Raw genomic sequence first — 144,179 nt, 5'->3', positions numbered from 1 at the left:
GATCTGGGCTCTGCCCCCGGGCCCTCTAGCGGCATGTAGAGAATAGACCGTAGGGACCAAGATCAAGCAGGGAGACCAGTTGGGATGCTTGTATAGACCAAACAGGACATGCTGGTGGTTTAATGGGGATCATGGTGGCAGGAGTAAAGAATCGTGATCAGGTTCAGAAAATGTTTTGGGGGCAGAGCCGCTGGATTTTGTGATACAGAAATCCCCCCTTATCTGTGGGGGATGCGTTCCAAGAGCCCCGCTGGATGCCTGGAACCGCAGATAGCACCGAATCCTATCCCCACGTTTTCCCATACATACATACCTACAATAAAGCGTAACTTACAAACCAGGCGTGGTAAGAGACGAACGGCATCGGTAAGGAAATGCACCAACAACAACATACTGGAACAGCATTTATGTGTATGTGGCTTCTCTCATCATCCTCCTGTGCTGTTGTCCCCTCTTCTTGCAAGGATGTGAGACAAGGACCTGCCTCCATGATGAGACGGAGCGAGGTGAGTGACGCAGGCATGTGACGCAGCACGGGGCTTCTGACCACTGCACGGGGATCGCCCACAGGTCACCGGCCCCTTGAAAAGCTAGACTGCGGATAGAGGCTCTGCTGTTCTCAATGTGAGAGGGAGGCAGAAGCATGATGAAGAGGACACAAAACGCCTTCCAGGATTTTGGCTTGAAACCCAGTCCAAGGGGACGGGGGTGGGAGTGCTGGGGATCCAGGGAGTTCTGAGCGAAGGGGACGTCACACACACAGTCCACAGAGGGAACTGGAGGGCGGGCAGCCCCTGGTGCCCTCAGACCAGAAGGCCTTTCCTTGAGTGCTCAACCACATCCTCTTTTATTCCACACTTCAACTCGGTTTCAAACTCAAAGCACGTTTCCCAGACAAGAGTCCTGGGGATGAAAGAGAGAAAAGTTCTTCTCGAAGGCTGACCCCGTAACCCTGAGTCCTGAGAGGGCCTACCTCCAGCTCTGCCCGCCCCCACCCTCTGGTGGAGGCACTGCGTTAGGCTGGGCCGCCGCGGCCCCCCTCCGAAAGCCCCCCACACGGGCCCCAGGCATCGACTCCGTGACCCCCTCGTTCTCACCAGCACTGTCTCTCAACAACACCTCGGTCGTTAACGACTCAAAACAATCCTGGAGTCTGTTAACATCCCTGCTCTGAACCGATTGAAGACAAAAGGAAATGACAAATGAAAACCTTTGGAAAAACAGATTAACAAGAAAAAGTACAAACAGTACACATACTTCACACTTCAAGGAGACCAGGGGTGGCTCTGGGCTGCCTTCCCTGCATGTAGAACAGCCAGGAGATGCTGGGGTCTACCATAGTTTAGTTCTTGCTTTCATTTTTTCCCCAAATGTTCCTTATTCGGGATGTCTGATAATATAAGTGATCTCAGGAGCGTCCTATAGCAGAACCTTAATGAGATAAACTTTCCACTTCCTGGGCACCTGCTAGACATTGACACGTAGTATCTATAATACACAGCAGTAAGGAAGGTCATTTTATCCCCATTTTACAGATGAGCAAACTGAGGCACAGAAAGGCTCAGAGACTTAGCCATGGTCTTACAAAGGGGATGGTTGGGTCTGGAGATTTGAACTTGGGAGTTGTCAGCTGATGGGTTGCATTTATAGCTTTTGGGATAAGCCCACCTTGGAAATAAATGTGGATTGAGAAGACATCTGGAGACTGAGATGTGAGGTGATCCAGAGTTTAGAGCTGGAAAGAGGAAGGAGATTCAGAAGAAGGGACTGAAAACAGAGCCCAACTGTGATCCCCCACTGGGCCACTGACCCCCACTGATAATCGGAGGGAGGGTCCAGAGACCAGTGGTCATTCCCATATTCCCAACACCATTTATCCACTGGCTCACCTGTTTGCTCAACACTTGAGAAGTAAGCAGTGGGCAGGGCACTACCAAGTTGCCTACGGGCCAGAGAAGGAGGCTGGCTGTACCAAGTCAATAGGATATTGCAAAGCCGGCCTTCAACATGCCCAAGAGCAGCAAGTTTCAAAAAGGGATCAAGGTAGACCCACCCACCATGTCACTCAGGTATATGCACACCTGACTACATTGGTCAGAGAATCCCAATAAATAAAAAAGAAGGCCACCAGGCAACACCAAGACAGAAAACAATAAGAAAATCTGGGCACTGTTCTGGAGAAGTTTCTAATCTAGTGGAACAGCTAGACAAGAACCAAAATCACCCAGACGCTGTGAAAACATGGCAAATTCAAATCATACATAAATACGGTAAAAGTTACTAATGACAAGCCCAGGGGAAAAAACCTCCTATATATACTCAAATGATTTTTGGCAAGGGCACTAAGACCATTTAATGGGCAAAAGAGTTTTTTCAATAATGCTGGAAAAATCGGATGCAAGGGAATAAAGCTGGACCCTTATGTATCACCACGTACAAAAACGAACTCAAGATGGTCTGAAGACCCAAACAGAAGAGCTAAAACTGTAAAATTCTTAGAAGAAAATATGAGGGAAACGCTTCATAGCATTGGGTTTGGCAATGATCTCTTGGATATGACACCAAAGGCTCAAGCAACAACGAAAAAGCAGACAATTTGGACTTCATCACAATTAAAAACATTTGTGCATCAGAAGACACCACCAACAGAGTGCAAAGGCAACACACAGAACACACAACACAGAAAAAGGGAGGAAAGATCCGTGAGTCATGTCTCTGATAAGAGATTAACATCCAAAACATGCAGAGAATCCTCAACTCTACAACAAAAAAGCAAACAGATTCAAAAATAGGCAAAGGACTCGAAGAGACATTTCTCCAAGCAAATATACACATGGTCCATAAGCACGTGCCAAGATGCTCAACATCACTAATCATTAGAGAAATGCAAACCAAACTCACGAAATATCAATTCATGCCCATTAGGATGGTTACTATCAGAAAAACCAGGAAATAAGGATCGGAAGCAGGGATGCATACAGATATTTGCACGCCCACGTTCATAGCAACACTGTTCACAAGAGAAGAGCCAAGCGATGGAAGCAACTCTAATGTCCATGGGTGGCTGAATGGATGAACAAAATGTGGTCTACACAGACAAAGGAAGATTACTCAGCCTTAATGGGGGAAGGGTACTCACCCCTCTGCAACAGGATGAACTCTGAGGACATAGCACTGAGAGAAACAAGCCGGTCACATAAGGGCAAATACTGTAGGATTCTGTTATCATGAACTCCTTGGGGTCGTCAGATTCCTGCAGACAAGAGTGGAATGGTGGGTGCTGGGTGGGGGGATGGGGGTTGGGATGCTGTGGGGGAGGGGGAGTTAGTGGTTTAAAGGGGGCAGAGTTTCAGTTTTGCAAGATGAAACAGTCCCAGAGATGGGGGTTGGGGATGGTCGTACAGCGACATCGATGTACTCAATTGACCTGTACACTTAAAAATGATAGATTTTATGTTCTGTCGTTTTCACCACAGTTTAAAGAAATACGTTTTTTAAAGAGGAGGAAAAAAGCTCCCCTCCCCCACAAAACAAGTTCCTGCTGTCAGTAGTGACCAAGTGAGGGGGTGGGAACCCTTTAGTCTAGACCAGAAGGGCAGAGAGGGAACTCCCGTGAGTCTTTGAAAGAAGGGGCAAAAGCCCATCATTCCTTCTTCTCCTAGCCCCTCTACAAAGCATAGCTGGTCTGCAGTGACCCGCTCCGAGTCTTCCTCCCACCCACTCTTGGAAGGGCAGTGAAGCCCAGCGTGTGACCTGGGAGGGGCCCTGAAACACGATCCACAGCCTGCTGCCACTGTGATCTGGCCACAGGTTGCCCGGTGCGGAGCGGGACACTTGGAAGGTGACAGTAACCCCTGTGAGCGATGGGCCCGGTTGGCTGCAGTTTCTCCAAAGTCACCTGCAGGGAGGTCGGACGGAGCTGGGGGCTTCAAGATAATAAAAGTTTTGAGGGAAAGAGGTGCTCTGAATCCCTTATAACATATACTAGGAGAAAGGACCAGGAAGGGCAGTCACGCGACAATGACATGAGCAGGGATGAAGCTGGGTGTGGCCGCAGGCTGGACAGCCAGCATCGGCACTCCGGAAATGAGGGCGGAGGCGGTCCAGACGTGGCTGCGACCCAGACGGTCTGAATGACACAATTTTTCTATAGAATAAACTCTTCCTTCCTCTGGGCAGAACATCAAAAGCCTGGGTCATGTCTCAACGATGCTCGGAGGCTGGCTCCCTGAGAGGAGGGGTCTCTGTACACGGAGGTGAGGAAGCGCTCCCATTGCCCCCCATGCCTTGAAAAGAGCAGTGTCCATGCCCGTTTGTGATGGAGATTCTCTCCTTTGCGCGGGGTCACCCAAGTTACAATGTACAAACTTGCCTGGCCCTTGAACAGAACCAGGCTCTTTTGGACCAGTTTCTCTACCGAGAGGAGTTTTGATGTCAGATCCCAATAGTTAGATAAATGAAGGCTTCCAATCCAGCCTGGGCTTTGTTTGGAAAGAGATGCACTATTTAATGATATTTTGGAAAATATTTCAAATTAAAGATTCTTATGATGTTCAGATAGAATAAAGAGTAAATTGCCCTACAGAGTCATCAGTGACAGGAAACAAGATTATTCGCTATTTGCACAGGTTTTGTTTGTTTGTTTGTTTGCCTTCAATATTTATTCTGTATCAGTCTCTTAGATTTTCTTTAAAAAATCAGTTTTTAAACTGATGTTTACATGGGTTCATCCAGGCAGGACATTTGGATCATCCATCGATTTGATCAAATCAGTTTAAAAACCTAGCATATCTTATTGGACAATTGGTCTTGCTTGGTTTTTTGTTTTCCCGCATTGGCTAATTAAATTGATTTGAATTCAACCTTCTTCTGTGTCATTGAGGAATATACGATTGTCTCCTCTTAATGCCTGATACAACCTCGTGACCACCACCCTCCTCCTGCCCTAAAGTCTGTGTGTTTGGGGAGGGAGATCAGTGGGGGGAAATCCCTGAAATTGTCTCAGGGGATTCAGAAAAAAAAAAAAATCAAAGGGCAAAGAAGAGGTCATGAAATTAAAGGCAAAACTGACGAAGACCGCAATTCGCTATGAGATTCCTCGATTTGGTTTTTGCTGTGGGTGAGTCTCCACAACAGAGTTAGGAAGTCTGACACTTTTTCTGGGAAACATTGTGGGAAAAGGTTGGCTGAGGGCAGTGTTGCCTCTTACCTCTGATGAGGTCTCCTAGACTTGGGGCCTTTGTTCTGCGTCACAATAGAGTCGTGAATGAGATTTCACGGTTAGAAGTAGCCTGAAACACCCAGGGAAGCAGGCCATGGACGGGTCTCTGGAGAAAATACTTTTACATAAACCAAACAGGAGGCCAGAGGTTGTCTAAATAAGCTTTGGAAAAGAATAATTCTGAAATAAGCCGAGACCAATTCTGTGGTATAATGGATGTCCAAAGCTGTCCAGATTCAACAGAGGAGAAGACTGCATCCTCAGGGGGCCGCCCAATGTCAGAAGCTGGGGGGCCGGGGGCTGGCCTACAAGGCCTGGTCCCCTCGGGCTGACGCGCACTGAAGCTTCACCTTACAAGACCATTTCAGAGATTTTTCACACCTGCAAACCAAAGGAAAGGGAAACATGCACTCTAGTGACAGAACCCAATTAATTACAGGCTCTGCTATAAACATTCAGCTGCGTAACTTTGACAGAAAGCAAATTTGTCATCTGGAGGGGAATCTGACATTGTAAATAAATAAGCGTGATTAGGATGATAAGCAAACTTCTACCCACTTGAAACCCCTTCATTATGAAGAGAGAGAAAGACAGAGACAGGGTGTAAATTTGAGCAAGACAGGGAGTGTTCAGCAAGAAATTAAATGAGTCCCCAACAGACCAGCGGGTGAGCGGTGGTGGCGGGCCGCCGTGGGCGAAGGACACCCATTTATCTCCCAGAACCTCCCGGAATGTAAATGGCTTGGATCGGCTTCAGCACCTGCATTTGGAGATGGCAAGCCTCTTCTAAACCTTAAGTAACCCGTTTCGTTTCATTTCACCTTATCTTATTTTATTGTTTGGTGTTCTTGCCCAATCCACGTGGTACTTTTTATAGGAGACGTTCAATGAATTCTTCAGAACGAGGCATTGCAGGTTTGTCTGCATCGGTGGTTCTCAGTCAGGAGCGATTTGCGCCCCCAGGGGACATCTGGCAGTGTCTGGAGACTTTTGATTGCCACAGGTTGGGGGGAGGGACGCTGGCTACTGGCATCGAGTCGGTGAAGCCCAGGAACATCCTACAAGGTACAGAGCAACCCCTACAAAGAAGCCCCTGGTCCCAAATGCCAACACGCCAGGGCTGGGAAACCCCGATCCAGCAGACCACACATTTTAAAGCATTCAGTCAGTCGGACAACAGACCCTTATTGAGCATTCCTTTGCACACTAGGTTCTGCATTTAGAAATCAGAGAACTCTTTAGATCATAAGAGGCAAAACCCAGCTCAGATCCACTCAGGTAGAACAGGCTCTAGTAACTCAAATCTCCGGCTGGAACATTTAATGGATTGAGTGCAGCTGGTGCCTTCGCACAAACTGATCAGACGGACCAACGTGTCAGCAAACCAAACATCAAGTGTATGTTCACTGCACCTGCTTTGTCCTTCTGAGGCCACCTGCCTGACCCAGGCAGAGCGTCTGTTCCTTGTCAGTGGGGGTGGAGGAGAGGGGAGCCCACAGACCTTTGATTTTCTGTTGTCTTCTAGACTTCCTATAGAACTGGTTGGCATCTCTCTGGGGTCTGGACTCTTCCCTGGAAAAGAGTGGTGAAAATAAATGTAATTTATACATAGCTGGAGCTTAAGCACATGCCTTGTGCAATATAACGCTACCTCAAGATGTTTTGTGCAGCTTTGCCCATCAGCACTGTACTGAGGGTATCTGGTAAGTTCTGGAGCATTTATAAATCCTAAGGAAGGGGGCCAAGCCTCATGCTAAGCTAGCATCTTCCCCTTGCCCTCAAAAAAAAAAAAAAAACTTGTTTTCCCCAGTATCCATTTTTTCACCCATGATCTCAAAAGTGCCATGAGCTCTTTAACAATCAGGGCAATGTGATTAAAATGTTCTGATAGTTGTAAAAAGCAAAAGGCAAATCACAAACAAGCCCATCACTGCTTCTTCCTCAACCAAAAACTTAAAAACTCATTTGGGTTCAGCTGGACATTTACAGCAACTAAAGAACCCAAGAAAACCCGTGCTAGGGTATTTTTACATATCCCTTTTAAAGCCATCAACCTTGCAGACTTGAAACAAAGTTGCTGAGCCATCTCCCACAAGATTTTCAATAGGGAAGAGTGGATGGATTGAGTTTCGCTGAGTCCCACTCACCAGGTTGTGATTTGGCTGAAAGCTTGTCATTTAAAAATTGCCTGTTTCTGGTGAAAGATGGAGATTTTCCCTCACGCTGTGTGGCTGGCCACTCAGAGGCAAGAACTTCCATAGCATTGCTCTTTCTGCCCAGAGATGACCCTGGCAGCGGTGTCCCCGGGCACGCGGGGCAAAGTGACACAAAGACAGATGAGGTCCTTCCAGCCTATAATTTGAGACCCTCACCTCTGTGTTGCATTTCCTATTTAAAAGCACCTGTGATGTGTTTTGTACCTTTGAGTCTCACAGGATTCTAAGACTGGGCTTTTTGGGGACTGGGACTTTTTCGTCTATCTACATGTGCCCAAGGCTGATGGGCTGTACTCGAGGAGAAACTGGGGAGAAAGGCCAGCCAGCTAGTGCGGCCCACACTGTACATACAAGGAGGCCAACAGCGGGCCACTTTGGAGGGATTCTTCTGAGGTTACGTGGGAAGTTTGTGGAAGAGCCACCGAAAGTGTTCCTTGTGGCCACTAGGTTCTCCTGGGAGCTGTTCAGAAAGAATCTCCTCCTTCTCTCGGCTCACTGTCCCCACTACATGCTAAGCTGTGGCTTGTGAGCCTCTGTCCCTTTGTCTGTCTGGGCTCTTCATCCTGGGCCAGAAACTGCTGTGCTGGCTCATATTCGGGTTTCCCACAGACCCCAGCCGCCGGCAGCCACAGCCCTAATTGGGAAGCAGCAGAACAAAGCAAAGTGAACAAAGCATTATGGATTGGGGGTGGAGGCCCCTGTCCACCCCCCAGACTTGGGGTCCCGGAGGGCAGGAATTAGGGCTGATTCACCTTTATGTGAAACAGACACACAACCTGATAAAGTGAAAATCCTCAATAACCAGTTGTTCAATTAACCCACGTGTCTAATCGTCGTGTACCTGCTATGGGCCAGGGATTCTCCTAAGCTTCCTGCAGGTGTATCATTGAATCCTCAAAATGACCCTGTGTGATCAAGGTAAATGATGGTGTGCACTTTTGAGAGGATAGGATGAGAAGGGCACTTCAGCTTTGTGGTCTTCTTCCCCCAAACCCACCACCACAGCCTAATCACGAGGAAAACATCAGATGAACCCAAATGGAGGAAACTTTACCAAACACCTAGCCAGTCCTCCACCAACTGCCAAGGTCATCAAAACCACGGGCAGTCTGAGAAACTGGCACGGCCCAGAGGAGCCTAAGGAGGCATGGCAACTCAATGTCATGTGGTGTCCTGGGTCCTGAGTCCCTGGGTCCTGGGGACCTGAGAAGAGTGCTGAGATCTGACTGAACCGTGGAGTTAGTTACCAGTAACGCACCAGCACGGACAGTGTCGTCCTAGGTGTGTCACGGAAATGTAAGGTGTTAGAAATGGGGACACTGGGTGCCATGGAGATGTAAGATGTTAGAAATGGGGGAAACTGGGTGAAAGCGTTACAGGAATTTCTGTACTCACTCTGCAGCTTTTCTGTAAATCTAAAATAATTTAAAAATTTTTTAAAAATCACTTAAATTAGAAAACTTGCTAAAAAATCTAACCCTTCAACATAGGCACTATTAATTGCCCAGTTGGATGGGCGAGGGTATTGTCCAGAGGGGTTACAAATCATTGTCTCCTAACCTGATTATCATTCTAGCAACTTCTCAGACCCTGCTCTAGGCTCCTATTTATACCACAGAAACCCTCCCAGGGCTCCTGAGAATTAGATAATGGGAGGGGATCTCGAAGGGATAATTTCTCTGCTAGGAAGCATGAGCAACCCAAATTGCTCTGAGGGTAAGCTGGTGAATGAGTCTGCATAGTCTGGGTGCTGGGGGCTCACACAATAATTGAATCGTTCGAGCACTCCCAGGGAGAAACACTGCATGATTGATTTAGAGGGATGCTCCGAGACCTCCTCAGAAACCCTATAAGTCTTAGATGTCCAAGTGGTTGAAAAATAGTTCCAATTCAGCAGGGCCTGGGCGGCAGGAAATCATCTGGAGTAACCTCTAACACCATCAAGACACCAAACTTTCTGCCTCTCTACAGAGTCAAAGGCCCACAGCTGCTTCCAATCAGGAAAAGCAAACTTTCCATCCTGGAGCACCACGCTCTTGCACATTCCCATTGCTGGCTCCTCAGAGCACCGCCCCCTCACCCCAGCACAAGGAAGGGAACACACACCCTCTCAAGATGCAGACCCAGCGTTCCCTTCCTCCTGCTCTCCACGGCTGTTTGCTGAGTCCTCAGGGGCCTCCAGCATCCCCCACAGGGATTTCCCAGAAGGCACTCTGTCTTCCAGGCTTTTCAATCTGCCACTGGATTTCCCCCAACAACATGCAGGCACGTAGACTCCAGTGTTGCAGATAGGCAGTGGGCTGCAACGGAGCCTGCTGGTTTCACAGGCCCAGCCTCCACACTCCCTTCCTCCCAGAAGAGTCCGGGCAAGGCTATGTCCCCAAGCACTGGCTCTTGTCCTCGAGCTTCTGATAGAAGAGGTCCCCACCTCCCTCATCCAGGCCTGGCTTAATCATGGTCGCAGTGAATGGCGGGCTCCAGGAAGGGAACACAAACCCAGGGGGCTTGACCTAAATTTTGTCTCCAGCAACCGAGAGTCTTGAGTGCTCTCCGTCACGGAGGACAACTCCTAGGTGGGGCTCCAGGTGGCTTGCACGGCTTCGGGTCAGCCTCCCTTTCCCCCTCACGGCACCCATGTTGGCCAATTAGTTATATGACTACGTTACTTATGGTGCCACCTTACCACTGAGAAAGTCACCATCGACTGTCCGAGTCACATTCCTCTCACTATTTTCTTCTACACTCAACTCGAGGACAGTGCTGCTTCTTGCTCATTCTTATGCAAATGCAGGTATCCTATAAACACTGTTACAGCCTTTCCTTTCAGGACTCAGTTACCCTTTCCTGTCATACTTACCCACCTACAGCTTCTCTTCAATGCTGTGGAAACCCACCAAATGCTTTGCTGGTGTACTTCACATTGACCTGCTGACAGGCATGGAGGTTGGTCCCACCACGTCGCCGCTGCAGACAGCACTGTCTTCTTATAAAAATGTCTTGGTGGCCTCATAAACGTGTTTTTATAGGACAAACATCTAGCAGTGGACACATTACTTGAAAGGGAATGCGGGTAATGACCACACCATGGGCTGACCTCAATGGCTCATCGTTGCTCACCGTGGCCCCGTTCTCTGTGGCTAGCTACCACCTGAGCCGAGGGCTCATCTTTAGCGAGCACCTTCTGGGGGTTGGTTTCTGATGCATCTGTCAGCATTTAGAATTTTTCTGTTCATTTAACCCTGAGAAGCAGGAGCAGTTCCTACCCCCACTTCACAGATGAGAAAACTAAATCTTGGGGAAAGTAAGGAATTTGCCTAAAATTGCATAACTGATACACACACAAAAAGTACGGATTTGGCTGCAATCCTGCCTAACTCTGGAGCCTGTGCTTGTCACCCTCCCCGCTCCCTCCCAGTGACTGTGTGTCTTAGAGCTGGGAACATTTTCCTAGTCTGCTCTGCTTCCTGAACTCTGTTAATGCCGTTTCCACAATAATCGATTAGAAATCAGAGCGATTGGGGTGGGGTTGGATATGAAGTTCTCTTCATCTGGTTTGAATTATTATGAAATCAGGATTATGTTGATATTTTTCATGCTACATCCCGGAGGAGAGTGATTATTTTCTTTTATTCATTTATTTTCTTTTTCTATCAGCTTCAGTGACTAAATCCGCCTCAGTATAACCTTCCGGATCTTCCCAAAATTGCACAGGATGAGGAGGCTTTACTGTGTCCTAAGCAAGTCTGCTCCGTAGGGTGGGTCAGGCGGCCCCACAGGCAGAAGGGTGCTTCCAAGGTCTTTGTCTTTTGGGCTCTTTTGTCCATAAACTTTTGGTTTCCACAGGGAAAACACGTTTCTTCAACACCCCATCTACAAACCTACATAAACTCTTTCCAAATGGAACACGTCGGAAGCCAAATGAAAGCAAGTTGTGTCTTGCAGGGCTGGGGCTGCCATGTTCCTTGGCTGCTGGTTGGACATAACACAGTGGGTAACAGCCGAAGACTCCATGGACAAACTAGCTTTACTGTCCTCTCACTCTTGCTTCCCTCCCGTGGCTTCCACCAAAGACTTCGCTTAGAATTTCTGGGCTGGCAGGCAAGAAGGGTGGGTCTCATGGAATGACTGTGGGGTCACCACAATCACCAGTGCCACTTTGGTGTAGCTCAGAGAAGGAGGTGAGTCCATCAGGGGGGTGAGGAGAGGAAGGTTCTACACCTAGAAAGGACGGCCACATCTCCCAACAAATCTTTCTGTCGGGAGGGAGGCACTGACAAATTAGCAAAGGCATCAAGGACATAACATATATAAAAGGTTGACCTTGGAAACCCTCATCCTCCCATCCCGGGGTTTTAAAACTTGACCTTCTAAAGTATCAGCTAACTGGGTGCCTGGGTGGCTCAGTCGTTAAGCGTCTGCCTTCGGCTCAGGTCATGATCTCAGGGTCCTGGGATCGAGCCCCGCATCGGGTTCCCTGCTCCGCGGGAAGCCTGCTTCTCCCTCCCCCACTCCCCCTGCTTGTGTTCCCTCTCTCGCTGTGTCTCTCTCTGTCAAATAAATAAATAAAATCTTTAAAAATAAATAAATAAATAAATAAAGTATCAGCTAACTAAGAAACCCAGTACATTCCCATGCATAAACACAATGGAGCCATTTACAGTGCCAGCCCTGGGAGTTGAGGCAACCTGGAAGAGTGGGTAGGGATAGGCAGGTAGGGCCATCCCATTAAGTAAATATATGAGTTAAAAGTGATGGATAGGAGCGCCTGGGTGGTTCAGTCGGTTAAGCATCTGCCTTCAGCTCAGGTCATGATCCCAGGGTCCTGGGATTGAGTCCCGCGTCGGACTCCCTACTCAGCGGGGAGTCTGCTTCTCCTTCTCCCCCCACTCTCACACTCTCACTCTCTCTCTCAAAAATAAATTAAAAAATCTTTAAAAAAAAGTGATGGGTAAGGTGAATACCTAGCAACATGGATGGATCTTAACAACATAGGACTTAATTTTAAAAATCAAGAAACAGGACAAGATATATAACAAGATCATTTCTATAAATTGGAAATACATGCACCACCAAATTTATTTATGGTAATAGAAGTTAGAATAGTGGTTCCCTTGGGATGCAGGGTGGGGCAGTAATTGACTGGGAGGAGCATGGGAGAGCCTGCTGGGTGTTGGAGGTCTTCTGTACCTTGATCCAGGTGGTGGCTATGAGTATAGAAGTATATGAAGTCCATTGAGGAATACACTTCAGACTTGTATTTATATGTGTGTATGCATATAAAGTAATAATATGTATTTTGCAAATAATACAGACAAAATGATTAATACATTTGTATGTTGGTCAGTGGGGTCGAAGTGAAGGGGAGTGGAGTGGGGTGGTAAAAGAGGATGAATGGCTAGATGGATGGAGGGGTGGGCAGAATTAAGAGAAAGATACAGGGATGGATTTGGATAGATGATTGGACAGATGGAAGGGAGGACTGATAGATAAAGAGATGGCTACAAAAATGGGAGGATTGAGAGAGATAAAGGGATGAATGGATGTGTGGACGGATGGATGGATGGACGGACGGATGGACAGAGATAAACGGACAGATAAAGCTAGTTGGTGGGGAGGTATAATGTTATCCTTCTTGATCTACCACAGTAGACACAAGTAGCAGACATCAGAAGCTGACTCCAGCTAGCTTAAGCATTGAACAAATTGATCAGAAGGACATTGGTTAGCTCACAGAACTGGGGAATCGGGCTCAGAAAGCAGGCCAGCCCAAAGGGAGCTGAGAAGCCACAGACAGTTTGCCACAAAGACGACCTGGATGCTGTGTCTCGAGCAGGCAGGTTTTAATAATCCTGGAGACTTTGTGTGTCTCCTTCAAGACTCAGAGTCCTGGTGGAGAGCATACAGTTGGACAAGCGAGGACATGGGCCGGAGCCAGAGTCATGTGGGGCGGGGAAAAGGAACCAGCTTCTCCAGCCTTTTTGCTCCTGTAGTGATGAGGAAGGCCACACTAAGGGGACTCCCCCAGAGAAAGCCGGTGCTCCCATTTCAAGTACCCACTCCTGCCTCTCTGCTCTGACATAGCAGAGGAGGGGGGAGAGGAGAAGAGCAGTTCTCCAGGTTCAGGCTGTGAGGCCAGTTCTGGCCCGTAAGACCAAGGGCACTTCTGGAACATTAAGTTCTGAGCAAGCAGATGCCGGGAGAAAAACCAGAGAGAGGAGAGGGCAGAGGTAGGCTCAGAGTGTGCGCCGCTCTGTGGGCCTGTCCAATGCAGGGTGCCCAGCTGTGCTGCTGTGCCCAGGCCCGAGGGGGTTCTGGACGCTGGGCTTTTAGCACTCCCAACCAGGAAAGCCCCCAGGAGAACCAGGACAAGGTGGCCCCCATGGCAAAAGGCTCCATCCAGTTAGCACTGGGAGAACGGAGCTTAGCCTGGACCACTCACCAAAGCGGGGCCCGGACCTCTTGGTTCTGGAAAGCAAGTTCTGAAAAGTTTTGTTGAGTTTAAGAATACAAAAAAAAAAAAAAGTTAACTATTAATGATTTCCTCCCCCCCGACTCCCTCCACCCCTACCTACCCCTGCAGGCACTGTGGATCTGGAGTGTTTATCCATGATTTGGGGCATGACAGGAATGAAGTAAAATCCCTGTCCCCTCCCGCCAGTTCCACCCAGGGCAGAATCTCCATTCCACACAGCTATCAAAGTGAAATCCATGGGGTATATGACAGGGCCTCGTAAATTGTAAAGCATTATGCAAATGTAAGTAAGATATCATTATTATCCTGGGTTGTGAAGGTCCCTTGTGGTATTGATGATTTTTTATATGACAAAGATCTATGCTTTTTCTGTGCTGAATTAATAATTCACTTATGCTAATAAAACAAAGAAATCCAGTTGCCAGGGTCTCAAAAACAATCTTATTTCTTCCCATGAATTCTAATGTGGCTGGGTTTTGTTTCCCCCTCGTCTTTTTTTCTTTTTAACTGGCAAATGGAAACAGGTGAGTTGCAAAGTCTTTGGGGGTATTTTGAGCCACAAAGAGTAAATGATCCGTGGATTTAAAAAAAGGGGGGGAGTGTGAGAAACATTCCCCTGCATTTGCTTGGCCTCAGAGCTGCAAGGGCTCTGGGCCTCTCCTCAGCTGCAAGCCTGTTGATCAAAGACCCACCTTTTTGGTTAAAGTGTGAGAGACTTGAGCTGATGTGACATTTTTGCCCCTGCCCGTAAATGTGCCTGCCTCGTTTGTCCTCCATGAATGAGTGGGGTAGGTCGGCCCCACAGGTAAACCACGGTGGGAGAGAGCTGCTCGGATGGCTGAGGATTTCTAAAACTTTCCAGATGATCTGACAGACTCTTCCTCTGTGAGCGACTTCTGGTCCCTGGAGATATTCTAGAAAGGATTCAGGTGTTTCAGGGATGGTCAGAATCTTACTATTTTCCAAAGCCTCGCATCTCGAGATTCCAGTGGCCTTGCTCTGTCCGCTTCTCTTGAGCGCTGAGATGAACTGGCTCTTGGGGGATGGGGTGGGATCGTCCATGCCACAGAAGAATGTCACATGCTTCAGGGCTGTTCCAGTGACCCCATTTCCCTGAAGCACCCTGTGCCAGGCATTGCTCTGGGCTCTCTGCCCCAGAGGTGGTAGTGGGAAGTCCCTGGGGGCAGACAGCTGGGTGTAAATGCCAGTCTGCTGCTTCCCTTGTGTGGCATCGGGGAGGCCCCTTAACCCTTCTGTGCCTCAGTTTCCTCATCTGTAGAATGGGGATGAAAATAGTCCTTGTCCTGGAGGGTTGCAGTGAAAGTCTAATGACTTCCCACCTTAGTGCCCATGGTGTGGCCTGGGGTCTCCCAGACCCTTTCAAGGGTCTGACCCTATTTTAACAGTAAGACTCAGGGGTGCCTGGGTGGCTCAGTCTACCTTCAGCTCAGGTCATGATCTCAGGGTCCTGAGATCGAGCCCTGAGTCCGGCTCCCTGCTCAGCGGGGAGTCTGCTTTTCCCTCTGACCTTTCCCCCCAACTCGTGTGCACTCTCTCTTTCAAATAAATAAGTAAAATTTAAAAAAATAAATAAATAATAAATAAACAACAAAACTCAGATTCTGTTAGGACCACACAGGGCAGTTCTCTGGAGATTACATGGAGTGTGATATTGCAACAGACATTAAAAGAGATGTGCAAAAATGGTGAATAATGCCCCTCTTTTCCCTAAATATTCTGGAAAATATCACTAGTTTCCATTAAAAAATACATAATGGGTTTATTATTGCTATTTTTAAATGAGTTAATAAATAATTCTGCATGTGTTCAGTGTTAATTTATAATACAATAAATATCTATCACTGTTCTATAATAGGGATTTTGTAACAAAAGCTCTTTAGGGTTCTCCATCATTTTTAAGGGTGTCAATGAGTCCCGAGACCAGAACCGCTAATACAAGTAAAGCGCTCACCTAATGTAATCAGTCTGAGTGGTGCTCCCTTCTGTCCCTGTTTTATAGAAGGGGAAACTGAGGGACAGAGAGGCCTCCAAGCCAGACAGAGGTTCAGAGCAGAGGCAGACTCTAGCCCAGGTTTGTCTGAGTCCAAAGACTGTGTGTTTGGCCAGATGTTGAGCTTACTCTCATTCAATCTTCCGTGTTATCTAGTGACTAGCTGACGTTGTAGTCACTCTGGAAAGTCTTGTCAAATGAATGAATCCATGAATGAGCCTCCCAGCTTACACAGTACAACCAAACACGTCTTGTTTTGAGCCCACCACATGCCAGCCGTGTACCGGGGCTAAGACAGGTTTCCCCAGAGCAGGAAGAAGCCTGTCTTGATCTCTGAGTCTTCAATGTCCCACACCAGTGGGCTCACAGTAGCTATTCGCTATGCAAATCAGCAAGCCCAGGTGAATTTTGGGGGCGTCTATTCTCCACGGAAGCAAAAGACTTTCTTGTTAAAGGAAACCAGCGTCCATACTAACAATAAACCCCACCACAAAAACCTTGTCTTTTGTTTGAATACTAGAGGAAAACCCCAGAAGCTTTACAGAAGAGGGCCTTCTAAACTCGGATGCTAAAGAATTCATATTAATTCAGAAAAGCCTTCCTGTCTGTCCCTCCTTTTACTTCAGCATTAGTGAACTCCTGAAATATCACTGGACGTCAGACACAATCTTCCTTTTGTCTCTCTGACTTTCAGGGTAGAAAATGGCTGAATGCATCCAGAGGTACTTCTAATTCAAGGCCAATCTGAAATCTATTCAGGCCAGGGCCATTGCAAGGGCTTTGCAGGAAGGAAAGTAACACATGCTTCAGCAGAGGGCTGGCAAGGTGGGGCCCTTACAGATTGGGGCTTTACACCCCCCCAGTGCTCACCCCTAACACCCTAATTGCATCGTTTTATGGGGTGCCGTGGTTCTGCTCAAATGCATACACACATGGGTTGCAGCTCCCCATCCACGTGAATTCCCCTCTCTGGTACACCAGGTAGTCCTTTGAAATTCGTATGTATGTAATTGAAAGCTACATTTCCCTCCGCAGCACAGGAAACCACCAAGCAGTGACCACAGTGGTGATTAATGATATAGCCTCTCCCACCACCCCCACTCCAAAGCTCCTAGGTTTAGGGTAGAAGTCAATTAGATTTCCACCTTTAAGTTCCCTGCTGCTCTAAAGCATATTATTTTATTCAGTCTGTCAGTAATTTCCAACAATCTGGTTATAAAATCAAAGTACAATCTGCAGGGCTTTTTTTCCCTCCATCCATCCTCCTATAGGTTCTTTCTCCCCCAGATGAAATAGTGATGAAACCTGCACAATGAGGCTCTGATCCTCGGTCGTGCGTGGCCCTCGCACATTCCCGAGGCTGTGGGCTTCTCCTGGCAGAGGGCTCTTACTTCTCCAGCCCTGTTCATGTTTTGTGGCAGACGTGCCCCCGGGAGGGGACTGCAGCTTTACTTTCTTGGTCACTTGTGAAAATTGAGTTGTCACAGCATGAGGAGCCTACTGTGGCTTGGTTCTAATCCCCCCTGCTGGGCGGCATTTAGCTTTGGGTCAGTGGCACAGACCAAGGCAGGTACCGGGACAGCTGGGACAACAAGCCCATCTTTGTGACCCAGGGGATCCATGCTGCCTTTAAGCCACCGGTGGTTTAAGAAGTTAAATGTTCTTCATTCTCAACAGTTTCCTTAATTAAAGACCAATATGCACCTTCTGTTCCCAGGCTCCCAGCCTGATGTGGGATCTGACACTTTGAAGACAGCGCATTTTGAAGTGCTTTTCCCTGATGCACTCCTTGGCCGATGTGGACCACTTTTGTAAGTGCCAAATAAAAGACGACTCATCTACACTGACCCAAGAATTGTTTTTTTTTAATTGGATGATCTCTACGGGGGAGAGCTCAGCTACTAATTGAAAAGGTTAAGCTTTTCAAACTTTATGTTAAATAAGGACTCAGCCTGCTGAACACAATAAAGCAGCCCCGTTTGGCAGGGGAGGGGGAGGTGTTGCTCCCAGAGAACCCTGAGCAAGACCACAAATTCTTACAGCCTGTCGTTCCTCAAGCCCAAAATAGGCTTGTTTTTCAAATGCTTCTCCACCATTCTCTCTGAATGAAGAGAGAATGAGGGACTGAGAGGGAGCCACAGACTCCGAACATGAGTCCCTTCTGGAATTTTATCAGATTCTAATTGATTTTGATTCTGTTCCTACATTAAGTCAGAAGAGAAACTTCTTACTCCATGAATCCCACAAGACACAACACTGGATGGCAGACATCTGGAATCTTCTGGATGTTAAAGTGACCTTTTTCTTTCATCTTTTCAACCAGATGAACACAAAAATTGCAAGGCGATTCAAGCCACCTACTCCTTCATTACAAGGTTTACATACTGCAGTTCTCAAATCCCATGGTTGACTGACCCTTTAAGTATTTCGTTTTATAGCTTAGATGATCCCATGTAGATGGTCTGTTGTGAAAACTGCAGTGGCCAGGTTCAACGGGATGACAAAAACCTAAATAGGTCTGTATGGAATTTTGCACAGCTCTGCACAGTGCCCCCTTGGGCCACACTGAGAGAAGCTAATTTAATCTTAGGTACCTCCCATTCTGAAAAACAATACAAACTTTCTGGGCAGGACTGCCATTCACATTTTAAACCAATTTCCAGCTTTCCAGTCCCAGAAGAACTTTCCTGGATCCCCAAACATGGTGTGGAATTTTAGGTCATACTGTTCAGGATAAAAACACACTGCTTAACTCTACCCATAGAATCCTCCAGATCCAGCCTCGCCCCACAGTTTCATTCCTGCTTCCCTGTGGCCCACGGGCCACACCTGTCCTCTCCTCCTCCAGCTCAGAGTTCCTTCACCAGGGGCACTGTTACCCTTATCCCAGCTCAGCCTTCTGGGTTCAGCCTAAAGGCTCCTTGATTCTGTTGGCTCCCCCAGATTATTTTCTCTTTTCTCACCTGGCATAGTCCCTTGTTAGCATTTGTTAAGTTGTAAGTAAATAATATATAATATTTTGTTTGACATCTTCTCTACCAGGCTGTGCTGGGCAGATGGCAGATGCTCAGTACATACTTGTTGGATAGGAAGGAAGGGAGGAAGGAAGAAAGGGAGGAAGGGAGGAAGGAAGGAAAGAAGGGAGGGGAGGGGGTGAAGGAGGGAGGAAGGGAGGGAAGAAAGCAGGAAGGGAAGGGAAGGAGGAAGATGGGCCTGCAGCGGAGCCTCCCTGGAGTAGAGACCGCGATGTGCCACCCCAATCCCCCTAGTGAAGGGCTGCTGCCCCAGCTGCTGGAGTGCTGTCTGCAGGCAGCCTTTAGCTACTGGCCCCTCCAAGGCCTGCCTGGGCCACAGAGAGCTGCCTCCCCCAAGGGCACAGCCCTTCTCCAACGCACCCCATGGGTTGGCTAAGGCTGTCTTTGTATTAGAGCTCAGCCCCTCCCTCTGCCCTTGCTGCTCCCCTATGCTACTTTACACAGGTGTTGGTCATCCCAAGAGCCATCCCAAACCAACCTCCAACACTAAACTCTGTTTCAGAGTCTGCTTCCAGGGAAAGCCAATCTGAAACTCTGATAAAACTCTCCTTGCAAATGGATGCCCCCCAAAGCCTAGGAGGAGCCAACCCCTAAAACTCAGGTTCCAGTGGGGAAAATCCTGGGTGATATTCCCCAGATTTTCCCCAGCTGTACCTCTAAGTTGAACCATAACAGTTTTGGCAAAAACCTTAGAAGAAATGGCCTTTCTGGAACCACCCCTGGAATCAGCAATGAGGCATCTAGAGGTTTCTTTTACCTGATTGAAAGTAATTTTAAAAGTAGAAAAAGTCACAGAAAGTGTAGCCTGGTGCCTGGCAACATACCAAATACCCAATAAATGTTTGTTGAAACAATGAAAGCTTCTTTTTTTTTCCCTTGTTCTCTGTTTCTCCCCTAAGAATTTAAAACCAGAAAAAGATAATAAGACTAACACATTCAGCCCCATGCAGTTATTTTCTTCAAATCACTTGTTTTTAGCACAAAAGGGATAACTACTTGTGATGTATTTTTCCATTATTTTCTTTGTGCAGGAGGTTTTTAAATTAATTTATTCTCTCTCTGCATCAGGTTGTCTTGTAATTGAAGATGTGAAGTGTTTGTCTTCCACAGGCTTTCTGGTGATGTCTTTCTGCTGTTAGCATCTTCTTTGTCTACGTTTGTGATCCCTGCCAAATTGCCCACGGAACAGCAACTCAAGTGCATAAATTATAAGACCACATAGGCACTGCTCACAACTCTGAGTCTAAATGTCTTAGGACAGAAGTTTTCTTTTTGCAAAACAAACACAATCAAACCTTGATTAACCAGAACATTTGGGGAATGGGATATTCTGGATAATTTAATTGTCTGGGTAATTCCCAGTTAACCAGAAATTCATCAATATTTTCAAACCCTGATGCAGAGAATCTTTATAAAATGTATTGTTCTTCTTTGCACTTTTAGCAAGGATGGTAGAACATAATGGAACATTTCAGAGGCAGAAGGTGATCGTGTCATGGCAAGAATGTTGGACTTCAGGGCTGAAGCCCAGGTGTTAGTCATGGCTAACTCTGACTCAAGCCAGGACAAAATGCTCTGGTTCTCAGTTTCCCCTAAAAAGAAGAAAGCACAAGCCAACAAACCACTCAGCTTAGTCAAATCCAAAAGCTTCCTGGTGCCTAAATCAGTATCCATTCTCTTTCCTTCCTTTTGGATCTGGAGGTCCAAGGAGACTGTATGAGAGTTTGGGTTGCATTCACCCTCACAGTAAAATCCAAGCTTTTGATCTAGAAATATTTCCTGAATATCTACTCAATACCCAAACACCTGTTCACATGGATTTACCTTCCCATGTCCTGGTTCTTTCTCCTCAAGGTGGAATGAAGAGTGGAAAAAGCAAATGAGATTCAGGGTAAACTGAACCATAACCAGCAGATGGCCTACTGTGTGCAGACTCTGGAAGCATGTCCTCTTGGACCTGTGATGCTCTGGAAAGTGTGCTGGCCTGGGACATGGAGCCTGGACTCTACTTCGGGCCCAGTGTCATCACCAGTATGAGGAGCGAGCTGTTCTTGGGTCTCTCATGGACTGTAACCTCACCTCCTGAGCCCCAGGCTCTCGACCTCAGAACTAGTGGCTTGGTGGACTGGACATGTTTGTGTGGGGCCAGCCTGTGCACACGGGAGGATATGCATTGCAGGATGTCACACGGCATTCCTGACTCTCACCTACAGAGGCCAGCAGCACCCTCACCCAAAGTTGAGACATCAGAACTGTCTTTCAGACACTGTCCAATGTTCCCCTTTCGTCCAATCACCCTCTTTTGAGAACCACTGCCTTTAAGGGTGATTGCTTAACCTCTCCTGAGAAAAAGAATCCAGGACTGAGATCACCAAGGCATCAAATATTTGTTGGCTTCTGTCAAGGGAATTAGGTTAAAACAGTGCCCACCTGCTACTGTGGGGTCCAAGAGGCATTCACCCCTAAGTGCTGGGGTACCTATAAATCAGCATGAAGTCACCATGCTTGGGTCAGGATACGCCACTAACACTGAAGTGACCAAGAAAGTAAGGAAACTTATAAGCACAAGACACGAGATCACTCTGCAATAGTTTCTGCTTCGTCTGAGAAGAACTGGGGTGGTTGGCACAAAGTGGGATAGATCTTAATGCAGAGGATGATTTCTCCTGCTTTACTGAGGACAGTAAGAGAAAAATGTTTATTTGCATTAGACGTTTTGAATTAGGGTGAGATAGATACTCTCTAATACCCCTTAGCACCATCTGATATTATATTTTTTACATATTTGTCTGTCTGGTTGGTTAATGAATGGACACTCCCTCCTCCCAAATAAAAGCTCCATGGATCCTGTCTTTTTCAATCCTATATCCTCATATGCCTACTACATACTTAACACTCAGTAAATATTGGTTGAACAAACAGGATGGAGGAGATAATGGGAAAGTGTTGATACATTCTGAAATTGGTGGACAGAAACTTCACTATATGCTTTTGCTCATCTCTGATAATAAGGAACAGGGCTGGGTCAAATCATTCACCTTAGAGTCTTTCTTTCCTCTCCTTGACTAGCAGTGAGCCACTTCAACCGCTTACTTAACAAATGTGCATTAATACCAGCTGGGAGCCAGACACTGTTCCACCCAGATGAAGACACTATGGGCCCAGCTCCAAGGAGATCCCTCCTGGACTATATATGTGGCCATCTCATTTCCTAGCTCACTGGCCCCGCTCCACTCAGTTCTCGAACAAGAAGAGGACTTTTTGCATAGGTCCTCAATGTATGGCCTCTACATGTATGCAGGAATCCGTAGAGCAAACGTGTCTGACTGGAACACTAGCATATAGAAAAAACAAGCCTGGATAGCCAGCCTTTCATTTATAAGGGAGTTGAGGCCTCATTTCTACCGAATTATATCCCATTTCACACTACGTACACACAGAAGACAACCAGATTTCCACTGTGACCAGAGACAGGACTGGGTCACTCTGCCCCAGATGCTACATGTACAAAACCACTAATTTCTTATAGGAATCCATTCACTCATGCATTTACACAGAAAAACAATTCACTTACTTCTGGGCAAAAATCACCAAATGCTCAATCATAAAGGGTGTTGAACTTGCCTCTGGGAGGGAGACTGAAAGCAGATGTCTGTCACAGCTGGAGACAAGGGTCCTAGACGCCACAGAGCAAATCCTTCTGCATTCACAGCCTGAAGATCAACAGGCTGTCACCAAGCAGCAGACTGGAAAGCTGCTCTCCATGGTTCTTGGTGCAGCCAAATCCATTTGCTTCAAATCCAAAAGTATGGAAGCAGGTCCTTCAGCAGAAGCAGAATTGATGATAGTCCTTGCGGTTGGGCACGAATCCTTAACTGTGCTTTCCTCTATATCACCTGGTACTCACCAGCCAACCAACCGATCAACCAACCCACCAACCAAACACCAAAACAACAAAAAATGTGCTTGTATCACAAGACATTATGTGACTATCCTTTGCGACTGAAGGATGTGATAATCCTTTGACTTGGAATGTTAATTACTCACCTATGACGTTTGACTGGTGAAACTTACCTGATAAACCTACAATTCTACTTCTGGTCACCAGTTCTTTTGGCTTGGAGAAAAAATGGGGAGAGAGCTGTGCTTACCAGGAACTAGAATAATTAAAGAAACTAACAATGCATGTACCTTTCAGATTCACTCAATGCTTCTGCAAGTGTGAGGGATTTACCACTGGTAGTGTAAAGATGATATTTAACTGGTACATGGATGAATGATTTTTAACAGTTTAGTTTACTGCAGATCAGAAAATAAACAAAACTATCACATTCAGGTTGAGATTTCACAGATATCATTATTTAGGGCAATAATCACTTCCTTAAGACAGGGATGATAAAGATGTAGTATATATACACAATGGAATATTACTCAGCCATAAAAAAAGAATGAAATCTTGCCATCTGAGACAACATGGATGGACCTAGAGGATATAATGCTAAGTGAAATAAGTCAGACAAAGAAAGACAAACACCATATGATTTCACTTACATACAGAATCTAAAAAGCAAAAACAGACACTCTAAAATGCAGAGAACAAACTGGTGGTTGCCAGAGGGGAAGTGGGTAGGGGGAGGGAGAAATAAGGGGATCAGGAGGTATAAACTTCCAGTTATAAAAGAGTAAGTCACAGAGCTAAAAAGTACAGCATAGGGGATACAGTCAATAGTATTATTATAATGTTGTATGGTAACAGATGATGACTACACAACATTGAGAATTGTTTAAAACTGTTTAATCACTATGTTGTATACCTAAAACTAATAAAACATTGCATGTCAACTATATTTCAATAATAAAAATTTTCTTAAAGCATGTGGAAAACAAGATGAGTTAAACAGAAGTTATTAAGTAAATAATACACCCATATGTGGACATATATGGCAAAAAGCATTAGGATGATTTTCAAATGACTGAAGTTTGGAAATAATGGGTTAATTTATTACTGTTAGAGTTTGACGAGTTAGCAAAAACACATCTCAGACCCATCAGTAAGTATGTCTGTGCCTTACGTATTTCCACTCGTACTTTTTCTCCCAATGCATTGTGTCTCCATTGACTTCAAGTGCCTTCAAGAGGTATAGATGTAGAAGACTAGTATTGTATTGGTATGTAAAAGAACTCTACTTATTCTTGTGAAGAATACGTGAACTATCTTCATAAGGAGGCACTGTTTTGAATTAAGAATGTTTTTTCTGTTGATGAACAATATTAAATATCCAAGAGACATCAATTCTAAGGGGAAAAGTTTTAGATTATTGCACTGTGGATAGTGCCCTCATGTGGCTTCAAAACTTAGCTACATTTAAGAATTTAAAAACACATTTTTAAGTTAAGAAGTCTAAAACATGGCAGACAATGACAAATGAGACACGTGGGGAATGGAAACAGCACAAGAAAATGTGGTAATTTGCCATTACCCAATCTTTTTGTTGAGTGGAATGGGATACCAATATGGCAGACAGGAGTCTGGTTCACTACTTGGGAATGATCAGGTATCGTATTCATACAGGATACTGCCTGTGATAGTTTTAGTTAAAATATTAACAAATCACACAAGACATTTTTTTTTCAGTTTTATTTTTATCAAAACAAAATAATTTAACCATATAAAGAAGGAGATAAATTTCAACAAACAACCAAGAGGCCAATAGCTTTCCTGATCATGAACAATCAAGAGAGTAGTAAGTTCTGAACAGTTGGCTGCATATAGATGTTGAGTCATCCTCTAGGGCTCCAAGTGACAGAGATGGATTATTTTCCTGGCTCCTTTTCTTCCAATAGTGAAGCAATATGCTCAAATGTTCCTAGACTTCTTCACGTCAAATTATGTATGTGCCCACATAAGTATAAAAGCATGGGTGAAGAGAACTGTACAGGTGCAAATCTAGCACACAAGATTTTCTGGGTCCTGACACCTATATTTAATGAGTTCTGAAAGATAAAGACATGAAATTGTGCTTAAATATCAAGAAATGTAGTGTTTCAAAAGCCAAAGAGAACTCTGGGAATCACAACTGAAGTGAGGAAAAATACACAGGTTCTCTTTGCTGCAGTTGTAGAAATCTGATCGCCATGGAGCCAGGCAGACCATTTTCTCCTCACCATATTAAATTATGTCTGGGGAGCTGAGCAGCAGCACGTTCCAATAATGATGACAGTTTCTCTAACTATAAAAATCTGCTGCACCAGGCAAATTTTGTGCAAAATGCAAATTTCTATGCTGGGGAAAAAATGAATAATGTGATCATTCTAAGTAATGAATGTAAATGCAAGGAAATACTTTTTGGCATAAGGCTGCAACTCGTCCATCTTTCATGCCAAGAACTGTGGTCACAATGCATTCTTGCAAGGCTACTCTTTCCATCTGAGCCTTAGAAGAGGGATTTTAGGAAGAGAAAGTGTAACTTGCCCTCAGTTACCCATCATGCTATTGGCAGGGTTTGATTAGAGTCCAGAGGCACCCCTCACCCATCTTTTTTTAATCTCTCAGCAAATGAACCATAGGTTCTCTTGGGTTGTGAATCAAAGGGATATTCAGTTCATCCAGAATCTCCAAGGTTATACATAACAGAAGGGATGAGTTGTCCTCCATCATGCCTTACAACAAAGAAGATCCAGGTTGTCTGTTAAACACCATGTGACTTCAAAAGTCACTTAACAGTCTAGGTTGCCAAGGGGGGAGGTGAAACCTCTTTCCTCCACGCATCTTTAAAAAGGGATGTCTGGCCAGGTGTAGGTACAGCTGGAGAGATAAACCAGGTGGTGAGGCTTGAGCATTACTGGTCATGGCACTTGTATACCTTGCCCTGAGAGAACAGCAAAGAATTCAAAGTGCACTTGACTTTAGTCTATGCCAGCATCCCTGGAGTGGAAGAAGCTGAGCACCAATTGGTTAAGACCCTTACCCGAAGGTACAATAAAATTAACAGCCCTAAGGAGAGGGAGGAATCCCTAATCGGTAAACTCCAGTTCGTCTTGTTCTGAAATAAATTTGTTTTCCCTTAACCACTACACAGTGCACACCTGAAGAGTAAAAGCTGCAGCAATTATCAATTGATAATATTGAAATTTCATTTTCAATAACCCAAACTGGGTTATAGATTGCTGATAAACATAGCCCTGGGACTGCATTTCTCTTTAAGAAGCCCCACAGGAAAATTAAGATTTATAAAATCAGAGAGTATTTGTTGCTTTATAAAAGGATTCTTCATATAAAAAAAAAAATTATACCTTAGGATGATTTCCAATAGCCAACTCCCCTAGAGTCACTCAAAATACTTTGTTTTTTTAAAAATCCACCGGAATATAGCTTTTCACAAATTCATGCTGATATAAAGTAAGGTACCCTTGTAAACATTGCTACCCGTTGCTAAATGACCAGCTGACAGGATGGCTTGGCAACCTGCTTGCCTTGGTAAGAGACACAGGGAGTCAAAGAGATGGAATCAATGTTCCACATTGGATCCAGGTTGGGATGTGGGAGCCAGCAATGGTGGCTCTTAGAAGGACAGAACTTCCACCACCATCTGGAGGTCAGTGCTATTTGGAGCTGTGACTTACTGATTTAGATCAGTGATCCTGCTGACAGCTTAGTAGCCACCAGGAAAGAAGTATCTGGAAGATAGTTTTCTTTCCCTAACCAGTGCGTCCCCAAACAAAGCAGTCAATTCAGCCCACAGACATGTTGTCTTCACCTCACACGGTAGTGTTCTGGTTTTGCTTTCAACTTTTGAATTATGAGCCAAATGTATAAACTGGATGACTGTACCCCCAAAATCTGGAACTCTGAAGAAAAAAAATCATACAGAGCTTCTCTGAGCTCACGTTCTTCATGGCAATACTTGGCTGAAGATGTTCATGCTTCAGTTCTCCATGGTCCCCCCGAAACGTCTTCTGTGGGGGGCCCCTCCCCATGGGGGCCACCTCAGAGCCCCCAAACCTCCTCAGGTAAAGGACAGGGAGCTCATCTGACAAGGATTAGAGCCTGGAGATGCATCCAGTTCATCTAGTCCAACTCTGATTCTCAGCTGGAGAAACTGAGGTCTAGAGGGCATGTGTCTTACCAAGATTTCCCAGCTCAGTAAGGACACAGTCAGGACTTCACTCTTCCTCCAAGACTCAGCCACCTTCCTAGACCTCCTCTCTCATTACAGGGGCATGAGTCATTCAAAGGTAGATAATCACCACATCACTTTTGTTTGGTTTAAAAAGTACACAATGAAAACAAAAGTACACAAAGTGAATACCTATCATCCGTTTACCTCCCTCCTTATGTTTTATTTGGCTGGGCTTGAAATCACTTGAATATTTATGAGCACATCTCATATATGCTAAGTCACCAGGGGAAGCTGGTCTTGCGTTGAAGTTCCCTGTGAATAACTCCAAAATTGGAAAACTCACATTGACGATACTTGAAACTTGCCCATCCTTAGTCCCAGGCAAGGACACGTTAAGTGTGTTCACGTGTGTGAGATGCTGTGCATTGCTGCTGCTTCTGAAGGTACAAGATGTCATATGAACATCATCACGTCAAAAGCTAAGCCAAAAGAGCTCGGCTATAAATTTCAAATTATACAAAATCTACCAAAAGCAAGTATAAAATTTTATTGAAATGCAGCAGTGTAAATCTCTGTAAGTTTTTCCTCTCCCATTTAAGGAGAAGGAGAAGAACGCAGTAAATCTGAGGCTTCGCTCACTGAGTTGGCTGACGTCGATCAGCTATTTTCTTCTGCACAGGGGCGCACTGGCTTGGAATACGGGGGAATTTTATCTGTACTGTTCTGACTTGCACAATACAGAGGCTGATTTAATTTGACAGCAAAGTAACACCAAGCCCCCAAAATAAAATTACTGAGATGTAAAACAGCGTCAAAACTCCAATTAGTTTTGTATCCTTGAAGCTTCTGGAGGAAATCTAAAAGGCTCCCGTCACGATGAGCAGGCATCAATTTAAGCTGTAGAGATTACTAAAATGTAACCCTCTAATTGAAATTGCTCAGAGCACAATATGACAGAAAGAATCAGAGAAAAATAAGTGAATTTTTCCCCCTCAAAAAATGACTCATTACAGAGACTGTTCTATTAACTTTTAACACAGCGTTCCTTTGCAAGAGCTAAAAAAACCGAGGGTTTCAGAGGTCTCAAGAGAAAAGGCACGGGGCCCAAGAGCAGTACATGCTTGTGTCATTGGATCATACGTAAGCACTGACCACTGGTGTAACATTTAAAGATAATCAGCATTTTACTAGATCATAGGCATTCTGAAGTATATTTACAACTTCCACTAAGGACGCAAGTTATTCTAACCAAACTGCAGTTTTTAATGAATCTGGATTTGGTTTCCAGAATGAACAGATGTATCTTGATGCCCCATCTCCTCTGCAAGCTACCCCAATTACCCAAGTGTGCTTACCACCTCTGAAGCAAACCCTCAGCTTACTGATGGAGGAAGCCGGTCGACTTGGCACTACAGGTTCGCTTGCACATAACTACGTCGACGGTGGCTGTCCTGGGTAATGCCATCTTACAGAGGAGGCAGTGGGGGCCGATGCAGAAGACATGGTTGGGAGGTGAGTGCAATCACTGTGCGCCAAGCATTCTTAGACTGGGCTCCGTTTCTGCCTTTGCCCGCCTGGCACCTGGTATACCGCAGGGGGATCTGGGGAATAGGGGCTGGAGTTCGCTGGGGATGCCTTGGAAAGATCCCCAGATGGCTTTCCTCATAGGTAGGTGCTTGGTGAAAGAGAGTTCAGCTGTCTGCCAGCCTGACAGCATCTGGTCTCCGACCGCAGGCTCAGAAGCTTCACATCTCTATCACTAACCGGTCTTCATCGTCACTGCTGGTGTCACTGACCTCCACTCGAGTCTGCTTTCTCAGTCCTTCCAGACCCCTCCTTTTGACAGTTTTTGAAGGGGATTCAGGGGATTCTCTGGGCTGCCCTGGGTTAGAAGGAACCACACGATCTTTTAGAGCAGTTAATCCAGAGCCTCGACATTTCCCACTCTCATTTCCTAAAGGAGGGCAGGGCACTACCATCTCTCCACGCCCCTCCTGTCCCCCAGTAGGAAAAAACGTCTTGTGTTCCCCTTCCTCTTGGTATGAACTAGCTGAGCCTGGTCCTGATACTGGTATTTCAAGATGAGTTTTTCCAGCTGACCCCAACAAAACCAAACCTGAAATTCTTTGCTCAGATGAAGGTCTCCCTGGCAGGACTGGTGGTGACATGCCCTCTGCGTTAGCCTTTCTGTCTGGGGGGCTTTGGGTCAGCGCCCCCCCTGCAGCTCTGCGGTCTTGCGGCTCCACACCGTGAATTCCCAGGGTTGTGTGACCTCCTCTCCCCCCCAGAGCACAAATGGCAGCCACAGAAGGAGCAACATCCTGGCAGGGAGAGGCTCCTTTGGACTCAAAGGAAGAAGGCTCCTGAGCGTCGGAGGAAATGTATGGTTTCACATCTACTGAGACTTGCTCCTGGGAGGGCAACGGCCGGGTCTCCAGCAACCCCGGGCTCAGACTTCCGCCTGGAGACAGAAGGCTGTCGGTAGCCACGGCCACGCAGGAGCCGGGCCACTCAGACTGTCCTGACCCGGCAGCAGTGTTCCGACGGTGGCGGTCACCGCGCCCACCGGCAGCTGGAGAAATTACCTGCAAAAAAGTGCAAAGGAAAACAAATGGGGGAAGAAAGGTTAATTGGTACAAATAAAAAAAAAACTTGTGGTCAGAAACGTGGTCCTCAGTAAAACTAGGTCTTGAGTTCTTAATGATTCTTTACCAAGCATGAACTTCAACAGGATGCCCTCAATCAGTTCCCATTAATAACTAATTGGTGCATTAACTCGAGGAAAACTCCTTGTTGCCACAAAAGAGGTTGCTGAGATTGCTATGTGTTTTTACCTGGCTTTGTGAAAAACCCAATCACTCAATTATCCACCAGTTCTGAGTGCCCAGTGTTAAATTACCACTGCTCATGAGGTAGAGAGATGGGCTACTTTAGAGTTACCTCGAACTTAAGTTTTTCCAGAGGAGCACTTTTTGAAGTGTGGTCTGGATTAGCATTTTTGTGCTTTTCAACCGACGCGCCCCCCCCCCGTTCCCCCCCCCCCCCAGTCCTGCCTGGCAGTGAAGTCATGTCACAGTGATGTCTGCAGCATGAGAGCATCTCTATCCTACTCAGGTACGAATTAAAAGCGTATTTAGGATTTTTAGTGATCACCCCATTCTTTCAGCACACGATGTCTGGAGGTGTTTGTGTACCTACTGGGCTTTGCGTGCTGGGTGGTGGGGCGAGTTCTGCCACCTGGGACACCAACAACAAGCAAAAGAGAGCCATTAATCTAGACAACCCACGGACAGAGACGGCTCAGAACCCTGGTCCCCACCTTCATGATTACTTGGTCCATTCCACTCCCGGCCCTTGAACTTGTGCTGGGAGAGAAGCTTCCCGAAGTTTGTCTAGAGCCATCATCCTCCTCCTTCTCTCTGTGCCCACAACCAACAGGTGATTCTGAAGAGGCACGAGACGGTTCCTCTTGCAGATTCAGACCTAAAACGGGGAGGCACGCTTACACACACCGGAAGTGATAACATCAGCAAATGGGAGTTCCCTAGGACTTTGTCTTCCTCCACAGCTCGGGGCTCATTAACCCGTGTCTCCCACAGTGTGCATGGGAACCCCGCTTACCTTGAACCCACTTCACACAGCTCAATAAAACGTCTCCACTTCCGCTAAGAAATGATAAAACCAATTCCCAAGGCAGAAAAATCCCTAAATCACATACATTTTTTTAAAAATATGTCACGTGGCTATTTTTCATCAGAGCCATCTTCCTGGCACGTTTAGGCCAGGTTAGGTTCATTTCAGGTTAGCGTGAATTCTCTGGCCATTCAACCAGGGTCAAGGGTGGACATTTCCGTCTCTATGGAAATGAGGTTTTGTCTCCATTGGAGCAGGAAGCCAGGTTGGTTTTGGTGTTGCTGTTGTTTGGTGGTGGTTATGGTTGTGATCTGGGAGGGGAGGGGGCGCCAAAGAGGGAAACTTGACAGCATCCACCAAACAGCAGCACCCTCTCAAGGGAGCAGCGGCTTCCCCTCCTGCCTCACCCATACTCGCTCTCCTTTTGTCACAGTGGCCTGGGATACGGGTCAGAAGGCCCACAGAATTGCAGAGAGGATGGATTACATCATGAAATGAAATCAGAAAAAATTCTAGCATGGCTGTGCCACCAGAGAAAAGCATTAGATCCCCTTTCAAATTTGCTTTCATTTTGATTAAAGTTACATATGCACAGAGTTTCAAAAAGTCGAATCTTTCTACTTATTAAGAAAAATAGCAATGCTTGCCAACCCACTCACCTTTTCCCGCTTTGGATTCTTTTGATATTTATCTCCTTCACTTTTAATAACATGCTTATAGCACTACTTCTTGATCTTTATTTTTTTTCAGTTTGGAGGAGAGCCTGTAACTTCTCAGGATGAGAGAGGGGCATTCACCTCTTTCTCCAGCACCCCTGGATCCAGAACCTTCATTCCCCCCCCCCCACCCACCACGTATGCACACTTTCCACCCCATCTCCTCACAACAGTTCTGTAAATATGATGTCATAATTTTGTTTAGGAGAATAGTGTTTACATGTTTAGGACCATGTCTCTCACTGCTGAGCCACGTAATGTGCCGTGACTACACGGTCTTTCTGGCCAACACTGTTTTCCCTGGAGTTAACAACTACCTCGTTTTTAAATTTTGCTTGGTTGTCCGTAGACCTAGCACTAAAACTAGCCTCCCACCTCCTTCTCAATTGTCTGAGGTTTTGTTTCCTTTCCTTAGAAGGATCGCTCTTCAAATTCTCTGACCTGCCCCCAGTGGCCCGCTGCTCCCTGGGCCCACTGTGTGGCTGTGCCCCCAGATCCCCTTCACCCCACTGTGGCGATTCTCCTCACCTCCTTGGTCCTGGAGCCCCCCACTTCTGTTTCCTTGCTTTCCTAATGCAAAGCTTCCCGCAGCTTCGTGAGAAAGGGTGTGTGAAATAAAATTGTTTAGACTTCAGTCTGCCACTTGTTAGGGTATAACTTTCTGAATTAGAAATCATTTGCTTTCAGAACCAAAGACACGGCTCTGTTGAGTTCTAGTTGTTAGGAAGTCTGGAGCCAACATGATTTATGATTCATGATCCTTTGGGCAAAACCTTTTTGTGTTTTGTCTCTCTGGAAACTCCTAGACTCTTCTTTGTTCAGTGTCTCCATGGTCCTGGGTTTATTTTCATTCATTGTCTGGGCATTCAATGTGCCCTTTCAATCTGAATCATGTCCTTCGGTTTTGGGAAAACATGATGCTGTTTCTTTGATATTTATTCTCCTGTTTCATCTTTTCTCTCTTTCTAGAACTGCTCTTGGTAAGTTATTGGGCTTCCTTGTCTAATCCTCTTTTTCTTATCTTTTCTCTCCTATCTCCTACTTGTCTTTTTATTTTATTTTTGGGATTTTCTATTCCAACTCATAATTTCCTATTTCTGCTATCATGTCTTTAATTTCTAAAAGCCTATTATTATTTTCCTCTTTAGAGCACCCTGTTGTTACTTCATGGCTCCAGTATCTTCCATTGTGTCTCTGGCAATATTAATAACGGTTTGTGGCCACTGTTGTTCTTGCTTAAGTTTGCCTCTCCCTACATGGTCTTTCTTCCAAGTTCCTTTTGTTCTCATTTGTTTTCATCTTTCCCTTTCATATTAAAGACTGTCCTGCGGTATCCAGCAATCCTAAATATCCACCCACGTCTAGGAAACAGGCACTACACAACAGACTGGGAGCTCTTTACATGTGCACTTTGTCAACTGGGGCCACCCTGCGGGGTTATCTGTTTGCCGTGTTTAAGTGGGAAGCCCTGAAATAATTCTCTGGGTCTTCCACGAGGACTAGAAGGACTAGACAGCTTCCGTGTGAGGAGTCCTCCAATCTCCTGCCTGGAAAGTACAGACCTACTTCTTATATCTCGAGGGGTAGGTGACTAGATTAGCAAGTGCATTAATCCTGAGCAAATCAACTCTGAAAATCTATAGGAAAGTGCAACGGTTTGGGAAAGGAAGTAGTCATTTTACCTTTAATACAATTTTCACTTGAGCACCTGCGTATAGACACAGAACCAGGCTTTTGGTATTCCATTCATTTGCTCGACAAACATGACTTGGGCCCGTTCAGTGAGGCAGGTGCCATGCTGCTGGCCCCCCAAACACTGGAGAACAAGATGGAGGTGCCCTGGCCCTCGAGAGCCTCTGCTTCAGTAGGGAAGAGAGACAAAGACCAGTCAACTGATAAGATCATTTCCAGTTGTGCCAGGGGTCATGAAGGAAATGAGCACAGGGTGGGGCTATCACAGAGCGTAAATAGCAGCAGGGGGCTGCAGACAGAGACTGATGGTAAGCAGGGAGGGGAGCATGTTCCCGTCACTGTAAACAGGGGCTCTTCCAGAGAGTCGCAGTCGATATGGGGCACATGACATGGAGTGGTAGGCACGTGACTGCTGCCCATACCGAGGAAGGCCTCTCTGAAGAAGCAACATCTGAAATGAAACTTTCAGGGTGAGAAAGAACCAGCCCAGGAAGGCCATTCCAGGTGAAGGAGGAACAGATGCAGAGACCCTGCGGTGGGAAGGAGCCTGGGGGGGTTGAGGAACCCGGTGGGAGGCCATGATGGAGGAAGGGTGGTGAGCAAGGGGGCAGGACACAAAATGAAGGTGGGGAAGCCAGCAGGGGCTCAGATCTTGTCAGGTGCAGGCAGCTGCGGAAAGGGGCTTAGATTTTTTCCACATTCACTGTGAAGCAACCATTGTTTCCAGTGGGGGGGTCCCCATCTTCTCAAAATGCATAGATGACTGCGGTCTGGACCCTGGGGCTTACCAGGGCAATCCAGTGGCCAGATGAGACGGCAAGCAAAGGCAGTGGACATCAAAACAGAGAAAATGGATGGATTCAAGCTATATCTTCATTCCCCCCCGCCAAGAAAAATCACCAAAAGATAATAATGACGATAACGTTTCTATAGCCCCCTGGCTTACCAAGCACAAGCACCTCACTCTAAGTGGATTAAGCTGGGTCCCCACAGTGACAAAACAACCAGGCAATTCATTCAATTCAATGAAGAAGGAAAACCAATTAGTATAGAGAAAATAATCAGATTGGCCAAATGTCTTCTCAGCAGGTTGTTTGGGTTTTGAAGCTTAACGGAAAGGCCATGTGCGCATTTGACCAATACTTTCTGACTCATCTGAGAGCACGAAGGGAGAAAATCCATTGATTTAATTTGCTTTTGACCTACAGTCTACAGAGAAAAGTGAGTTATCTTTAATAATTGTGAAAAATGCCCAAATAATGTCACTGAAGTGTGTTAAACTAATTTGGATTATTGAAGAAAGATGCTAACTCGCTTTTAAATGAATGGCCCTTTTCAAAAAGTAAGTGGCGCCCTGGCCAAATGTTAAAGCACAGAATGTGATCCTGTTTACGGCACAGTGTCCCTCTGTGAATCACTTCCTACATCTTCAGAAATGATGGACTCTGCCATCTTCACGCAATCTTCAGAAATTCGACCGCTCTCGCACAATTATGTGAATCTTCTTAAGAAAGCACCTCTCATCTGAGCTCCGCATGCCATTCTGTTCTCCCCCTGATGAAAGGCTGCGATTTTAATCATCTCCCTCAGAAATAATTGCCAAGCCACATTGAGAGGAAGAGACTGCTTAAAACGTTGGAGCAAATTTAAATTTAGCCATCTTGAAAAGGCTACCAGAAACTGTAAAATAATTAGAAAATGGAGTGAAGCAGGCTGATGAAACTCACAGAACTGTCAACTTTTTCAGAGCCAAGCCTCCTCCCAAGCCAAAGCCCCTCCTGGGCTTTACGGAAATGCTAATAGACATATTACTCAAATATCATTATCAGAAAATGTAAGTAAATGGATACATTTCTTTCAGTTGCCCCAATACACCAAAAACTCCATTAATTTGGAGACCAGAGACTCTGAATTATATAAAAGGAAGGGGTAAAAATGAGTCTACCATGTTGGCCTTCTAAGAAAGCTACAAGCATAAATAAGAACACAGGAGTGATCTCCTAGACTATGAGCTGATCTGAGATTAAATTGTTTAGGAGCATCCCTGCCATTGAAGGATGCACAATGTGTGAGTAAGAAAAATTTGCAGTTATTTAAGAAAGGTTGGGTAGAACTTGAAAAGTAGTCACTATATTGGCAGATGTTTGCTCATTTGTTCAAATGTTTGCTGAACCCATTTTTCTGAGTCCCTATTTGTTGAGCCCATTTATGAGCCCATATTTTTAAGCCTAACTATCCACTGAGCCCATATTTACTGAGTACTGAGTACAGCCAATACTCTGTGCCAAGAACCGTGGTGAACACAGGCAATTCATTGAGTGGCAAACGAGGCACCCATTACCATCTAATGGGGGAGAGATGCAGCCAGCAAATAATGACGCAGAAAATTCGCCAAGCAAACACTATGAAGGGAAAAGTGGAAGGAGCCATGAGATGGTGAAAATGGGGCCCTGACTCCACCTAGACCCGTGGAGGATAGTAGAAGCGTACACTCTGCAAGAATGTGTGGACACTGCACCTATGGGCTGGTTCTCTCTCCACTAAGTCTCAACCATTCACTCATGTTATTATTCAGCCAAAATTTTTAAGGCTCTGTTTCATGCCAGACATTGTACTAAAATATTTTTGCAGGTAAATTCATCTGCTTCCTTGATCCTACTATAAGCTTCATTGGTAAGGACTCTGTGGAAGGGTGATGGAAGACAGGACTTCTTCCTCTCAGGCAGAGCCTGGGGGACTTCGATCCTAATCAGAAAGTGATCACGAGCCAGCAGGCGGCAGCCGGAGACCTGAGTTCCATGGACAAGGGTGATGCGAGGACCACAAGGACGCCTTCATCAGGGAGAGTCTCAGTGTCTCTGTGCCACCCTAATGCAGTCTGGTGGGAGTTTGCCTCTAAGTAATCACAAACAAATCTTTTACTTCAGAAACTGCTTTTCCTTGTGGTTTTCATCTCTTGTCTATATCTTTTTTTTTAGAAGGGGGGAGGGGCAGAGGGAGAGAGAGAACCTTAAGCAGACTCCATGCCCAGCACAGAGCCCAACGTAGGGCTCAATACAACGACCCTGAGATCATTACCTGAACTGAAATCAAGAGTCGGACACTTAACCAACTGAGCCACACAGGTGTCCCTCTTGTGTATATATTTGATGAAAGGCAATCAATCAGGACAAGAATTCTCCCCGCATGGAAATTCTTCACTTAAACTGTGTTTAGTGCAAAGTGTGGTTTAAAATCTTGCTTTCGGGGGCGCCTGGGTGGCTCAGTCAGTTGGGCGTCTGCCTTCAGCTCGGGTCATGATCCCAGTGTCCTGGGATTGAGCCCCACATCGGGCTCACTGCTCCATGGGGAGTCTGCTTCTCCCTCTCCCTCTCTCTCTCTCTGTCTCTCATGAATAAATAAATAAAATCTTTAAAAAAAAATCTTACTTTCAGTTAAAAGTTTTATCATGCCCAGGCAGGAGCGTGACTTTAAGACACACAGCAAAAATAGGATTATGAAATCACATAAGGAAAAAAGAAGATTATAAAAGAAATGCCATTTGGAACATTATAAATGCCAAGGCTGCACCTAGCTGATCTACTTCATGTACTGTTATTCCAGAATTTTCTTGTTGCTAAATGAGAATTGTCTACACAATTGTCTACACAACTCTCTTCCCTAGGACATACACCTGCAACATCCTCTCATCTTTTCTCAAGATTTACACCCTAGAATGAAGGAGGAATTATTCTGTTTCAGCAATTTCAGAGCACTAAGACTTAACTAATGGCTTTCGGGAAAGAATACTTCTCTATTAATTCTAACGAGAAAAGATGTAGAGAAGTCATTAGCTCCTGTCAGAGAAGGAGAGCGAAGGCACCGGGGGAGAAGGGCCCTGGAGAGACCCCTCTCCAAACCCTCCTGTGTCTTCTTCCTGACACTCGACTTGCTTTCCAAGGGGCACCCAGGTGAGAACAGGGAGGGGAGAGGTTAGTTCCCAAGGTGCCACCATGAACTCACAAAAGGAAACCACTGCCAAGCGCCCAGTGAACAAAGGCAGCATCTACCTTTATTCTAGGGACTTATTCAGCCTCTTCATACACTAGTTAGAAATTGTACCTTTTATGTGTGTGTAATTAGGTAAAGCTTTTACTTCAGAAACCACCTGTAATCACGGCATCTCTACATTTCTGTTCCTGAGATGAAAGGAATGTGTTTTGATCACTTTCTCCTCTCAGATATTTTCTCCAAACTCGGTGCATGGGGCTGGTTTGAAACATTTCAGGGACTTTAAAGCTTGGTCGTGTACAGAATTCAACAATGTGCCTTCATAAAGTGAAACATAGGCCTACAGAATAGAGAAACATAATGAAAATGGCTCAGGCCCATGCTTTGAAAAGTTTACCTCAAAACTGGCTGAGGAAGATGGGCTTTGTGATCTGTCTGAAGCAGTGGTTCTTAACTGGGGGTGATGTGCCGAGACTTTCTGTGGTCATCCTGACTCAAGTGGGGCATGGCCCTGGCATCTCATACAAGGAGGAGGCAGCCAGAGAGCTGGTGCCCCGGATGGCCCCACAGGGAGGGACCCGGCCCCCAGGTCAGCAGAGTCACACTGCAGATGCCCCACTTTAAACCAAGAGTCACAAACTCAAATGCTGTAGGGTCAGGCAAATAACATAAATGAGGGATGCTGCCTGGGGCTGGGGACTGTGGTGAATGGAGGGCATGCCGAGGTTTGAGGCACAGCTGACTCCCAGCTCTGCTGACTGAGACTGGGAAGGACCAAGTTCACCACATCTGTCCATTTTCCAAGAGAAACCAAAAAACTGGATTCTATGTGTTTGTAAACACTGATAATGAATTAATTTTCAAACAACAACACTGTGCTAACCAATGTGCCCACAGCCCGAATCTGGCCAAGGAGGGGACAGTTTGTGACCCCTTGTTAGTTACGAAGCTCAAGTACTCCAACAGTGATGGTAAGGCTTGAGGCCTCACCAAGGCCTCCCTCTTTTTTTTTTTTTTTGAAGATTTTATTCATTTATTTGACAGAGAGAGACACAGCGAGAGAGGAAACACAAGCAGGGGGAGTGGGAGAGGGAGAAGCAGGCTTCCCCGCGGAGCAGGGAGCCCGATGCGGGGCTCGATCCCAGCACCCTGGGATCATGACCTGAGCCGAAGGCAGATGCTTAATGACTGAGCCACCCAGGCACCCCTAGGCCTCACATTTAACGGGAGCCAAGTTTCTTTTTAAAAATGCTGTTGGGGGCGGGGGGCGCCTGGGTGGCTCAGTCGTTAAGCATCCGCCTTCAGCTCAGGTCATGATCCCGGGGTCCTGGGATCGAGCCCCGCATCGGGTTCCCTGCTCAGCAGGAAGCCTGCTTCTCCCTCTCCCGCTCCCCCCTGCTTGTGTTCCCTCTCTCGCTGTGTCTCTCTCTGTCAAAATGAATGGATAAAATCTTCAAAAAAAAAAAAATGCTGTTGAGGGGCACCTGGGTGGCTCAGTCGTTAAGTGTCTGCCTTCAGCTCAGGTCATGATCCCTGGGTCCTGGGATCGAGCCCCGCATCGGGCTCCCTGCTCAGCAGGAAGCCTGCTTCTCCCTCTCCCACTCCCCCTGCTTGTGTTCCTGCTCCCGCTCTCTCTCTCTGTCAAATAAATAAATAAAATCTTTTTTAAAAAATAAATAAATAAAAAATAAAAATGCTGTTGAAAACTATGGAAGAATAAACGTTTTTTAAAAGTACTTTGGTAGTACCTTATGTGGTGAAATATATAATTATAGAATATAAAATTGAGCCAAAATATTTCCTGCAGCAAAAGTTGTGGTAGAAAAACAACAGCAATCAACAGAAACATCCATGGATATGGGAAGGGTTGAATTCAAAAATTATGATACAGCTATACCGTGGGATTTTATGCCATTATTAAAATGATCAATCAATCTATAATATAGGCCTAGAATTTTATACAAGATAGATGAAGAAAAAAGAGTTGCAGATTTCTACATATGGGACGACTCTATTTGTGAAAAAACAAGAGACTGAAGTGTCTGTTCTTATTTGTATGTACACGGAGGAAGGTGTGCAGGGAACATGAGCTGAACTCTGGTAGCCTCAGGGAGCCACGAGGCTGGGGACGATCAAGCTCTGCTCAGATATGTCGATGTTGCTCTCTTTGTTGCAACAAGCATGGTATTGCTTTATTCATTTGAAAGAAAAATAAGAGACAAATGATGGCACTGGCCCTAAAATTCACACTGAACATAATAAGGAAAAGCCCCCGGGTGTGCCTGGCGTGTTCGGGCAAAGCTAAGGGTCAGGTCAGTTCAGTCAGAATACAACACAACTGCTGATAGAGGGATCGAAAGCCTCACACTCTGGTGTGTAATGAAAGTTCTGCTTCTCAGACAAAGAACAGGGGAGACTCACCAAAGAAGAGAAAAATACATTTTTCCATCTCTAACCAAATCTGGAACATTTCTGCACTACCTTAATTTTTTTTGAAATTTCGCCTCTTCTGAGCAATCATTTTTCAATCTCTTTTTTTCAGAAACCACTTTTCTCTATGGTTCGAATTTCTCTTCTCTTTCTCTGATGAAAGGCAATCAGTTTGAGAACACTTCACTTGCCATTTTCTCCAAAAAAAACATATTTAGTGGGAAAGTATGCTTAAAATCTTTTGGTAGGTTGAAACTTTAATCACACTCAGACAATAAGAGAATGCTCTAAAATGAAGAGAGGACAAATTGTGGGGGAAAAGGAAAACTAAATGGAGAACAAAAAATTGCTAATATTATTTGAATTATTTAGTGCCAAAATTGAGTCAAGAGAATCCACTTTATGGACCATTACTTTCAAAGTTTCTTAACTCTAAATGAAACTGTAGAGAAAAAAGTTCAGGCTTTGGAATGTAATTGATGTGTTTAAGCAATTGTCTCATCATTTCTTAAGATTTACACCCTGGAGAAGGAGGTGTTATCCTGTTTCAGCAATTCTGTAAGCAATATTACTTAACTAATGGCTTTAGGAAAAGAATATCTCCCCATTAATTCTGACAGGAAAAATAATGGTACAGAGCCATTAGCTCTCGTCAGAGAGGTGGGGAGGGAGTTCGTGGATTTGGAACCCTGGCGTTCAGGCTGCCATTCTGTTTCTCTTAGGAAAACACTTTGAGGTGATTTGTGACAGAGGGAGCAGGGCACGACCAACACCAAGGGAGCCCTACCTCTCCCATTCCACTCATGGCAGACTAACACAAGTTTAAAGGCTAAAAAGGGAAAAAAAATTGAATCTGCTTAATTTCAGAGAATTACATCACCATGCCCACTTAATATTTAGCTATTCTACCTCTTCAACACGATTAGGTAAACCTTTTATCTCAGAAAGTACCTGTCAGAGAAGTTCTCTTTACCTTTTCTGTTTTTTCAATGAAAGACAGCTGCTTTGATAATGTTAGCCTCAGAGGCATTTTCCCTAAACTATGTTCATGGGGGAAAAAAATCTAGTTAAAATATTTCAGTCACTTAAAAGCTTAGTTAGGTGCAGAATTCAAAGGATGAGATCCCAGTGAGAAAGAAAGTCAATGAGACACAGAGAAAGAACAGAGTGGCTCCCTCACCCTGGAATTAATACAGGTTTATTGTCCATGACTGAAGCAGCTCAGTTCTACCTCGTTGATGCAACATAGGCGTAGCTGAAGAGAAGGAAATTAGAACATAATTACACCGTGATTGGTATTGTGGTAAATGCCACAAAGAGATGAGTTATGAATCATACCACAAGGACATCTAGTCTGGCTTGAGCCTCAGGAGCGACCAGCCTACAGACCCACTAAAATGTCACCTCACAAAACCATCCAAGGAGCCAACGTGATGAAGAAGGCTCAACCTGGTTCTTCAGAGAGAACATGGCTGAAGGACCCATCAGAGGGACAGGAAAACGCATTTACTGAAAACCTCACGACATGCCTGAGTATTTCCCTCTCCTAATGCGATTTTCTGAAAGTTTGTCTCTTCCAAGTAATCATATATTTTATTTCAGAAACTACTTTTCTTAGTGGTACTCATTTCTTTTTTGTTTCTTTGATGAAATGCAATCAATTTAAGATTTTCATCTCAGAGAATTTTTCTTTCCCTGAAAGATGTTTAGTGGAAAGTCATGTTTAAGATCAATCCTTAAGTTAAAAGTTAATGCCCAGATCATAATCATGTACCTAAAATTTACAGAGCAAATGCAGACAATGAGGTGAAGGGGGAAAAAATACAATTACTGGAAATACCATTTGAAATCTATAATGCCAAGATTGAAATCAAGAGTATCTACTCTTTGAATTATTATTTTCAATGCCACTCATTACTAAACGAGTCTATAAAAGACAGTCCATTTCTCAAAATATAATTGAGGTATTTGAAAGAGCTCACTTTTCCTCAAGATTTGCATCCTTAAAAAGAAGAAATTGATCCATTCCAATGATAATAGCTGGGAAGAAAGATCTTCCCTTTTCTACTTCATTAATCCTGATAAGGGGGAAAAATGGACTAATTTCAAACTAGAAACAAAGACAAGAAAGAAAATATTGGAGTTGGCCTCATCAATTTTGGTTTTCCAATCACCTTAGGAAAGAAAACATTCTCAGCCCAGTCTCTGTGAAAAGATAAATGGTCAGGGAGAATCTAGCTCTTCCCTCAATCCTAAATTGTAGACGAATAAAACCTAATTTGACGAGAAAATCGGGTAAAGAGGAGGAGGGAACACTCTTCTGTTTCCATGGCGTGTTTAGATACGCTACCTTGTGTGGCACAGAGGTCATTTCTTACTTCGGAACACCTGCCAGTGCGGTGCTCTTTGCTTTCTTGAGGAAAGGCAAGTGTTTGGAAAGCTGGAAACCCTCTTCCACTCAGATACTTTTTCTAAACATTAGTGGGAAAGCCTGTTTAAAATATTCCAGTAATGTAAAGTCCCGCACACGGACAGAATTCAATAGCATTTCTTACATACTATTTGAGGGCAAGGGGACCAGGATAAAGGGAAAGAAGAGAAGTGACATCCAAATACTCTTTAAAAACTTTCATACCAAAGTTTACTCAAGAATGTGTGGCTTTCTTAATAATGGCAGAACCCCGACTGAGTGGACTATGCCAGTCATTGAAATACTTGCAACTTGGCTTGATCTTTTCTCAAGAACCCCACCTCAAAAGAAACAGAACTCCTGTCACTGCAATCCTGCAGCGATGCAGCTCAAGTAGTGTTTTTTGAGCAAAAGCCTCTACATGGTTTCTATGGATCCTGACACAAAAATACAGGGGGATGGTCACAAGTTCTTTCAGACCCCAGCGGGGAATGAAATGTCAAGAGTTGCCCGTGCCCTGCTTGGGAAGACCACGGACACTTGCACTCACAGGTTCCCTGTACCTCGGAAGCTGAGACGCAGGCAACAAAGAGGGAAGGAGGAACAATAGGAAGACATGGGCCAAATTCTCACAGAATTATATGAAGTCACTCTTTTGTCCTCACACCAGCTTTAGAAATCCTCCCTTTTATGATGTGGAACTTGAGGTACTTTTTTTTTTTTTTTTTTAACTTCAGAAACTCTCTCCCAGACTCAGAGTAGAGCCTTTAGCCTCCTCTGAACTTGATCAGTCTGGAAATTCAAAAGCTCAGGTACATGTGCAACCAAAAGACTACCTAGAAATAGGGGTAAGACCACCAATGGAACAGGAAGGAAAGACAGAGAATACAAAAGAGAGAAAACTGCCCCAGAAATCATTCTGAATCCCAACTAATCAAGAAATCGAATTTCTAGATTTTTTTTTTTATGTAGCCATTGACATAGTGGAACCATCTAGAAAGTCCAAACTGTGAGGCATTTTAAAAATCTTTATACCTTTCCTGAAGACTTCTACTCCACCACCCCCCAAAAAGGTGTTTGTTTTGTAGTTCTAAAGCAATATAGGAAAGGAAATCCGTGGTCTGAGAGAAAACGGGAGGTGCCCTTCAACTTCTGTCTGGAAAAGACTGTAAACAACATCGTGCACCTAGAAATTCCACCTGGAGAAGGGGTGGAGAGTGGAGTGGGAGATGAATCTTGAGGCAGATACACAGTTCTGCAATAATGACCTACAGGAGCTGAGGGGTGTGTGGCAAGAATGGAATTTAAGACACTCAAACCCGCTAGAGGGAGAGGGGACAATCTGTGGGAGCTCCTGCCTTGGAGCAGCTCCCAGAATGCTCCCCAGTAGCAGCCCTGGGCAGGCGCGGGGTGAGGGCATTGGCAGCCCTTCCCACTAGCTGTCCACGTGCTCATTCTCTTGAAGGAAAGACAGCTAGGTTGGTAAGATTAGCTCTCCAAAATCTTCTCCCCATAGAAGGCACAGGGTCTGTTTAGAATGTGCACAGAATGAGATGAAAATTCAATTAAGTACAGAAAACAAGGGTCCAATGAAAGGAGACTCAAGGTGGGGGGGGGGGGTGTTGTCACTGAAAAATCATTCAAGAAAGCCTCTTGACTTGTCTTTAAAAATATGTTATTACTAAATTCAAATCAGAGAAAGAATACACAGCTTAAATTATCATGGAGTAAACTAACATAATGGTTTTGAAATAAAGTAGTTTACACTGTTTCTGTGAATGCTGACAGGAAAATAATGAGAAAATTGCATGAACATCCATCAAAGAATGCGGGCTGGAAGCACCAAGAGTGGGTTCTGGTAGACTTGCTCACTCAGGCCCCTCATGAAAACTGAAAAAAGTCAGTGAGGAGAAAGCAGAAGAAAAATGGCAAGTGGGCTCCAGCCCCAAAGGACACGGCTACACAGAGACAGAGAGCCCACAGCAGCCTGCCAGGGAGAGAGAGACGCGTGATTATGATGTCCCACATGCATTCTATCACTTCAAGGAGTTTCCAACTTCTCTATGCAAGAGCAACCTTCGAAACTTCTATCTTGAGAAATTATTAGTCTACTTCACCTCAAATATTTCTCTCATACAGAGGAAAACGAGGCTATCCATTTTCCTTGCAGAATACCCTCCAATCCTGTATCACTGTGAGCAGCTTCCAAGTACACTTCATTATTATGAAAGTTCTCTCAGGGAGAGAAATCCATACCCAGCCTCTAATAAATAGAAGGGGGAGAGGACATGAGGAGGTGAAATAGCATGAGGTAGATAATAAAATTTAAAATAGGTTCTAGTGTAGAAACATTACCCTATACACAAGACCATAGCTCGCCACCGATTACTGCTTCCCAGTACATCTTCTGAGCCAGAATGGCGCAGCTTTGATTCTTCCCTCACAAATTTCAAAGAGAAGAGAAAATTAACCCCTTTCCTTCCATGGTTTAGCTTTGCAAAGAAAGGAAGTGAAGGTGGCGAAGTAATGGGGGAAGCGGGGCCCGGGAAGACCTCTCCACCTATCTGTACTCTGGTTGGGGTGTGTGGCTTGGAGGCCTCAGGCCCTGAGAAGGAGGAGGAAACTCCGTATATTAGAGCCAAGGACCCAGAGGGAAGACCAGCAGAGACACTCAGAGAAGCAAAGAGACCGAGAGGGATCAAAATGGGCTGATTACGGGGGACTCCAGAGGGTCCAGATGCCCAGGACTGGAACCAGCCTTCCACTCCTCTGACGACGTAATCAAGTAAGAGTTCCACCACCCTGAAATCAACCCAGCTACAAGAAGGGCTCCAGGCAGACAGGGCAGGAATGAGCTGGAACCCCCAAACTGATGACGATTCAGAAGTGAAATCAGATTTGAAAGAAAGTTGAGGGTAAAATTTTGAAATACATGGAATCCCCCAGGGAGGCCGAAGCCAGAAAGAGTGCTCTGAGGGTCTTAGGGAAGGGTTGTCAGATAAAATGGGGATGCCCAGTTAAATCTGAATCTCAGGGCAGCAAAGGATCATTTTTAGCATAAGTGTGTCTTATGCCATGTTTGGGACATACTTATGCTGAAAAAATATACTCATCGTCTGAACTCAGCTTTAACTGGGGGCCCTGTATTTCCATTTGCCAACTCTGGCCACCCTGCCGTAGGGTGTGGGGAAGGGGGAGCTGGCTGGGGGCTGACTGTGCTCAGAAACGTCTCACTGAAGGTGTGGGCTTGGGAAGCCACCTCTTCCCCTGACCTGCTCCAGGCACCACACGCTGTTAATCCAGGGATGGCTGCAGAGTCTGGATTGAGCAATTATTATCAAGCAAGACATCTTGTGACGGGGCACACCACGAACGTCCTGACAGTCAGATGGCCCCAACTGCTTTTTTTTTTTTTTAAGATTTTATTTATTTATTTACTTATTTGAGAGAGATAGAGAGAGCACACGAGTTTGGGGGGAGGGGCAGAGGGAGAGGGAGAAGCAGACTCCTCACTGAGCAGGGAAGCCCGACATGGGGCTCGATCCCAGGACCCAGGGATCATGACCTGAGCCAAAGGCAGATGCTTAACCGAGTGAGCCACCCAGGCATCTCGGCCCCAACTGCTCTTGATGGAGAAACTGCTTATGGGTCCAAAACACTCAGGAGCCAAGCCCACAGGAAAGGCCAAAGCAGGGTCTGGCGTGGAGAAGCCAGCATCCCACAGCCCTTCCCCCAATTTTAAGAATTTTTTAACATCACCACGAGAAAACAACCTTCAGTCTATTTTGGAAAATTATTAGTCTCTCTGATCTCATTATTTCCCCCATTCTTGTGTATCCAAGGACCCCAAGCCATTCATTTTCCTCCCTAGAAGGTCCCCTAACCCACACTCACTAGAAAAGCCATTGAGTAGAGCTGGTTATCAGGTTTTCTGGGTGAGAGACCGTGGCTGGCCTCTAACAAACACGAGAGGGAAGGACAAGCCGAGCAGAAATGGCATGATGCAGATAACAGCACTGGGAAGGGGCATTCTGCAGAAAGGCATTCTAAAGTTCCCAGCCAGGTGGCCACACTCTAGTACTGGCTGGTGTAGGGACACTTTCCAGACGAGAGTCTTGTTGTGCTCATAACTTCTCCCGCAAGAGCTTTAACTCAGGGGGAGGGGAGAGAAAAAGAGTAAAACTCTTTTTCTTCTCTTTTTTAAGCCAGAAGGGAAAGAAATTACAAACTTTGGCTCTTATTAGTAAACTTGCCTTCAGAAAAGGACAAGAGTTGGCTTTTTTCTGCCAGGAACATCTCTTTTCCCCTGAGGGCAAAGGGCTCATAGGAAAACGAGCCCCATCCAGAGGAGGGGACTCTGCCCTCAAGGAGGGCTCCCTGAAGGGACAAACCGCACACCCCAGAGAGACGCTTGGGTATTCTTTTCCCCTCCTGCACCTGCTGGAAGAGGGAGAAGGAAGCAAAATGACACAATGGAATGTCTGATCCAAGCATTCGCTTTTGGGTTCATCACATGGTTACACGCAGCAGAGAAAGGCACCAGCCACTTCATGAAAACATCTTGACGCTGCAGGGATCTGGGCAGGCCCGGAAAGAGGAATGAATTTACAAGGGCTTCAAATGGACCCAGAAGGCCAAAATACACAGACAGAAAGTAAGGGATTGACGGATGGCCAGGCTGAAAAATCAGTATCTCATAGGTTTCCTGTCAGTTCAAGACATTTTTAACCATACTACGCAAAAACAGCCTTCAAAAATTCTATTTTAAAAAATTATTAGTCTATTTACCTCAGAAATATTTCTCCCCCATATATGAGGACCCAAGGCTATCCATTTTTCTCACTGAACATCGCCCTACTTGCCTGCCGTGCGCTCCCTGGAAGGGAATCGGAAGCGCGCACTCCAGGATCATGAAGGTCACTGAGGCCAAGAGGGTTCTGCCCACCTGCTAATAAATTCAAGGAGTAGAAATGGGAGTCCATGAAATAGCACAGGGTAAATAATAGAATTTAAAGTAGGTTTCAGTGTGGAAATGTACCCTACGGTTATTTATTTTATAGTTAATATCTCTCCTCTGATTATAGGTCTTGTATATGTTTTCTCAATGAGGATTCTAATGCAGTTCCTATCCAATATTTTCAAGGAAAATAAAAGTAGTTTACTTTTCCAATAATGTTTGGGTTCAGGTAAAGACTATGTGAACTTGGTCTCACAGAGCAGCTCTGGGTTATCTTTGTTCAAGAAATCCTAATTACACCATGCATCACAGGAGACAGAATCTGGTGAATGGGGAGACTCTTGAGGGCAGAGGGCAGAGTCTGCAACGAAAGGAAACCCATGGGAAAATGAGGGAATGGGAGAGAGAAGCCAAGTTCCTGCAGGTAAAAAGTCGAAGGGTGGGCATAGGGGCCAGGTGACGTTGCAGTGGAGAGCTTGACAGACCTCAGCCTGAGGGTCGTCAACATTAATGGCGGAGAGTGATGCCAAGAGCATGTACCTTTGACACAATGGGTTGAGAAGGGCACTTCACCCCTGGAGTCTTGCTCCCCAAACCATCTCCCCAGTCTAATTATGGGGAAAACATCAGACCAACCTCAATAGAGGGATGTCCTACAATATACCTAGCCAGTCCTCCTCCGAACTGTCAAGGTCATCAAATACAGGAGGGTCCGGCAGACTGTTACAGCCAAGGGGAGCCTAAGGAGACATGATGATAAATGCCATGTGGTGCCGGGTGGGATCCTAGGCCGGAAAAAGAACATGAGAAAAAAAATAGGGAAATCTGAATAAACTATACAGTTTGGTTAATAATTCTTTAACCATAGTTAATGTATCACTAGCTGTAACCAATATGCCATACTAATGTAAGGCGTTAGAAACAGGGGAAACTGGGTGTGGGCTATATGGAAATCTCTGAATGATCTTTACAACTTTTCTGTAAATCTGAAACTATTCTAAAATAAAAGGTTTACTGGGGACAAAAGAAAAGGCCAGTGTGCCAGGTGTTGTCTCCTGGGGGCAGAGCTTTGTGGCAGAAGGGGTGGTCTTCCCTTCCACTGCTCTAGATGTCTCACGACCTAGACAAAATCTGAGAACCTTCTGGAAGTCTACACCTTCTCCCTTACTCTCCAGGGCTTGTACAACTTGACACGAGGGCCTCTTTCCTCCCAGATGGGCCTTGAAGCAAACATATGCCTTGCCGCCATTCTCCTGTCCAACCACTTTCCTCAGCAGAATTCGGGGTACTATGCTGTCCAGACACATGGCCTCATTTGCAGGCCTCATGCAAATGAAAATGCAGGCTCTTGTTCAAAAGGATTGAACCTTTCAAGCCTCCTAGCAGAGCCCGGGTCGCAGCACGGGGCCCTCTGAGTGGCCGCATGGGTCACACACAGTGAGGGCTGTGGTAGAAGGTATTCACAGCTTGTCATGAAGCTGTTCTTGGTACCAGCACTGACAACCCACAGAACAGTGCCTGGAGGACAGAAGAGAGGAAGAATGGAGTCTTATAGCCTGATGTGTAAGGAAGTGGGGTATACCAGCTGAAGGAGCCACACACCTCTGTGTCCTTTAACTCCCCAGGGACCCCTAGACCCCCAGCTGACCTCAGGAAGGAACTGGAGAGCCCACAGTGGGAAAAGCCGCTCATGACCAGAGGTGGCAGTGAGGGTGGGATGGTGATCTGGGTTGTTTTCTCTCTTACTCTTTCCCAGAAGGTGGGAGTGGAGTGGGGGGCAGGGGTGTTGGGCTCACATTAGAAAGGGGCTTCAGAGAATCCCTCAAGGTGTCTCCCCGATTCCTGTCATGTCTTTGGGATAAAGGAGAGGAGTGGCTTAGATCTGATAAATAAACCTCTCATCCAACCCAAGGCCCCAAAGGGGCACATGGTACTTTAGCAGTTACTGACCCGGAGGGATCTGGGTGGGGGCGAGGCATGGGTAGCCGCTCTTCTTCCTCTGAAAGGATTGTTTCCGAGGCCTTGGCTTTGGTAGAATTTAAATTCTTGGCTGTTTCCTGATCAGATTTGGGGGGTTTTTTGTTTGGTTTGGTTTGGTTTTGGTTTTGGCTGTTTGGCTCTCCCATTGTCCATTGTGCAGGCAGATGTCACCTGAGTTCCCGTGTCCTTGCTACGCACGTGGCCCCCACCGCAGCAGAGGGGCTCAATGGCCAATGCTGGGGGGAGACCCCTGGCCAAAATGGCAGCTCACTGAGACAGCCACTGCCCGTGCCCAGAGGGAGGAAGGAGGAGGTGACAGCCAGTGAGCCTGGCCCCTCAGAGCTGTGAAGGAAGGTGTCAGCTCCCACTTCCACTCTGTGCCTCAGTGTCCTCGCGTATGTGATGGGACGATTCTAGCCCTTCCTGCAAGGGTGGTGGAGAGAATTCAAAGAGTCGACAGCACACACACCACGCTCAGGCCTGGGACGTCACACCTCAACCATGTGGGGCTGCTAGGGCCCTTAGCGCTGCCCACACCGGCACTGCCGGGACATGTGTGTGTGTGTGTCATCCGACTCACAGCTTTGTGGCCTGGGCCCATCTCCCTCCGGTACAGTCAGCTCCGTGAGTGACAGCACCTGGTCTGTCCCAATCACAGGTTTTTCCAGCACCTAAAACACTGTGAGCGTCTCATAAAAGGTGCTCAATAAACAATCTGTAATATAAACTTGCTGAGTGAAAACTAGTCTGACTGCAAACTCAAACCATACCCTGCTTTTTCACTTCATTCTTCAAGATCACAAATATAAATCTGCACAGAGACTTGCCCCTCTGATGTGACTGCAGCTCCTGGGGGAGGCTCATCAAGGGTTAACTAAGTGTCCAGCGTCCTGGGGGAAGGGGGGCAGGTCCTCCAGCGGAGGCAGACCCCAGGGAGGACTCACAGTTGGATAGGCTTTCCAGAAAATCTCGTCTGATTAATTCACAGCAGTTCTTCCCTCCCACCCCCACGAGTGAGATCAATAATGATTTGACTCTGCTCTACTATTCTCACTGATTATAATCATATTTAAAAACCCTGATCATTTTCTTAAACTCCATTTAGTGTCAATTTGCATTCATCAAGGGTTTTTCTTTAAAGGGGTAGTGCTCTTTAACAGCTAAATCTGAATTTCGAAGGTGACAGGCCCTACGTCTGAAGGGAGCCTGAAGAAGATTCAAGGTGTCCATGTTTTTCAGCCATGTTCCCCCAGGAGCCTAGCCGTGCGGGGAAGCACAGCACCCTTGGTTACGAGCCCGCTGCAGAGCGTCTCCCTCCCCCCAGTTACACGTGGCACTGATTTTCTCCCAGAGGGTACACAGGTGCACCCGTGGGCCCTCCCTGGGTGATCGGTGGGGGGCACCAGGAAGGGACAGGGGGACACGTACAGACAACGGGACGCTCTCCTGCAGTTATGACAGGCTCACGCCTCGTTCTGTGTAAATAACAGCAAGGTGTTTCCACTACTCCGAGCTACTGCTGAAGCTCACCGTATAATCTGAGATTTCTTCAGTGGGCGACAGTGGGAAACAGCAAGGACTGAATGGAAGTGACAAGGATGAAACCAACCACCACCAGGTGCAGTGCCTAGAATCTTGGGGATAAAGGAGGAAAACGTGTTCCCTGTTTTACAATCAGGGGGCGGGGTGGAGCATGCAAAAAGGGTTCAAAACAGAAGCATCCGAAAGCGTACGCTCAGGAAAGAAAGGCACATCCCAAGCTTGTAAACATGCACATGGCTGTTTAGTAACAAGACTCTTGAGCAGGATCGCTTGCCTTCTGCAGATAAACAGACAAAAACATGCTCTTCTCTAATGAGCATTTCAAAGTTCTATCTGTAATTTTTTTTTCTAACTCAACTTGTTATTGTGATAGAGAATATAATCACGAACAAGATCTTACTCCTGCCTAGGGAGGCACATGGTCAGGGCACAGAGGGAAATTTAACCATGTAAATAGAACATGGAAAATGGCATTACTGCATGAATGTTAACTGAAATTTCTCTTTATAAAGAAAAGATTTTTGGACTTTCAGCCTGTCTGTATCTCTAGCTCATGTGGCAGAGCATGTAAGTTGCCTCCTTATTCCTTATCCTTTTACTTAGTAACAAGAACCCACTTTCTAGGTGAGGTGCACTGCCGCTCTGCTTAAAAACTACATTTCTAAGTTTTTCTTGCAGACAAGTACGACCAGGTAATTAAGCTCCGGCCAAAGAGATGTGAGAGGACGTGATCCATGGAATTTGCAAGGCATGCCCTTAAAGTGGGGGGAGGGGGGTAAGATACCTTCTCCTTTCTCTTTTCTCTTTACTGTTGGCTGGAATGCAGACCTAATGGCAGGAGCTGGAGCAGCCATCCTATGCCACAACAGAAGGAAAACCTATGGCAAGGAGAGCAGAGCAACCTGGGTCTCCAGAACACCATGGAGCCACCCTGCGAGACCAGACTACCTACACCGATGGTTGTCTGTGAGAGAAATAAACTACGTATCTTCTAAAGTCATTGTTACTTTCAGTATTCATGAGAGAAGCCAAAGCTTTATTGTGCTAATACTATGGTAATGAAAAACACTATAGTGCAAAAGTCTAAACTTTGATTGTCCACATACAACCTTGGTGAATCTGCCATGTCCGCAGATTGCAGAAAGGATTAAGCCTTCATCATTTTGCCATATCTGCAGATTATCTGGACCAGGGGTCAGCAAACCACAGCCTGCAGGCCAATTTGGCCCTCCACTTATTTTTATAAATAAAGTTTGATCAGAACACAGCCACGCCCATGTATTTACCTAATATCTATGGCTGTTTCTGCCCTATAGTGTCAGAGTTGTGTAGTTGCAACAGGGCTTGCGTGGCTAGCAAAATTTTTAAAAATTACAAAAAAAATTTTTAGAGAATTTATAGAGAAAAGTTTGCAGACTCCCAACCTACACTATTAATTACATAAAAATGTTTGGTTAACTCCCTTTTTCACTTAAACTAGATTATTTTTTAAAATAAACTATATTACTGCCTCAGATGGGATGCTGGTATCATTTGGGCAGGCACTTTGTGTTGTCTATCCACTATTATTCTCCATTTTCTCTTACCCATGGAAGCCCAAAGCTGTTTAGTGCACCTCTAAAATACTCTTTTCCTAGACTCCCTGCAGCCAGGGGTGGCCTTGTGACCCAGCCACCCAGAGACAATGAGACGCAGGTAAGGACTGCTGGCAGCCTTCAAGAAAGTTTTGGAGGCATTCCCCTTCGGGCTTTAGGCCCTTTCCCTGCCTGCAGTGTAATCAGATCAGGCACTGCAGAGATCATGCTACCCACAGAATAAAGGCACAGGGTGGCAGAAAAACAGAAGGATCCTGAGTCACTGGTGGGCACCCCGGCCAGCTGTACTAGCTCAGACCTCCTATCCTTAGCCTACTTGTTATATGAAAAATGAACCATTTTTTTCCAGAGCTCCTGACAAATGTGTTCTAAATTGCTACATGTGTTCTAAATAGAAGGTATGGCTGGCTGATAACAAAACACAAAAAAACAGCCTAATTCTTCACCATTTCCTGTATCCACACCCTTTGCAATGTGATTTTTAAGGTCTTTCATGGGAGGTAGGGTCAATTTCCTCACGCTTAAATCTAGGCTGGTCTTGTGATTCTCCTTGGCCAGTAGGATACAACAGAAGTACTGTGCTGGTTCCAAACCTAGGTCCCCAGAGGTTGGTATGAATCTGCTCTCTTTCTCTTGCTCTCTCTGAAATCAATGCAGGTCTGGAGACATATTCTTTCCTTCACTCTCATTCCCCAGGCTGACACCCAACCAACTTCCATGCATGTGAGTGAAGCCCTCCAATCTCCTAGACATTCCCCCAGCTGACCCCACAGATGTGTGAGCAACCCTGGCAAAGCTGGCCCAGCCACGATCAAGTCAGCAGAATGCCCAGCTAACCCAAAGACTCACTGCTATGAGCCACTGAGTTTGGGGTGTTTTGTTACACAGCGATAGCTAACTTAAATCACAGGAAAACATATATGTGATATAAGTCAGCTACTGCTGTGCAGTAGATATGTGTATGGTTACCTCTGATGTAACATACAGAGAGAAATAACCTACAATCTACCAATTGCACTATTAGGTATTTACCCAAAGGATACAAAAATACAGATTCGAAAGGGCATAAGCACCACGATGTTTACAGAAGCATTATCTACAATAGCCAAATTACAGAGAGAGCCCAAATGTCCATCAACTGATGAATGGATAAAGAAGTTATGGGGTGTGTGTGTGTGTCTGTGTGTGTGTGTAGTGGACTATTACTCGGCCATCAAAAAGAATGAAATATTGCCATTTGCAACGATGTGGATGGAGCTAGAGTTATTATGCTGAGTGAAGTAAGTCAGTCAGAGCAAGAAAATTACATATGAATTCACTCATATGTGGAATTTAAGCAACAAAACAGACAAACATATGGGAATGGGGAAAAGAAGGGGAAAAAAAAGAGAGGGAAACAAACCATAAGAGACTCTTAATGATAAAACTGAGGGTTGCAGGAGGGAGGTGGCTGGGGGGTGGGCTAGATGGGTGATGGGCGTTAAGGAGGGCACTTGTGATGAACACTGGGTGTTATATGTAAGTGACGAATCACTGAATTCTACCCTGGAAACCAATATTGTACTGTATGTTAACTAAGCAAAATTTAAATAAAAAGTTTTTTTAAAAGATGCATAACTGACAAAAATAAGATATATGTATATATTTATGATTGATATGCATATTTTTTGACAACTAAAATTCTTTTGGAATATTTGTTTATAAATCACAGAGGTAAACACACTACACTTCGGGGCTTCCAGTGACAACTAGTGAAGTTTAGAATGAGCAGCACAGTAGTTCATGACCTGGGATGAGGGTCAGACCGCCTACATTCCTGCTGCTTGTTTGTCGTATGACCGCCAACCAGTCAGTTACCATCTCTGTGCCTACTTCCTCATCTGTGAAATGAGGATAATTACAGCACCTGTGTTTCTGTCCAGAAGCTTCCAGGAGATGATAAAATGGCTCAGAATAATGACTAGTCCACAGTAAGTGCCCCAATGATACAAGCTACGATTATCCCTATGATGATTATTAGATAACATAAGACTTTATGAGCAAATCACAATGTGACCAAGCACTGAGCAGAACCAGAGACTGGGAATAGAGATGTTCACCCTAGAGAAGGCTAAAAAGCGAGTGACTCTCCATAATAGTGCATGGGAAGCTAGAATTGACGCGAATGTCCCCATCTGACTGACTCATCACTCAGATGTTGGGTATTCTTCTGTATCTGTTTGTACTGAAATACTGTGCCTTCAGAATGTCACATCTGAGTCAAGCAAGACCCACTGGTCCCACCTCAGCCCCTTGCTGAACACACAGAGGGCACGTTACGCTGAGGACTGCACAGGCCTGACTAGTAGAGGCTGCCCCCAACTCATCCTTCAGAAAAGATGGAGCTGCCTTATGATCAAATCCTTACAGAATCTCGCACTATATGAAGAGCTCACCCAGTTACTTCATGTTTTATTACAAAATACTGTTTAGGAAGGCGCACTGGCCTGATACCGTGCCGGCCCCCGGCAGTCTGGGTCACTGACAGGAGCACTGATAAAACTGGTGACAAAGGCCATGGGAGGACAGAACTTTAACACCAATCTAGTCGTTATTCTTGGGCACTTGGGACAGAGTTATAAGCACTGGATATGGTTATAAATAAGTCTCTTGAGGATTGCCTTAAAAAAGCAAAACAGGCCCCACTGATTTAGTGGAAACCGCAAATGGCATGGGCCAGGAGAAACGAAAGGGGTGGTGGGTAGACAGCTGGGACAGCATCGTGCTCTGATTCTGGAAGCACCAAGTCACCAGGGGCCCGGGTGAAAGTGCAGGTGTTGCACCCTGGAAACTCCTGCCTGGCTCTGGCAGTGACGACGGCCACACGAAGACGCATGCCGCAAGCCTGGCTAGAATGGCTGGTGCAATGGGAGCAGAAGACACAGACAGCTAAGTTAATAGCTCACGGCATGGGTGGTTTAAATTGAGTATGGTAAGGACAAACTACCCGCTTCATCTACATCTTTACTTATTATATGTCAGGTTGGGTCCCAAACTTCTTTTGATCTTTGTGTTGAGAAAACAGGGTGGCCTGACATTAGGGCATGAGTGGTGGGGACGTGCATCACATGATTTGTGGGTGACTGCTATCTTGGGTTCTTGTGTAAGTGATTTCCGGAGAGGGTGCTCCCAGGAGAAACTTGACAGGACCTGGAGAAGCAGGAAGAAGTTAGACAGCACTGTGACTTCTGGAGAAGACTAGCCTCTGCCTGAGCCCACAGGGAGCTCTGCAGTGTGAACTGCATTTGCAGTGCGTCCCAGCGGGGGGCCAAGGGCTGCGTGGCCTGACCCCCATCAGGCAGTGCCGTGTGTTTGTTGACAGGAAGGTGGTCCCATCAGCCAAGGGCAATCCTCTGCAGAAGGGCATAGATAAGAGCAGGAAGCAGCATGTGGCGATGGGGGGGTGCCTGGCCTGAAGGCGGACCTGGGCAGGCCACAACCTGCACCCACCACCACTGCCACCACCATTAACTGTGAGCTCCCCTCACAGAGAACAAAGCTGACCTCTCGGTTCTGACCTCCCGCACCAAGGAAGCAAGAGAAGCTGTGACAAATATCTGAGCTCATTCTGAGTTCAGCGGCCAGTTCATCCACCTCAATTCTCCTTCGGAAACATCCCTTCCCAATAGAAGTCGGTTGGCTTATGACCACCTCTCCCATCTCCAGCTATGGGCATGTTCTACCCATCTGACCAAACAGAAGGTTCAGGGCCAGGCGCGGGACCCAAACCTCGCTAAATTAGAGTCAATGCCGGGGCTTCAGTCTGAGTGCTCTTTTTCTACCACGAGCATTAAGTGGGTAGGATGGAAGCTAGGGCACCTGGGGGCCAGCAAATGGGATGAAATGGGATGAAAGCAACCCAGAGAAAAGACAACTCTGATAGGAAGATGGAGAATCAGAGCCCAGGTGACATCCCTGGAGTCCCAGCCAAGGCTTTGCATTATGTGAGCAAGGCAAGTCTTTCTGGTGCTTAAACCTTTCTGAGTCGGGATTTCAGTCCTTTATTACAAAGAACCGTGACCCATACCCAAACGTCCTCCTGACTCGTACAGACTTATTCACCTTCTTTGTGCCCCAGAGGATGAGAAGGGCGGGTGCCATGAATACCTGCTGACCCTGAACACCCTCTTAACCATATTAAAGGTGGGATTACAGATTTACTTCACGTTACCTAATGACAGATTTAAAATTCAAACCTTGATTGTCTGCTCCCAGCCCCTGGAAAACCATCTAATGTGTTTGCCTAAGAGCCGCAATCATGACTTTGATGAAAGAAGCCAGTCTTTTTTATAAAGAGACATTTCCAACAGACATTGATTAATCTAGTTTCCCATTCTTCTAAGCAAAATAATAGAGAAATCATCATTTTCTTCCTTATCTAACTACACAGGTGACTGCTTCGTGACTCCTCAAATTTATTGAGGGGCAAAACTGGAAGCAAAGAAGAAATATGTCCTGTGTCCTCAGAAGCATCGAGAGCCTCAAGGTGTCAGGACCAAAGCAAGCGGGCCTACGCCAGCTGAGGTACATCCAAGCAGAGGCAGGACAGGCAAACACAACATTGGAAAGAGCCTCTTCCTCCTCAAGGAGGCTCTGGAGAAAACCAGGCTAAGCAGGTTTTCTTAGCATTAATGCAGAAATTACTCAGAATTCACTAAAAACGTTCCCCATTTCTTAATTTAAAAAAAAACTATTTATGCATTGATCTAGAATGAAATGTTACTTAAATGAATCCAAATTAGTTGAAATTAAAGACAACACAGACTTTAAAAGGCAAAGCGGATCAAGATTAGTAAGTGGAAATACATGCCCCCCCCCCCCCAGCAGCGCGCAGCAGTGGTCTACAGAGTGGAAAGGGTGGGGAGCCCTGCAGACACAGGAAGCAGTTTTAAAAGGAAAATAATTGTTTTCATATTAAAACATACAAAACTGATTTCTTTTGAACCACTAATGTGTGGATTTTTAAAAATCAATAATATATTACATTTAATCCAGTTGAATGAAGATAAATGAGAATGCGTGTCCTTGGTTCTCAGTAGTGCTCACTAGAATGCTCTTTGGAATCACCATAGCATGCAATTTCTGTTGTTTCCTCTATTCAACTTGGAAACGCTTGCAAGTCTCAACGCTTTAGGAGACTGCGGGAATGCAGTGAAGTGTACTTGATCGGCCCTTCGGGAAACGATGTTGGATGCACAGTAGATGCTCAGTAAACAGCCACGAGCGCGTGGACGCCCGAGTGAAGGGAGCTGCCTCTGCCAGGGCCGGGCCAGGTACAAGAGCAGCCAGACTTATCGCAACGACAGGGCAGCAAGAGTGGATGGGCAATAAGGAATCAGGAAGGGACAAAAGAAACCCAGAAGGGACTGCAGGCAGAAGGGGCGGCCCCCGTGTTCTCTCAAGGTGGAGGACAGTGTTGCCCCATGGGACTTAGGGAAGCCGGCCTGGGAAGAGATACCACTGATGGAAGCCAAGAGGAGCCTTGAAGCACCAAGGTGTGTGGGCTGGCAAAAAGCACGCACCTGTCAGGAGGAGGGAGTAGAGTCTCCAGGGACGAGGACAAGGTCATACCATCACATTTCCATAGTGGCTCCTGAAGATTTCCTTATGCTCTTGTACTCACAGTGGGTGCCCTCCATATTCTCCCCGGGGGAGTGGAGTGGGCCCACTTCCCCAAAATCCATTCACCCCAATAGAAGTGTGACCACACTGGGTTCAGCATTTGGTTCAAGTGCCCTGGGTGCCCAGAGCGGTAGATGGAAGCCAGCATCCCCTCCCTTCCTCCCCACTCTCCCTGTTCCTCCTGGCGCCCTGTACGGTAAAGGTCTCAAACTACCTGAGGACATGTGGCGTCCAAACCAGCGTGCCCATGTGTTTGAATGTGAATTCATCACCACCATGTAAAAATTGGGAGATTTTCTTTAATGGAAAATTCTGTGTCTCTGGCTTCTCTATGAAGATAGATTAGTAATATTGAGCTGGCATGCTCACCATACAGCTCCATTTTAAATTATATGATTAAATTATAAATCATAATTATTAAATTTTAAATTATATATATGATATAAATGGTAACTCAACAGCAAACAGTTACTGCTATTCTGAGCTTCATGTTATGGATGGGTAAACTGAGATATGGAGGAGCTAAGACCCGTTCCAGAAAGTAGACAACACCGGGGGGGGGGGGGGCAGTGGCCACCAGATGTGACCAAGGGCGTCTCCACCCCTGCCCCTAGGTTGCCCTCCTGATTGCTCTGGCACTGTGGCCCCTGCTAGGCAGGCAGCTGCAGCCTCTCTCCTCTCCTGCATCTCTTGTTTTAGAAGGTTTGCTTTTAACATTATTGCATGTGCTTTTTAAAAACATGGCCAACTCTGAAAGAGAGCTGGTGTGTTCCTAGTTGGGAAGGATAGAAACGTCTCCTACTTGGCACAGAAAACTTTGGAGGTCCTGCTCAGTATACAAAGACAGGGAGCTTGAGCTCACAGCAGAATCCTGGATTCTGCATCACATGCCTCAGGATGGTCCTTGAGCCCTGAAAAGGACCTTTCGGTGCTTGAGTGCCCAGTGCGGTCCTTACCCACATCTTCTCATGCTCTCCCTTTCCTCCCGTCTCCAACCCTCCCGTTCTCAGCTGGGGCTTCTGCCTCCTCTCCTCTGGCAATCATTTTTGTTCTTGCACATACAGAACCACATAGAAGAGCGGGGGTCTTCCTGCTCTGACAATGGCAGGAGTCTTTCTCCAGCAGGGGTCCAGCCTGTTTCCAGAAGCACCAGGGCTTCCTGTCTCTAAACCCCCCCTCTCCCTTTTTCTGGCTGCAGCCCTGCATGTTAGTTGAGCCACCTAAACTCCTAAGAGCATGAGACAAATTGTGGTAAGGGGCCCCCTGGTATTCAGAGCAGCCCCCCGTGTGCCCAGGTCCCCCAGTGAAGCGAAGTCTGGTCCACGTCCAGACCTGTACCTGGGTGCCATCGGGCGCCGGGCGCCGGGGCAGAAGCAGAGCCGCAAACCTTTGCTGTGCCTGCCTGTTCCTCGCAGACCAGCGCTAGGGGGCTCCCTTGAAGTTTGGAAGACGGTTTCACATCAAATAAAAAGTCGTGCTTCGCTTCTTCCGGGTAATAAATTCGCAGAGCTTGTTTTTTAACCCCCACCAGAGGTTAAAATAGTTTCATAAAAAGTTTTGGTAAATTCATGGGTAACTTTGGAGGTTATATGAGGTTGTTGTCAAAAGAAAAAAAAAGAAAGAAAAAGAAAAAACAGAGCCTTTCTCTCTGCTCATGTAAGAACCCGAATCACGGAGCCTGAGAGGGCGGACAGGAGGGAGGCTTTGGGCTTTCTTGTTCCTTCTAGAAGGGTCCACGCAGAGATGTGGTGCCCCCCGCCCTCTAATACCAATCAGTGGGGAGGGGGGCGGGGGGGGGAGCAGAGGCAGGAGATTAGCTGAGCTCATCCTGCACCAGGGCTCAGACCGCCACGAGCCCCTGCAGCCCAGACTGCCCATCCAAGGCTGCCCGTGCCGCCTTCCTGATTTTTCCACTGCTCTCGCCCGCAATCCAGGGCAAGGGCTGGTCGGAGCTTTTGCACTCATTTCTTGCTGGCAGGTAGTCAGGAATAAAGCAAAAGTTCCAGTCCCCGAGTAGGGGTTAAAAAGAATAAGAACTTTATCGGATTCATAAGAAATCAAAGGAGACAAGAGGAGGCAGAAGGAAAACAGCGCAGTTAAGGGAGGGGGCGTCGCACATTATCTATGATTCAGAGACTCAAATGCTCTGAGTTCATTTTTCAATCTGCCTTTAGCTAGGGGAAAAAAATAAGGAAATTATAGAAAATTGAGAAACAAACATCTCTGAGAGTGCTTTGCACCCGGGGGTGCTTAATGAACACTTAATAATTTCAAATGCAAGTACTTAGAAAAATGGCTTTTGTCCATTCCCGGCACGCCAGGTGCCTCGTAGCAGAAAAGGGAGAGCTGACAATGACTGAAAATGATCACTAATGTCTATGTGGAGGGGTACAACAATTACTTTTTCACGTCTCTGGAAGTTTATGGAAATAAAGAAGCCAAAATTTTTAGAGTTTTAGCAAAGGAAAAACCTTGGAGCTAAACTTGTATTTCTTGTCTTCGATGTCTGAACTTGGGCAGGACTCCTAATTGGGATGGAGAACAGCCACAACGCCCCCCTCCTGACCCCACGGGGCCATACTGAAAATGAGATGAGGAAAAACACTTGGAGGAAACTCTCCAAATGCTCAGGCAGAAAGCAATGCTTGTTGCTGGAGCAGATTTCCTGTGCTCTCTGCCAGCATCCAATGTTGGGGTGAAGGCCAGTGTGGATGCACTTCTTCAGAAGAAGGCGGCACCCCTAAGCAGAGCTGGGGGTTGCCAGGGAGATGGGGTAGGGCTGGGGCACAGAGGGTTTTTCTGATCCTTCTCGCTTTTCTACCTTCAAAGGGTCTCGCCTGGGGCAGGAGGGAGCACCTTGTGGCATAAAGTGCCCCCAAATATCTCCCCAATCCAATGAAATTCACCATTCACTGACTCATGTGACTTGTAGAGGTCTTCTCCAGATCTGGGGTGGAAATTTAGCACACAGCCCCCCACTGTCGGTCATGATAGCCACCATACCTACAAAGTCCTTTATGGTTGACAAAGCACCCTTCTACTCACCATCACACAGAGTTTGAGCCTCTCAACAGCCCCGTGGGCAGATTCCCAGACCAGCTTCATGGGGTTTTCAAGGGTCAGGTGAAATGAATCAGTACTGGTGAACACCTCTGAGATCTATCTACACCCCCATTTTACAGATGAGGATCTGAAGCAAAGAGGAGGGATGACCCTTGCCCAAGAAGGCAGTAAGAGGAAAAGTCAGGACTCAAACAAATTCTTCTGAATCCAAAACCAAAATCTCTTCCCCTGTACCAGTCTTGGTCTAAAAAAGGCTAAGAAGAGGGTATTGGGATTATTGGCTTTCTAAGGTCTTTTGTACAAGGCAGCTGGGTAAGAGGAGATGTCTGGCATAAAAGGGTACCTGTAAATATAAATAAAATATAAATAAAATAAAAACAGAACTGTGTTCTCAAATTCTAGCTAGATCTGAAACTTAACCTCTCTCTGTTTAAAGGGGAGATTAGTAAAGAGTTGGTCAGGCAAGCATTAAGTAGTAGCATCAAAACAAGACTTTCTCCATGATGTAATCAAGAGACTTAGGAATTAAGAAGAGAATTACCTTCTCATTAAGATTGATGTATTTTAATGTTACTCTACATATCACTTAGGATTATTCCTCCTCTAGGCTCACCATTGGTGCCTCAACTTGCCATTAACACCTTAGTTAGAATTAATCCTAAAGGATCACCGGTCTCCAAAACCCACCCCTCCTGAAGAGCAGGTATGACGTGGAAGTGGGAAGGGAAAGACCCAACAAGGTGAGCTCTGAATCCTTGATAATTTTGTACCCCATTTGAAGGTCTGTTGAACACCATGCCAGAGATCATCACTTCTCATTCTGCCTCATCCTCTGACTCCATTTGGCTACTGGCTTCAGCACTTCACATAGAAAATTCTAGAACAAGACTCAGACTCCTTTTGTGGGATCTGCTAAGAAGGGGCTCTTCCAACTCAAGGTTGAGAATGGTTTTCAGAAGTTCCTTCAAAAGCAGAACGGTTTCCATTTCAGGTTTGGGACTGAAGGTATGTTTCTCTCTCTCTCTCTCAAACTCTCAATATAAACACACATTTATCTTTCGAATACCCCATATTTCAACCTCTCCTTAAATGACTATATCATCCTGCCCTCCCACCTCCCTGACTGAACCAACCATGAGTGCATGAGCCACTTTTGCCTTCCCACCTTCCGTTGGTGCAGAAATCAGAATTCAGAACGTGTCACTCCGTTCCTACAGGAATCTATTAGTAACTGCCAAGGGAAACACTTAGCATTTTAGATAAATAAGTAAATAGTAGTTAAGTGCTGTGCGCCTCCATTTCCAGCAGTTTAGTGTATATGGCAAAATTTCTTTATGATCCAAGGAGGAAAAGAGGGATGATAGAGAGTGCCAGCCTTTGAGTCGGCCATGTGTTGCCATCCCTCCCCTCTGCGGTGGGGGCCCGGATGGAGGGGCCTTCGGGATGGGTGTCGGAAGCGTGGCGGCCCCTCCTCATTATGTTCCTGTTTATGCTAGCCTACTCTCCCTTCTCGCTCCAGCCGGCCTTGTCAGAGTCCCTCATTTGGAAGCTTAATCATATCAGCGAGCTTACCGCATTGCATTTGTAATGACTTGTTTACCAGTCTGTGCCGGCTCCCTCTGCCAGACTGGGCTCTCCCTAAGGACAAGGGCCGCGTCATGTTCTTATTCGCCTCTCTTCCTGCTCCCACACACTGCCTGGCACAGAGCAGGCCCCAGTAATTGCATGTGAACCTCAGGCTGTGCCACAAAGGTGTCTCCGTCCACCACACAGTCCCCAAGCATCTTGAGAAGAGGGCACACGTCACCTGCCCCCTCCCCCCTCAAGGGGCATAAGGGGACTCAACTGCTCACAAGCATATGCTGAACTGCATTAAACCATGAATAAGAGATCATCTGGACATCTGTACAGTTTACCTGCCGTGCCCCCTCTTCTTTGGGGAGACCAGCTCTCCTTGACCCTTAACTGCTGTGGCAAAGGAGGCCCCTGCCCGTCCCTCCATACAAGGTCAGGTACGTGATCCAGACCTGGCCACTCAAATCCCCAGTGATGAGCTCAGGAGAGACACATGGCCCCAGCCGGGCCAGCAAAATTCAGTATGGGGACTTGGGCTAGGAGTCAGGCTAAGTGTGGACAGGCTGGGCAGCTCCCAGGGGAGCTGAGGACCGAAAGGTAAGGGGCCAAGTGATGGAGAGAAACGACGTCCTGATGCCATCACCCATACCTCTGGACCCGGCCAAGCCTGCAGCCACTGTCTTACGTGAGATAATGAAGGTTTTTGCTCAGGCCAGTTTCAATGGAGTCCCTTTTCCCTACACCCAGAGTCCTTCCGAGCACCGCATGCAGAGTGTAGAGCTCCACCTCTGGTGGCAACATTTCAGAATAAGACAGCCAGGGTGTCTGTTTGGGGATAATAAAAGCTTGCAAAGAGAAACATCGCTATCACATTGGCAGACGCAGTTCTGTGAGCCTTCTCATTTTATCCTGGGAGTCTGGACTGTGGCCCCAAATCCCACACTAAACCAGAAAGGACTGAGAAATCCATCTCTCTGCCTTCTGTTTATAATGCAGAGCAGAGACGCTGCTCGGCCTCTCACTAAAGCCCTCACATATTACTGTTTGCTCTCTTGAGCTCCCGGGCGGCCTGAGCTTTCTGGGAGGTAGCTGAGTAACACTCAGGGCTCAGCAGCCTGCAAATCAATTAATCTCTTCTGCAAATTGCTAACCGGGTCTAATGAATTGGCTAGGCACAGAGGAAGTCCTGCGTGGCTTTGTGTCCTTTGCAGTGACAGAGCTCTCTCAGAGCAGACTGAGACGTCGTGCCTTGACTGAGGAACAAATCTATTAATATTGGGAGAGAACATCAAATTGTACCCAGTAGACTTAAAGTTTGGTCAAGAGAAACTCACTTCTCTGTGATTTAAAACAAAACAAAACAAAAACAAAAACAGTCTTGTCATCCCTCCATGTTTTTCCCCCACTGGATAAGGCCAGCCTTCCACATGGTCCATCTGGGCAGTGGCCCCCCAGTGAGCTGCTGGGTGGGGTGGGAAGGCCACACTGTCCACGGGCACCGGACGTTGCATCTTTTACCCATCAGAGGGACTTTTTTTTGAAGTTGGAGAAGATCAAGGAAAAGAAGATGTACTCTAAAATGCTACAGCTGGGAATGTAAATGGGGAAGCAATCTGGAGAGATCGATCAGAAATGTGCAACACAACACCCAGCAACCTAGAGAAATCCCCTGCTCAGGCCAAGGAGTTGGAACAGCAGGTCCCAGGAGCGGGATACATCAGGGTAAGGCTAGCAAGGCCAGCGCCCCCGATTAGCACGGCTCCATAACTCAGAGCGCTCCCACCCGGAGAGGCTCTGTCCCTATCTGCAAGGTTGACATAGGTCTCTGTGTATTTATTAACGGTGTGGAAAACTATGAAATGTGGTTGAGTAAAACAAGCAGCAAGTTGCACAATGAGACGTACGTGTGGCCGTTGCGTTAAGCGCACACACACGCACGTGCACAGATAACCATCTGGCAGATGCACTCCAAACAGCAGTTTTATCTGAGGGCGTACTGGGAATGGGGGGGAGGTGGTCAAAGCAAACATTAGCCTTATCTACTGTACTTTGATGCATTAAAGGAAGTATCATTCGTGCTTACACACATAATTAAAAATTAATAATTCACTATTTTATACCTCTAGGTGGAGCATCAACTTTCCCAAGATCTTTTTAAACACAAATGTGCCCAGCCTGTCTCCAGGGCCTTCCAATCAGTCTCCTGGGGTCCACCCCATCTACCACAATCCTTGCTCCACTCTGCGCCTTTAGTGATCTTTTTAATGCCTCCAGTGAACGGTCTCCCCGCTGCCCTCCTCTCTGCACCCAAATCCTTCAGCGGGTCCCCATCTTCCTCAGAAGCAAGATCAACCCCCACCCGAATGTCTGCAAAGCCCGAAAGGGCACCGAACCTCTCCCACGTCCTCTCATGGTACCTGGGCTCGCAGGCCTTTCTCACCACCCCCTTGCTCAGCAGACAGCACCACGGCAGCTTCTGGGAGGCTGTCTGGGAATCTCAGAGATGCAGAGTTGGAAGCTGCCTGGGAGGCCCCAGGCAGCCCCTGCCTCCCACCCCCAAGGAGGCAGAGAAGGTAGGGGCTTCAAGGAGGGTCTGTGCAGAAGGTCATCCCATAGCCTCTGCAGCCAACTCTGGTGAACACAGAGTTTAAATCTATACAGGTCAAGGCCTTATAAAAGTTAAGAAAACACTAGATTAGGGCAACACAAGCCGACGGAGGTCCTTCCTTTTGTCAAGAGAAGAGTGTGGCAGCCAGCAAAGTCCCAGGGAGAGGGGATTCACAGCTTAGAGTTAAATAAAACTGCATCACACAGTGAGAGAGCAGTGCCCTTGGCATCCCTCTAATCAAGGAAAGAAGAAAGTCTCAACTGGGTGCTAATGGAACTCTAATGCCCCTCAAGACTTCACACTCTCTTTCCAGCAGAGGGGGCCTTCCTAGGTCTCCTGGCCTTCTGCCCACAGCAGACTGGAGCTAGAATTTATTTACCATAGAACATTAGAGTGTTTTTATCCTGTGGCACTCTCTTAATGGCACATGATGTTGGCTTTCCATTTTCAGTGGGGAGAAACAGCTTCTCCTTAAAATAAATGTATTTGTGTTTTTGGTGAGTGAGTTTAAAGGATAACATGAGCAAACATTCACACAGGTGACATGCAGACGCAACATTTCTAGAGGCGGCACGTGAATTATGTGAATGTAGGGAACACTGCTGACCACCAGCTTTATCACGCGGGCGGCCCCGGGCAAGTTGCTGATGCCTCTCTGGGTCTTCGTCTCTCCAGTTGCAAAGGACATGAAGAGTCCCTTATCACTAGCTTACTGGGAGAGTTTCTAAAATCTCACTGTGAAACATAGCCCCAAACTCCTCCGTGTTTACGGTCTGAAGCCATGCCAGCTACAGGAGATTGCAAAACCAGAAACACGGTATAGTTCTTATGGCTCAATAAAACATCCCCCTCAATCAATATGACTTCAGATGTGTCATCCGGGCACAGGGCCATGCTCGGCCCCTCCTCAGTGTCCCAATTTTAGTCTGTGTACCAGCAGAAGTGGCACGACTGCCAACGTGCCCAGCAAAACCCGAATAATTAACCTCAACCACATCAGTGTTCCCCATTCAGTTCTGCAAAATGCATTTCTAAGGAAATATATAAGAGCACTCTTTATACCACGGAATGTTTTAATGTATCCCAGCATCAGAGTAAATAGAAGAGGTCTCAGTTAATGGAGCAGGTCCTTTTAACACAAAAGATTTCAATAATAAAAAAATAAAAACTGATATGTCATCGGCTAGAGAGAAATGAATGTGCATATAAACACGAAAACAGGGCAAACCTAATTATGAGATTCTTTTTTGTAGACCAGGGTCAATAACTGTGGTATTAGGAAACCAGTAATAGGGCTGCATGCTCATGGGTTTTAAGCTCCCAGAGACTAGAAAGTCCCACTTGAAATGCAAACAGAATTCAATGATGTTGTGTTCATCTCCACTGTGCCCCCCATTCTGAAAAGAAAAGTATTCATTTCAGAGCAGTGACCTCATCAGGAGAAAGGCATCAGGAACTGGGTAACCACAACAAAAGAGAATCAGTAGCTGCTTTCGCTCAGGTGGTGTCATCCACTTTATATGGATGTGTGGGTTTTTCAATTGCTTTTTCTAATGGAAAAATGACCTCCGAGTGCAAGCACGCGCACACGTGCATGCACATGCGCGCACACGCACCTGCGAAACTTCTCTTAAAAAGACCCCAGCTCGGGAAGTAAAGAAACCATTGTCGTGAAAAGGGCTGGTGGCGAACGTCCCCTTACACCAGAAGAGATGGTCTTTGGCTGACCTACACCAGCTGGTTCAAGTTGGCATGGAGTAATTGCCAAATAGAGAACTGCCCCCAAGTCCTAAGCCGGCACCAGATGAGAACACCCCCCCACCCCCGCAGCAGGGTCCCACCACACATTTCACCTACACCCTGAATTCTGAGACGCTGCTCCCCGCACCGCCCAGAGGACACAACTCCAATATCTTCATCCCCACCACAACAAACCACTCCATCAAGATGTTGTATAACAGTTTTAGAGGCTTAATGCTAAAACCAAATGGTGTACACTGCATGGCAAAGCAAGGACACTAGAGAGTTCCTCATTCCCCTCCTTAGAGGGAGGGTTTGTTGTTGATCTTAGAACAGGCGGGACAGACAGACTGCCTCTTTTCTTTCCTTCCTTTACCTCAGTGGTCCTTAAACATCTTGTGCATGAGAATTTCTGCTCAGAACTATAGATACCAAGCACACTCTTGTAACTGAGTTATAGAATTTTCAAAGATAATGTTGCCCACAGGTTGTTTTAACTAAAGTGCTGGCTTTGGCAAATCTCCCACTCAAGATTTGGTCCCAGCACTGTGTAAGAGAGGATCCCAGGTTAAAAAACATCAAAGTGAGCATCCTCAGGTTCAAAGTCACTGTCTGTACCTCTCTGGAGCTTCCATCTGTACACCTGAGGTGGCATTAGACAGACAGATGATCCTTAAGGTTGAAGACGGTGGTGCCACAAAACTGAGTCCAGCAAAGGTAGGGGAAGATGGAAGTCTCTTTTTGATGAAGAAGTTTCTTTTATGAAGAAAAATAAAGATAAGGTTTCTTTTATGCTGCTTAGCTCACTGCCATCCAAACTAGACACCCACTGGACTCTTCTGTTGATGCCTTTCCAAAATACAATCAGAAATGAAATCTATCGGTTGCCTGCCCCTTCCTTCATTCTCAAAGAAGCCTTGGGGGTTGATTTTGATCATCCTTTCAACTGGGCTGAGCTTCAAGGTGACCTCCTTCTGTTTGTTCAGTTGTTCATTCAATAAATGCTTACTAAGAACTTGACACCGTGCGAGGCATGGGTACAAAGGCAGAGATGACCCAACAGCTTGGTAAATAGGGCCCTTATTAACTGAGATCACTGCCACTGGGGAAAGGCCACCTAAAATGAATCCATTCACCATGGGGACCAAAATTGCACAGTAAATAGTGGGGAATTAAGGACTCTGAGAATTTATCTTGAAACCGAAAGCTGTGAAAGTAAGCTGATAAACCAACAAAGATAAAATAAAAATAAGCCTTCATGGCAAACTGTGAGCTAATTGTTGAAATCAACAAAGGTTAATCCAGTGCTGATGGAGGGAGAGTACATTTTTACACAAAATTGTAGAGCTATTCTGTGAGCTATTCTTCAGTTTACATTTACTCTCACAGGAAGATCAAGAGGGACTCCCCTTCCTCAATATTATAGGGCCTCCTCAATTTTCCCAAGGGGCTTCTCCTAACTCTCTAATAAGCACCTTGCTCTCTTGGAATAAGCCCCCTTGGATTTCTCCCATCTATTTGTCACCTAGTCAGATTCTGTCAATGAGTTTCAATCAACGCAGTGGTCACTTCCATCAACTTCATGAAATTCTATGGCCTGAGCATGATTTGTGGTTTCACTTGGCAATCAATTTACATTATATTGTGAAAATTAATCTGAAGGGCAGGAATGAAAGCTAAAGCTAAGGAGAGAGAGAGACAGAGATAAAGTGGTGTTTAAAAGGGGTCTAAATTTATCAGCAGTCAGTTTATTGGAGAATGTTCTCATCCTGTGACAATCATCGCCTCCCCGGGCAATGGCTGACTGGGGTGTCCCATAAAGAAAGTTTGGATTACAAGGTCTTCCCTCAAGTAGATGTGTGCTCTTCTTGGGATATTCAATGACTGGTACCTTAAAAAGCATCTTCTTATGAATCCCTTTGATGAAGAACCTTGAGCTTCTGAGATTAAAGCCACCTAACACCATACCTCCCCCGTGATCCTGAAGTGCATGAATGAGGAAGGAAGTTCTCCGGAATAGCAACACTCCTGCTGACGGATAGTCACCATTGCTATGGGGAATTCATTGCTACTTGATATTTAAAAAGAGACTTCCAGCTTCTCCGACCCCCTTGCTGGAAACTTGGATGGGATGGACCACTGGATTCAGGTTTAAAAACAGACCCAGTTCTCAGGAGTGTCCCAAAGACTCCAATCACTCTAAAATCTTATAAATTAGGTCTTTATCCTTCCTAACTCCTCTGGCCTTCTGCTTGCAGATGACTTCACTGCCAAGCCATCTGTTAATTGCAATGATTAGTACCAAGCTATCAGAATAGTTTAAAGAAGAGGGAAATTAAGCAGCCTTTTAAAAAATATTTTTCAGAAACATCTTCTTCCTCTCATCTTTATAAATTGTTGACAGGAAGATTCACCAAAACTGAAGAGGACAAAGAATCAGTTATGACACCCTCTTTCAGCCCCCAGACACAAGCATTCATGCCTACTTATTTGAAGAGGTGTTACTGATTCTAGTTGACTTCTAAGGATCAGGGACAAAGGATTTCCCTATCTTAATTGGGAAGTTCCCCCCAAAGACCATTCTCAATTTCTTTGTTGCATTTCGTCAAGTTCCCCCAAAGTTACAGCCCCTCAGGTCACCCAAAATAGATGATTCTATCATTGTCCTGCTGTGGAAAACAGGCCCTCCCCCCACAAACATCCCTCACAAAAAAAATATACACAGCTGCATGCATTCACAGGCACACTCATGCACAGGCCCGCGCACCACACCATGGCGAGGTCAGCTCCCTCACTCAGAAGCCAGCCCTGATCTCTCCATGTAGGACCTGCCAGGTCAAAGGATATAAGAAAGTTGTTTGTAGATGGTGGGTGACCGAGGCCCATTGTTAGGTTCCTTTGAAGTAACTGCACTTTGTCTTCAATCACCCAACACTCAGAGTGCCTGTCACTCCACTGTGAAATATTGGTATGGGCAAGCGGTGGCAATAAAATCCCCGAGCCCCTTTGATTTCCAGGAGGAATTTATTTTAATGCACTCTACCACCCTCCGACTTGGTGTCCATCATGACCTGTCCACCTTGGGCTGGCTGGTTTACCCAACCAGCCAGCCCTATTCCCACTCTGACACTTCAATAAGGGACAGGGGTGATTAATACTTCCTGGGCCAATGCTTAGCCCACATCCCGCAGGCTCACACCTGCTCTTAATGGACATCCTCCATGTTCTTCCTAATTGCGGGGGAGGGAGCCTTTTGAAAATGGGCACCAGTGACCCAAGCCTCTGGCTCAATCCACTTCTCAAATAATAAACACGAAAGCAGAGACATTTGTCACCACTTGGGCTGCTGTTCCTCGGGCATTATAATACCCCTGTGTGGGGCCACATCCCAGGGGGCATTTGAACTACGGATAGCCTCTCCTTTCTTAGCTCCACATTCAGATTGTGTTTCTGATTTTTTTGTTTGTTTAGGTCTGTTTTTATCCACCATTCACTGTGCCCCAGTTTGCTCTGAGGCTTTGGTATGAAAAGCTGCTGCTGAGATACGAAGTAGATGGAAGTGGGATTTCTCCCAACATGGAGGGGGTCTCCAGATGCCCTCCATAATCCACGTGAGTGGGAGCAGGACCACCCCCCTGAGGCCAAGAGACGCTTTCAAAGGGAAGAAGGGGGTGCAAAGGACAGTGACAGGTGAGAGGTCTTCCCGCCTGGTCTCTGCTCACACAGGTCACCTGTGCACATTAGGAAGAGGCACCCACTTCCACTGGCGGGCTGCGCAGTGGAGAGTGAAAGGAGAGAAGAGCCGGGGCTCCCTGCTTTGGGCTGACAGCCCCATAGTCGGAGGGCAAGGCTGGACAAACCAGATGGGAACTGGACCACAGGCCCAGGGGAAACAATCCCACACAGCCATACCTTCAAGGGCCCAACTGGGCCCTACCCCACCTGCCCCTGGGCTTCTCCCTAAAGAGAAGCTAATGGGTCCCCTAGCCCAACACACCCATCCTGGTGTTGAAGCTACTCGTAAACTCTTGCTGCAAGTGTGGAACATGTCCTGCTGGTGGTGGGCCAGGTGACTCTTAATGATGATGTATTGGTTTGGTTTCAAATAGAACTTTCCTACCCAAACTGTGTGCACACAATAAGAGCACAGAGAATGTGCCTCGTCAAACACTGAATAGCCACGTGTGCCACTGCTTTTCTCACTTAGAAACACGTTTTTAGGTCACTTCTGTTGGTTCACAGAGAGGGGAAAAATTGTAAAAGTGGTACAGTGATTGAACTGTGACCCCCAAAATGCTATGTCCAAGTCCTAGTTTGCACAACCTGTGGCTGTGGCCGTACCTGGACAAAGAGTCTTTGCAGATGTCATTAAATTAAGACTGAAAATGAGATCAGCCTGGATTTAGGATCAGCCCTAAATCCAATGACAAGTATACTTATAAGGGAAAAAGAGGGGGAGATCTGATTCACAGAAATACACAGAGAAGTCCATGTGCAGGAGGCAGAAGCTGGAGAGATGCAGCCACCAGCCAGGGGACGGCCGGAGCCACCAAAAGCTGGAAGTGGCAGGAAGGCTCCTTCCCTAAAGCCTTTGGAGAGAGTGTGAGACAACTGGCCTCCATTACCGTGAGAAAATTAATTTTTGTTGTTTTAAACCACCAAGTTTGTGGCAATTTCTTCCATAGCCACAGGAAACTAGTACAGGTGGTGGCCAAGTGGGGCACCGGCTTCAGTGGCTGTCCCCTGTCCCCCACTGGTCCCAGTGCACACTGGCCCATCTGGGCTCCAGCTGCCTGCTCCAGAGTCTGCATTCGTGCCCCTGAGTCCCTACTCACCACTCCCCAATCCAGCAAGCCTCAGTTCTATTCTCCCTACCTCTGCATATCCAGACAAAGCCCTATGTCGCTCAAGAAAACTCCCCCTAGGGGTCCCTCCCCAAACACTGACTTGTCCTCTGCCAACAACAGAAACACTTATTACCACATGCCCCACACTCACTTGGCACTCAGCACCTGCCTGTCTTTATGCAGGTATGCTTATCGTGCTCCGCAGATAGTCACAATCAACATCTATCATCTGCAGTAGAGTCTCCTGGCACCTGCACACGCACACTGAGCCACTGGGTAGGTAAAACCTTTATCCACAGCCTCGCTGTGTGGACACAGATCCCGAGGGGGCAGCTACCTGACCTGCTGTGATTGAGCAAAGGGTGAAGAGATAGTCCACCGGTCCGGACTTCACCCTGTACCACAGCAGGATTATTTCTCTCCTCTTCAGTGCACAGCACAATGCTTAGGAATATAAACATGGCAGCTGCCGTGAGCTTCCAGCAGCCTGATTTAGCCCTCTTTAAGGCACTGGGGAGAGAGCTGGTGGGAAGGTTCTGCCATTTGGGACAACTGGAAGCTTTCCAGTTGGTTCTGCTGGGGGGCGGGTATCACCCATGCAACCCCTTAGGCAGTTCCCTTGGCTGTATCTATTTGAGAAGAAGGAAAGTCATGGAGTTGAGGATGTGGGCCACAGAAGTGAAGAAAGGATAAGCTGGGCTCCCTGGGGCCTTCGGGCTACCACCCTCCATCTCATCCCAGCCTCCCCGACACCATCTTAAACCTCCAGGGTCCTAGCAAAAACAATGCTTTTCCTGGCCAACCCGCAGAGCAAATACTTACCTTGATTTAAATTCTCACTGAGAAACAAAAGACAAATCCCTGTCCTTGCCTACAGGAGTGGGGGGAGGGGGGAGGGGGAGGGGGTGGGGGAGGGGGTGGGGAGGGGGAGCACGGAAGAGCCATCTGCCTGCAGGGGGCACTGGAGCTACATAAAGGTGGAGGGCGAGGTGCCCTAGCCAACCATCCCCAGGGACCCAAACCTCAGCCATCAGACACAGCCCAGGGTCAGCCCTTGAGCCAAACAGACAATAATCAGCCACAAAAGGATGGTAATTCAGTCACCGCTGGCCAGATGGGACCCTGTAGCCTCTCCACAGATGCTCTTCATTGTTCCCAGTCAACACCTTGCAAAGGAGGCTAAGGCTGGGCCCACTGCTGCTGGGGAGGAGAAGAAACGGAGGGAGAGAATGGAGGTCCGGAGAAGTACAGCGATTTGCCCTGGTTGCCCAGTGATTACAGCTGAAAATAGTCCTTTTTCCAGGAAGCGCTCTGCATTAGTTCATCCTTGATTTATTTCTGAGCATGACAAAGCATGCACCTCTGACGCCTTCCATGTAAGCAATGTTCCCTGCAGCTCCCACGCGCACTAACTGCTCATCTTTCTATTCCAACACTGACTCTCAAGCCCCCCACTGACCCACTGCAGCCTCGCAATGGCCCTGTGGAAAGAATCAAGTGAACTTCCTTTTTAAAGATGGGGGAGAGTGGAGGCACCAAGAGTTCTGACTCATGTTCCTGAGGTCCTGGAGGAAATCTGTACCTGGCACAGGGCCCAGCACACGTGGCCAGGACTGAAGGATGTGCCCTGACTTCTCCATATTCTCACCCAGTATTCTCCCCACTAGTTTGGGGTCACACCGTCCCATAGATGTCCCACCTTTGTCACCCTACTTTCAGGCTCCTGAGGGCAAGGATGGCTGGCTCCTGGCCATCCTGCATCCCCAGCCTCTATGAGGGGCCCGGTGCCTTGGTGTGCCCAGTTTGGATTTGGTTCCAAGAAGAACATTACCTGCCATTTCTGAAGAAGGCTGCCTGCAGGTCCCGCGTGGGCCCAGCCCCTCGAGTGGGGGTAGGTGGCGGTCTTTTCTCAGCACTCTGGGAGGCCTGCGTGGTCCACCCCCTCTCGGCTGGACGCGGCTCTGTAAGAAACTCCCTTTGTACCTGTGGGGCAGAGAAGCACATATGCAGTCACCTGCCCGGAGAATATGTGCCCAGAAGCCCATACACACATACATTTACAAAGGCAACACTCAGACAATAACCCCCCGAGTCCCCTTGGGGTCAGCCTAGAAACTCCTCATCCTTCCTATCCTCCTTTTCCCCTCTAGGACATGGAGACAATAGTGGGACCTAACCCGCAAGGCCGTTGGAGGGACAACATGAGATGGTGCCCAGGAAGGGCTCTCCGTGCTACTTCGCGCATGGTGCATGTTCACTAAAGGCTGGTGGCTGTAACGAAATCCTGCATCATACGCTCCTGGCCACTTATAAACATGCTGCCCCATACAACTTCTGGCAATGACAGGAACGTTCTATAATCTGCCCTGACCACATGCAGCTATTGAGCATTTGAAACATAGGGTTTCTGAGGAACTGAGTTTTACTTTATTTCATTTTAATGAGTTTAAATAGCTACATGTGGCCAATGGCTACTGTATTGGACACTGCAGGCTTAGAGGATCTACTTTGAAAAAAAGGGCTTCTCCAGGTGCCTGGCTGGCTCAGTTGGTTAAGCGACTGCCTTTGGCTCAGGTCACGATCCTAGAGTCCTGGGATCAAGTCCCGCGTCGGGCTCCCCTCTGACCCTCCCCCTTCTCGTGCTCTCTCTCTCTTTCTCTCACTCTCTCAAATAAATACATTAATAAATAAATAAATAAATAAATAAATAAATAAATAAAATCTTTTAAAAAAAGGGGGGAGGGGTCTTCTCCATCTAGAGAGGACCTTCCAGATCATCTGGTCTAACCTCCGAAACAGTATTCACATCCCAATGGGAAGGCATGGCAAAGTTGAGAAAGAAAATACTGGAGCTTATATTTATATTTACTTTCTTCTAGACTTTCTTGTATCTATTGCTGTATGCCCTTTATAATATACATAACACATTAGCAGAGTAGAATGCGTGTACAATTTCTGAGTAAACAATTACGCATTTACTAGGATATGCAACCAAACGTGCCTCCGAGGACAGACCAGCGAGCTGCTCTAGTACCACCATGCTGCGGCCAAAGAACCAAGACACAAAGCAGCTGCTAGAGCCCTAAGACACATTAGACCGTGCAGCCAGGTGGAGCTAGACCCTCGGTCCAGTGCTCTGTACCATTTTGCGACAGGCCACCACCAGCGGTCAGCTCTTTGAAGAGACCTTTGCACTGCTTCTCTCTGCCCAGTCAAGCCACAAGGACGCCCTTTCTTTTACAAACCTCAGTTTACAAGAATTCTACTCCCAGACGCTCTTCAGCCTGGGGGTGAGGTGAGGCGACCTGCTCGGCCATTTTCCTTTCTCATTTGTCTGAGCCGCCGCCAGCCTCCAGCTGCAGTCCCCTAATCACCAGCACTGCTCACAGAATTTTAAATAAGATCTGCAGAATGCTGTATTCTCTTATGCGTTGATTTTTATGGCATCAAAACAATGAGAAAGTGACTTTGTGTTCTCTTCTGGAGTCCGTGTTTGGGAGAGGCCCCACTCACATGGCCCTGCTGCCTCCCCAGCCTGGGGCAGGCGCTGTCATTCCCCAGGGGTGCCTGCTTTATTCTTTGAAGCAGTCGTCCCTGCTTGTCAAGTCCACAGGTTCCTGAAAGAGCTATCTGAGCCAGGGTAGGGAGCTAATCACAAGCCCCTGAACCAGTCAGGGCTCCTGCTGAGCCTGGGCAGAGAGTGATTTCAAAGTGTAGAGACAAAGGGGGAGGTGGGTATGGGGAGAATTCTTCTCTATGTGCTGCTGGGTCACCTTTACCCCCAAGTCAGTGGGTGACTGCCACAAGCTTGCAGGTGTTAAGAACGGCGCAGTGTGAACTGCTGGGAGGTTTTGCTTTTGGAAAATGGCCTAGTGAGGGACTCTACTCAATGAAAACCACTAGGAGACTGTAGGAGAGTCCCAGCCCCTGAAGTCAGGTCTTAGGAAGGTGGAATCTGGGCCCTTTTGCCTTTGGGGGAGCCCAAGTGGATCCTGGCCTTGCCTTCAAAGCAGTATTTTGTTGAGTCATGGGCAGGGTCTGTTGCTGCCTCTCCTGGGTTCCCTGAGAACATTCTGCATGCAGCCCCTCCTGGAAGATCCTCCTCTGGGCACGAACACACAGGGTGTGGCAGGGGAGGCAAGTCTGTCACCGTCACCAGCCAAACAAGGCCTCCTGCAGTTTAGCAGATGCCACGAAGACCCGTCTCAACCGCCTTCACCCAGCTGCATGTTGTGTTCCAGATGCTGGGGTGTTGCATGCTAATGACTCATATTTATCCCCTTCTCAAGAGGATTGCTCTTGGCTGATGGGAGCCATCCTGTCTGAAGAGGCCTGGGGGAACTTGCACATACCCCAGGAAGGGCCCTTAGCCACTGACTGACAGTTGCAGGGGGTGACAGCTCAGCCCCTTTCTCTCTGAGCAGGACAATCTCTGGTGCGTCTCACACTCCAGACCTTCCCACGGGATTAGGCAGGACTGGATACTCAATGCCAAATTGTGCTTAGTCCTTTCTGTGCCCTGGTCTGCTTCCCTCACTCCTGAGAGCCCTCCCTCTGTAAATCACCTGTCCAAGAATGCCCATCTCAGGCTCTGCTTCTGGGGAGCCCGACCCCAGACACACGATTCAAGTGCTTCCCTTCTCCTCTGAGTCCCACTGGCCTATCTTCCCCAGAGACGCTCACTCAGATATGTCTGACAAACACCCTTAAATGCAAGGATCCTTATAAATACGTGGTGTCCTTTGTGCGTGACACTGGCCCACAGAGCCGTCCTTTTTCTCATGGTAGTTTTACTGGAGGTTACCTTTACAATCGATTTAGGTTTCCGTGTTTATGTCTAATTCGCTGTGAGCTGACCTGTAGAGTGGTTCATAGGGTTTTTAATAACTGCCATTGAAAGTCCAGATTTTAAATTTAACTCCTACACTCGGTGGACCCCCTGCGCTCTCCGTATCTCTCCAGAGGTCTTCCTTTAAGAGCCTGCATTATCGACACTTACGTAAGATCAGCACAGTGTTTTTGTTGATAGGCCTCATGGAAAACTGCTCAGAACAAAGCCTTCTTACCGCACAGGAGCTCCAGCACCGGTGACTGGCTGGCCAAGGTCAAGGACTCAGGAGACACTGGTTTTAACTAGAGCTCAGTGAGCAGCTCTTGAAGGGAGGCAGGGCGAAGTTTTTGTCCTGTATCTTGAGGCTGGCAGAAAGCCGCTGGCCACCCTGCCTACTCCAGCCGCACCCTCCCCACCCCACACACACTCACTCCTCCTTTTATCAGCCAAGTCTGAGGGAAGAAGGTGGATCCAAGGAGAGGGTCAGGCCCCTTCACATATGCTTATTCTGGGGCGGGGGTGGGGGGGGACGACATGTGCTGTTATACTGTTCCTCCCATTTAATCCTACAGGGAATAAGAAAGCAAAAGGAAGCAAAGTGGAGGCATGCAGACCTTCAGTATCCCACTAAGCAGGATGTAGGACTGTGGTCAAAGCCTCTAGTGCCTTGGTGAATGTGACAAATGTCTCAGCCAGGTGTGGTGGCAGCCACCGTCTCTCTTATGTGTGTCTCCACCTCACCTCAGAGATTGTGCCGTCATCCCTGAGAATGCTACCTCACTGAACAGGTAAACCGTGTCATGACCGAAGTGAGCAGACACATACCTCAGATAGACATCCACTTTAGAGGGAAGATTTTATTCCCAGGACCCGGTTTACCCTCCTTCCCCCACTTTCAATGACTAACATATATTTTAGGGTTTACCACGCAGGCTTCTCCCATGTGATCCCCAATCTCTTCCTTGCTCATTCTGATCCACTTGGGACTTCACAACTCATTGTTCCATGTGTCAGAAGCTTCCCACAACAAGCGTTTCATGCCTCATACACCACTGTACACAGTTACAAATTAATCGATAAAATCCAATTCCACGGTCCGGCGCTTGCTCTGGGCACACAGAGGCGTGGTCCGTGGGCACTCTGAATCTCCACGCCTCTAGTTAATGTCAGGGCAAACAGGCATCCAAGTATGAATTTTCTACATTTTTCCATTTCCACTCTGAAAATGGATCCTGCATTTTCTAATCCCTCTCCTTTAGCTCATGTACTTTCATCAATGAAAACAGCCATTTTCATTACAGTGTGGTATTCGGAGTTGGCAACAAATGAAGAGACAAATGAAATCAGATGGAGGGCCCAGAAATAAACTCCAGGTATAACTGGGAAGTTAAAATATAGCAAACAAGTGAGAAAAAGAGGTAAATTAATCCAGGGGTCTGTAGGTCTGTAAGCTTTTTGTATAAAGGTCCAGATAATAAATATTTTAGATTTTACAAGCCACATACCATCTCTACCACATATTATATATATATATATATATATAACCTTTTAAAAATGTAAAAACCCTGTCTAGCTCATAAGGGCATATAAAAACAGGTCAAAAGTCAAATCTGATCCATGGTCCATAGTTTTCCATATGGACAAAAATAAAAATAAATCTTTACTTACATTAATATACACAGAACATAAGAGAATATGTTTTTGTGTTTGTGACACTGGGAGACTGAGAGTAAGGAAAGATCTCTTAGACAAGACCAAAAAGTAATAATCATAAAGGAAAAGGCAGCTCCACTTGACTACATCAAAATATACACCTTCTTGATGATAAAAAGTCCATTTCCAACAGTACAGTTGACTAGTTACTCTAGTTGTCTACCACTGTACTCACCCCTATATTGAAAACAACTAAAAATACAGATTAAAATATAAAAATGTTCAACACTTCTACATAAATGTATTGATGTTCTGATTAGAAAGTGAGATATATTTAAAATAAAAAACCAAGTGAAAACTGAAACCTGAAAAGGTAAGAGGGCTTTCCATTTTGAGAGCATTTGTCAAACCAAGTGAGCTTGATCTTCCATTTTTATGGTCTGGTGGGGTGCAGGGAGCAGGATTCAAACCCAGAATCTAGCCTAGGTGCAAATCAAGTGGGAGACCGAACCTCTACTCCTGCAAAAGCTGAGACCTCAGAAGGACCCTCAATATATAGGTGAACTAGAAATAATACACCCTACCCCCACCACCTTCCCAGGGGACACTCAAAAACTCCAATCTTATCACTCAGTGAAGGAGGCAAAAGTCTCTTCTGTTAATTTTATAACAATAAGGCAGTCTTCTCATGGGTTTGTAATCTGAATTCACAATACACATGACACGAAAAAGCCTAAAACTAAGAATTTTATTTAAAATAGTGCCCAGTGCATGCCCTCAGGCACCTAGCAGAAGCAAAACAAATCATTACTGGAGAAACCCACCTCCAACACAAGTCTCAAAGTTCCAAAAATCTGAGCTTACCATCAAAAGTCCAAAAACAAACAAGGAAATAGGTTACTACAAGTGAGAGCTAATAATACGTAAAACAGAGTCAGATGTGCCATGACTTCCTATGTTGGCATCATCAGATGTAAAATATTAAGTGTGTTTTTAGAAAAGGTTGAGAATAAGAGTAAAGATTACAGAAATTTTAAAAAACAATCCTAAAATTCATATGAAACCACAAGAGACTCCAAATAACCAAAGCAATCTTGAGCAAGAACAACAGAGCAGGCAGCATCACACTTACTGATTTTAAAATATATTACAAAACTATAGTAATAAAAATATTATGGCACCGGCATAAAAATAGACATATCAGCTAATGGGACAGAAGAGAGAGCAACAGAGAGGCCAGAAATAAAACCACTCATTTATTATAAACTGATTTTCAACAAGAGGGGCGAGAATACGCAATGAGAAAATGACATTGGGAAAACTGGATATCCACATGCAAAACAGTGAAATTGGACCCTTATTTTATACCACACACAAAAATCAAATCCAAATGGTTTAAAGACTTAAACATAAGATCTGAAACTGTAAAACTCTTAAAAGAAAACACAGGGGAAAAGCTTCTCAATATTGGCCTTGGCAGTGATTTCTTGGATATGACACCAAAGGCAACAAAAGCAAAAATAAACAGCTGGGACCGCATCAAACTAAAAAGCTTCTGCACGGTGAAGGAAACTATCAACAAAATGAAAAGGCAAGCTACAGAATGAGAGAAAATACCTGCAAATCATTTATCTGATAAGAGGTGAATACCCAAAATACCTAAGGAATTCATGTAACTCAATAGCAAAAAACAAAACAAAACAAAAACAAAAACCCCAACTTTAAAAAAATGGGTAAAAGACCTGAGTAAACCTTTCTCCATAGAAGACATAGAAATGGCCAACAGACACATGAAAAGGTGCTCAACATCACTGATCATCAGGGAAATGCACATCAAAACCACAATGAAAGATCACCTCACATGAATCTGTTAGGATGGCTATTATCAAAAAATAAAAATAAAAGATAGTAAGTATTGACAAGAATGTGGAGAAAAAGGAATCCTTGTATTGTGTTGGTGGGAATGTATATTGGTATGTCCACTATGGAAAACAGTATAGAGGTTCCTCAAAAAATTAAAAATAGAGCTACCCTATGATCCAACAATCACACTCTTGGGTACATACCCAAACAAACTGAAATTAGAATCTCAAAGAGACAACTGCACACCCATGTTCAATGCAGCATTGTTTACAATAGCCAAGATATGGAATCAACCCAAATGTCCATCAATGGATGAATGGATAAAGAAGATATGGTATATACACAACAGAATATTACTCAGCCTTAAAAAAGAAGGAAATCTTGCCATTTGCTGCAATGTACATGAACTTGGAAGTAGAATAAGCCAGATACAGAACAAAGACTACCTGACCCCAATGATAGCAGAAATCTAACACAGTCAACTCATAAAAACAGAAAGGAGAATGGCGGTTGCCAGGGACCAGAGGAAGGGGGATCAGGAGGTGTTGATTAAAGGGTACAAAGTTTCACTTATGCAAAATGAATGAATCCTAGAGAATTACTGAACACCACAGTGCATATAGTTAACAATGCTATATTGTATACTTAAAAATTTAAGAGGGTAATCTTCTGTCAATGTTCTGATAAAAAAAAGAAGGAAGAAGCTTCTAGAAATTACAGGTAAGATTAGGACATCATATGTGAGGACGGTTTCATGGGTGCATCCTTATCCTCAAACTCATCAAGATGTATACATTAAATATGCACAGCTTTTATGTATGTCAATCATAATTCAATAAAGAAAAGACTAAAGAGCAAGAGACTATAAAAATGATCAAGCAGATTTGAAAAATATTTAAGTGGAACTTTTTGGAAATAAAGCATAATATACATTAACAATCAAATTTAACACTCGATAAATAATAGGGGAGTAGTTAAGGGAGGGCAATTAAGAGGCCACTGCCATAGTCCAGGGGCTTTTTCTCCTGACCCAGACGGTTTAACAGTAACTGGATTTATTCTCCCAAAGAAAAAACTAGGTAAATATATAAAACAATGGTTTTCAGGACAGGAGACATCAAGTAATGAAAGCAGTGATCCCTTGAGAGTAGAGAAACAAATGAGGTAAACCCTGTAATTGCTCAGCTTCCTGGTGAAGGAATTTACCAGGTCCGGCACCATCTGTTGAAAAGATTATACTTTCCTTTGAACCTTTGGTGAAAATCAATTGACCAAATACAAGTGGCCTATTTCTGTACTATCTATTCTGTTCCATTGATCTATTTGTCTACTTTGGTGCAAATACCATTCTGTCTTAGACATTTTAGCTTTATAGTAAGTCTTAAAGTCAGGCTGTGTGATCGAGATGGTGTGGTGCTTGCATCAGAAGAGACAGACAGATGGACAAAGGGCACTGACACAATTACATGTCCACATGCAGACATAAGAACTTTCATCTCTACATCACTCAATACAGAAAAATCAGGGGAAAATGGATCACAGGCTGTAACGTTAAACCTAAGAGTATAAAACTTCAGAAAAAAACCTAGGAGAGAAACCTTTGTGGCCATGAGTTAGGCGAAGATTTTGTGGTTATGACGCCAAAAGCACAATCCAGAGAAAAGAATGACAATTGGACTTCACCAAAATTAAAAATATATGCTCTTTAAAAGATCCTGTTAAGAGAGTTAGAAAACAAGGCACAGACTGGAAGAAAATATTTACAAACCCCGTATCTGATAGAGGACTTAAAACCAGAATGCATAAGGAATTCTCAAAACTCCATAATAAGAAAACAACCCATTTTTATAATGGCCAAAAGATTCAAACAGATACTTCACCAAAGAAGATACATGAAAGGCAAATAAGCACAAAAAGAGATGCTTCATATCATTAGTTGTGAGGGAAATGCAAATTCTAGCTTGTGGGACAGCACCACACACCTATTAGAATGCCTGAAGTAAAAAGAACGGCCATGCTAAGTGCCAGCAGGTCGTGGAGAAGATGGCACTTTCACACAGTGCCAGCAAGGGCATGAAATAACACAGCCACTCTGGGAGACAGTCTGGCATCTACTACACAATCCAGACGTCACACTCTTATTTGCTCAAGAGAATTTAAAGTATATATCCAAACATTTCAGAGTCTGTTCCTTTGTCTCTTTTCTTCTGTTTGTTCATTTTGGGTGGGGGATGGGTGAAATAGGTGAAGCAGGTGAAGAGCACACTTATCTTGATGAGCACTGAGAAAGGTATAGAATTGTTGAATCCCTGTATGGACCCCTGAAACTAATATAACACTGTATGTTAATTATACTTGAACAACAACAAAAATAACCAACTCAGAATTTTAGAAAATAAAGTATATATATATCCATGCAAAGACTTGTGTATGGATATTTATAGTAGTTTTTATTTGTAACAGCCCCTAACTGAAACAAACCATTAATGTCTACCAACAAGTAAATGTATAAACAAATTATGACATATCCACCCAATGGCCTAGTACTTAGCAATAAAAAGGAATGAATTATTGGGGTGCCCGGGTGGCTCAGTTGGTTAAGTATCTGACTCCTGATTTTGGCTCAGTCATGATCTCAGGGTGGTGAGACAGAGCCTGGTGTCGGCCTCCGCGCTCACTGGGAGGTCTGCTTCTCTCTCTCTCCCTCTCTCTCTGCCCCTCCCCCCATTCTCACACTCTCTAAAATAAATAAATCTTTAAAAAAAAAAGGAATGAAGGGGCGCCTGGGTGGCTCAGTCGTTAATCGTCTGCCTTCGGCTCAGGTCATGATCCCACGGTCCTGGGATCGAGCCCCGCATCGGGCTCCCTGCTCCGCAGGGAGCCTGCTTCTCCCTCTCCCACTCCCCCTGCTTGTGTTCCTGCTCTCGCTGTGTCTCTCTCTGTCAAATAAATAAATAAAATCTTATTTAAAAAAAAAAGGAATGAATTATTAATACATGCAACAACATGGATGAACCTCAAAATAATCACGTTGAGTGAAAAAAAGCCAGACCTCCCGGCCGCAAAAAAAAGCCTATGTTGTGTGATTCCATTTCTATAAAATTCTAGAAAAAGGGAACTACTGTATAGTTACAGAAAGCACATCATTGGCTACCTGGGGACGGCAGGAGGGAGGAGGACACATGGGAATTGGAGGGATTTTTGATACACTACCTTGATGCTGCTATTGGTTTCACAGGTGTGTACATACACCCAAACTTAGTACATTGTATACTTTAAATAGGCATTACATTCAGTATACCTTAATAGAGCTTTAAAAAGAATAACTCAGGGGGTTTAGAAAATTAGTAAAGATAGATCTGAACAAAGTATCTAGATTTTAGCACAGAAAGACAAAGTTATTGAAAATAGAGGTTAAGACACATAAAAGAGAAGATCTAAGATACATTACTTTAGTGTTCCAGAAAGAGAAGACCAAGAATGGGATAGAGACAATGTTTGAAGAACGATGGCTGAGAATTTTCTAGGTAGACATCAATCCAAGAATCATAAAAGCCCAATGGATTCCTAATGGAATAAATAATGGTAACATACACCTGTATACATCAAAGTAAAACTATGGAACACCAAAGATTAAAAGAAGATCTTAAAAGTAGCCAGAGATAAGAGACCTTTGAAAGACAGATGAGTACACTAATAGCTGACTTTTCTGCCACAAAATAGAAGCCAAATGAGTGCAGTAATGGCTTTGATTTGTGGAGAGAAAGTAACTCTCAGCCTAAGGCTGTATACCCAGCAAAAACATTTTTCAACAACAAGGAAGAAATCAATGTATTTTCAGACTAATGAGAATGGAGACTTTTTTTCTTTTAGAGAAGTTCTTAAAAAATATGCTTCAGACAGAAGAAAACAATCCCAGAAGTAAGCTCTGATATGCAAAAAAGAAAGAAGAGACAGAGATTTGCAATTATGTGGGTAAAGTATACAGAAATGGGCTTAAAAAGACAAAAGAACAGACTTGGGAAAATATCTGCAGTGTGTGTAATGGCAAAGCACATACACAAACCTAGAATATATACCAAAACCTACAAATTCTGGATGGGCACAGCACACAAATCTGCTAATAACAAGCCTTCGCAGAAATATGGGAGCAGGGCATATTTTCACTCACAGCTGGAGGAAATGTAAAGTGACACATCCGCTCTGAAGAGCGATTCAGAAATAATGTGTAAAGTTGAAAATGTGATTACCTTATAACCCAGCAATTCCACTTTGCGTATAGTTCTGAGAAAACCTCTCGCATTGTGCCTAAGGAGGCATGTATGTATAAGCATTCATTCACTGCAAACCAGCAAAAAAAAAAAAAAAAAAAAAATTGGAGCCAATTTCAATGCCCATAAACAGGGGAATGGACAATAAAATGTGCTATCCTCGTGGGAAGGAGCACTCTACAGCACTTACAATCAATGAATTTGACCAACATGGCTAGATCTTCAAAAACACGATACTGAGTTTAAAAATCAAACTGACGGGGCGCCTGGGTGGCTCAGCTGATAAGCGTCTGCCTTCCACTCAGGTCGTGATCCTAGGGTCCTGGGATCGAGCCCCACATCGGGCTCCCTGCTCAGCGGGAAGCCTGCTTCTCCCTCTCCCACTCCCCCTGCTTGTGTTCCCTCTCTCGCTGTGTCTCTGTCAAATAAATAAAATCTTTTAAAAAAAAATAAAAATAAAAATAAAACTGAAGAATGATTAATTCAGTATGGTATTTACACACATGCTTTAAAGACTCAAAATAATTATATATATTATTAGTGTGTACATTGACTTGCAAAGTATGAAAACACAGATTGAATCAGTGCCAAATATGTAAAACTTCATAACATATATGTATAGTGTATATATATATAATATATATGTATAATATAAATATATACTTCATATATAAAATATAAAGTAATATTTTATTTCATTTTTTTAAAGGCTCAGAAACAAATATGACAAAATGTTAATAATTACTAATTCTGGATCATTACCCAAGAGTCTGTTACATATTTTCTGAACTGTTCTGCATTTTTAAGTGTTTTTCAAAACAAGAGTAAAAGAGAAAAGAGACTCCGCTACATGGGTTTTGCCACATGCGCTGGGAGCTAAGGCCTATGGAGAATTCTCTGCTACAGAATTTCATTTTCTGGGGAATGTGAAGACAACTGAAGTGAAATGGGAACGTGAATAAGAAAACAGGCCTCTCTCAAGGAGAGAGCACACGAGTGGATGAATGACAGAGAGACACACACATACACACACACACACGTGAGTGCATAGACAGATACGTAAATTGATGCATACGTGCACATATACATCATACACGTGTGGGTGGACAGACGGACGGACAGATAGATGGTGTGGAATAACGTCCCCTACCCTCAAAGATGTCCGTGTCCTAATTCCCAGAGCTGTGACTATGTGACATCCCCAGCAAAAGGGACTTCATGAATATAATTAAGGGCATAGTCCCCAAGATGAGGAGGTATCCTGGATTATCCAGGTAAACCCAATCTAAACACATGAGTCCTTAAAAATGAAAGAAGAGGCAGAAGACTGGGTCTGAAAAGTGAGACTGAACAAGAAGGAGCAGAGACTTGAAGTGTGAAAGGGACCCAGCCTGCCCTTGCTGGTTTGCAATATGGAAGAGGAGCCACTGGCCAGGAGCAAAATTCTGCCAACCACCCAAATGAGCAGGAAACTGATTCTCCACTGCAGCCTCCAGAAGGAATGCAGCCCTGCTGACACCTGGATTTTGTCAGGGGAGACACATATTGAATTCTGATCTACAGAACTAGAAAATAATAAATTGGTGTTGTTCACAACAAAATTTACATGAAACTGGTAATTTGTTATAGCAGCAACAGAAAACTAATTAGGTAGATGGTACGTATGTAGGTGGGTGAGTAGACAGATATATAAATAGATATAGACATAGATATAGATATAGATGGATGGATCTATATCTATCATCCAGAGAGATAAACCTGGATGGATGATAGATGATAGATAAACCCTTCATCAGAAGTTTTCCTGTTTGGTTATCTGCAAAGTAAATATATGTTAAACAAATCCTATGTTACTATTAACTTCCGTTGTAAATTGGCCGTAAGTTACTATGTGAAAAATGGATGGATTTCAATATACTAAAGAGAAAAAATAAGCTGTGTGAAATGGCCTCCTGAACAGTGAACATGAAGCCCCTTTAGACTAGGCACTACCTTTCAGCATTTTCCCAACACTGCCCCTCAGACTGGGCACTACATCCCTGTTTCTGAAGATGGACTAAATAGGAAAGAAACGGAGAGGACACTTCTCCAAGAAGCTCTATCATCCAACTATGCCATCCACCACCGGAAAATGAACTGAGTTTGAGACCTCATGTGAGTCAAACAAATCAGTCATCTCCTTTATCAAATCTTTGCAGGCCAAATACTATCGAACCAGTGGCTTAGTAAGGAATATGCCATTAAAGGGAACTCTTTTCTTATAAGCCCAGCATCGTATTCCCTTCTGAACACCTCCCCAGAGATGTGTGTCCTTCATTAAAAGGACAAGTCTTAGCAACCACTCACCATGAGTGGTACAATGGAAGACACTGGATCAGAAAACTCAGATTGCAGCCCTAATTCCGTAAGCTGGGTGAGCCAGGGAAAGCCATTTCTGGCAGACACACCCTAGGGTGATCCTGTTAAGTCACACCTTTGTATAATCCTCTCCTCGTGTGAGTGTGGTGGAGACTGTGACTTGCTCCTAACTAACAAAATATGGCAAAGGTAAAGGTATTTTTGCTGATGCGATGAAGGTTTCTAATCAAGTAGATTATCCTGGGTGGACCTGATCTAATCAGGCAAGTCCTTCAGAAGAAGACCTCGAGGTCAGAGACTTATTAAGGCAGCAGAGGCACATTCTCTCTCCATTGTTGGTGTGGAAGAAGCAAGCTACCATGAACTCTGTGCCTCAAAAAACCGAATTCTGCCAACACGCCATGAAGGTAATAAAACCAGATGGTGGGAGGGAGATGACAGGAGGGCGAACATCGACGTACAAAGGTCAGGGAGGTCCCACTGCAATGGTGCTGTCTCTGCTGAGACGGGCGAGCCAGCTGTATGAGCCAGAGGTGAGCTGTATAGGAGGAGGTGGAGGACCTGCACGTGCCAACGCTGGAAGCTCCAGGCAGCTGGAATGAACTCAAAGGACAGTCACAAGCCAATAAAGGCACAAATGATGGCTCAGTTATGGTCGCCCAATAAATGCTCGATGGATATAAAAATCTCAGTGGCCTCATCCTAATCCAGGATTCAGACCCCTCCTTGTTCTACCCCTGAGCCAATGCCCCCTCACCTACCTTCCCACCCATGGGCTCTTGCTGAGAAGCTCGCTGATGGGGGAGGCAGTTTTTGGCTCCTGCAAAGCCAGATGTTAAGGCTGAGCTCAGTGTAACAAGCTCAGTGTAACTCCACAGGGAGGGCGGGGACTGAGGCGAGGTGCAGAGCACAGGTGCTGGCCACAGGGGCGGCCGCCGCTCAGCTCCAGCGAGCTGCTGCCATGCAGGAGAGCAGGCCCAGATTCTCCAGAGCTTCAGGTATTTCAAGACGAGCTAGAAATGCAGATTTTTATGTGAAATCTCCTGATGCTTATTTGGCTACTAAGAGTCAAAACTTGTAAATATGGTCAGACCTAAGGAGAGTCTCACCCAGGCTATGCTTGCCCAGGAGCTGTTGCAGACGCCTCTCCAGGCTTCCTGGAGCATCAGCCAGGCACCACCAGCCTGGTTTGGGGAAGTTTCCCCTCTGGTCTCCATGGTGGCACCTGGCACCTCGCAGGTGCATGGTGATGATCTGTTGTATCAGCTAAGCTGAAGTCTGGGAAGGTGGGAGCAGTCAATGAGGCACGCACGCTTGTCCCTCACCCCACCTCTCCTGGGACCACGATTGAGGCCCAGAAACAGGCTTGCAGCTGTCACTCCATGCAGTTTAGTGCTTCTTCCACGTCAGTCCAATGTGGGAGATACTGACAGGGCACGTGGCCACCTGCCAACACCCCTGTGCTCTCTGAATCCATGAGCAGCTTCTCTTTGGTGTGGCTAGCGTTCATTCCATCTGAGACCAGCACGCAAATTCTCCCTGAGGGAGCCATCCCTCCCCCACTCTGCATGGCTCAGGGGTTTGCGGTAGGACTGGATGTCCCTGTCACACAGGCAGTGACCCTTCTTTCATTCAGCTATGAACAGCTGGGCTTCTTTGGGGAAGGATGAAATGTGGTTTGGGACAGCATGAAGAACAGCTCCTGCAAGAGTGCTCCCGGGGCCTGGCACACTGAGCATCACCTGGGAGCCTGTTAGAAATGCAGAGTCTCAGGCCCCACCCCAGACCTGAGGAATGTGTCTCAGCATCACAAGAAAACCCACACAACTCCAGGTGACTCTCATGCCCGTCGCGGGCTGGGGGGCACAGGGCAAGCTGCTATCTACACACAGGCTCTGCAGTAAGGCTTGCTGATTCAGGGGCGCCTGGGTGGCTCAGTCGTTAAGCGTCTGCCTTTGGCTCAGGTCATGATCCCAGGGTCCTGGGATTGAGCCCCGCATCGGGCTCCCTGCTCAGCGGGAAGCCTGCTTCTGCCTCTCCCTCTGCTGCTCCCCCTGCTTGTGCTCTCTCTCTCTCACTCTCTCTCTCTGGAATAAATAAAATAAAATCTTGAAAAAAAAAGACGACTTGCTAATTCACATCTGGGTCCTTGGAGAGGCTGCCCTATCTGTGTCTCAGGCTCCTCAGGGGAAAAATGGGGGCCACCGTACAGTGCCTGGCACATAGCAAGCCCTCAGTGATGCCAGCTCTGGACACGTGGTCCGGCAGACAGCTGAAACGGGTGTGGGCCTCATCTCGAAGCCTGTCCAGAGGGCACATCATCTCTAGCCACGGAGGTGCTGAGCAGCTGTAGGGAAGAATTAGGAATCTGCACTGCCTCTTGAAGAATATCTCAGCTTTGGGTCAAATACCGACAATGAGGGGAGAAGGCAGGCGTGTTCCAGGAAGGGGAGATTAGAGGGCCGAGATGTGGAGGGGGAATTCGGGAAAGCATCAGGGCTCTGGCTTCAGCGTGTGAATCTGAGAACAGGAGGCAGGAAGGCAACACGAAGTCACCCTGAGCAGGACAGAAGGCCACGGGAAAACCAGACCCAACAGCTTCTCGGGCAGCACAGAGGGGTGGGGCCTGGTGAAAGAGTGGCCTTGCCCCCTCGTCCCCAGCAGCTAAAGGGTTTTGAGCAAATGGGCAAGACCGTCAACGATGAAAGAGTGGTATTAGTAAAACCTGTGCGTCCCGTCTGTCAGGAGATGCTGTGCATGCACGTGTCACAGAGGAAAGTCTGGAAGGGAGCACCCTGCACACCAGTAGTGCTCCCCGGAACAGAGGCAGTACCAGGACGCTTTATCATCTCCTCTTTGCTGGTCTGTATTTCCGAACTTTTCTGCAAAGGACATGTACCACTTGCATAAATAAAAAAGCAATAAAAGCTGTAAATAATTAATGCACTCTCTCTTCGGGACTTAAACGGGCGGATGTGTTCTCAACGCAGTTATTTCAAATATTTACTGGATTCCTGGCCTTGGAGAGGTGCCCCCGAAAAGCACACAGTCGGGGGAGGATGCTGTGCAGATGGGCTGATGGGGAACAAACCGATTCCTTTGCCCATGAACCTCCAGACCCTACTCCTACACAGACCCTCTGGAACCCCTGTGAAGTTTTCCTGGGGTTAGCAAATCGCCCCTGGCAGCTCCTGACAGGATGAGCACACCTGGGCCAGACAGAGGTGGCCACACCCCCTACCTTCTGGAGCGGATGCTCAGCTTCTGTTTGCCACTCCCCCGAAACATCTTCGCCTTCCTCCACGGTGGTCCTTTCTTCCATTCAGGCTGGGACACCATCCCTGAGGCCACTGGGCAGGAGAGCTGAAAATACCAGGTATGTTGGCATCATATTGTCAAAGCCCTATGGTGTTAACTGGAGGCCCAGGGAACACTGCGGCCAGGTCTTCCCCACCCCCACCCCCAGCCCCCAACTCCACCTCTCCAGGAACCCCCGCACCTGGTACCTAATTGTCTTTTGGAGGAAGGAGGGCCCAACTGGGTCTCGGATCCCACCCCCCCACCCCCGTCTGAGACTCAGCACATTCCTTATTAATCACCACTCTCGGGACAAAGAACAGCCTGTAAGGCTCTGGAGTCCCGGCTCTGCCACTGTTGCCTACGGTTACGTCAGAACAGAGGCTCCGGGACCCTCTTCAGCTGCCCTGGCCCAAGACCTCCCAGAGCAGGACACAACCCAGATGCACAGACTCGCTCTCGAGATGGGACCACAAACTTACTACGAGTCACCAAGTGAGAGCTCCAGAGCACTCGGCCCCTTCCCTTTTGGCCGCTCCCAGGGAACTCGGACGTTAAGTTATCTGATCACAGTAATTGTTTCCCGAGTTCCAGGTATAGTAACTCTTTCTCTCTCTCTTTTTTTTAATTTTAAGTAATCTCTACACCCGATGTGGGGCTCGAACTCACAACCCCGAGATCATGGGTCCTATGCTCTACCGTCTGAGCCAGCCAGGTGCCTCAATAATTCTCTCCTTATAAGAGATGGTGTTTCACCTGGAGTCTCTCAGTAACAATTTCCAGTTTATAATCCTCTGTCACCCACAGAGCTTTCCTGGGCAGTGTTCATTTCACTTTTTGCTGCTGTTACTGGGAAGCTCAGACGTAAATTTAACATCTAGTGATGAAAAGTGTCTCATCTAGGGTCTTGGTACAATAATTCTTTCCTCTGAAATGTATTTTTTATTATTTTGTTTTGTGTTGCCTTTTTGGCCTTTATCCTACCCGCCGTGTATGTGGCAGCCCCACTTCCCTCGGGAGCAGGCTGAGAAGGCTGTAGCACAAAGAGCAGGTGTGCCCCGGGGTGGCTTCACGCCCCCTCTCCATCATCACGAGCGTGCCAAGCACACTCCCCCAGCCCTGGGGCCCTAGGCAAAGGAGGATTTTACCTTTGGTGTCTGGACCTGCCCTCCTTCTCCCAGGCCTGTCTTCGTCCATCCTCCCACCACTGCCCTGCTCACGGGCCGGGCGTCTGGACCCTTGTCCTGGGCGCTGCCACCAAGGAAGTGCAGTGCCAAGTACACAGAAGCAGCCTTTTCCTTCTGCTCTGTGGGCAGAGGCAGGCTTCGGCTCAAGCAACACCATGTGAGTCGGGGCTCGGCCCTCAATGACGGGAAAGGGCCGTGGGCCCTGAAGCTCCACAGGGTCTCTGAGTGGGTACACGAGGCCAGCTCCGGCCAGCCGGGGGGCGTGGGGGCTGTGAGGAAGGAGCGGCAGGAACTGAGCCCGGCCAGAGGCCCCGAGGGAGGGTCTTCCGGGGCATTCTCAGGAGGTCCCAACTCCCTGCTAAGTGCACAGGGACTCAGGACACCCCCAGGTGGCTTGGACCCCACCACAGTGCTGCCCGTGCAGAGGTGCCGGGTGCCAGGGGGCCCACTCTTCCAGGTGGCACACGTTGGGGTGGGCAAGGAGGAGGCTGTCTCCCTGGGGCTGCTGGCAGATGAGCCACAGGACTGCCCCGCCGCTGGGGTGCCAGTGTCCGAGTATCCTTTCTCCTCTCCCTGCACCCCTTTTCTCCTGCCCCATGGCCTAGAGCAGCTGGGGTCCTCCTGGAAGCTGTCTGCCCCACTGGGGGCCAAGCCTGAAGCCGGGCAGGGAGGCAGGAGGGTCCCCAGCCCTGACCCGACAAAGGATGCCTGTTCCTCGGGCCAGCTTCTCCTGCAGACAGGGTCCTGGCCTTGTCCCGGCCCCAGGGCGACGGGAGGTGGTGGGTGGGTCTCTTCCTGAGGCAACCTGAGGAGGTACTTGGGGGGGAAGGCAGTGTCTGCCAGGGCAGCGAAGACACCAGGAGCCTGAGTGGCCAGGTGGGACTGATGCCCAAGGGACGCGGCTCTGGGACACGGCAAGATCTCTTCCCTCAGCCCCACCTGCCTCAGGGCCACAGAAGGAGCAGCAGAGGGGGCGCCGGAAAGCTCCAAGGGCCTGCCCGGCTGCCCAGCCCTGCCCCTGGCCACGCCATCAGCACTCTCATGCAGCTCCCCTGGCTTATCCCCAGGGTCACAGTCCTGGTTCTGAGATGGCGGGGAGGTGGCCTGCACGGGGCCACCTGGGGCCTCTCTTTCTGTTCCCAGAGGCTCTGATTGCTCCTGGCAGCTCAGCTTCTCCACCTTCAGCTTCTTCCTCTCTGAGGGGAGCTTGTCCTCTGAGGGCTGGGACTCCCCAGAGCTACCACTGGGCCGCCTCGGCACAGTTTGGGTCCACTGACAGGTCTCCTTCTTGTCCCCACCACCACAGGTGCCTTCTTCCATCTTAGGGTCTGGCAAAATCAGCTTGGGAGCCTCTAGGTCACCTCCCCTGAGGGGACCCGGTGCTGGAGGCAGCTGACACCCCAGCTCCAGCCTCCCATTTGGAGAAAGCAGGGGGCTCTTGCTGCCCACACAGGGGGGTTCTCTGCAGCTGAGGGTGGGGGGCGAGGTGGCCCTGTTCACCCTAGGCTGGTCACTGCCTCCTGCTCTGGCCACCATCTCCCTCTGCTTGGGGGACTCCATCACCAAGAAGCCCTCCGGGGCCAGTGGACTTTGGCAAGGCCCTGGCTTGGCCCCCACAGCTGTGTCCCCATGGACAGGGGTCCTCCTGTCCTGGGACGGGACTGTGCCCTCATTCCCTGCTAACTCTTCCTGGAGAGGAAAGGCCAGCTCTGTCCCACTACCCAGGGTCATCTCCCTTGCCTTCTTCCCTCCGTGGCAACTGGTTTTCATTTTCTGGTAGATTCTCTTGAATGTCTCATTCCCATACACCTGCCACTTGTCCTGGGAGAACATCTTCAGCTTCCTCTGGCTGCACTTCTTACTGCCTGCTCTGCCCTTGCTGGCTGCCCCCTCCCCAGCAGCAGCTCTGTTTCTATCCGAGTCCTCTGCAGGCACCAGGCTGTCTCCAGTGGGGGGGCATGGCAGGTCCTCCACGGCAGCCTGTCTGACCAGGGCCCGGGGGTGGCCGCTGGGGACATCCACCAGTCGGGCAGGGGCAGGCCTGGGGCTTAGAGGCTTCTGCCTCCTGGGGCAGGCGGCCCGGGGGCCCGGGGGTTCCTGCCATGTCCTGGTGCCCTCGACAAAGGGCAGTGAGTTGCTCCTGGTGACAGGCACACATGCCACAGTGGTGGAGAGCTGAGCGGGGACAGAGTGAAAGAAGAGTGGCCGTGCCTTGTCTGGGGGGGTGAAGGTGGAACGGGCCGAGCTGAGGGCAGCGGGTTTCCTCCGGCCTGGCTGCAGCGCCCGGATGTCAAAGTGGAAGGAGTCCTTGTAGGTGTAGGGCATGGGCAGGTCGATGCTGCCTTGCTTGCACAGGACCGTCTTGCGGGGCCGCACATTGTCCAGCTGGGAATCATCCACCACAGCCTGATTGTGGGAGATGAGCCAGGCGATGCGCTCCTCCAGCTGCTGCTTCTCCAGCTGCAGGCTAGGCCCCCCAGGCCCCAGGGCCACCCCCGCCTCAGACTCGGCACTGTGCTCCGACAGGCTGTGCAGCGGGCTGCCGGGGGCTGGCGGCTGCTCTGCGCTGTCGGAGCGGGACAGGTAGCCCGAGTCGGTGCTCTCACACTTCCGCAGCCGGCCCTCCAAGGCCTTGGCATCCCAGGGCTTCTCCGAGGACGTGGCCGCTGGCTGCTGCTGCAGGGAGCACGGCCGGCCGGCAGTCGGGGACGTCTGCTCTGGCAGCTTCCGCCTCGGCTGGGAGCCAGCCAGGGCAAGCCCAGGGGAGGCCGTGTGGGCAGAGTCCACGGGGGTCTCTCTGTCACCAAATGTGGACCCTGGACAGGGAACAGCTTCCAACTTCAGAGCCAGGGTCTTGGCAATAGAAGACAGGGGCATGGCAGGCGCTGGGCACTGCCCAGCACCCTGGGCGCCTACAGAAAGGGGTCTCTCCGATCGGGCCCCACCACCCACCCTCTGGCTGCTGCTGTCCCCCATGCCATCTGCTCTGGAGCTCTCTCCAGCCTTGTCCCCCTCCTCCGGGAGGCTGCCCCCACCGCCATCAGACTCCGAGGACAGCCGAGAGTGGTTGAGGTGGGTCTGGGTGCGTCTGTGCTTATACAGGTTGCTCTGGGTCTTAAAGGCGACACCACAGGTAGCACACGGAAAGGGCCTCTCACCCGTGTGGGACCGGATGTGCTTCTCCAAAACACTGGGCTTCAGGCAATCCCGGCCACAGTGTGGGCAAAGGTACTTGCCGGCATTCCGTACCTTGCCCGGGCTCCCCAGCGTGGGCCCCAGGCCCGGCGACAGGACAGGCAGAGTGCCCACAATGTTCACGGTGAGTGCCGGGGCCGCTGGCTTCCCCGCCTGGGTAGGGCCGGGTCCTTCAGGCCGCAGCAGGGGGCTGAGAATAAAGGGTACACTGCCCCCGTCCAGGCTGTGTGTCACTAGGGGGGCACGTGGCTGGAGGCCCCCCGGAGGCACTGTGTGGTACAATGGGATGGGCAGGGCCTTCAGGAACACGGTAGAGGCCAGACCCTGCTCCGGTGGCAGAATGACAGGGCCCAGGGTCAGGTGAGGTGAGACCTGCCCACCTGGGGCTCCTGGGTGTCCAGGAGCTGGAGCCAGCTGGCCCCCGGTGGGCGAGAAAGCACGAGTGAGTTCTGGCACCTCCATCCTGCATCATCTGGGTGGTTCAGGATGCCTGGCGACCTGTGGACAACACCAAACTTTACTGGGGGCACCTCTCTTCTCTCATCATGCATCCCTTCCCTGCCCCCACCTGGCATTTCATCACCCCACTGGAGCCTTGGTAACAATCCCCCAGTAGAAATAGTTATCCCCACATTATTAAAGGGGAGACAGAGGCTCAGAGAGAAGTGACTTGACATGCAGCTAATACATGGCAAAGCAGGATCTGGACCCAGGTCTGTCTGAATCCTGCCTCTTATTTCACATGCCTTAAGGGAACTCTTGACGCTTGCCCTCTACACACGGTACGCTTGTTACTGTCATCCCTCAACACCCAGCACAGTGCCCTGTGCAGAGGGGACACTTAGAAAATGTGCTGCCTTCATGAAAAAGAAAAGTCACGTAGCTTAGCAAGGTCCTCAAAGTCCACAGTGATTCCATGCTGGGACTCGGTTTCCAGATCTATAAAAGGGGAAGAGAATCAGCACCTCCCTAGGACCTTTTTCACTCTGGAGTTCTTAGCCTCTGCTATTGGATGGAGGCAACAAGGAAGAAAACTGACCTGAAGGGAAGTCTAACAGATTCAGCAAATGAAAATAGAAGACTCCCTGCTAAATGAATTTCAGATAAACGATACATAATTCTTCAGTATAAGTATATCCCAATCTTGCACAGGTCATGATTACACTAAAATTATGTATTATTTACCTGAAATCCAAATGTAATGGCAGGCTGTACTTTATCTGGTTACCCAACCAGGATAAGGAGCACTTCCTCAACCTCAGGATCAGGCTTGGGTCTCTGCTCAAAGGTGGGGCTTCCAAAACCCCTCCAGATCCAACCGGGACACAATCAGTTCCCTCTCAGCCAGAGGGAAGAGCTGGGCAAATATGAGGCAAGACAGCAAGAGAGACCCAGCCATGTTCTTCAAACCATGGGAGAGAAAGCCAAATACAAAGGGGGGGGGGGGGTGGGCGCCTGGGTGGTTCAGTCGTTAAGCGTCTGCCTTCGGCTCGGGTCATGATCCCAGGGTCCTGGGATCGAGCCCCGCGTCAGGCCCCCTGCTCAGTAGGGAGCCTGCTTCTCCCTCTCCCACTCCCCCTGCTTGTGTTCCCTCTGTGTCTCTCTCTGTCAAATAATAAATAAAATCTTAAAAAAAAAAAATACAATGGGAAGAGGCAGGACGGGCCGTGGTTAAAGGAACAGGGTCTCCAGATGTTTCTTGCTCAGACACCCATCCCCTAGGAGCTCCATAAGCACACTTTGATCATCCCCCAGCTCAGCTCCTTCAGAAAAACAATACATACTGCAGGTTTTTGCAGCAAGCTGCGTAAGGTAGAAGTACTGGCATGCGAGAACCGGCTCCTAACGGCTCACATCAGTTCACGCTGGCTCATGAGAGCTGATTTTCAGGAATTTTGCAAGCCAGTTGTTAAACATGGCCATAATTAAGAGTTAAATTATATAAACTTATAAGTTATATTAAAAACAAAGGTATACAACTGGATATTCACGTGCAAAAGAATGAAGTTGAACTCCCTATCTCACTTCATATACGAAAATTAACTCTAAATTGACCAAAGATCTAAATGTAAGAGCTAAAACTACAAAACTCTTAGAAGAAAATGTAGGAGTAAATCTTCATGACCTTGGATTTGGCAATGAATTCTTAGATATGACATCAAAAGCACAAGCAATTAAAAAAAATTTTTAATCACGTTTTATGTAATTTTATACTAACTTTTTAAATCTGATTTTATATCAACTTTTTATTTTTTTTAAAAGATTTTATTTATTTGACAGAGGGAGAGAAAGCATAAGCAGGGGGAGTGGCAGGCAGAGGGAGAGGGGGAAGCAGACTCCCCACTGAGCAAGGAGCCCGATGCAGGACTCCAATCCAGCACCCTGGGATCATGACGTGAGCTGAAGGCAGACACTTAACTGAATGAGCCACCCAGGCACCCTTATACCAATTAAAAAAAAATTTTTTTACCAAAATTAAACTTTTGTGCATCAAAGGACACCAAGATGTACTATATGTTGGCTAACTGAACATAATAAAAAAAAAAAAGTGAAAAGACAACTCACAGAATGGGAGAAAGTATTTGCAAATCATGTATCTGATATGTCCAGAATACATAAAGAATTCTCACAACTCAATAAAGACAACCAACTCAACTAAAAAATAAGCTCCCCAAGGGAGATCTACAAAGAGCCAAAAGCACAGGCAAAGATGCTCGATACCATCAGTCATTAGAAAAATGTAAATCAAAAACACAATGAGATATGAATTCACACCAGCATGTCTTTAGCAATAACAACAACAAGCTGGAAATGATGAATGAGCACTGCTTATGGGAATACAAGATGGTGAACATTTTGGAGGCTCCTCAGAAAGTCAGTCATAGAACTATGATGCAACCCAGCAATTCAACTTCTAGGTATACACCCCAAAGAACTGAAAATAGGAATTCATATAAAAACTGGTACATGAATGTTTACAGCAGCACAATTCAACACAGCCACAAGGTGGGAACAACCCAAATGTCCACTGGCGGATGAATGGATAAACAAGATGCAGGCCATCCACACAATGGGATATTCTCCAGCCATAACGAGAGCAAAGCTGACACCCGCTACCACAGGACAAACCTTGAACACACGATGCTGAGTGAAAGAAGCCAGACCAAAGAGGTCACAGCCTGTGTGATTCCATTTATATGAAAAACCCAGATGAGGCAAGTCCACAGGCACGGAAAGCAGGTTACAACGGTTGTGAGGGGTGGAGAGGGAGAACACGGGGGGCCACCTGATGGGGCACAGGGCTTCCTCTTGCAGTGACGAGAATGTTCTGGCAGAGTGGTACCACATTATCAGGGTACCTGAACGCTGCCAAGATGTCCACTTTAAAATAGTTAAAATGGTGAGTTTGATGTTATGTGAATTTTACCTCAATAAAAAAGGTACTAAATACTTAAAGCTCATCACTTGCTAATCATTTTATTTCATCTTACCACTATCAGTACTCTAAGGGTTGTTTTTGTTGACTGCCTCGGCATGATGGAAATGCCATATGATGGTGCAGCACTCCATATCCTGGTATCGTCCCGACTTTGGGTTCAGTGATGTCATGTTCATAGCCTGGGACTGGCCATGGTGGGGCTATTCACACCACAGAAATCAGCAAATGCCACAAGCCAGTCTTTTTTTTTTTTAATCCTGAAACCAACTCTCCCATTCTCTGTTCCTCATAGACCTATTTAACATTACAGATCTCATGCCACCATGCCAGCTGCCTCAAAACATTTGACAGGTTATAATTTTTTTAAGGGAAGATTTAAAGACAAAAATCTTTAGAGATCAGAAGAAGGTACTGGAATTCCTCAGAGCTGACGTCAAGGAAAAACAATGGCTTACCTCAAGGCACTGCGTCCCTCCTACTAGCCGAAGAATTTTGAGATGCTTCCCAGTGGAACCATCGGACTGAGTTCCTGTCCCTGCTCACTTGGCTTGCTGGTGGGTATCCCTGAGACCCAGATCCCTCAGCTCTGAGAACAGGTCACTTGGGCAGAGCTACAGGGAGATCTCCTGAAACAGTCTGTGAGAATATGGAGCGCGGCGCCAGGCATGGAGTAAGCGCTCCACTTATTTGGGTTTCCAAAGATATGCCTCGGTATTTTGAACTATTAACTAGTGAATCCTCCTCCACCCTCTCTTCCCTCCCACCCCGTCTCTTCCCCCATCAGTCAGCAGGCCCCATTCATTGCTCCTGAGAAGAGAGGCTGTCTCGTGTTGGGTCCCCCAAAAAGAGATGTCATCACAAGGATTCTATTTGGGACGTGACCCTAGGAAACACTCATAAGGGAGAGAGAAAGACGAGGTGAGGGAAGCTACAAGGTGTGTGTCACGGGGCAGGTAGAGCTTGACTCCGAGGGGGAATACAGAGACCATAGAGAACACATTATCTCAGCAACCCCACATAGTGAGGACGCTGTCCCGCACCGAGGGTCCTCCTGAGAGCAGTGAGATGCTGGCTGAGCCGCTGGGCAAGCGCACACACCGGGCAGCTCCGGGGGTCCCACAGCGCTGTCAGGCCCGCAGTGCTGCCCGAAGCTGGCTCCTACAAATGCAGGGGGAGATGGGTAGGCAGGGCTTTGCTGGAGCTGTTGTGGCAGAAAAAGAGTAAAGTCTTCCGGATTCCAGAGCCTAAACCCTAAGGAGGAAATCCATTTCCCAGTCCTCAGTTATGATGGTCCCTGAGTTAGGAGGAGGTGGGAAGAAGGAGAGGTGGGAGGAAAAGGAGGAAGCCTTCCCAAGTTGGCTTCAGGGGGAGTTGGGTGGAGGTGTGACCTGGACCCCACTCCCTGGGGCAATCAGGTGAGGGCCCAGGGCAGAGCAAAAACAGCCCACTGTGCGTGTCCAGGCAAGCAGGATGGAGGAAGCCTCTGGGGTTCCCATGCTCCAGAGTGAATACCAGAGCCCCAGAGAGGGGCCTTGGAGGGACCAGGAAAATTCCAGTTGGGCCCTAGGGGTCCTGCATGGGGAGCTGAGGGCTGAGCACCATATGCCCCTTGAAATCAGCCCACCCTTGGGGGAAGGAGAAAAGCAGCCCAGACTGCCTCAGGGAAGCACGGGGCTTCAAGATAGAAATTCCAGAAAAAGAGTGCTACATCTCTGACAAACCTGCCATGATGATTATTTTGCTCTCTCTGCAGCCTGTTCTGTGACCACAGTAATATCGACACCCTTTAGGGGCAGCTGATCCCTGCCGGCAAGATAATGAGCCAACTAACACCTTCCTCCAGGGAGATGGCACTTTTCTCAGGGAAACCTCAAAGGGCCGCCACTAATTTTTCTCACTCTGAATCAAGGCGGTAGCAGGTCCTATTATCCCCACTGGACTAATGGGGAAACTGAGGCACAAGGTGGCAAAGGCAGGCATGTCAGCGAAGGCTCTGGGAAGACCACCTGGTTGGCAAGACTCATTGCCAGGTGCTCGCCTCCTTGCCGTCCTGAGGGTCTACCACGCAGAGAGCTTGAAGAACCCCTCACCGCCTCCATTCTGCCACATGTGCAACCCCCCACCTCCTCTGAGCCCCCCAAGCTCGTAATACTCTTTGTTGTGAATGTGCAGCTTTAAAGGGAGAGGCGGCAGAAAGTTGTAAGAAAGTGACTATTTCCAAAGATCCCTTTTTTCAAAAACAACCCATAACGGGGCCTGGGCAAAGAAAGAGCATGGAAATGCCACAAACAGGTTCTAAAAAATGCATGTTTGGGGCCCTGAAAGAGAAAGCTATGGAGAAATGTACCCAACATGTTAAACACATTGAACTTTTCAGGAAGAACCTGGTGCTAAGTCCACTGTTTTAGCGAAAAGTTTCCCAAGCCACAGTGTGTCACCTGCTGTGCCATGTGGGGACCCCTCAGGCCCTTACTTCCTCCCCACCTCTGGGTAACTGGGGTTTGCTGGAATATGGTTACTTTTTTTTTTTAAGTTTCTCTCTCTCTCTCTCTTTTTTTTAAGTTTATTTATTTGAGTAATCGCTACACCCAACGTGGGGCTTGAACTCATGACCCTGAGATCAAGAGCTGCATGCTCTTCCAACTGAGCCAGCCAGGGGCCCGTGGAATATGGTTACTTTATTTTTTTTCATTTATTTTTTTTTTTTTATTTAAAGATTTTATTTTATTTATTTGAGAGAGAGAGAATGAGAGACAGAGAGCATGAGAGGGAGGAGGGTCAGAGGGAGAAGCAGACTCCCTGCCGAGCAGGGAGCCCGATGCGGGACTCGATCCTGGGACTCCAGGATCATGACCTGAGCCAAAGGCAGTCGCTTAACCAACTGAGCCACCCAGGCGCCCCGGAATATGGTTACTTTAAAGGGGAGCTGTGTGCACAACAATGTGAATGTACTCAGTGCCATTAAACTGCACACTTAAAAATGGTTGAAATGATAAACTGTATGTTATGTGTATCTTACAACTTTCAAAAGGTAGGAAAAAAAAAGGTACGGGGTAGGGGGAGTGCTATATCATTACCCAACAAGCCAAAACCTTACACTCACACAAAAACCTGCCCACGGATATTTATAGCAGCTTTCATCATAATTGCTAAAACTTGGAAGCAACCGAAATGTCCTTCAGCAGGTGAATGGATAAACTGCAGTCTATGCAGACAACGGAGTATCATCCAGTGCTAGAACAAGATGAGCCACCAAGCTGTGACAGCACATATGTATCATTATACATTTGTCAAACCCACAGGATGCAGAACACCAAGAGTGATCCTAATGTCAACTCTGAACTTCAGTTAATAATGACACATTAATACTGGCTCGTCAACTATAACAACATCCCACACTAATGCAAGACGTTAAACGGAGGCCAAAGTGGACAGGAGGCTGGGGGTGAGTGCTATGCGGGAGCTCTCTATATTCTCCCTTCATTTCTCCATAAACCTAACAATGCTCTAAAAAAAACTAAGTCTATTCATTTTTAAAATTTAAAAAATCAGAAGAACAGTGTTTAAAAAGACACGTGAAAAGACGTTTACCCTTATCAGCCAAGAAATCCAAGGTGTATACATGATGCCATGTTTTGCCTATCAGAGTAAATTAAATAAATACATTCTTGTAATAACTGGAGAAAAAAGAGTATTTCTTCTTCGAACTATTATTAAAATATGTAACAGTCTTTTTAAACGTGTATCTGTGGGGCCCTCAGATGATCTTGCACAACCAAGCGGTATGGTCCCATGCTTTGGGGAACGTACCTCTAATTTAAGATCTTGACCTGGGACAACTTCAGCTAGGCCCTCCAGATAAATCAGATCTTCTTCCCTCTGCCCTGTGTCCCCAAGGGAGTAGCCACGGCTCCCAGAGCAGGAAGGAGGAGAGCCAGGCCAGAACTGGTTCTGAGGGAGCTCTGTCCCTCTGCTGAAGGCCGCACGTTTGCCAGGTGGCATCTCTGGTCAGCTATCCCTGGGGCCCGGGGTCCCCGGCTGAAGAAAGACCTATTTTCCTGGCTCAAATTCCAGTTCTGCCACTTACCCACTGTCTGGCTGCAGCAAGTTCCTCTCACTTTAGGATTCTCATTTGTAAAATGGGGATCAACATGGAGGATAAGAGAGATACTCCCCACAGGCTCTTATCACAGCATAAGTGCAAAAGGGGAACAATCCGCTAACAGTTACTGACATTTCTCTCTTTTTTCCTTTTCCAAGTTAATCAGTTTCGCTTTGGCCAGCCTAAGGCGTCTATGCCTATCAGCCTAAAGAGAGGAGAATCTCTCAGGTCGGTAGCGGCACAGGTGAGCCATATTTAGTGCCTGCCGTGTGCTAGTCAGCAGCCCCGGCGCTTTACAGGGGCTTCAGAAGGTGCTGCTGCGGGTCCAGGGGAGGGCGATGCTGAGGGAGGGAGAGACTTGCTCTCCCAAGGCAAGCTGCCGGGAAGCGTGCTCCCTCCTGAAGAAGGAAGACAGAGAAACAAGGTAAGTAAGCTTCAGCTTCCCGCTTGCACAACAGGATTTCTGGTAAGACAATAATCTTGAGAGCAGATACTGCTGTTGAGGGCAAAAGGTTTTTTACAATTACCTTCTATCTTCATTTGACGTTTCGGGCTCCAAGACAAGAGGACCTGCACCTGGAGGTGAGTGGGCCCTAAGTCCAGTGACCTGTGTCTGTGTAAGAAGAGGGAGGATGCAGAGGCACACACGGACAGCCAACGTGAAGCCCATGCGACTAGGCAGAGACAGAGGGGTGCAGCCACAAGCCAAGGGGCACCTGGAGCCTCCAGAAGCGGCAAGAGTCCAGGAGTCGGGAAGGTGCCTCCCAAGAGCCGGCAAAGCGAGCCCAGCCCTGCTCACACCTGGATTTCAGACTTCTAGCCTCTGGACCATGGGAGACCACACTGCCATTGTTTTAAACCTCCCAGTGTCCCAGGAGGACTTGGTTACAGCAGCCCCAGGACACTCATATGGGAAACAGAAGAAAATGCTCCAATTCCTGGCCCTGGAAGACGGTGAGGAGGGCATGGGCCCAGAAGAGGAAGGCAAGCAGGACAAGAGAAGGTGTAAGCCTGGGCAACACCAGGCTGTCCCCCGTCTCTCTGTTGAAGCCCTCTGCAAGGAAGTGGCCAGAGTAAGGCAAGGCTGGGCAGAGGGAGGACCCTGGGGCTGAGCCATCCTGAGCTGTCACAGATCTTCCTGGAGGCTGGACAGGGTCTGGCTTGGGGCTCACATGGTGCTGGGAAGGGGAGCACCTGGTAGGAAGAACAGCTCTGTAACAAAACCCCCGAACAGGCTGAGTAGACTGACAGATGCCATCTTGGAGATGCTGTGGGTGGAGGAGGGGCAAAAAGATATCAGATGAGGGGATGCAAAGGAACTGGACATTTATTTTAATTTGCTCTGCAGAGTGGTTAGAGAGTGGGCTTGGAAGGCAGGGTCCAAATCCCACCCTGCACTTATTTGTGCTGTGACCTCACATGACCTGCACAACCTCCTTGTGACTCAGTTTCCTCACTGTAAAACAGGGAAACAGTAATACCTCCCCCATAGGGTGGTGTGAGAGTTACATGGATTGTAAGTGTGCCTGGCCTAAAGTACCAGCTCAAAAGAGTCAATAAATACATGTTAACTTTTCTTCTCGCCTCCCGCTAACCAGGAATAGGGCTTTAGAGAAGAGCCAGTCAACCACAGGCAAAGGAAAGGAGCGCTCTGTTCTATGTGTGCCCAAGCGGCAGAGTGAGCTCTGTTTCTTCATGCCATGAAACTCTCCCAGAATCATTACATTTACTGGCTGTGTATTATTAACCATTGGCCCAGATGGCCCAGTGTCCCAAACATGGCCCAGCACATAGTAGGTATTCAATAAATTAACTGTTGAATCAGTGCAGTGTTGGAGAAGATAAAGAAATGGCCTAACTTGGATGAGGAGCTATGTCAGCCCCATGGCAGATTCAGTGACCCATCCAGTGACTGCCCACCCTGTCCCCCCCCAAGAAAGAAGTCAACCGTAATCAGGTCCCAATGAAAGCAGAGGACACCCCCAGCTCCTATGTCCCCACACAGTCAGGCGTGAGGGGCAGGTGAGACTCGTGTCCATGAAACTCCAGTGTAAAGAGACTCCTCACTTGACATGGACCAAGCCGTGCTGCTCCAGTCTCTCATCTCTCAGAAACCCCAAAGGTTTATACAACAGAGCCACAACATGTGGGGAGGTTGAGCAAAAATGAAAATAATCATTTCAATCTCTTGGCAATGCCCCTAGTCAATTCCAGAAGCAAACAGCAGGGTAAAATGAGCGGACTTGAAGCCCACTTGGTTCTCATGCCATGAGCACCTCACTGCTGAGCATAATCCCAGTGCTAGCGGTATTTTTCATGCACCGTGCATCGACTAGACAAGTCCCCTGCTGCATGTGGTGATCAAACAAAGAAATGAGATAAGCTTTAACACCAAAGGAAAAACTGACTGAGTTTGAGGTACTGAGAAATACTGTTAGCAGGTTGCAAAAACCGGCCTCAATCCCTCACACCTCCCTGTTTCCACAGCCTTTGCAAGGGGACTTTGCTGCTCTTCCCATTAAGATCAGGGGACTTTTTCTCTACCCCTCGACTCTGGGTGACAGGGTGGCATTAATAACTGTGAGCTGGTTCCGAGCCTAGCACTCAAGAACTCCGTATGCTTCTGCTCTGCCTCAGCCATGAGAACAAGCCCCAGCTAGCCGCCTGGAGGACGAGAGACCGCGTGGAGCCAAGACAAGCCTTCCTGGCGAGGCCACCTTAGTCCAGCCAGTGCCCAGCAGAGCTGGCTGCTGCCCACAGACACCTGAGTGAGCCCAGCCAAGACAAGACCCACTAGACTGAGGCCAGCCTAAGATACTGACCCTCAGCATCATAAGCTCAACAAATGGCTGTCATTTTAAGCCACTATGTTTGGGGTTGTTAGGTAGCAAGAGCTAACTGAATAGTATGATAGCAACATGGTGCCTACCTGAGGAATTTGAAGGGTAATTTTGACCAGTGGTGATTTTTGCCTTACCATATCCCTCATAGGCTGTGACTCCACGATAACCCACTTTTCCCAGGATCCACTGCTGGGACAGACAACTGCACCAGCATTGAAAGGGGTCAGAATTGATGAGGTCCTCTGGCAGTGGCATTGAACTTTCTGTTTTCTTCAAATATTGAAAGGTCTTGACAAAGAGTTTCTTCAGCTTCCCTTCTCCCACCATTGGTCACCCTCCAGGCTAACTTAGCTTTGACCATGGCCTCTGTGTCTGATCCTTGCCCTCTGTTTTCTCGCCCACTTCTCTGAAGGGCCTCGATAGCTAAAATTAGCATTTTAACCCATAGCAAGATTATCTTCCACCGGTTCTTAAGGCAATCCAGCTCAAGTACTCGCATGCTTTTTGACATCCATTTGAGATCAACACTGTTTGTTAGAATGCAAAAGAAACAGCTAGGAGAGAGGCCACAGGACACATAGGAGAGCTCTCACTGGCCGAGAGAGTTGGCAGCATGGATATCCCACTCCACCTGGCTTAGAAAATACTGTAGGTTCTGCCATACTCGGTCTCATCAGCTGGATGCTGTGCCAAAATGATGGGGGCGTTCACATTAACAAAGCACTCAGTTTATTTAGTAAAATATTTCAAACAAGAAGTGGTAGAATGTACATTATTAGCACTGCTCAGGATGACATTAAATAGAGGAATCCAATTTAGCTTTCACATATTGAAAATACATTTTTTCATCCATTCGAATGTTTATGGAGCATGTACTCCGCGTCAGGTGCTATTTCATGTGCTGGTTTCCCTTATGATACACCAGTACACAGACAGGTGAGAGAGCTTTGTTTTTAAATAAATTATATAATGCATCAGAAAATAAGTGTCATGGAAAAAAAACAGAGCATGGTAAGGAAGGGTAGGAGTGAGGTGGGGGGGTGTGGGAGGAGGCAGGCAAGGAGGGAGGGTTGCCATTTTAAATGGGATGGGTCAGGATGTCTAAACAAACACAGGAAGCTAGTGATGGAGTGAGCCACAGGGGTATCAGGGCCAAGGCCCTGAGGTGGGAATGTGTTCGGCATGCTTGAGACATGATACACTAAATGAAAAGGAAATTCATTCACAGATACCAACCTGCCCAACTATATTTTGTGATTCTTTCAGGGAAAGTCTGTTTCCCTGGACCTTTGTTTCCTCAACTGCAAAGCAGGGAGAAAAATGTCTAGGTACCAAGTGACCTACAATTGTAGCTATAGAGGTACTCTTCCCAGTTAGATGACAAGAGGCCTGTCCCTATCACCACTGTCACTATTACTCTCCTCTATGGCAGATGGAGAAAGCACAGCTTAGAGCTCTCTTTTTGGCCAAGAGATGGGGATAACCCAAAGGGGAGAACCGTCCTCCAGGACCACCTCCCTTTATCCACAGAACATGAGTTTGAAGGTCCCCTTTGCTAGCTGTTGTGCATCCCAACACCAGTTCTCCGCGCCACAGGCCTGGCCATGCTGGAGGCTTATCATGACCTCTTGCAGCTCAGGACACATAAAATAAAATGGTACATAACACCATAATTCATGATCGCTTGGCAGGCTATAAACAGATTTGTGTGTTTACGGTATGAAATAACATAATTCAGAATACGGTATTGGAGATGGTTATTGTTATCTATGATTATACTAATTAGGCAGGAAAACTGCAAACAGATGTGGTGCTGAATTCAAAGCAGAGTAGGACAGAGGGTCCCAAATATTGATGGAATTCAGAAGATTACAAGAGTTAACCCCTACCTATTCAACTGCCCACTCTGGGAATGCCGCATATGGGTAGGCATTCTTTGTACATATGCACCTTGTGTGCACTGAATGCAATGCACGGATCCACACTACAGGGGCCTGTGGGCTCTACTTGTTAAAGGCATGTCAATTAGGACCCACAAAGATGATGCTTTGGCTGACAAGCGATGGTACTCCTCCAACTTCTCCATCTTTTGGCAGTGCCAGGATGCACTGAACTTTGTTTTTTCAATTAAGCTACAATTTACATACGGTACTGTTTACCTTTTTAGTATATGGTTCTATGAATTTTGATAAGCAGACACAGTAGTGTAGCCACCATAAGAATGGATATACAGAAGAATACCTCCTCCTCCCAGTTACCCTACACCTCTTCTGATCACCCCCTTCCCCTCCCCTAGCCGGGTAACCACAGATCTATTTCTGTCCCTGTTGGTTTGCCTTGTCCAGATGTGATACAAATGAACTGCAGAGTACGTAACTTTTCTAGTCGGACTTCTTTCACTCACCATAATGCCTCTGAGATGCATCCAGGTTGTTGCGTGCTTCATTAGTTCATCCTTGTTATTGCTGGGTTGTATTCCAGTATGTGGGTGGGCCACAGTTTGTTTATTTACTTTCCCCACCTACTGGGTGGTGTCTGAGGAAGCCCCAGAGAAAGTCAGGACATTCACACTGCCTAACAGCAAGGAGGCCACCCCTGTCCACGGTGGCAGTGGAAGCCATGTGGGGAGTAATGACAAGGCATCCTATGTCTTCCAGGCACTGCTATCTCCCAGGGAGATATCAGTGATGGCCCAGTGGGGAGCCAAACTACCACCCTCCCCAAGGACTAATGAGAAGCTCCTCCTTGGGGGTTGAGACGGAGTGAGCAACCTGGCCGTCTATCTACCTGCTTCTCCTGCTGAGCAGTATCAAAGAAAGCCAGCTAAAATGGAAGGTTTAATCAATCCAGGCTCTCATAACACAGTACCGAAAAAGTCTACATTTCAATCAAAACTCATTTGCCATACCCAAGAAACAGGAAGAAACTGACTGAAAAAAGAAAATCCATAGATGCTAACACCAAGATGCAAGAAATGTTGGAATTATCTGACAAAGATTTTAGAGCAGCTATCATAAAAATGTTTCAATGAACACTTATGAATATGCTTAAAACAAATTTAAAAAATAGAAAGTTTCAGCAAAAAAAAAAAAAAAAGAAAAGAAAAGAAAGAAAAGAACAACCAAATGGAAATTTTAGAACTGAAAAAGGCTATAACCAAAATTTTAAAAACTTAATGGATGGGCTCAAGAGCAGGATGGAAGGGACAGAAAAAAGAATCAATGTATTTGAAAATAAAATAAAAGAAATTCCCAGTCTGAACTACAGAGAGAAAACAGGCTGAAAAAATGAACAGAGTCTCAGGAACCTGTGGGACTAACAAAAAGTGTAACATTCATGTCATCAGAGTCCTGGCAGGAGAAGTAAAAGGGTACCGAGCTCAAACAGTACTTAAATAATGGCTGAAAACTCCAATTTGGCAAAAGACATAAAACCTACAGACTCAGGAAGCTAGTGAACCCCAAACAAGATAAAACCAAAGAAACCCTCACCAAAATACACCAGAGTCAAACTTCTGACCTCTAAAGACAAAGAAAAAAATCTTGAAAACAATGAGAAAGAAATGATACCTTACCTAAAGGGGAAAAACCATTCTAATGATAGCAAATTTCTCATCAGAAACTTGGAGGCCAGAAGAAAATGGTACATTTTGAAAGGGCTGAAATAAAAGAACTGTCAACCCAAATTCTATATCCAGAAAAAAATATCCTCCTTGAATGAAGGGGAAATCAAAACATTCTCAAATAAAAGAGAACCAAGAGAATTTGTCACCAGCAGACCTACCCTAAAGGAATAGCTAAAGGAAGTTCTCTAAACAGAAAGAAAATAATAAAAGAAGGAAACTTGGAACATCAAGAAGGAAAAAGAGGGGGCGCCTGGGTGACTCAGTAATTGGGTGTCTGTCATCTGCTCGGGTCGTGGTCCCAGGGTCCTGGGATCGAGCCCAGCGTCGGGCTCTCTGCTCGGAGGGAGGACTTCTTCTCCCTCTCCCACCCCCCCTGCTTGTGTTCCCTCTCTCACTGTCTCTCTGTCAAATAAATAAATAAAATCTTAAAAAAAAAAAAGAAGGAAAAAGAGTAACAGAGTAAAAATATAGGTAAATACAGGTAATATTGTATACCTATAAAAATATAGGTAAATTCTAAATTTCCCTTAGAACTTTTAAAATGATGTTTGAACAACACTGTCTGATATGGTTCTAAATGCATGTAAAATATATAAGATAACCATAAATGGGGGAGGGTAAGTGGAGATAAAGTTGTTACACTTCAGTCCCAATGGTAAAATAATGACATCAGTGGACTCTGATGAACTACATGTCTACGATGTCATACAGAGAGCAACCGCATACTCAGTATGGGGATAACCAATGGAGTCTGCCTAAACCACAGGCCACAAAGGTGGTCTCTCTGCAACTGTACAGCCTAAGACCAGAGATGGTGTGTCTGTAGCCTTCTTGACAGAGAAACTAGGGGCCCAGCAGTCAGAGCACAGCCTATCTGTGGCTGGGGGGATCTACACAAAGTGGCTGCTCCCTCAGCAAGACCTACTTCCCTCCACACAGTCCATGAGCTCTGAAGAGCTCTGTCCCTACTGGTGTCCAAACTCCCAGTGCACACCCACATTTCCTGCTTTCTGCCTGCACTCCAGGGTATTTACCTACTGTTTACCCAGCAACTTCAGACAAGCTCCAGTCTGGTTAACCCAGTCAACTTCTCTGCTGTTCCGTGGCAAAACCACAGCTTCTCCAATGAGGTCTGAACCCCTTCCAAGTATGCCCTTTCTTGGGTAATCTCTCTACCCTAGGGTACCACACAGAGTTGCCTTATATCTTATAGTTGGTCTTTTATTACAGTTCATCATTCTTATGTTAAACTTCTAGAGTGTCAACTACTGTGGTTTCTGTCTCCTGATTAGACACAGACTACTACAGAATTCTAGGAGTGGTCCCGGGACACAGATCCCTAAAGATGGGATCTAGGGACTGATTTGGTCATGCCCCTGGACTTGAGTGTGATGCGGAACTCCTTGCCAATGAGAAATGTGTTGCTTGTAACCCCTGACATGCAGTGGCATCACAATTAATCAAGCTATCATCTGTGGTTGACTGTGATAAAGTGCCAACTGCAGCATGTGCCTTGGGAGCTCAAGTAGCTTCTGCTCTTGCCGCGTTGGCAGTAATGATGACTACAAGGGCTGTGGTGTGGGACGAATGTTTCTGAGTGCCCTTGAGTGCTTACGGAGAGAAAATGACAAGCTCAGGTCTGTTAACTCCCACCTCAAGTCATGGTCTAAGAAGCAGACAGCCTCCATGACAGCCCTAAAAGAATCTCTTCTTTCTCATAGCCGCAGGGCTGACATTGCTGAAAATCAAACACAAAATGGAATGGTGTAAGTTGCTGAATGAAAATGGCAGCTGAATTCACAGTCTTGCCAAGTTTCTCATGTAAAAATTAGGTCATTAATGGGGAAAAAATGAGATCCTTGGAACGTGGAATAAGGACATCTTATTGGACCTCAAGAAATTGACAATGTTGACGTCTGGGTCATCCTGAGTCTCTCTTAGCAGCAGCAACAGATTCCCCTCCAATGTCCAAGACCTGTCTCTGCCAGCTTAAAAGCCCTGTGATACCCTCATTTGGGGAAGACACCTTGAAAGGGGATGCTCTTTCTTCTCTGAACCCACCCTAACTACCCCCTGTTGCCAGAAGACCCCTAATGAGAATCAAGTCTCAGCACGATTGGGTGGACAGGCATACACTGTGACCCAGGAGGAAACAGTTTATCCACCAAAAAAACTGGAGGCCTTTGTTAACACATAGTCATAGAAACATGGGGAATATATATGTGGAAACAGATTCTAAGGACATTGAGAAATACATTAATGAGGGGCCATTTGCGTCTCTGAAAACCTTTGTGGTTGCTGTTTATTCAGGCCAAGTATGACTGTAGGGGATGCCACCCTTGGGATAGGCTCCTTGATTTCAATGTGATGTCTGAATCCCAGCATTGCAGAGGCCAAGTGGCAGCACTTAATTGTCAAAGACAAAGTAGGCATGTCAACCACACAGCAGTAGGGACGTGTCAGTAATCAGAACTCTTTGAGCCTCAGAGATCTTTAGCAGTGGCTGCTTAATCCTGGTGTCCCTAAGAGTGAAAAAGGTAGGGGCACCTGGGTGGCTCAGTCAGTTAAGTGTCTGCCTTCGGCTCAGGTCATGATCCCAGGGTGCTGGGATGGAGCCCCGTGTTGGGCTCCCCGCTCAGCAGAGAGCCTGTTTCTCCCTCTCCCTCTGCCTGCCACTCCCCCTGCTTGTGCTCTCTCTCTCTCTGTCAAATAAATAAAATCTTTAAAAAAAAAAAAAAGAGTCAAAAAGGTAGTCAGCCTACTAGGACATCGCTTGGTCTACATGGCAAGAAACACTCTAAGTGTGGTAGCAAACAACCTGACTCGAGTCACCAAACGGAGAATCATGGCCTTTCATCCAGTTCTCAGACCTAAGTCAGTTCACAGGCCAGAAGCCCCTGAATGACAGAGGTGCCAGGTCTCCTGAAAGAGGACCCCCTGCTATTGCCACAAAGACACACTGTCGATCTTCCTTCTAAGCCTTCCCCCCAGAGGGACCTTTGGCCACATACTAGAGTGATGGAGAAAAAAGTAAATACTCGAACTTTTCCAGGGAATACTATATAATCCAAGGGTAAAGAACCCAGAGCAGGCTGAGGTCCTGCCCTGAGGGCAAGGAAACTCTGGAATGAACCACAACTTCATGGCAAACTGCAGAAATGAGGACTAGAATAGCTTTATGTGTGATCTCTATGCATACTGTACCGATGGGTCTGTTTACATATACTAATCATCCTCTACTTCTTTCTCCTTCTTCATACTTTTAGATTTTATGCATGAGTTATTGGAGGTTAATTTTACAACTTGGTCTTTAGGGAAGAGAATATTCAGGAAGGCCTTGACTGAATTTGAGTAGTAATTAATATAGCCCATGACGGATATAACAACTGTTTGTTCTCATTTTGAAAGAGTTAAAACTTCTTCAATTGTAGGAAGGAAAGATGTATCTTGTTAGGCAGAAATACGGAGTTGTTTCATTGTGTTAAGGAAGTCCCAATATGTACATGGAAGCTGAGTGGCCACAGGGGCAGGCCATGTCAGTTATTAATTTATTGCCTGTCAGAGCCAAATGCACCCTTCAACATATGCTATAGGATAAACAGTGCAATTCCTTTAAGATTTTAAAGAGGGCACAATGGTAAGGGACATTCCAGGAAGGAGAGGCTTCCTGCAATTTTCAGCAGGGGCCAAGGAGAGGGTCAGTGGTGTGGGTGCAAGGACATCTGCTGGAGCCTACCCCTGCCAAAGTCCCCAGATACACTCCCCCTGCAATCCTGCAACCTCAGCCTGACACTAAGCTGTCTGCAGCCGCACACACGGAAACCGAAGCTCCTGTGCGGACTGCGTATAGCCCGCCTGTGGCCGGAGAGTCACACGGCTGTGCAGCGCCTTCTGCACCCTAGGCACAGCCCACCTGTGGCTGCGGTGGGCATCCACAGACAACCACTCCACCTCCCACCCATGCAGCCCATTAGTTCCAAAGGCCTTTGTCCCCACTGGTGCCCAGATTCCCAGCGTAGACCCATGTCTCCTATTGTCCATCACCTGCTGACTGCCTACACTCTGGAATGTGGCCTATCATTCACCCAGTAACTCCAGGCAAGCTCCAGTCTGGCTAAACCAGCCAGTTTCTCTGCTGTTCGAGAGTCAGGCCATAGCCTCTCCAATGAGGTAGGAACCTCTTCCAAGTTTGTCCTTCTTCTCAATCCTAAAGTACCTTATAAAGTTTCCTTACATCTTATAGTCACTCTCTACAAAGGTATTACTTCTTGTTTTAACCTTCTCTTGTTTAACCTGTGTAATTTCTACTTCCTGCCGGGATCCAGAATGCCACACCAAGAGAGACCATCTCCCAGGCCAGAACACAAACCTTAGTAAGAACTGAAATCATACAGAGTGTGTTCTCTGCCTAGAATAAAATCAAACTGGACGTCAATAACAGAAAGGTAACAGGAAAATCTCCAAACACTTGGAATGAATCAGCATACCACTAAGTAACCCATGTGTTTAAAGACGAAATATCAAGGGTAGCAACAACAACAACAAACACTGAATGAATGACAATGAAAATACAGCATCTCAGAATTTGTGGGGTGTAGCTAACACAGTGCTCAGAGGGAAATGTAGAGCACTAAAGGCTTATATTAGACAAGAGAGCCACAAAGCAATAATCTAAGCTCCTACTTCAAGAACCTAGTGAAAGAAAAGCATCATAAACTCAAAGCAAGCAGAAGGAAGGAGATAATAAGGAAAAGGAAAGCAATCAATAAAGTTGGAAGAGAAAAATAATATAGTCAATGAAAGGAAAAATCTTGTTCTTCCAGAAAATAAATAAATTGATCTTTAGAATCTCTACAAATATTGAGAAAGGAAAAATGAGAGAAGACATGCATTAGCAGTATCAGGCAAGAAGCAGGGATATCACTACAGACCTTGTGGATACCAAATGGATAAAAAGGGAATTCTGTGAATAAGCGTGATACTCAGATAAACTTGATAACCTAGATAAAATGGACAAATTCCTCAAAAAGCACAAACTACCACAATTTGCCAAATATGAAAGAGATCATTTGTATAGCACTCTATTAAGTAGACTGAATTTGTAATTTTAAAACTCCCAAAAAAGAAGTCTCCAGGCCCTGATGGTTTCACTGAAGAATTCTACATAATGTTTAAAAAAGAATCAATGCCAATTCTATACAACCTCTTCCAGAAAATAGAAGGGAAGGGAAGACTTCCTAACTAATTTTAGGAATCTACGTGTTACCCTGACACCAAAACCAAAGACAGCACAAAACAGAAAACTACAGAGCAACATCCCTCTTGGATATAGAGGCAGAATCCTTCACAAAAATATTAGCAAACAGACTCTACAACATAAAAAGAACTATATACCATGGCCAAGGGTTCCAAGGATGTACCGATGGGATCCACCACGGTAACACAGTAAAGGAGGAAAGTCACATGATCACACCAACTGATGTAGAAAAAGCTTTCGACAAAAGTCAAAACCTACACGTGATAAAATCTCTCAGAACACAGAAATAGAGGGAAAGTTTCTCAACTTGATGAGGAGCATCTACAAAACATCTACAGCTGATATTACACTTAATGGCAAAAAACTGAAATACTTCCTCCTTAAGTTTGGGAACAAGACAATGATGCCTCTCTTATCATTTTCATTCAACACAGTACTGGAAGTTCCAGCCAGTGTGATAAAGCAAGAAAGGAAATGAAAGACATATGGATAGGAAAGGAAGAAATAAAACTGTCCCTTTTTTGCAGATGACATGATTGTTTATGTAGAAAATTCCAAGAAATCTACAAAAAAAAATTCCTAGAACTAATAAATTCATCAAAGTCACATGATACAAGTTCAACATACAAAAGTCAATTCTACTTTTATAACTAGCAATGAACAACTGGAAACCAAAGCTTAAAATACAATGCCATTTACAATCACTCAACAGTATTGAAATACTTAGGTATAAATCTAATGAAACCTGTACAGGACCTATTTGCTGAAAAGTGCAAAGCACTAATGGAAGAACTCAAAGAAAGTCTAAATGAAGAAGGAGACATTGTGTCCACAGATTGGAAAACTGACCTTAGTAAAGATGTCCATTCTCTCCAGACTGACACGCAGGCTCAAGTCAGTTCCTATCAAAATCCCAGCAAGACTTTTTATGAGCAGAGACAAGACTATTCTAAAATTTATATAGAAAGGTAAAAGAACTGGAATAACTCAGTTTTGAAAAAGGATAATAAAATGGAAAGAATCAAATCAGTCTACCTGATTTGAAAATGGATTACACAGCTACAGTAATCAAGACTGTGTTGTATTCACAGAGGAACAGACACACGGATCAAAAGAATTTTCTTAAAAAACAGAATTAGACCCACACGAATATACCCAACTGATTGTGAACAAAGGTTCAAAGGCAGTTCAGTGGAGGGAGTATGTAACTTTTTCAGCAACTGACATGCATAGGTACAAAAAATAAAGGTCAGCCTCAACCTCACACCTTATGTAGACAAAAATTAACTCAAAATGTGAGGCAGGCTTGAATGTAAAATGTAAAATCAGAAAGCTCTAGAAAAAAACACTGGAGAAAATCTTCAGGATCTAGGGCATAGGAGAGTTTTCAGGGGTGCCTGGATGGCTCAGTCGGTTAAGCATCTGCATTTGGCTTAGGTCATGATCCCAGAGTCCTGGGATGCAACCCCATATCGGGCTCCCTGCTCAATGGGGAGTCTGCTCCTCCCTCTCCCTCTGCCCCTCCTCCTGTTCGTGCTCTCTCTCTCTCTTAAAAAAAAAAAAAAAAGTTTTCAGACCTGAGCTGAAGATGCAAAATCCTTGCTCTGTGAAAGCCCCTATTTATAAGACGTGAAAAGAGTACCTACAGACTCACAAGCTCATGAGATGTTCAACATTATTAGCCATCAGAGAAATGCAAATTAAAACCACAGTGAGAGATCACTGCACACCTATCAGAATGGCAAAAACAAAAAACAGTGACACCACCAAACACGGGTGAGGGTGTGGATTCACTAGATACACTGGCGGTGTGAGTGTGGAGTAGTACAGCCATTCTGGAAAAGAGTTGGGCAGTTTCAAAAAAAAAGGTCAAACATACAACTACCGCTCAATCTAGGGATTGCACTCCTGGGCATTTATCCCAGAGAAAGGAAAAGTTCTGTCCACACAAAACCCTGTACACAAATATTCATAGCAGCTTTATTTATAAGAGCAAAAAACTGGAATCAGCCCAGAAGTCCTTCAACAGACAAATGTTTAAACCAACTGTGGTATATCCACATCATAGAATACTACTCGGCAATAAGAAGGGGTGAACTATTTTTTTTTTAAGACTTTATTTATTTATTTATTTATTTATTTATTTATTTATTTGAGAGAGACAGAGATACCGAGAGAGAGCACAAGTGGGGAGGAGAGGGAGAAGCAGGCTCCCTGCTGAGCAAGGAGCTGATGCGGGGCTTAATCCCAGGACCCTGGGATCATGACCTCCGCCGAAGGCAACGGCTTAACTGACTGAGCCACCCAGGCACCCCGAAGGGGTGAACTATTAATATACAGAACAATTCGGATGACTCTCCAGAGAATTATGCTGAGCAAGGAAAGTTAATCCCTAAAGGCTACATGCTGTGTGATTCTATCCATATAACATTCTTAAAGTGACAAATTCTAGAACTGGAAGATAGATTGGTGGTTACTAGGAGTTAAGAGGAGGAGGGCAGGAGAAAAGCGAGCATGACTGTGAGGGTGGGATACTTGTGATGATGGAAATGGTCTGCAAATTGACCATACCAACATCAATATCTTAGTTGTGATCTGCAAGACATTACCATTGGGGGAAACTGGATAAAAGCTACAGGGGATCTTCCTGGTTTTCTTACAACCACATGCGAATCTACAATTATCTCAAAACAAAAGGCTAATTTATTAAAATAGTAAATAAATAAATAACTGAAATAGGAACCACCTTTCCAGTGCGTGAGTCAATGTATTTAATGCAGCACCCGTAGTTTCCCTAAACTAAAACCAGGTCCCTAGTCGGGAGTGCCACAAGGCTCCCCTTGGAGAAACGGACTCAACGTGCATCATTTTCCTTGACGTGGTCTTCTTTGTACCAACCCCTTTTCCTTATGTACTTTTTTTTTTAATTTTATTTTATTATGTTATGTTAGTCACCATACATTACATCATTAGTTTTTGATGTAGTGTGCCATGATTCATTGTTTGCGTATAACACCCAGTGCTCCATGCAGAACGTGCCCTCTTGAATACCCATCACCAGGCTAACCCATCCTCCCACCCCCCTCCCCTCTAGAACCCTCAGTTTGCTTCTCAGAGTCCATCCTCTCTCATGGTTCATCTCCCCCTCTGATTTCCTCCCCTTATTCTTCCCTTCCTGCTATCTTTTTTTTTTTCTTTTTTAACATATAATGTATTATTTGTTTCAGAGGTACAGGTCTGTCCTTATGTACTCTTATATTCGAAGGACATAGGACATCACTACCATATACAGAAAAGCTCCGCCATGGCTATGAATACCGAGTGGTCATCATGAAACCACAGCTAGAGCAATGAAGGTCTGCAAAGACCACGCTCACTTGGTTGCAAGCCAAGGCAGAGAAAAGGCTACCTCCTGACGTCTCAAACAGGCCCTGCAGAAACTCCCCCAGCACGGCCATCCCAGGGCCGCTCAGCCACCACCGCCGCACCACACCCAGAGGGCCGCGGGGGTGCTGGGATCCCCAGACTCCAGAGACAACACCTGCCTCTGAGTCTGCTGCTACTGACACCCTCTGTGACTTTGAATAAGCCACCCAACTTCTCCAAGCCGAGCGTTCCTGATATAAGAAGTGGGGCTCATGTCCACTTTTTCAAAAGACTGGAAACACAATAGATGTGATTGGTGTGTGCACAGCAGGTACTCCACGTGTTAGGATTTTCCCTCTTAATCAAACAGAACTCCCCCACCTCCCTTCTGCAAGCTTGGTTCTCTGCGCACATGTTTACAATTTCTACCAGGAGAAAAGTCTCTGCCTGGTACCCGTTTGCCTCTTGTGGTGGCCTCATTTCCCATAGGTCACCACAAAGTGATCACTTAGGTTCTTCTGGATGACCCTGATCACGTGGATCTCCTCCTCCGTAACCGTACCCCTTCCCCAACTTCTCAGCTGAAGTGCAACTGAGGAAGCCCATCTTCATCCCATGGCTTCTCAGGATCTTCCCACAGCCCCCAAGATGGCTGCAGAACCTCCACACTCGCTCTGACATTAGCCTTGTGGTCCAAAATGCCTGCTCTTATCTGGGGCAGTAGAATTAGGCACATTATTTTAAACTGGCCCTGACGTTGATTCTGCTTTTCCCAGCCACCCAACGCTATCATTTTTCTAGCTCGCATCCTGTCCCTCGCTGCATTTTGGCAGATAACATCTCTGGTTTCATTCTTACAGAAAGATTTGCTACGGGAACAGAGAGGCACATTACCTCTCAGAGCATGGCTCCATGGCTTATCTGACAGACCCTGCAGCTCTCAGCTATTTTGGACACTGGGAAGCCAAATATGTATGTAAATACGTGGCCCAGGGTCCATGGTCCCTTGTAAATCTCATTGAAAAATGCTACCCTTGGGTGATCAGTACAAGTGCTATAAATAGGATCTGTATCAAATACCATTTTAGAATCTACTGTACATTTAGTTTTGCAAACTCTTGGGCTAACATAACTAATATTTCTAAACAATTCACACCTCCATTTTAATTAGGTCTATCATTGGAAAAAACTGCTTACAATGCCACAAATTTCCCATAGGTTGTTTTTATGTTTAGTCAAACATGGATTGTGGACCTGGTTTCTGACAGCCATTATGAATTGCAATAAATATTTTGACAAAGGCAACAGTGCTGTTAAGCACACAAGAGAATTACTGAACTGGGTCAGACCCAGTTTTACGTGGTATTTCTTTTTAACTGCATGCTTGAAAATAAATATATCATTAAGAACACAGGGTAAAAAGAAAAAAAAAGTTGTTTTTTTTTTAAGCTGACTTCTTCTATATGTTTATCTCATGGGACATGTTACATACCTTTATGAAGCGTGATGATTTTCAGCCAATGATGCTCCAACTCAAACACAAATGACCTGGCCAGAAACTGAGAAGATATCCATAGTTCCTGAAGAGACCTCTGGGCAGCCGCCCCCCACACCGAGGACAGAGGGGGCTCACGTCACACACCCTCCTCCCACTCCACGTAGGCAGTTTGCAACTCTTTGCTGAGAAGGTGTCTGAGGCATCTTCCACCATCCCCACTCTGCAGGCAGCATCTCAAAGCACAAAGAGATGCTCCCTGCATCTTAGAAAATAAAGCAAAAGAGGATGGCTCCCCCATTGCTTGGCCTTTGAGGCAACTCCGTGTTTAACTGGGAAAAGCACCATTCTGAGCAGCACGGAGGAGACTCAAGCAGAGACGAAACCCGAGCTGGCTCAGAAATAGGAAGTATGTTATTTTCTATACATTACTTAATGTCACAGTAGCAGCCCTTAGAAAAGAGGAAGAGCTAGACACAGACAGGGGAAAAAAAGAGAGCCACAGCTCGAGTCTAACAACCCATAAACAGAGCCTGCCCCCTGGAAATGAGGGTGTTCAGCCCCCTGCACCACAGGGGAAGTTTTTCTGGGCAGGCTGGTAAGAAGTGGAGCCGGTGTGGTCCTCTTCCTGGCTGTGGGGTTGGAAAGAGCATGGGCACAGCCTTCACATGCATACCTGGAGCTTCCCAAGGGCCCAGAATGAGCATTTCCACTGCGGGTGATATGGCGGGAGACCTCACAAGGATCTCTGGGGTGCTGTCCCCACTTACAACTTTGATAGTTTGTCCAACCTGGAACTGTTTCCATTCATTTTTATTTGTAACACATTGCAGTGAACTATTATCCCAATGACTGCATTTCAGGTGCCCCTTAAGTTGTGCACCCAGAGTCCCCCTCTCTCCCTACAACTTTGGAAGGAGCAAACATGACAGCGATAGAGGGGGAAAAATACAGTTGTTCTAAGTGGTGGAGGCTGAGAGCAAAACGGGGTGCGCTACTGGGAAGAAGTGCATTCAAGAGAAAGACAGGGTTGACCAGATGCGACTCTGGCCATGCGGACTGGGGGCATATCAACTCCTTTAGACCGGTGTCCCATTGCTCTGACTGTGCTAGTTTTTCACTGGGAGAGGGAGGCTTCCTTGCCCCACTTTGCCATCAGTAATGTCCAGCTGGTCAAGTATCTAAGACTCATGTTCAGCTAGGTTGGGTTTGGGGGCAAATTTCATCTGGCTGAGTGATCTAGGCTTTGGAAGAACCAAATGATGCAGATTCACGTGGCTTCCACTCCCTGTCCCCCCAGCATCAGTGAGCAGGCACCTCACTGGCTGTGCCAGAGGCCACAGGGAGCGTGCACTTGAAAATGGGAAAGTGACTGATGCAGAGCCAGCTTTGATGCAACCGGTCCACGTGCGTGAGACGGAACTCAGCTGGCATGTGTGGCACAGCCACACCTCAGAGTCCCCTCCTGTCCCCCAAGCCCCCCGGACATCCCCAGAACCCAGAAGCCAGGAGTAAAATACCTGCCTGGCTCTGACACCATCCGTTCTGATTTGTTGGTATTTGCACCTCTTCCGTTGTTAAATACTATCAGAAACACCCCTGGCCACAACAGACATACAAACAAAACTTTGCCAGAGCCCAGAGGAAGAAGGTTTCGGGAGCCTTCCTGGAGAAAATGACAGATGAGCTGGGCACTGCCGGATGTGGAAAAGTTTGACGGGCAGAAGTGGCAGCAAGAGGCAAGCTGGGAAGGCCGGAAAGTTCACGAAGGCCAGACTTCTGCATGCTCCACCGCCTCAACAGGGAGAGGGCCACGGGCAGCCGTGGACAAGGGGGGCATGGGGACTACTGGAAACACAAGCTGGCATGAGCCAACAGACACCCAAGCTCTCGTGGTGAAGACAAGGGCCTTGCCGGCCGTGGGGGGGAGGGCCCCGGCAGCTTGAGTGCTGTGGAAAAGGAAGGACCAAAGCAGAAAGGGGTGAGGCTCCCTGGGACACTGCCACCCCCATTCTCTGAGAGGCCTGGTCCAGCAGCTTGGCTAAGAAGGTCCTCGAGGACAAATTTGTCTCTATATCCTAAAAGGACTTTGATTTGCCTTTTTTCTCCAAAGTTACAGTCTGAACACACTTCATTAAGATAAATTAGTGAAGAAGTTTCCTGTACAAGAGCTAAAACATTGATTGAAAAACAGTAACAGCAAAGGAAAAAAAAAAAACTTTTGGAGTTGATTGAAAATAAGTATGTCGACAATGAACTGATAAACATCCAAACATCCACACAATGGACCATCATTAGGCAACAGAAAGGAAATGAAGTCCTGACACCTGCCATCACGTGGAGGACCCTTGAAAACGTTATGCTAAGTGAGAGAAGCCAGACACACAAGGCCCCACGTTGCAGGCTTCCATCTCTAGGAAATGTCCAGAACAGGCACCCCACAGAGACAGAAAGTGGATTTGTGGCCACCACGGGCTGGGAGAGCTGGGGGGAAGGACTGCTAATGGGTACAAGGTTTATTTGGGGGGTGCTGAAAATGTTCTGGAACTAGATCATAGTGGTGACTGCACAAATGTGTGATTATGTTAAAAAACACTCAATTGTGCACTTCAGAGGATGGATTGTATGGTGTGCGACTCCTACCTCGATGTAACAATAATCAGTCCCCGGCCAAGTTCCTGAGCGCCAGAACATAACTCTCCAGAGCGGGTACAACAGATAGCCCATGAGCTCAGCATTGGCTATAGTCACCAAAAAAAGAAAAGAAACATAATTTCCAAAGAATGGTGAACTAACTTTCTCCAGCCTTTTTTTTCCCAAGGAAACAAACAGAAAAGATCTATCACCCCCTTGCTGGGAGCTAGTTTCACCCGGCAACGGCACAGTCTCCCACGGCTGTTCCTGCGACAAAGTGAGCAGGTGCAGGGCAGCGGAGGAGACGCCAGGCGCCCCGGGGGTCCCAGTGAGACCGGGCCGGGAAGAATCACACACACACACACACACACTCCTGCTGAGAAGCCGCAGCCAGGAGCAGAATGAGCCCCTGCCTCTGGGGTTCGGCCCCGGGACCCTCCCCAGTCCCCGAGTGTGCCGTCCGGTGGCAGAAAGAGGAAGGGAGAGGCGCTGGCTGCAGTCGGCCGCCCGCCACCCCAGACTGCCTGGGGGCTGGCCCGGCCTCCCCAGCAAGCAGGGCACAAAGTCATTCCCGCTGCCTCCTGAGTCAAGTCAATAGCAGCTGCCAGACCGGTCCCCACGTCCTGCCACCTGCCTTTCCAGCCCCACCTCCGGTGGCCCTCTTCAAAGCACTGGATGGACCTAGAACAGTGCCCACCTAACACAGTGTCACAGTCCCAAAAGTATGCACCCAATCCATGAATGAATGTTTGTTTGAACACAGTACGTGAAGAACCAAGGCCACACAAGGCCGAGCAAGACGGATACCACCCCTTCCTCTCTGCAGAATCTCCCAAGATGGACACGCACGGCCCACCTCCTGCTCTGCACGTGCAGCCCTCCTCCGGCCGCGTGCCCCGTGTGTGGCCAGCACAGCGTCCCTGCCAGGCCTTCACGCACGCCTCGCCGTACAGCCCGCGCAGCGCTGGGCACGGAGGCAGCCCTCAGGCAGCGTCTGCTGAGTGACGAGCCCTGTCAAATCCCTCGCTCCCTGGGCCAAACGCAGACCTCGCACCAAGAGCCTTACAAACGTACAAAGCAGGCGGAACCCGCCTGACATGGGAAGCCCGAGGCTGGCCTCTCCGGGGGCAGGGGGCACGGTGGGACAGGCAGCTCTGGAGCTCTACAACGAGTCACCTCAGGGACACACGCACTCAGATTTGCATTCAAGTCCAGTCGTCTGGGGGGTCAGCTCCCTCCGCATCCTCCACACGCTGTCCTCACTGTCAAAAGAGGTTTGTAATCACAACCCATGTGGGCTGGGAAATGAGGTGCACCTGTCAAGCCCCTTCAGAAAGGAGCACTCCACATATGTGTGACCTCGTGCTGATGGCTGTGGTTCTCATTTCTGTGCAGATAGAAAAGGGCCCCCCCGAAGGGTAACTGCGTGAGTGCCCCATGCAATTATCTGTCTGCACGTCCTCGGGGCCACTTAAACAATGTTTTTATTTAAAACATGATGCATCCAGCCAGTTTTTGATTATCCATGGTAATGGGGGTCAAGGATCAGCTGAATAATTGAAATGGAAACTTGATTCCCACCGAGAGTTTCCCTCTCCCCCACCTCCTTCCTTCCTTCCGCAGAGGAGAGAGGCGCTGTGGGACTGTGGAAGGGGCGCTGGGCTGGAGGCCGCATCCCGGCCCTGGCCAGGACTTTGTGACTGGCTTTCTGGGGGGCGTGGAACAACGCCCTTCCCTTCAGGGGGGCTGTGACGGGAGGGGGCTGGACGGCAGTGCGCCTCAGCACCAAGCTGTACGGCACCTTTATTTATAGGTACAACACATTTCTTCAGATTGACTTCCTTTTACCATTTAATGTGTCGCAAACAGTATCATTACTATAATAATAATACTCCTAATGGACACGGGCCTCATCTATTTTTGTGATGTCCATTAAAATAACTCCATAAGCATTATGCTTTCTTAAAAGGGTCTTTCGAAAGATACCAGGCAGAACTTCACTGAGATGACGTCCTCCTGACTCACAGGACAGCTTCCCCCAAATGGCCCTGCTTCCCTCTCCCTGCGCAGCGGAGCTCCCCCTTTCCTGGCCCTTTCCGGAACAGCTCCCATCGGGCCGATGGAGATGGCTCCATCAAGCTGTCTCCCGCCTCGCACCGGCTGTGATTGCGGCGTCGGGGGAAAGGTACAAAGCCTCCCGGGGCCCATTACCCCCAATGTTCTCCTGCCGTAATTGCCAGCTGCCGTTCATTTCCCCAAAACATCGCCCCTGGCTGCCTGAGTGACAGCCGAAAAGCAAGGGTTAGGCAGGGCGTTTTGTTTCCCTACAAATTGTATCCCTGTTGAGGAAGACGTGATGTGGCTCTTGAGCACTTGGCTATCAGACTTTTAATCACAGTGTAAAAATGAAATCACTTCCAGCACCTGAAGGGATTTTGCTGGCGTCACCCACTGTTTTTGTAGATTAATTTTTTAGAGCAGAAAGAAAAAGCCTTACATTTCATCTGTAACAAGAAAAACTGGTTTTCTCCCCCCAGCCCCCAACACTTCCAAAAGTTTCTTATGTAAGGACTTTGTTTTTCATTTTTATTTTTTTAAAGGGAAGAGTTCACTGGTCCAGATGGGGAACAAAATGGCAGGGTTAAGACCCCACCACACCTCACCACTTGGAAGACTGGCTAATCAGTGTCTTTTGGACGTATTTACAAAAACAATATGTTTAAACATTTCAATAAACAGATTAAAACACAGATTTGTACATTAGCCTCTGCCAGCTGCCTTTCCAAGCCAAGAATCCTTTTGTCCTTATGAGACCAAATGATGATTGTTCCTCAAATCCAAGGCCTGGCCTGAGAGACCCTGGACTTTCCTGGTGATTTGGTTTTCTCTTCCTCTTGGTGGCCTCTGATCTATTTCCCACTGTCCTCTCCTCTGGGTGTGTTCTTACTGTAAGTTCCCCCAAAGCCTTTTTGGAAGGAAGTAGAGCTCGAGTTGTAAGCCACCCAATTTCCCTCCAAAGCCAGAGTCCAAAGTCCCATCCACATCCAGAGGGAAGGGCTGGCGTGACCTCAGTGTCATGCTTCCAGCAGCACAAAGACCTCCTGCTCCCAGGAGGAGGACTTGCATTTAAGTGCTGGCAATTTCAGGAGCTTTGGCTGAGCACCAGGGAAAATATACACCTCATCCACACCTTCCTCGGACTGCCCATCACTTCCTACCCCCAGGAGAGCTTTTTTAGCACCTCTCTCAAGACCAGGCTCTGAAGATGAAGTCTCCCAATGTGAGAGAATTCACCCCTTCACTCAGGGTCCCCAGCCCATCTCTTAGCATGCCCAGTGGATGAGGGCTCCTGGAATTTAGAGATAAAGCTACTTCAAGGATCATGTAACCCAGCAACGTCAAGTTCAGGTGCACCAGTCCCCTCCCCTCCTGGCACCCACGGCTACTTGGTCATGGCACTCTTCCCCACAGAGCTAGGCATCGGAAGCCTCTTTATCTGGACCTCTACGAAACCATCTACTGTGAGATCTGTACTTGAGCTAAAACCAATCGGCCACGTCCTCATTGTAAAGGTCACAGAAGGGGGACCAGAACCCACCTCTCACCAGAGCCCACGCCATTCCCTGCAACACCAAACTCTGGCTGCCACTATTTTTGTCGTGGTATTACCTGCACATACGTGTAGATGCAGACACGTGTCCAGGTATGTGTGCCCAGCCTTGCTTGTTTTCCTGACCTGCCTGTTCTGCTTTGTCCAGTCTGTCCTTTCACTTCCCACTGCCTTGAGAGGATTTTGTCTTCACTAAACAGCTCTCTACTCTTTCATGTGACTCATAATCACAATAATTGGGGAGAAGATAAGGGCAAAGTCCAAACAGGTAGATACTAACCCCAAAAAAGCAATGAAAGAAAGAAGACATTACCCCTCCCAGGTGTCTGGGAATTTGCATTCAACAGGTATATATTCACCAAATATTGCTTGAGTACCAACCAGGTTCCAAACTCTAGGTCAAAGGATCAGGGGAGAATAAGACAGATAAAGTCCTTGCCTTCATGAGGCTGACATTCTAGTGAAAGACATCGTCATAACTACAAAAACACATCAATGAGTGGAGTAATCTCAGACAGAAATGAGTGTGATGAAGGCAGAAAACTGGAGTGTTTGATGAAGGATGAGGGAAAGGGAAGGAGGAGCATGCCTGGGAAGAGACCTGAAATAGAAAAAAGATTCAGCCATGAGGAAATATGAGGGCACTACGTGCAAAGGCCCTGAGGCAAGCACTCCTGTGGCAGGTTAAGACCAGCAGAAGGCTAAGGGCATTCTGGGTAATAGCAAAGAGGAGAGAGCTGGAAGATAGGCCAGAGGGCGGGCAGACAAAAGATGGTGCAGAGCTTTTTAGGCCACAGGAGAAATTTTATTCTAAGAAGCATCAGACAATGTGTGGAGGTGAGGATAGCAATTGAGAAAAACAACAGGGTCAGAACAAAGGAAGGAACTTTTCAGAGTCTACACGAGAGAAAGTGAATGGAAGGAGAAAGAACAAATTTTGCAAGGGCTGCTGTGGATCATGCTTCTACCTCCGAGGGCTGAAAAAATCCAAGCAAAGAAGCATGCATTATCAAATCACTTATTGTTTTCTGCCCTGGATCTGGTGCTCATAAAGCTGCTCTGAGACCACATAGGTGCCCATTAGCCAAGCCTCCTATGGGATTTACCAACAGGTGTGACTATGCGCGTGTGCATCTTTGGAGAAGTCCCCGCTCTGGATGCATGTTTCCCTGTCCCTGCATGGGAAGAATGGGCCCAGGCTGTTTAAATGTTCCTTCCTCTCTGAGGCATGACCCAACTGGCTTCAGCCGCGGGGACTTCCCCCGCTTCCAGGGTCCCGTGGCAGCGGGCATATCCTTCCTCACGCACTCAGTGCCGTGTGCTGTACTGATCAGTTTACACATCACTTTCTCTCACTAGACAATGCACTCCTTGACAAAAGTTTAACTTTCTTAGCCTAGCCCCAAGTAGCTGCTTGGTAAGCAACTGCTGAGAACACGGGAGAGCCAACGCTGCCCGGGGCCTTTTCAAAGGAGTTCGCTGCAGCACGAAGCGGCAGGGCAGGACGTCCCTCTCTGAGGCTGTGCTGGCCCAGGCATCTTCCCACAGAGTCCCTGTCCCTCAGCAGGGACACCCCACCTCTGACCTGCCCTTCACAGGGTGCACTGGTGGACCCTTGGGACCATCAAACATGTCCGTCCAGCCTCCCAATCAGGTCTTGGCAACTGGGAGACCCAAGCTGTCTGGGCAGCGTCCAGCACAATTAAGCTCTTCACCTTGTGGGCCCCTCTCAGTGAAGCAATCTGCTCCTCGTGCCAAGCCTTCTGCTCCCCGGGAAGTCCCGCCCGTGCAGATGTGCCCGGCCTAGTGAAGAGAGCCAAACAGAAATCAGCCCGGACCTCCTCCAAAGTCAGCCAGTGGGTCTGGAGCATGCTTAATATCTTGTAGACTCCGTCCTGTTCTCCTCGGGTCCAGTTGCAGAGAATGTGGCTCAGAGGGGAAGAACTCAGAGTGTGGGGGCTAGCAGCCAAAGCACATGTTCTCCCAAGGAAGGTGGTGGGGAGGCCGAGGGAGGGGTGAATTCAGGAACAGGATCTGCATGACACGCTGCTCCAGGTGCTAAGCTGTGAGCCACTCAGCAGGTTGGGGATGACAATGGTGGCCAAGCAGGATTTTGGTCAGACTGGCCACAGTCGGTGAAAGCTATTCCCTACCTTCGCCCTGGCCCCTCACAGATCCACTCCCCACTCTACAGCCAGAGGGACGGTTCCCAAAAACACAATTACGTCCACCACCTCATGCTGGTGACAACCCCCTGGTGCCCATCACTCTTGGAACTCAGTGATCTGCTCTGCCTGCATTACCCATGGGCACCAGCCTCTGCCACCTCCCTAGTTCCTCCCGAAACCTCTCATCTTATTTCTGCATCCCAGCCACACTGGCCATGCAGCTCCTCACGCTCCAGCCTATGTCCCTGCCCCCACTAACCCTTCAGCTCTCAGCCAGTTCCCAGCTCCTCAGGGGGAGCCTGCTGGGATACCCACTCCCTGACCAAGCCAGACCCCTGCACTCACCACAGTTCTCACGAAACGTTACATGTGTCAGGACTTGCTAAATGATGCAAACCCCACAGGCCAGGGACCCTTCTGCTTTGTCACCAGCTCCAAGTGACAACCAACTCTGTTGCCCTGCATGAGTGAGTAAATGGACGAATCGTCCACCCAAACTGGACAGCTCAGACCATCCCCCCAACCCCCGCACTCCTGCTTATGCTGCTCCCTCAGCCTGGACCTCCCACAGCTTACTGCTCATCAAGATAGATCCAAACGCTGCCTCCCCAACAATGGCCTCGGGGTCCCCCCAGCTGGAAGCAATCCCCTCAGCAGCACATTCTCTGTGGCACTTTGGGGTCTATCTTTACCCACCTCCCACTATAATGAATTTAGCTTGGTTTCCTGAGTTCCAGGACCTTCAAAGGGGAGAGCCACACATTTCATATTGCCGTGCCCCTTGTGACACCTGGGGTGGCACCGGCAATGACTCATAACAGCAGAAACTTATTGGATGATAGGCCAGCCACGCCTCCGAGCTGTGGCGTGAGGCAGGCAGCCATCACGCGCACGATTTCACAGAAGAGGAAAGGATGCTCACACAGGTGAGGCAACTTGACCCAAACACTCAGCCAGGCATCGGCGAAGACACCCTTTAGACTCAGGCCACCAGCCCCACCGGCATGCATAGTCCTGAAACCAAGCTCCCTCGCTCAGCCTGAGCGCCCTCGTTCAACAAGAGACAGGGGCAAGAAGCAACCCACTCCCCATCAGTGTCCCCTGTGCTCAGAGCCCGTCTTGGAGAACGTCTCCCAGCATGAGGGGTTCAGCTGGCACCAACGTCTGCGGCCAACCCTACTGACGCTGACAGCGTCAATCCCAAACCATCTCAGTTCTACTGGTGCAAATCTCCACAAAGAACTTTTCAAGACAGTGCTCCCTCTTCAAAGAGCCCGTGCCCAGGATCGAGGTGTGGACTCTGTCTTGTACTCAGCGGGCAGTGATTCACCCGCCGGGCAGCAGAGTGAGGGGGCTGGTGGCGCCTGGGGGTGAGCTCAGCTGGGTGTCTCGCTGGTCATGGGCAAGTTACTTTACCTTCCAAAGCCTCTGAGTATCCACCTGTCTGTCAAGCGGGGACGATCACCACACAGGCACCTTTGGGAAAATGAGGTACGAGGTGCTCACCAGAGGACAGGTAGACCTCCAACCCTCAGCAAACGTCAACAGCGGCATCGCCGTTAGGAATGTTCTCATCAGTCATCTCCGGGGCCGGCCATCTCAGCAGGAGGATGCCCAGGGAAAGGGGCTGACTCCTGCCTCAGGGGAGGTCATCCCAGGAGACAGGAGCCATGCGGCTTGCCGGGCGTGCACAGCTCGAGGTGGCAAGTCACGCACATGTCAACATGCTCCCCCAGCCTCACGCGTCCACCTCCACGCCAGCCCCCTCGCATCCTCAGCTGCGCCGAGAGAGCACGTGTGTGCACTCGCTCACGCACACACACGCCTCCTGTTCCAGCCCACGTGCACCCGGGAACGGGGACCTGCCGGGGACCCAGCAGGGCTCAGCTGGGTACACCTGCCCCACCGGAAAGCCAGGGCGGCAGGGGCTATGCTCACGGGGGTCCCATCAGGTAGGTGAGCCTGTGAGGGGCCCAGTGTATTTGCATATAATTTGCATGTGTTGACACAGCTTTCCCATCTCTGCACAGAGCACTTCCAAGCTAACCTGTTATTACTGCTCCTCCGAAGCCCGGTTTTTCTCAGCATTCGTGCTGCTAACCACCCACTGCCAGAAAGTACTATGCAGTGAGACGGGCCAAGAGCTGACTCTGAGCGCCCGGCAAGTCACGCCAGCCACCCTGGGCCTCAGTTTCTCCCCTGAACGACAAATAGCAGCCTACACCTCCGCCGGGCAGACCCGAGGAGATCTTCCCGCACAGGAAATGTTGGGCTGTGCTTGCAGCCGAGCACCCACCAGAGCGCAGCAGGCTGCCTTACTGGTCCGGGGGGCCGGAGCGCAGCAGGCTGCCTTACTGGTCCGGGGGGCCGGAGCGCAGCAGGCTGCCTTACTGGTCCGGGGGGCCGGAGCGCAGCAGGCTGCCTTACTGGTCTGGAGGGCCGGAAAGCAAGTCTGGGTGCCTAAGCTGGCCCAACATTCTGCCCAGATGCAGTTTCTGAGCCTCGAACGGTGGGTTCCCTGTGCTATGGTTACTAATTGTAGCAAATACATAAAAATGAAGGATACCTAGTTAAATCTGAATAAAATGTTAGTATAAAACATGTCCTGTGCAAATTTGGGACACATACCAAAAACGTATCTGTTGCATACCTGGAATTTTCATTTTAACTGGGGGTCCTGTATTTTATCTGACAATGCTACCTGGGACTTGAGGCTCACTGCCTTTCGTTGTTACTAATAGTCTGTTTTCTCACCACTTTTACTTACACCCAAAGAACACGGACTTTGTTTCTTAAATGTCCAGCTTCCGATGTCAGACAGGGAGAGCAGAGGTTACATGGGAAGTGAACTGAGAACTGCTGAGGGGAGAGGGTAAAGAGGGAGGTGAGGGACATGTGTTTCCTAATTTAGTTAAAAATCTAAAATCTGTTCCTCTTTGGTCTCCGTGAGGAGCCCGGTGGTTATCACTGTGAACGTGAGGCCACGTTTCCTGTGGCGAAGGGTACGTGTGTTTGCATCAACAGGGCCCGTTTCTAGGGCTCCTCTCAGGATGTGAGGCCCATGGCAGGTCGCAGAGGAAGAGGGAGGGCCTATGAGCAGGGGCTGCTTGGGAGGGAGGCTCTCGCTCTGGGGGCTCCCTGGAGAGCCCCCACCCGCCATGGGATAAAAGCCTTCTCCCCCTAGCCCTTTGCCCAGCTTCCTCATTACACACCAGTGGACTGGGACCCTTTGCAGAGCACAGAGGTGATCACGTGTCCGATTCCTAATTTCTGCTCGGGGGTTGGCCTTAGCAGGAAGGGACAGGGCTCAGGGAGTTCCACCTTTCACTGGGAGTTGCCATCAAATGCAGAAGGCTCGGGCACAAAATGTGCATGGAGAGCATCTGCTCTGTCCTCAGGGCATCACAGTCTGACCCTCCAATGGGCTAAGCTCAAGCTTTTCCAGCAGGGGCACCTGTTTTTCTAGAACGGGCAGAGCGCCACAGAAAGTGACACTATCAGTAAGTATGTGCCGCATCTGGGGGTGACGATTTTCTTTCAAGATTTTTTTTTTAAAGGAAAGTGTTATTTTATAGTAAGATCAATTGATATACTATGGAGTGCCATGCAAATTTTTCATATTTTTAGATAAAACGCTAAAAATAAAATGTAAAACTTTCGGCTTCCTCCTTCTTCAAGCAGGGATGGAGAGCATGCCAACCTCACAGGCACAGGGCCACTGCAAGGACTGAATAAAGAAATGCAGGTAAAGCCTTTCCCTGGCACAGCACCAGGCAAGAGTAGGCCCTTCTCTAACTGGGACTCTGATTACCGCTGAGACAGGACTCAACGATTAAGATCTCTTCATCTGATCGTGTATATGAGACCTCCCTGTGCATAAAGGAATCATGAAGCAATCAAAGAACTCTATAGGCTTTAAGCACAAGAGGAAGATTTCGTTTGATTTTCTAATGGCAGCCTCTGGTCAGGTCTCAAACAGGGCAAAAGTCTGAAAGCCACCTGCCTTGTCCGACATGCGAAGACGGGCACTCATCTTGTACATCTGCGGCCACAGACATGGCTGGCCTAAAAGGGGCCAGAGATCCTTATGACCAGTAGAGAGATCATTCACTGCCATGGCTGAACGCAGGTGTTCCCAGCCCAGGACAATCCAACTGTGCCTGCTGAAGGCGACAGGCCAAAGGCACCTGGGTGAAGGACGTGGTCAGAAGTGTTCAATGAGCATGGTGTGGTCAGGAGGGCAGACACACATAACTGAGACTGGCAGGCTCAGGACCTTTGAATCAGCTGTCTGGGTGGATGGAATGGGTAGGGCCTCACGGTATGACACCCAAGGTCAGTGCCCTGCTTACTCATACCCTCTGACCCTTTTTCTCAAGAAGTTCTGAAACTCAGTGGTGGCACTGCTTCCTCAGGACTGAAAACAGATTTGGCCAATGCTCATCTACATTCTGTTTCCCCACTCAACAGAGAGGCCAGCCATGTGCCCCGGGAACTCTCCCAGACTACTCTGAAGAGATTGTCCGTGCTCCTGTCTTGGAAGGGCCAGCCAGAAGTGATTTGTAAACTAAAGGAAGACTATACGTAGGCCTTGACAAATGGCACCGAACAATTAGCAGTGACTCAATCTGACTCCAGGACAGCAAGAGAATATTCTGAATAATGTACGAGAGTAGAAGGCACGTCTCTTCTCATTGGAGGCCAAGACGTATTCACGCTTTCTTACTGACCTAATAACTGTTGCAAATGTACAGCAACAGTTGTCCCAACAGCTCGACTACCTTTGGGCCTCCGCTTCTCCTTCTTGCCTCTTGCTCAAGCTGGCAGCTACCCTGCTGTCACCTCGGAAAGCTAGGTGCCACGCTCATGGTAACTCCTACATTTAAACCACTCTTCAGATTTACAACCTCAGCTCTGAAACATGAACAGGCTTTTTCAGGGTAATTAGCCTCACACACTATTTCAGCCAACATTCGATCAACCTAGCCCCATAATTAGTTCCTGCTAAAATATTACACTTTGTCTAAACTACATAGGAAGATGTTCCTCGGTTATGAAATCTACTCTGTCAAAATCAGTCTCGTTTGGAGATCAGGGGGGCCTCGCTCTTCTTTGTGGTGATAGAGTTGCCCCCAAAGTCATTTTTGTTTATCCAAGCCATGATCCAACATCTTTTTTTTTTTTTTTTCCAATTTCAGCTTGTACAGCCTTTCCTTTTTGAAAAACAAAGCATAGCAATCACAATTCTCCCTTGGCCAGTGGCCAGACATCCAAAGGCTGGAGCCAGGAGATTAACGGATACACCCAGAGAGGGCAAGGTCAGAGAGCAGAACATTCTGGACACGTGTGTGTCAGAGACAGACTCGTAGGACAAGAGAGCGGCTCTACATGAGGGTCGGCCCCTCCCAGTTTGAATGACATGCTAAGGCCCTTCCAAACCAGTGGATGAAACATGCCTGTGACACTAATTAATGCCAGGCAAAATGTAACAGCAGATCTTGGAAACTAAAAATAGACCTATTCCAACTGATTCATCCCCTGACTGCACAGAATTCGGAGGTTTTGTATCTGTTTCTCTTCTGTATGTATGTTAGATTATGGCCTCTTTTCTCTCCCTCCATCTTTGTTGTTCTTCTTTTATGTCTCTCCTTCTTGTTGAGAGGTTTAAACCTTCCAGAAGAGATGTCCCCACTTGGCTACCCTCCGACCCACAAACATGCTTAATAAGCAAGGAAATCATTTCTTTTCCTGGCTCACATGGTTGGGAGCTATGTAATTTGTACTTAATATTTTCCATGCGGATGTTTCTGCCTGTTGCATCACACACAGAACTCTATAGCTTCGTTTCCGATTATGGTCCCTTCTATTTTAAACTTTGTTGATTTCTACTGGGAAGGAAGCCTATTTCATACAGATTAGCTGGACAGCTGGGTCTGATTGCTTCTGATGACTGGGCTTGGGGCCACCGGGGAAACAGGTTTCCCAAAGCCCCTTGGATGGAGCCCCATTCCATACAGCCCCAAAAGAATGGGTCAGTGCTCACTTCAGGGAGGAAGGGTCAGCAGCCTTGGGTGGAAATCAACAGGTCAAGCCAAAGGCAGGATCAGACCTTATTCCACATCTCAGGCTTAGGAGGCTATGCTGGAAGGTGGAGGAGGGGGGATCAGAAGCCCCCTGATTCAAAAGCTCTCACAGGGACCTGAGTGGGGGCTTGTGTCAGAGATAACTACGTGTGCTTGGAAGGAAGCATCCATCATGCTTGCCTGATATAATCACTCGGGAGGCAACAGACAAGGCTCAATGATTAAGGTCCCTTCATCTGGCCTTGCATCCCAGACCTCCAGGTGCATAAAGAAATCACAAAGACCTCTCTCACCTTCATGTGCTCAGTCCACAGGCAGGTGGGGGCTGCCGCGCTCTCCCGAAAACCGGTGGCTCCGATGAGGCAGGAGTATTCTCCCTGCTCGTCCCATCTCTGCCTTTGCTTCTCTTTATGCCTTCTCTAGAGAAAACCGAGTGCTGGAGATTTAAAAAAAGAAAAAAGAAAAAATTGTGTGTGTGGAGGGTGGTGGTGTCGGGGGTGCCGGGGCGGTGGGGGGTGGCAGGGGGACACCGGGGGGTAGGTGTGCAGCCTGCCCTGGTGTGGGTTCGGGTTTAATGGCCGACGCTGGTGAGATGGTTCGCCTGCTGAAGCTCAGTGCCACTGCAGCTCTGTGTGTGGGCGGCGGCAGCTACACGGCTGGGTTTCAAACCATTACACTGAACATTTGCAAACAGATAAAAAAACAAAACCATCCGGTACAAATGGAAACTTCTGTTTTCCCTTCTCTTCCTGTACTCTGTCCCCCCCACCTCCACCTCGAGTGTTGGAGGAGGTGGACGAAGGTGGGCACACGGCCCTCTGGGCTCCCCTGGCCCGTCTCTCGCAGCCGCACACCCACCCCCGTGGCCACCGACAGGCACAGGTGCGTGCGACCACTGAGACCCCACAGCTCTAGAGACGCCCAGATGCTCGAGAAAGACTCCTCTCCAGGGTCTCGCTCGGAATCCAGCCACCGGGAGCCATCAAACCCACGGGGGCTCGGGGCTTCCGTATCTGGCCGTCTCCAACCCTCCTCGTCTCAGAGCTACCTGAGAACCGGCAGGCGCAGGGGAACGAGATGCACTCTCCCAGCTGGGGGCCCTCTCCGCAAGGAAGACCCCGTGAACGGGGACACGAGATAGTCCATGAAAAGAAAGAGGGTCCCACGGTCAAGTTACTCTGGTAACCGTTGTATCCAGTATTGCTCGCAGAGTCACAGAGCACGTTAGCAGGTAAAGGCTCTGAGAAGTCCTGCGATTAAGAATCCTGTTTCGTTTAATCCAGCATTTCCACAGCGCGCAAGACCTCAGTCCACAGAGCGCCGTGGGCCTGAACAGCGTAGCCATCCATCACACCACGCAGGCGCACGCGCGCCACGCACGCCGCGCACGCGCACTCGTGTCCACCCATTCCCGCCAAGGAGCCTTCCCGGGAGTCGGCTACTGCAGTCGAGCCCAGGAGGAAGTTGGCGGAGGGAGGTGGTGAGGGCGGCCGTGGCGGGGAGGACGCAGCAGCCGGGCACTCACACGACTGCCCCACGCGGTGAGTGGTGAGCCTGAGGCTGCGGCTCCGGTTCCGGCGGGACAGGGAACACGAGGGGTGCCGAGGGCTCCCCGGGGCTGCGGACGCCCAGCCTAATGGGTCCCCTCCTGGCTCCTCCTTCCCAGAGGCGCAGCCTGTGGCCGCCCCCATGCGAGGTCACGGGGCGCGGCGGGGCACGGGGCGCGGCGGGGCACGGCGCGCGGAGCGGCCTGAGAGCCCCCTGACCGCCGACCTCTGTTGGGCGGTGCAGAAAGCGGGTGGGCTGTCCGCTCCTCGAGAGCATGACCCTTAGGAGGCAGAAGAACAGAGCATGAAACGCGTCAACTCCAGGAGATAAATTTGCCAAATGGAGCCTTTCATGTTGGAAATGGCCTGTGGGACAGGCAGGGGTGTGGAGGAGGGGACAGGAGAGGAAAAGATGGTGCACTCTGCTGGACTGGGGGCTGCTGTGGCCCATCAGTGCCGGGAGATGCCAGCCCCACGGCCCCCATCGTTGGGCATTGGGCAAGGCCTTGGAGCCCCAGCCTCCTCATATAAAAACTGCTTTTAACCAAGGGTGATTTTGACCCCCGGGGGACATTTGGCAACGTCTGGGGACATTTTTGGTTGTCAAAACGAGGGGCGAGTGCTCTTGGCATGCAGTAGGTAGCATCCAGGGATGCTGCTAAACATCCAGAGATGCACAGGAAGGTCTCCAAAAGAGAATGATCGAGCCCCAATGTCAACAGTGCAGCAGAAACGGAGAACCCGGTCCAGGTGGACCCTCCAGTCCCCCTTGATGGAGCTCAGATGAGACACCACATGGGATTCTGACTAAACCAGAAGGCAATTACAGTATGTTTGAGAAGAAGGAGACTTCCATATCATGTAGATGGCATTTAATTTCTTATTGAGCAACAAGATGGAAACAGATGGAAAGTAGAGTAAAAGCTCTCTGCTTCAGACCAAGATGAGAGAAAGCCTGCCTGCCTTATAAACACTCCAAATTACACGATTTAAAAAAAAAAAAAATGCCTCCTCTTGCTTAAGTACATCAGAGAACTTGAACTCTGTGTGAACAAAGTGAAATGAGTGTAGAAAGCCTTTAAAAAGCTTGCAAGCACTTCGAAGGATAATCATTGGTAATTAGAGCATTTTATAGAATCCATTAAAGGGGCTTTAAACAAAGCTGAAATTATTTGTTGACCTTTCCTCTGAAGGAGGGTAACGGTCATGCTGACAACACTAATGTGCCTACCCTGGTTGGAGGTTTTCTTTTAAAGAAATCTTCAGCCAAGCTTACAGTACAGTCCTCAGTGCATGGCAGATTATTAGAGATCAACAAAAAGAGAAAGTGAAATTAAAGTTCAGACTCCTGTTCCAGCTGACTTCCCAGCCTCAAAAAGAAAAGCTGACCATGACTCACTCTGCGCCCCCATTCAGTGGGACCCTGAGGCAGGACTCAGCGTCCAGGCCCTGGAAATGATTTTCTCTTGGCCAGTAGTGAAGTTCCAGGTGGGTGTGAACTCAGGAGAGGCAGGTAGGGCCAGACCTGCTGTGATGGGAGTGAAGGAAGACAGGGTGTGTGCAAGGCTATCAGTGCAAAGACCAGCACTCTTGCAAAGAGGCTTTCGAGGAAGGAATGACAAGCCAAGTTTCTGACGTGGACGGTGCACTAGGCCCACACTAGCCAGTTACATCAGCTTCCTCCAGGAGCCAAAACAGAGAGCAAGGCCAGGCTGTTAGTTTTGACTTTCCCATGCCTCCCTCATCCACCTATCCACTCACTAGCCAGGACAAGCAATAGTCGCACATCTGAGAACTTCCTGTGCCAGCACTTTGCTTGGCCCTAGGAACAAAATGGTGAAGAAAAAGCAAAGGACAGTCTCTGCCTTCATAGTGCTCATAGTCAGATGGAGTAAAAAGACAAAGATCAAAGAATTATGAAAAACATTCAATTCATTCAAATAGTCATTGGCTGAGAATTTGAACCTCTACTTTATACTGGGCACTATTCAAGGAGAAAAAAATGTGTAAGCAAATTATTATCAACAATGAAAACAACAATTTCATGAAACTCTACCTGAAGAGTAATGCTTATCAGAAGCTCTAAAGCCGAGGCCACCTCTCTTTGTTAAAAAGGAATGGGAGGGACCAGGAGTTAAGGACCTACCAATCTACGATGGGTTAGTCGGAAAGGGAGTAGCTTCCCATTTGGTGATGCATCATTATACAACTCCAGATTCTATGCCATCTAAAGTCATCTTGCACTCCACAATTTCTGTGAACCCTGAGCTTTGGAAGCATTCCCTTAAACGTGGAGGCACTGTTGAAGAAGAGGACCCAAACCATCCCAACCATGGATTTGAGGTCTTACCAAGGGAAGGGTGCTGTTCAGAACCTAGTACAGCTCTGGAATGCCTGGTTGTCTAGTTCCCCACCCTTCCCTGGGTGCTGCCAGGCGAGAGGAGGCACACCAGTGCTTCCCACCACGGGGAAAGGTTTCTCTACACATCAGTGTCTACTGCTTTTTATACGCCTTGCTCCCTTGTGTCTCTGCTTTTTCATAGCTTCCACCCTATTCCCACTGCCAATTCCTGACTCTTTCCACCTGACACTCAAATGTGTCAAGAGAGGAAATGGTTCACTTAGTCTGTACAGGACCTCACAGTTGGTCAGAGCTTGCCCTTTGGGTTTACCCAGAAGCCACAAGCCATCTTACATATGACTGCTGTGGAGTCAGCCAGCTACCACTGAGCCAGCCCTAGACAAGGGACTGAGTTTCTCCAAAGGGCAAAGCCAGCATTCTATGGAGAGCCTCCCTCCCAATACAGTGGTGTTAGGAGATGAGGATCTGGACCAATCTGGTGGTCCATGAGGTAATTTCCCATGACTTACAGATGAATATTTTAAATTGCCATAGTTATATTTTTATTCTAATGTGACTTAGTACAGCTACAGCTAAAAGATCAAACTCGTGTGTTTCCCTTTTCAATAAATTTTAATAGTCAATTTTAAAAATACCAATTTTATTGAAAGACTTAATATGTACATCTAAGTGAACTAGAAATGATTTTGAAAAAAGAATAAAGTCAGAGGAATCACACTATCTAATTTTAAGACTTATTATATAGCTACAGTAATTAAAACAGTGTGGTATTGATGGAGATAAACACATAGATCAATAGAACAGAATAAAGGACCCAGAAATAGACCCACACAAATATGCTTGACTGATTCTGGCAAAGGTGCAAAAGCAATTTAATGAAGGAAGGATAATCTTTTCAACAAATGATGCTGGAGCAATTGGACATCTTAGGCAAAAAGAAAAGAAAAAAAATCTATGCTAAATCTCACACCTTATACAAAAAGTAACTGGGAGTGGATAGTAGATTTAAGTGTCAAATGTAAAACCATAAAACTTTTAGAAGAAAATATGGGAGAAAAGCCTTGGGACCTAAGATTAAGACAAAAAGTTCTTAGATATGACACCAAAAATATAATTCACAAAAGAAAAAAATTAATGTTATATTTTATTAAAATTAAATCATCTGCTCTGCAAAAGACTCTCTGAAGAGGATGAAAAAAGTTTTTTTGAACAAATGGTGTTGGAACAACTGGACATTGACATGCAAAAAAAAAAAAATCTAGGGACGCCTGAGTGGCTCAGTCGATTAAGCATCTGCCTTCAGCTCAGGTCATGATCCTGGGGTCCTGGGATTGAGCCCCATGTTGGGCTCCCGGTTCAGCAGGAAGTCTGCTTCTCCCTCTCCCTCCCACTGCTCCTCTCTCTCTCAAATAATAAAAATAAATTTAAAAAATGAATCTAGACACAGACCTTACACTCTTCCCAAAAATTAACTCAAAATGAATCACTGACCTAAATGCAAAACTGTAAAACTCCAGGAAGACAACATAGGAGAACACCTAAATGACCTTGGGTTTGGCAATAACCTTGTAGATACAACACCAAAGTCACCCACCATGACAGAAATAACCAATCAGCTAGACTTCATTAAAATTAAAAACTTTTTTTTTAAATTAAAAACTTCTGCTCTGTGAAAGACAATGTCAAGGGAATGAGGAAACAAGCTACAAATGGGGAGAAAATATTTGTGAAAGACATCTAATAAAGACTTATCCAAAACATACAAAGAGTTCTTAAAACTCAGCAGTAAGGAAACAACCCAGGTGCCTGGGTGGCTCAGTCAGTTAGGTGTCCGACTCTTGATCTCAGCTCAGGTCTTGATTTCAGGTCATAAATTCAAGCCGTGAGTTGGGCTCCACGCTAGATGTGGCGCTTACTTAAATGAATGAATGAATGAATGAATGAATGAATGAATGAATGAAAGAAAGAAAGAAAGAAAAGAAAACCCAGTTAAAAAATGAGCTAAAGACCTTAATACACACCTCACCAAAGAAGATCCAAGGGCGGCAAGTAGGTATAGATGCGCAACATCATATGTCAATAGGTAATTGCAAATTAAAACAAGATGCTACTATGTAAGTATTAGAATGGCTGAAACCTGGAAACACTGACAACACCAAATGCTGATAAGGATGTGGAGCAACAGGAATTCTCATACATTACTGGTGGGAATGCAAAATGGTACAGCCACTCTGCAAGACAGTTTGGTAGTTTCTTATGAAATTATCTTACAGATAATCCGGTAATCACACTCCTTGGTATTTACCCAAAGGAGTTGAAACTTACGCCCACAAAAAAATCTGCACACAGATATTTATAGCAGCTTTATTCATAATTACTAAAACTTGGAAGCAACCAAAATGTCCTTCAGTAAGTGAATAATAAATAAACCATGATATATCCAGACAATGGTTACATCCAAACAATGGAATATTATTCAGTGCTAACAAGAAATGAGCTTCAAGCCATGAAAAGTCGACCCACTGTATGATTCCAACTATATGACATTCTGGAAATGGCAAATCTATAGAGACAGTAAAAAACTGTAGAGCTTGCCACAGGTGAGAGGGGAGGGATGAATAGATGGAGCACAGAGGTTTTAGGGCAGTGAAAACACTCTTTATGATACTATGTTGATGGATGCATTTTATTATACATTTGTCCAAGCCAATAGAAGGCACAACACCAAGAGTGACCTTATTATAAAGTATATACTTTAAGTGATGATGACATATCAAAGTGGGTTCATCAGAACCTTAAACTCTTAAAAATTGTCTTCATTTTTAAAACCTGGAAAAAATATTTGCAAATCATATGTTGGATAAAAGATTCATATGTAGATGTAGTAAAGAATTCCCAAATGTAAATGTAAAGAACTCTCAGAATTGAATGGTAAAATCCAATTAAAAAATGGGCATCAGACATGAACAGACACTCCACCAAGAGGACAAGCAGATGGTCAAAAAGCACATGAGAAGATGCTCAACACCATCCGGGAATGCAGATTAAAACCATCACTGCATACCTATCACAATAGCTAAAATAAAAAATACCAACAATACCAAATGCTGGCAAAGATGTCAGTAAACTAGATCACACACATCTGATCACCCATGTGAGAAATTGGACAGTCACTCTGAAAAACATTCTGACAGTTTCTTATGAAATTAAACATGCACTTATTAGACAACATGGCGATTGCACGTTTGGGTGTTTCTCCCTGAGAAATGAAAACTTATTTTCACATGCCTGCCTATGCATGTTATAGGTGCTTTCTTTGCAATGCCCAACAACTGGGAACTACCCAAATGTCCTTTGATAAACTCATGCATCTACACCATGGAATACTATTAAGAAAAAAAAAAAAAACCCTACTGATACAACTTGGATGAATCTCAAGGGCATTGTGCTGAGGGGGAAAAAGCCAATCATATGCACTATATGATTATGTAATACTCTGAAAATGACAAAATCATAGAGATGGAGAACATATCAGTAGTTGCTGGGGGGTTAGGGACAGACAGTGAAGTGAGATCATGAAGGGGCATCAGAGATCTTGATAGTGTCCACACAGGATAAAATTGCATAGACCTACACGCATACACACACGAGTGCATGTGAACACTGGTGAAGTCAGAATGAGGTCTACAGCATAATTAAATGCATTGTACAGTGTCACTTTCCTACTTCTCATATCGTACCAGAGTTATTAAGATGTTGCCAATGAAACGATGAAAGGTCAACAGCACCTCTCTCCACTATTTTTGAGTCTGTAATTATTGAAAAGTTTCAAAAGAGAAAAATATTAATTACGTAATAGTATAGGTAATTTATGAATTCAGCAGGAAAATTGGGGTAGCAACACAGACACACCCAAGGTTTGGGACGGACGTTCCTCTGGTGCCAACGGGCCTGGTCCCACCCATGGGCAGACATCCAGTGGAGGTCAGAAGCAAGACTCTAACTCTTCTCCACTCAGGGCTGGGCAAATTTAAAATCACAGTGGCCTCTGAGTCCAAATGAGCCAACTTTCTAAATGGCCAGAGGCCTTCTTTGAACTCAACTGAAATTGAATTGAATGACACAGCAGATGTCTTTGTGATAAGAGCAGCCTCAGACAGAAATACCACATTTCATCAACTCTAAGACACACAATTGCAAGAAGCACCATTATTTTTTGTTCCGCTATGAAAGAAAAATAAGCTGCCAATTAAACTGTGACACAATGCTTTCTTATCACTTAGAATTTTTAATTTTACTTATTGAAAGAGTTCTTTGAGACTTAATTAGACAGATTTTTATCACATATTACTATTGTGCATACATAAAAATGAAAATACAAGGGAAATAAATTGGTTGTTATTCCTCAAACTTCTTTATACTGAGTCCAACTCTTCTGAATCACTTTTCAACTCAGACTCATCAATGTCTGGGTTTTTTCCACACTCTCTCATCCTCTGTGCATTCATCCATAGCATTGATGATGTAGCATTTCTTTAAAGAACCCATAAAAGGATTAAAAGTCATGAGCATGGGGCTTTCATCAGACTTTAAAATTATATACAGTTTTTCTGCCTCGGTTCCCACTTCAGCAGTGTCACTAAACAGGAATGATTTGCTCAAATCCTTCACTCCATCCCTACAACAATGGCATTCATAGAGGTTATTAGAGGGCTCACTGTCCAATCCAGGATCTTCTAGTATACTGAGACTGCTCAGTTCTGTATCAGTTACATGTGTTTGCTGCTGCAGAAGGGAATGTCAGGCTTGGATGCTGGGCTTTTTCAGGTTTGTACAATGCACAGACAATTCGACTGTGTCGTGGCCTTCATGACACACTGTGGACCATAAGATCCATTCTAATTTCAGAAATAATGTTCATGTGAAAAATGTTCACCTTAGAAATAATGAAATGCAATAAGTGGAGAAATAAAATAACGTCAGATGGCCTTAACTACTATGAAGAAAATGAATCAGGAAAATATGATCAAGAATGGCTGTGAGGGAGGTGGACAAAGAGAACCTTTCTGAGGACAGGATATTTGAAAAGAGTTTGAAAAATAAGAAGCCATTGACCAAAGGAAAATCAGGAGGAAGTATCCCTGACTGTGTCTGTGTGAGAAGTTAGATTATGCTACAAAACAAAACAACCCCCAAGTCTCAAATACATAAAACAATAAAGGTTTGTTTCTAATTTATACTTCACATGCATACGCGGGTAGACTGAAGTTACCTTTCTCATTTTAAGACCCAAGGTTGATGGAGAAGCCACTGTCTGGAAATCTCCAGTTGCCATGGCAAAGAGAAAGGAAGGGGGTATGTTCCACACAGGTTGTGAAATCTGCTACCCACAAATGACACATGTCCATCTGCCCATGTTACTTTAGGGAAAGCAAATTACTAGGGCTGCCTAACTTCCAGGGGACGGGGAGTGGAATACAATCTACCATGTGCCTATGAGAAGAACCAATCAGATTTAGGGAACAGCAGTAATGATGACCACACAGGCAGAGAGAAGAGCAAGCACGAATGCAGTGAGGTGCAAAGAAGCATGGTGATAGGGATGGGGCAGAGAGAGGAAGAAGGTCAGTGTGACTGGAGAAGGGGGGACAAGTGGAAGAAGAAGATAGTACCCTGAAGAGTGGAGAGACCTGTCCTAGAGCCCAACCCTGCTCTAGAAATCACAACTTCATCCTATGACCTCAAATGCCTGTAGACAGAATTAAGCAACTAATTGTATAATGAGGTGGTTCAATTACACCTAATTTCCACAACTGCTTTTGTTGAGCAAACACTGTAATGCCAGAATGTGGTTTTCAATCATTTAATTAGTCTTCCAAAATGCTCCAAAATCGGTGTTAATCACAGTTTTAAAATAATACATGGAATGTGTCCTTAAATACTTTACTGTGTCTCAGCATTAATCCTCTAATTAAATATGTTGAGTTATTGATACATATTTAACACCTGGCACTTGGAATTTTGAAAATAATGCATTTCTGAAAGCCAATGGGTAAAGTCCAATGGGCCTTAGCAGTTTTATTTGGGATGGCTAGGGATGGAGGGGCCTGGCTCTCAGAACTGGAGGTGTGTGCAGAGATGAGGCAAGCATTAAAACAAAGGGCTTGGGGCTTGGTGCAGTATCAGAGCCTACCTTAGAATAACACAGCTGCACCCAGGGGAGCCTACGGGCACTGCCCGGCCCCTCTACCCGGCATTGGGTGAATGCAGATGCTCCGTGAGTACTGTTCCTATCTGCCTGGAGACTCTGCCAGGATGTGGCCATGTTGGTGATGCTGCTGAAAACCAAAGGTTGCAAACCACAGGTGGACTGTATCCTCACATCCCCACTCAACACAAGAATACCTGCCTGGCCTCTGCCTGACTACTAGGAGCTAAAGGAAAATGTCAAGGGAATGGGGAGCTGATGGGGACAGCAGCTTTGATATCTCCATAAAGTCTGAGCCACCAAGAGAACCTGAAAAGGCTGAGTTTGAAGTTGACCACCCCTTAGAGCCCACAGTAACATCTCTGCACTTCCAGTTCTTCATCCCAACTACACCAGTGAACAAAAATAAAGAGGGAATTATCACATCTAATAGAAAAATGTAGTGAAAAACAGAAGATATTTTTATCTTGTATACTATGCTTCATTGATTCACTCCCAAAAAGGATTTATTGGGAGCATATGAAAGGCATATTAACATGTATGACATGTCAACAATCTGGATATTGCTGTCTTGGGATGCAAGTTTGCACTTTTATAATAGAGATCCAAAAATTACAGTGGCATAAGCAAGATGGATGTTTATGTTTCTGCTATGTAACAGTCCCGACACAGGCAATCCAGGATGAATGGCAGATGCACAGAGTCAAAGACCCAGGCTTCTTCTAACTGACTGGTTTGCCTCCCTGGCAGATGCCCTGCCCATACAATCCAAGATGGCACACCACCTCTTTTCACGATGGACCAAGGGGTGTGAGGTGAGCACACTCCTACCCCGTGAGGGCTTGACATGGAAAGTGTATAACTCATTTCTGTTTGCAGTTCTTTGGCCAGAAGTTAGTTATAAGGCCATTTCTAGCTGCAAGAGAAGATGGAAAGTTTCATTTTTATCTGGGTGACCAGGTATTCAGCTATGAGACAGAAAGGAAAAGTGACATGGGAGGGACAGCTTATAAGCCCTGGCATGTTGCCCTCGGGAGTTTGGAGTCTGCTGGAGGAAGAAAATCATATGGCCAAATTCCAACATTTCACCCCAGAATGGGCCAAACACCTATGGGGATGGAAGCTCACAGGAGGGGGTAGTTTGGGGACCAAACTCAAGAGGGAGCTACAGTATCTACCGCAAAGGATAGTTACAGGCTTAACATCAACTCAAGAGTGCAGAGACAAGCAGGGTGGTAGAAGGTGGCCTGGGTTCCAGGGTCATAGAACAG

At 46.8% G+C, this 144,179-nt stretch overlaps 1 protein-coding gene across 2 annotated transcripts; it reads right to left on the bottom strand.

The window, feature by feature from the left end:
- Positions 1-23,880: 23,880 nt before the first annotated feature.
- On the bottom strand, positions 23,881-133,266 carry ZNF831 (zinc finger protein 831). Of its 2 annotated transcripts, none has more exons than XM_036094409.2 (6): positions 133,085-133,266; positions 90,936-94,667; positions 89,732-89,853; positions 73,346-73,497; positions 30,395-30,558; positions 23,881-29,660 (listed from the first exon to the last, which is right to left on the bottom strand). In XM_036094409.2, exons 2-6 carry the CDS (start codon positions 94,629-94,631, stop codon positions 28,821-28,823), a joined length of 4,974 nt encoding a protein of 1,657 aa, XP_035950302.1. In that variant the 5' UTR covers positions 94,632-94,667; positions 133,085-133,266; the 3' UTR covers positions 23,881-28,820. The 2 variants fall into 2 exon arrangements, with proteins under 2 accessions (XP_035950302.1, XP_077913466.1); XM_078057340.1 differs by lacking the exon at positions 133,085-133,266 and adding an exon at positions 118,294-118,682.
- Between the last annotated feature and the right edge of the window lie 10,913 nt (positions 133,267-144,179).

This window comes from Halichoerus grypus, chromosome 10 (genome assembly GCF_964656455.1).
Source record: "Halichoerus grypus chromosome 10, mHalGry1.hap1.1, whole genome shotgun sequence".
Classification (NCBI taxonomy): Eukaryota; Metazoa; Chordata; class Mammalia; order Carnivora; family Phocidae; genus Halichoerus; species Halichoerus grypus.
Note: the sequence above shows the minus strand (reverse complement) of the source record. Positions and strands in the feature narration are given on the sequence as shown.

Coding starts and splice junctions, on each gene's coding strand:
- ZNF831 (XM_036094409.2), bottom strand. CDS start 94,631: ATGGAGGTGCCAGAACTCACTCGTGCTTTCTCGCCCACCGGGGGCCAG. Junction 89,854..90,935: donor GGCAGGTCCAGACACCAAAG/GTAAAATCCTCC, acceptor TGGTATTTTCAG/CTCTCCTGCCCAGTGGCCTC. Junction 73,498..89,731: donor CTGAGCATCCGCTCCAGAAG/GTAGGGGGTGTG, acceptor TCTGCCCCACAG/GTACAAAGGGAGTTTCTTAC.